Source organism: Trichosurus vulpecula, chromosome 2 (genome assembly GCF_011100635.1).
Source record: "Trichosurus vulpecula isolate mTriVul1 chromosome 2, mTriVul1.pri, whole genome shotgun sequence".
Lineage (NCBI taxonomy): Eukaryota > Metazoa > Chordata > Mammalia > Diprotodontia > Phalangeridae > Trichosurus > Trichosurus vulpecula.
In genome coordinates, this window is record NC_050574.1 from 77,665,129 (window position 1) to 77,808,313 (window position 143,185).

At 43.5% G+C, this 143,185-nt stretch overlaps 3 protein-coding genes and 1 pseudogene across 4 annotated transcripts; 3 read left to right on the top strand and 1 right to left on the bottom strand.

The window, feature by feature from the left end:
- Positions 1-1,215: 1,215 nt before the first annotated feature.
- Positions 1,216-11,985, bottom strand: NCDN (neurochondrin). 2 transcript variants are annotated; one of them, XM_036746196.1, is made up of 8 exons: positions 11,884-11,985; positions 11,517-11,586; positions 10,325-10,465; positions 8,142-9,110; positions 5,607-5,848; positions 5,085-5,309; positions 4,425-4,567; positions 1,216-2,677 (listed from the first exon to the last, which is right to left on the bottom strand). In XM_036746196.1, the coding sequence occupies exons 3-8, from the start codon at positions 10,445-10,447 to the stop codon at positions 2,241-2,243; spliced, it is 2,139 nt and encodes a 712-aa protein (XP_036602091.1). In that variant the 5' UTR covers positions 10,448-10,465; positions 11,517-11,586; positions 11,884-11,985; the 3' UTR covers positions 1,216-2,240. The 2 variants fall into 2 exon arrangements, with proteins under 2 accessions (XP_036602091.1, XP_036602090.1); XM_036746195.1 differs by lacking the exon at positions 11,517-11,586 and having other exon boundaries at positions 11,884-11,970.
- A 377-nt stretch (positions 11,986-12,362) lies between these two features.
- KIAA0319L (KIAA0319 like) lies at positions 12,363-103,644 on the top strand. Its single transcript, XM_036743234.1, has 21 exons — positions 12,363-12,696; positions 15,504-15,670; positions 44,253-44,938; positions 48,794-49,091; positions 52,635-52,736; positions 55,787-55,884; positions 57,805-57,892; positions 60,085-60,177; positions 61,128-61,260; positions 65,843-66,071; positions 67,440-67,563; positions 81,425-81,557; positions 83,667-83,815; positions 87,647-87,798; positions 88,127-88,265; positions 90,346-90,505; positions 91,026-91,168; positions 92,320-92,442; positions 93,062-93,152; positions 93,909-94,000; positions 101,702-103,644. The coding sequence occupies exons 2-21, from the start codon at positions 15,523-15,525 to the stop codon at positions 101,887-101,889; spliced, it is 3,369 nt and encodes a 1,122-aa protein (XP_036599129.1). The 5' UTR covers positions 12,363-12,696; positions 15,504-15,522; the 3' UTR covers positions 101,890-103,644.
- A 7,038-nt stretch (positions 103,645-110,682) lies between these two features.
- Positions 110,683-113,513, top strand: LOC118835940 (annotated as a pseudogene).
- A 14,246-nt stretch (positions 113,514-127,759) lies between these two features.
- Positions 127,760-130,557, top strand: LOC118838646 (interferon alpha-inducible protein 27-like protein 2A). The gene is made up of 3 exons (XM_036745992.1): positions 127,760-127,946; positions 129,502-129,663; positions 130,300-130,557. The coding sequence occupies exons 1-3, from the start codon at positions 127,805-127,807 to the stop codon at positions 130,392-130,394; spliced, it is 399 nt and encodes a 132-aa protein (XP_036601887.1). The 5' UTR covers positions 127,760-127,804; the 3' UTR covers positions 130,395-130,557.
- The last annotated feature ends 12,628 nt before the right edge of the window (positions 130,558-143,185 follow it).

The following is a 143,185-nucleotide window of genomic DNA, read 5'->3' on the forward strand; positions in this document are numbered from 1 at the left end:
CTAGTAAATGACTTCTGGCTCTATGGTCAATACTTCCTCCACTGCGTGACCATGGCTGTTTTATGTATGTTATGTGTCATGTTTCCCCAGTTCTGGGCCACAGGTGGATCTTTGACTCGTCTTTGGGGATAGCCACATGGGAGGTAGTCAATACAGACTGCTGAGTGAATGGATGAATAATATATAGACTTGAAGGTTTATAAAGACTGTCTCATTTCATCCTCACAATAACTCTATGAGGTGGGTGCCATTATTATCTGCATTTTACAGATGAGGAAATCAAAGCTGAGAGAGGATAATGAGGCACAAAGGCATACACACACAGATGGGACCTCTCCCTGAGCTGGGGGAGGAGGCACCAAAGAACTACACATGTGTACAGTTGGGTATCTGTACATCCAGCCACACTGGCTTGTCCACCGTCATTCAGTGAAGATGCATACCCTCTCTCTCCCTTCTCACCGCCAAAGCCCCAAACTGTATTTTGGCTTTTCTTGGAAAGTTCAAAGCTCAATTCGGCTTCCAGTTCCTCAGTCTCCCTGGCATTTGTTCTTCCTGTGTCTAGGCAAATTCTCCCATCGAATCTGGGCCTGAATAGATGGGTAAGCTGGTGTGTGGGAGGGTGGTGGGGGGTGGGGGTGGGGTGGAACAGGAGGACGGAAGACTAGAGATCTCCTAGTGACCCCTGGTGGACACATCTCACAACAGCAGCTCGACTTTGGTCTCACTCTACGACTACAGCATCCTCAGCTGGACCCTGGGGCTGAGCTGGAAGTTGGAATAGGACTTCCTAGAAGAGTAAACTTGCCTTCTGGTTTTCTCCCTAAGCCTCCCCCAGGCTGGTTATCTTTTCTGGGGTCTAACACCCCAGGCAGTGAATGACAGCTGGACTAAGGTTGGGGGGAGGGCAGGGCAAGCACACCTGGGCTGTGGTCACCCATTAGAAACCCTAGGACAATGAAGATGACTCTCTCCATTTCAGCCCCCCAGGCAAAGTCTCATTTGCTATTGGCCCTGTGAAGACTTGGCTCAAGGGCAGCATTTTGTAGGTGGTGGTTGTCTGAGGCTGGTTGGTCTTAAGCCTAATAATAAGTTTTCAGGTAGAAATCAGAGATTCCTGGGTTAGTTAGCCTCATTCCACAACCCTGCGGACCATGGAGGAGGACCATGACTTCTCGGGGGTGGGTGTTAATCAGCAGACAGATGGCACCACAATTCCATTATCACCAATAACAATTTATTGAATGTCCACAGGTGTACAGTTTGAGCTTGGCACATCTACAGAACATGAGGTGAGTGGGGCAAGGGGACCCCCTCCCCATGCCTGTGGGATAGGCAGCGAGGGCCTGCTGGGGCTGACGGCTGCTGAAGTTTCCATGCAGAGAAGTCAGTTGCTGGGAGGGACAGGGAGCTGAAGCCAGGCACCAACACAACAAGGGAAAGTCAGTCACTAGGGGAAAGGGAGACATGCGGATCCAGGGAATGGTCCCCTAGCTCCTAGCTCCAGCAGGGCAGGGCCAGAGGGCAAAAGGGTGGAAAGCAGGCAGGGGCCAGAAGGGTAGACATCCAAGCTTGGTGCAGGAAGAAAAATAAATAATCACCTTCCCCCAACATTGCCCACCATCAGAACTAGAGCCTGCAGACGCCTGGGTCCCCAAGGTGGGGCTCAGTCAGAGAGAAGGTTCTCCTCTTCTTACCAAGGTCTGGGAGGATTAATCCCATCTCTACCCCAGGAGATCCCAGGGGGTCACAGGAAGGGGAGCCCATGCCCTGGCCGGCAGGGCCCACTGGCAGAGACTGAAGCCCATACAACCCCTGCCTGCCTGCCTACCTACCTGCCTACCTGTCCCTTCTCACCTCCTCCGTCCTACCTCCTGTGGGAAAAGCACCCCATACTGTGGGCCTGGGGGAACTCCACTGCACCATCCTTCTCAGGGACACAAACACTGATTTCAAAGCTGTGGCTGATGGGAAGAAGGCTCCTGAGTCCTCCACTAGTCACAATACTGCTGTCTGCTGCCCTTCCCCACCCCACGGGGAGTAGGTTGTAGCTCTTTCGCCAGGGGTCCAGCTCCATGCTCCGGCCCTAGGCCTGGCTGGGTACAGAAAAGCCAGAAAGCTGGGGGCTTGGGGGTTTGGGGAAGGTACCTCCTCCCTCCCTCCCTCCCTCCCTCTTTCCTCCCCTCCCTCCTGGGTGGCCAGGGCAGGGGCCAGGAGGGGGTGGCAGGCGAGCACCTCCCTTAGGGCTCTGAGAGGCACTGCTCCAGGGCTGCCATGCGGTAGTGGCTGGCAGTCTCCTCCCCAGCCTGCAGCCGCATGGCTTCCCGGCAGAGGCGGTTGGCTCGGGCCAGCTCCACCAAGACACCTTGGTAGGCAGCCACCATCTCGGGTTTGACTGAGGTTGGGGAGACACTGCCCAAGAGCTGCAGGAGCTCCTGAGGCCAGCGAGAACGCAATGCGGCTGGGGCCAGCCAGGGGAGCAGAGGCACGCAGCCTGTGAAGGCCTGCATGCCCAGGAACCACAGCTCCTGCAGGTCGGCCCACACACCCTCATAGTCGGGGGCTAGGGCCAGGGTGGCCTGCTCGGCACCAGGGCTGGCTCTGGCCACGTGGGACTGAGACAGGAAAAGGATGGCGGCTGCAAAGAAGCCACGGGAGGCGGGAGTCCCCTGAAGAGCTGAAAGACAAGCACAGGGGAGGGGGCGGAAGTTCAGGCAGGACCGAGGCAGCCCTCTCCCCCTGGATTCTGGCCCAATTTCACCCCATCAAAGGGGCCGCAAGAGTGAGGGAGGCATTCTGACACCACTCACCTTCTGACCCGAAACACTGATTTTTCACTGTAAGGCTTCCTAAGTATTCTGTGAGGTAAGCAGTGTATCACGATGCCCAGTTTACAAATAAAGACCCCAAGGCTCAGCAAGGGGAGAGACTTAACCGGGCCTACAATTAACAAGAACTCACGGTGCTCTCTCTACTACAGTCTGTTCAAGGGCTTTGTACACGTGAAGCACAATGACAAATTTTACACTTGGTCTGGTGGAAGGAGTGCTGCACCTGGGGACAGGAGGGCTGGCTTCAAGTCCCCTGAGCACGGCTGCTTCTTACCGTGGGATCTTGGGTAAGTGGTTTAATCGCTTTGAGCCCATTCATGATAATCACACTAGCTAAGTGGAAAGGTCATTAGAAAGACCAGTGAAAATGTAGGCAAAGGCACTTGATGACGTGAGTTATTAGGACTGAAAGCCAGCATTGTGAGCAGAGGGGAGGGACCCAGGAGAAGGGGGGACGTCCTGGAGGGCACTCCTGTATCAACAGTTCAGCAGCTTCTGGATAGGAGGGGGTCACAAGTGCTCTGACTCTTTGGGCCAGCAGAGGCAGGGGACAGGGGTGGGTAGCCCAGTACCCGCCTCATCAGCGAGACTGCAACAGCCTTCCCCCCAGACACACACCACATCAGCAGAGGCTGGACTAGGGAGGAACAGGAGAACCCCAAACCTGTTGGTACAGTCACTGTTCAGTCAGAGCATGATCTGGAAGAGACATAAGCATGTTCCACTGTCCAGGGACTGTGAAAGCCTATGTCCCACGTGGGCTAGATCACCTAAAGCAGCCTCTCCCAAAGCAAGGGAAGGCAGTTATTCTCCTGGCAGCTAGGCTGTGCCTCCTGCTGGATCTAGACCATGCTGTGACCCCAAGGAACTGGTGACGGGAGGTCTTATTTTTTTCTAGCTGGACTAGATCTCTTTTCTTTTAAGGGTTCTCTTTCAACCACTGAATTTCGGACTCAGTATTTAAAGTCAGGGAACAAAGAACATTACGCCCTGTTCCTGGATGGATGTCTGCTGATCTCATCCAACCCAACAGATGGGGCACAGGGAACAGTCAGGGACAAAGGGGATCCAGCAGACACCCACAGTCAGAGTGGAGGCTTCAGCCTGGGTGGGCTGGGCCAGGACCTGGGAGCTGGGCCTCAGCCAGGGTAAGGGCTTCTCACCTCTCTGAAGAGCAAAGCCTGCAGCCAAGGGGTTGAGAACAGAGCTGGCTGGGAGCAAGTGGCAAAGTTTTTCTAGGAAGGAAGCTTGGAGGCAATACTGACTTCAAGGGGTGAGAGACCATGATTTCTGACTTGGAGGAGGCTCTGCTGCAGAAATCTCTGGATTTACAGGCCCCTAAAGCTACAGACAACTTTCACCTTGTCCCTATTCTTGCTTCCAAGCAGGGTCACCCTGAACACCTCCAAACAGTTTTTGCAAATACGGTCATCTTCCCAGAGAATCTTGGTGTCTAGCCCAAAGCTAGCTCAAAGAAAACCAGGCCCATGCACTTTCTCCTTTCTCAGAACAATGATTTGTTCCATCAGGAACAGCGGGCAGCTGGCTCCAGGGTTGGGAGTCCCTGGCCTGGCTCCACCGTGAAGGTCTTACCTGGAGAAGTGCTGAGGAGCCGAGCCATGAGCAAGCCCAGAGTGGCCACGTTGGCAGCCAGCAGCAGCCTCCCTTTCTGCTGAACCAGCGAAGGCAGGGAAGTCATCAGAGTATTCATGAGGGATGTGAAGCATGCATCCCGCCTACATTGAGGGAGAGGGACCAGAAAGTAGAATCAGTAGGGTCCGATTGAATTTTGGAGCAGCCTTACTTGGGCTCTGCATTCCAGGTCAACTGGGTTGGGCTTTCAGGAAGTCACACAAATAGCACACCAAGACAAGGAATAATTCAGGCAGTGGGCCTAAAAGGACATGATATGAGAACCTGCTTTTCTCTTGGGTCTGGGTAGGATCTAGGCATGATGAGAGCAGGGGGCAGATGGTCAAGAGGGCTGGGTCTGGGGGAAGAGGACCAGTGGGCAGAGATATGAAAAGGGTTTGGCTGATGCAAATTTTAGGAGGTAGAGACAATCCCACATGGGATTCACCTACTAATGACTAAAGTCTAAAGTAGGAAAGTTTACCATGGGTCAAGTTCTCAAAATCTGGCTCCCTTCTCTGCCCTTAAGTACAAGCCGGCCAGGTGGCAGCAAGTCTTTCCCCCCATCCCCTCTCCAACAGCTACACCACTGCATGGTCCAATCCCTCCCCAGACCCTCACTTGATCAGTCCGGGTGCAGTGACCACGAGGTTGAGGAAAATGTGGCAGCAGGTCTGCAGACCAATCTCCACGCTGTCAGGCAGCACCGAAGTGTCGTGGCCGGGAGATGTGAGCTCCCACTGCTGCAGGAAGTACTGGCAGAGCAGGGACGGGGCCCCTTCCTTGATGAGGATCTCCCGGGGTCCATCTTCTGCAGTCAGGTGGCACCAGCCCGGCAGGAGGAGCCTGGGGAAAGATACGAGCCATCAGAGGGCTCGGCACGAGACCCGATGAGCCCCTGCCTAAGAACCCCCAGCCAGTGTCAGCTACTCTACCCCCAGACAACAGCAATATTTGGGTCACCCGTGCCTGGGGAGTCTGTGGATGGGGAAGCAGATATAAGGCCCAAAGTAAAACTACCTGGAAGTGACCAACCCCAAGGGAGGCAGGGAGTCCCAGGTCGCTCTCTTCTGGTAGGACAGCCAGGTCTGGAGGCTGGGGATTTTTTAGCCACATTATTCATTTACTCATTCAGTCACTCACCGGAGGGCATCCCCAGGCCAGGATGGTCCTGGAGGAGTAGGAGAAATGGCTAGATTGGCCACCTGTTGTGAAAGATCTCCAGTCTCCTCAGCCTCCTCATAGAGGCTCTTGGCATATCGGACAAGGAAGGGCAGCAGCTGGCAGATCTCCTTTCGAAGGGATGAAGTCTCTTCGGCCAGCCAGGCACCCAAGATTCTCACCGAGGCAAACACAAATGGCTCCTTCTGCTTCTCTGGCCCCACCTGCTCCCCCCAGATCCAAAGAGAGACTGAGGACCTTCCTGATTCCTCTCCCCAATTCCCTCGGAACTCACTCCCAACCATCCCTGGGGGCACCAAGGACAACAAGCCATCCACCCCGCCAGGCTCAGGTACAGAACAACCCATCCCCCCCTGCTAGATGTTCTGAGAATAGCTGAATGTAAGCTAGCCTGACGCAGGAGATTTCACCAAATTACGGTCTCAAACTTCAGAGGTTTCTAGTCTAGTCTCTTTTACACTGAGTTGGAACTCAGTGTAAAAATCCCCTCTTGAGCCTACCTGAGGGCAGCAGTTAAAGAGAACATGGCTTGTTGTGGCTGGTTAGGACCTGGCATTCCAGACTCTCTGCAGTCTGGCTCCCACCTTAATTCACGGGACTCCCTGCTCCACGAATTCTATGTTTCAGTCAAACTGGGCTCTGCTCCCTTCCCTGACCTCTTTCTGTCCTCTATGTCTCCTAAGCTTTTGGGCAGGAGCACAATGCCTCCTCCCCATCTCGGCCTGGAGAAATTCTTCCTTTTCTTTGGAGGCCCAGCTCTGGTGGCACCACGTACCTAAAGTCTTCCCTGACAGCCCTGCTCATGGGGCTCTTCCCTCTCAAATCCCCTGAGTACACTTCTTTGTCTAGCTGTCTCCTTTGCTTTCATCTCACTACATCCTCCCCTGATAGACTGTAAGCTGCCTAAGGACAGTGACTTTTTCCCTTTTTCATCTCTGCATCCCTAAGGAACACAGCAGATGTCTAAAAAAGATTTGTTGAAGACTGGAGAACAATATGCAAGAACAGCTACAAAGCCAGTCACACCTCTCAGCCCACGATTCCCTCGCTGGGCCTCTATCCCCAAAACAACATCAAAATCTTTTAAAAAGAACCTTTTTGTACAAAGACATTTATGGCTGCTCTGCATAGCAAAGCAAACCTCTTGTGTATCCAACTATTGTAGACTGGCTGGCTAAATCAGAGCATATTAACATAGGGGACTGTAAAAGTGCCCATCTTGGAGTGGAAAAGTGGGCTCAGGGCTTCACGTCCTACCTGACACATGGCCCAGTCACTTCCTCAATCTCAGTATCCCCAAGAAACTCTCTAAGAAGTTGCAAAGTGCACACTTGTCTGCAGGCGCAGAGGGAGCTACTCAAGGGCAGCTTTTAGGACAATAAATCATTGGTCCGGGGAAAAAAAGAGAGAGAGACAGAGATATTTGCAGACAAAGAAATCTGGAGAGAGCCATTCAGGGGGTTTGGAAATTATATAGTTCATGCTTCCCAAGGCCTGGAAAAGAGAAACAGAACCAGAGGTGGATGAACTTCAGGCAGGCTTGGAGGGGGCAAGGAGCAAAAGCATCCTCTTTGGTTGGTTCTGCCCAATAAAGGCCAAGGATTTGAGGAAGATTCTTGGTTTTGTATGTTTATTCAACTGAGTGGTTTCCTGGATGGCTGTCTGTAATTTTTTTAAAATGCTGACTTAGAATGAATGGGCTGAATGGGGTGGGGGGGGGGGGGGACGGGAAATGTGTGTTATGACAGTATGGAGCTTGGCATAAGCCCCTCTCCACAACCAAGAAAGCCAGCATGTGTAGGTTGCAAACAGTGCAGCATGAGCTTTGTGTGGCAGAACCTGCCTCATTGGAGGTGAGGAAGATGAGGGAAGCAATGCTGGTCATCACAGTCTCTGGCAACAAGCTCTTTGCTGCCCCTGCTGGGAGATGGGCTGGGGGGAGAACAAACAGATGCCACTGCATACTCGAAAACATCTGGAAAGAGGCGCCAGCCTGCTCCACCCCTAGGACTGGACGGCTCCTGGACAGTCCTGAGAGAAGAGGACATTTTCCAAAGTGATAGCTTTGATGTTGCAGTGTAACAAGAGGCCTTTTTGGGAAGTGGGGTGTGGTGGGGAAGGGTCTTGCCTTGCTTATACAGAGGCAGCAAAGAGAGTAGAAAGAGCTTTGGTTTGGCATTAGAAGACTCGGGTTTTCATCCTGGCTCTGCCACTTACTATCTTGGGCAAGTCACTTCATCCTGATGTAACTTCAGTGTCCTCCTCTGTCAAATGAGGAAATAATAAGCCTCGGGCTACCTACTACTCTACGAAGGGAATAATGAACGTAAAATAATTTGGAAGCATAAGCTGCTGATAAGAATGTCTACCAGCTCGGGGACTGCCCAAGGGAGGGACTGCTTCCTTCTCGGAGCTGGGGCTCCCTAAAGTCAGGAATCAGCTCCTCTCTCATTTTGCCCCGTGGCCCCCGGCATGGGGCCGGAGCGCCCTCTTTACCTGCTGCAGGTAGTGAATGACAGCTCCAATGGCCTCCTTCATGATGCTCACAAGCTGCACTTTCTGGGGCTCCTTCAGCAATGGCTGCTCGACCCGGGTGCACTCCTGGATGCCCAGCTCCATCAGAGCATAGCAGGCAGTCACCACATCCTCCTTCACCTCCGCCCCAGGTTCCTCGAGGGCAAGCCTCACCTCCACACAGGCCAGGTTCACTAACAGGGCCAGGAACTTGCCCCCGGACCCACCGGCTGGGATCCAATCAGAGCCGCAGGCATGTGCCAAGCGAGCTGCCAGCTTCAGGGCCGGATTGCGCTGCCAGGAGCTCAGCTTGCTGCCCAGGATCCGTGCCAGCCCAGCCTGTAGATCTCGGAGGCACTCGGTGGGGACAGTCGTCGGGGGCAGAAACAGGGGCAGCAGCTGGCACAGCTCAAACTTGCTGGCATCCTCAGCCTTCTGGAAATCCTCACTCAAGCCCCGAAGCACGGCCAGCAGCTCGGGCTCTGCCTCCTTCCAGCACTGGGCCTCTGCAGCTGCCAACAGTCCCACAAGGAGGGCCAGGGCCTGGTCAAAGCCATAGCCATGCCCTAGGTAAGCCTGGCACAGGGCAGACACGGTACCACCAGCAATGAGGTGTCGGGGTCCTCGGGGCGTGCCGGCCACAGCAGTGAGGCACTGGTAGGTGTCATCAATCATGGATCGGCGGGCTGCATCATCGGGGTCACCCCGGGTGGTGAGAATGGCACTCAGGATAGGAATCTTGTTGAGAACTTGGGGGTGCGCAGCCAGCTCAGGGTCACTACAGAAGCAGGCAAGCAGGGCCACCCCAAGAGCTCGAAGGACGTGGTCAGGGCAGCCATCGGGGGCTTCCTTACTGGTGAGGAGCCGATTGGGGAAAGTGAAGCCCACAGCATCAAAGATCCTCCGTCGAGTTTTTGCGTCAATGTCACCAGCTTTGACTGCCTTGGTTACCTGTGGCAGAGGGTCAGGCAGGAGGAGAATAGATGTTGGGGATGGCTGTTCATTCCCCTCCTCCATCCAGGGCCCTTTGTGGCCCCAGGATTGGGAGCATGGGAGAGTGCTTAAGTCAGCCTGGGCATCCCTAGAGATCCCCTAATTCTTCCACAGTCTTGAGCACAGGCAGGGGTTAGGTCCCTTCTCTCCATAACTCTTCTTATGCAATGGAAGAGAGGGTGCTGCAGAGGGGGAGGGAGAGGAGGTGTCCAGCCTCCTTCACTAACCACTTCTAGCATTTCCCCACTTCCCTTACTAGAAAGGGCTTTCTGTTGTCTAATTTTGATGCCAAAAACCAGAGCTGGAATGGGTCTAGCGCCTACCACCTAGAAAGCCCTGCCTCCATGCTTTTGGATTGAGGGTCCTTCCCCAGATGCTTCCTTTGGGAAACCGTCTCATCCATTCCCACCACCGGGGGGGGGGGGCGGGGAGGGGGAAATGGCTCCTGTGTCTCCATGATCTGCCTGTCAAAACATTTCCCCTCACACTTCACCTAAACACCTCCTCTGCTGCAGTGCGAGCCCTTGACTCCCTTCCTTCTCTCAGTTGCCATGGCAAACAAGCATTGGCTGCTCTCCCCCCTCCTTCCCTCACCCCACACACCAACCACCCTTCCCAGCACTGCAGGCTGCTGCTCTTCTGTCCCCACGCCACCCTCCTCTAGCTGAGCTCAGCCCCTCACCAGCTCCCACTTTCCAAATTCTGGGGGTGAACCTGAAGAACCCCTCCCCCGCTTCCCCTAAGGACCCTGCCATCTTCTTCCAAGCCCACTGCCAGAGCCTTCCCCACAAGCGCAGGGGAAGACTCCCCAAGCTTGTGAGTAGAACACACTAGTTACTACCCGCTGACAGCACCCTGTGAGTCAGCCCCCATCTGCCAGGGACACCCAGAGTGAGTGCCTCCAATACCCTCATGTGGCCACCACCTCCCCCCGCTTCCCATCCAGCCCTCAAGAAAGAAGCTGTTCACCCTACTCACGCATCCTAACCCCCTCTTTTCCACCCCAATTCCATACAAGTGCATCCAGTACCTCACCCTAAATGGATTCTAGGGTCCCCTTCCTAGATCCCCTGGTTTTCAGCCCCATCACCTATGGAAAATCCATCCTCAATGTGTTATGTCCACCTGCTCAGAAGGTCCCCACAGCCCCTTCCCCTCCCTCAAGTTCTTACTAGTAGCAGGGCAGCAAACTGTTCACTGTCGTTCTTAGCATCTCGAAGGGCCCCCAGGTATCGCTCCAGGGTGGGGTTGCGGCTCTCAGCCTGGCTCAGAGCCGGCTCACAATCGGACGCCATGGTGCCCGCCTTGCCCAACTGTGAACACAAGAGGGACTGAGCAATGCTCCACCAGGGGAAGGGGGGGATGAGGAGGGAGGGATTAACACAAAGAGCACCGGATGGGGTAGAGGATTGGAAGATGAGGAGGGGAGGGTCTCCAAGGCTGTACCTCGCCTCGTATATGGGGGCACCTCTCTAGGAAACGAAGTGAAAGATGACAGCAAGGGAAGAAACGGTGATGGGGAGGTTAAGTCCCTGGCCCAAGGTCACCTACAAAAAGGGGAAAGGGGAAGGAAGAAGCTGGGAAGCGAATCAAGCATTTTGTCCCAAAACCTGGCAATCCTTTTACCACTGCCTCTCTCCTTCCTATATCCCCATGGCTTGGCAGGGGAGCCTCTGGCTTAGAGAACCTCAAGACACCCCTCAATATACACACCTCAGACTTTCCCTCAAAGGCCAGCATGGAGGGGAAAAGGGTAGGGTGAGGAGAAGTGGGGCTATGGGAAGGAGCGGTGAGGACAAAACATCAGAGGATGGAAACAGATGATGCTCAATTATACATGCACAGGGAGAAAGGAGCAGCCGCTGATGAAGATACCCAAAAGGAGAGTCCTCCATCCCCTTCCCCTTCTCCCTGCAGCCTCCTAGATTGGATTCTGGAGCAGGGCAAAGTCTCCCAATTTGCATTTGGCTCCCAGCAACGGCTGGGAGGCAAGAGGTAGATGAGGGCAGGCCAGCTACCCAGGACCCCCAACCCTTCAGCCCTGGGCCCCCTCCCTCCACCCCCATCCCAATCCTGCTAGCAAGTGAGCAACAGCAGGATTAACCATTAAGGTTCACCTCCTCTGCCTTCCCACGCCAGTCAGCTTGCGGATGCAGGTGTCATCGAGCATCAAGCAGGAGCTGGCAGGGGGGCAGAGGGAGGAGAAGCCAAGGAAGGACCACAAATTGTCCTGGGACCGCCCCCTTCCCCCCCACCCCCCAAGATGATCTGCAAAGTGGATAACTGAAGATGGACTGCAGGGTAAGGGTAAGGAGAGAAAGGGGGCGGGGGCCGTCGGGGATGGGGAGTCCCGGCGGTCGCCACCTGTCTCGCCGAAGCCAGGTCACAACACGACACTGATGAAGTCACGACAGGGCAGCATGATGAAGCCACACTTCACGATGACCCGAGGTGATGTCACGAAGGAAGGCACGACGAGGTCACAGCAAGATCACGACATGGGACAATTTCCAAAGATGACATGACAAAAAAAAATTTAGGGAGGAAAGAAGGGAGGACGGGAATGCGACGAGATGCTATCACGACCGGGGCACGGCGATGTCACGACACGAAGCCACGCTATCGCGATATGGCCTCCGAACTGTCGCGACACAAGTCAACGACCCCTCTGAGAGGTCCCTTCCAAGGGTCTAGACGAGGGCCCGAGGTGGGGGGGGGGGCCTGTGCTCACCCGGGTGGGGCCGCGAACCGAGAAGACGTCCCCAAGCAAGATGCAGCCGGAGCCTCCACTGGTGCTCACACCGTGTTGCACACTCCGGGTTCCTGCTGCGGCAGCTCCACCCCCACCCCCGCATACCTCTTGGCCAATCAGCGGTCGATTCACTCCTGGTACCGACCAATGGCCTTTCAGGGCGTTGAGCAGTAGGGGACGCCCCCGCTCCCGCCATTTTGCTTGTGGGCACTGCTAGCCTTTGCTCTCGACGGTTGTTAGAAGGGGAAATGATGGTACCAGGTTTTTCAGAAACGCGAGACAAAAGCGGTGGAGAGCTGTGTTTCCCTCTCCTTGGAACAATTTCGCTCCTTTCTGGGGTCTCTCTGCTTCTTCTCCCCCTCCCCCAATCCCAGCCCCTCCTCCATCATGGACCTAATACCCAAGTTGCCCTTCCGGGCGGGGGTGGTGGTGGTAGTGGTGGCAGGAGTATTACTTCCGGGTGGAGGCCCAGGCCACATCCGGCGGTCGCTGTCTGTCCGGGGAGGCTGAGGTGGAAGCCACCTGCCCCTGGGAGCGGAGTCGAGTGCCAGCCGCCTAGTGCTGGGCAGCCGAGGGCCGGAGCGAGCCAGCAAGGGAGGAGGGAAGCCGGTCTTCGCCTCTCCCTTGAGGCCGCCTGTCCATCGTGTGGCCCCGGCTCAACCCGGCCCGGCCCGGCCTGGCCCAGTCCAGGCTGGTCCCGAGGCCCAACTCTCGCCTCCTCCATGGAGCCAGAGGAGGAGGAGGCCGAGACTCGCCGAGGAGCCGCCGCCGCCGCCCGGTCCTGAGCCCCGGGTAGGTGGGAGGGGGAGGAGGGGTCAGCTCCACCCCCAGGTCCTGGCTCCTGGCCTAGGACCCGGACCTCCCGGCCCATCTCTCGCAAAGGTTTCAGGCCCGTCCGTTTAGAATGCAAACTCCTTGAGGACAGGGGCTGTTTCATTTGTATTTTTGTTCCCCTAGTGCCTAAGCAAGTCCCCGGTACTTGATAGCTGCTTAATAAATGCTCGTTGAAAGTTGAATGAGCCCATTGGGCGTCCCAGTCCTTCATTCGACTCTCCAGTTGGCTTGACAGTGTCTGCTCACCGTATAGACATAAGTCCCAAGAGGTCCTGGTATCCGGCTATGCAGCGATGTCACCCAGAAGGTTGCCTGTATTTGTGCTGCCTCCTTCCCACCCCCGTCCTCTTTCCTCCTCAGCCTCTGCAGTTCGTAAGAAAAGTCCTAGAATGTTTAGGCTTCATTTGAAATCTTAAAACGATTAAGGCAGAGAGAGAAAGGTGCTACTCAAACTTTGCAATTATGTTAGAGAAGGGGGGTCGGGGAGTAATAGAGGACTGGTGGTCCTTAGAAAGCTAAGTGATGCAGAGTTTTGAAGATTGCTTAATCAACACAAAGTAATCCATCACATGCAGCATACATGAGAATAGGAAGAAATATGGTAAAATCGAAGTGACAGAAGAGCCAGCATTTCAAATAGGAAAGAAGAAAAGGAGTCTTTCCTTCTCCTCCTTTGTAGCTTCTGATGGACTTTCTTGTCCAATAGGACGCTTGTACAAAGTTAATCATATTAAAATTTGTGAAAAGCATTAGCTGACTTTTTCTGCTATTCCTCCTGTGATTAGGAGACTAGCAACTAAGGAGCAAATTGGAATACGACCTCCCAGAACAATCTGTTCATTTTTTAAGCTATTTGGAAAACAATGTGTGCAAATACAAGCAAAACTATTCATGACAGTCTGTTCTGTAACTTTCCCAAATATCTTTGAGCTGTGCAGTGGTGGTGGGTTTTTTTTTTTTTTGGTTTGGGTTTTTGTTGTTGTTGTTGTTGTTGTTGTTGTTGTTCTGAGGACTTTATTCTTGATTACTAATACCAGCTGAATAGGCTGTTTCAGGCATTCTTTGCCCTTCAACTATATCTTATCGCTGAGTACATAAATGGAGTTCCACGTATGTAGTTGACAGGCTGAACTGTGATACATCCCCCATCCACCTAAAGTATTAAGTAAACATTACCCCCTGCTCCTTTGGAATAGCTGCTGCAACAGAGTGCTTTTATTTTGGATGTATTTGCAATGCCCCAAATGCCTGAAGTATTGTAAGCTTTTCTGGGTTCCACTGTGTGGGGGTGTGCCTTTTCTCTCCAGGTTTTTATCCTTTGAATTCTTCTAATAATTATTCTTTTATACCTCAGTGGCCTGCTTTATGGTTTCTGCTATTGGTCAGAAAGTTCTTGCCTGGATTCTAGTAACAATTTCTGCCTTTTGGCTCTGTTGTAGATTTTACAGGAAAGTCTTATTCGGTGTTTAAGTGTAATTAGCCTCTGTGCCTCTTAGTTTCATTGTGCAGAATGTTGAGCCTCCAACCACCTCTGTCAACCTGGTGGTGTTAATTACTCCTGTTTCTCTGCTTTGAAGACTATTCATTTTCACAATGCCCACATTCGCCTACCTCTCAAGGTACTGTTGATAAGTGTTGAGTCACTCACATCACTAATGGAAGAATTTTTTTTTTTGATGGGCCTGTGTAACAAGTATTTATTAGGTACCTAGTTTGTGACAGGTTATGTTGGGCTTAGGCGATCCAGGGACAAAAAGTAAACAGTCTCTGTTCTCAGGGAACTTATATTCTCTTTGGGAGAACAACATCTGCATAGAAAGTTAAATACAAATTATCTCCAAAGTAATTTATGTTGGGAAGAGCCCTAGAAACTGGGGAGAATCTGGATAGGCTTTCTGTGGGAGATGAGTAATAAGTTACATAGAGACAATTCTAGGTTGGTAGTTTTATCATGGTGTTTTCTATGGCTCTCTATTTTATCTGGTAGACCAGATAAGTTATTGGTATAGTTTCTGAATTCTCAAGTATCATTCCCCTGCTTTTCCCCTCACCATCCTTAAGCCAAGATCACATTTGGAAACTCATCGGGAGCAAAGCATTGAATGAGAGAGTCTAGTTTCTCAAGATGCCTGGTGCTTAGTGAAAATCTGCCTTGGGTTGGCTGTAACTTAGTTCTGTAGCACTCTGAATCTTTCCTCACTGGTACTAGCCAGCACAGATAGCAAAGTGATGACAGTCTCCCTGTGTGCTTAGCACATTTGCTAAGCTTAGTGATGTTTGGGTTTGCCAACCTGTGCTGCTTGCCAGGCTGGGTTGACAGCTGCACATTTGGAATAGATTTTGAATGCTTCTTCAGAACTCATTAAAGCCTCATAATATTACTAGGATGTTTTTCTTTTTTTAAAGTAATGAATACAAAGATGTAAGAAAGATGTGTGGGTGGAGGGTGGTTCATGAAAAGAAAAGGACAAAGGTGCTGATTTACTATTAGATAATGACTAGAAACGGAACTAGGTGTGAAATGCCTACCTGTTATAATGGCTCTACTTCATGTCCCTTGCTGTGTTGTTATTCTGGTAATTATAAGATATGTATAAAGCTCATGAAGTTATAAAGTTTTACGATTTATTGGCAGAGATGAGGAGGAAAGGAAAACCTGGTATTCCTCTGCTCCAAATCTGTCATATCCTTTTTTTAGTTCACTTTTCTAAGAAACAAATTATTAATTACTTGGCAGGTAATTTCTCTTCCTTATGTCTTTCCAGAGTCCTATTTCTTCCTGTCATGGAGACCATGGAGAAGTTGGAAGTCAAATTAGACACCGGTTCTTGGATTTTATCAGGAAGCTGTTGGCAAAGACCTGCAAAGTGGTTGAAAATACTGCATCTATTTTATGCATGTCTTTGTCTCAGTGCTTTGTGTTCATCAACAGGTATGAATTAATAATTCTAGGGGTTTCATGGTCATAAAGTGAATTTTTCATTTATGAGTTCTTAGGTCCATTTTATTTTATTTTGTTGGAAACAATTGGGGTTAAAGTGATTTGCCCAGGCTCACACAGTAAGTGTGTCTGAGTAAGTTTCTGAGGCTAAATTTTAACTCAGGTCCTCCGGACTTCCAGGCTGGTGCTCTGTCCATGGTGCTATGTAGCTGCCCCTTTGATCCATTTTAAAGGATGGCTGGGTTGGAGAGTGAAAAGAGAAACAATTTGCTAGTTAATCGGAAAGTAATCTGAGCCCAAGGGGTGTTATTTAGTTTTTTGCTTGCCTAAGAAACAAATTTAATTTTTGCTTAGGTAAATTGACTTTATTATTTTAAGATGGTTACCAGGCACAGTTCTTTTCTCAGTCAGTCAGTTAGCATTTATTAAGAACCTATTGTGTACTAAGTTCATGAGACACAAAGAAAGGCAAAAAATCAAATAATCCCTTCATTCAAGGAGTCTAATGGGGGAGACAACATGCAAAAAACTGTATACCAACAAGATATATACAGGATCAATTAGAGATGGCCTCAGAGGGAAGGCACTATGATTAAAGAAGATTAGAAAAGGCTTCTTTCAGAAAGTGAGACTTTAGTTGAGACTTGAAGGAGGCCAGGGAAGCTACATGGTGGAAAGGGAGAGTTTTCAGGCAGAGGGAGGAGGTGAGGGGTGAGAGGGTATCAGTGAAAATACTTAAGAGTAGGGAGATGGATTGTCTTGTGCAAGGAATGGCAAGGGGGCCCATGGTGAAGAGTACTTGGAGGGGAGTAAGAAGTAAGAGGAGGGAAAGGCAGAAAGGGGTGGAGTTAGGAAGGACTTTGAAATCCAAACAGATTTTCTACCACTAGAGTAATATATCCTTTGGCTTTTGCATAGAAACCTTACTGAAGGTTTCATAAGGTATGCTTACTTCCTGAATATCACTTCACCAGTTGAGAGCTTCCTCCTGGCAAACAATACAGAGAAGGCTTAGTTTCAGAGGAAAATACTATTCCTTTCTTTCTGCTTTTTATTTTATAGACAGTGTTCTGCTGGGATAGATGAAATGGAGAAGTTGAGAAAGAAACTTTAGCTTAGGAAAACTGCCATGTGTACTGACCCAAATTTGGCCTTTTGAAGTTGGAAACCAGTACAGGGGTATTAATACAAGAATCTATGACAATTGGCATTTATTTTTAATACTGTAATTGTAGAGGTTTCTGCTATATTTTTAAGAGAAATGATGGTGGTTATGGTGATAGTGAGAAACAACTAATTACCATATTTAACAATTTTCATAACATCAGCCTTCTGTTTGTTGATGCTTGCATAATTATAGTGGAGAAAATTTCAGTTGATATAAACTGACCTAAACAAATTTTTCCTCTAGTTGATGCTTTGCTGGGATAGCTGACTATTTCCAGCCTTAAATGAGAATATTTAAATTAAATGAGTAATGATTGAGGACAAAAGAAAATCTTATTTCCTCAAACTATGCTAGACAGTATATTGTGAAAGAAATTTGGAAATAGTTGGAGTACTAAGAAGTAAAAAGCAGTTCTCTGTACTTCACAGTCTAGCACTTGATGACATATGGCATTGTACTTTGAGGATCAAATGAGATAACAGGTAAAACACTTTGCTAATATTAAAAAATTTATGAGGCCTTGAGGGGGCACAGTGTGTGCAGGTCTGAAGTCAGGAAGATGTGAATTCAAATTCTCCCTCAAACACTTGCTATCTGTGTGACCCTAGGCAAGTCACCTAACCTCTCCTGCCTCAGTTTCCTCATCTGTAAAATGAAGATAATGACAGTACCTTTCTCCCAGGGTTATTGTGAGTATTAAATAAGATCGTATGTATAAAGTACTTAGCCCACTCCCTTTGGGGTATAGACTTAGTAGCAATGCCACTGACTCACAGGGTTGTGCATTCTTAAAAATGTTACAATGGACTTCTTTTTTTGGACATTACTATTGGTCTCCCCTCCCACTGACACTCTGCCCCCCCCCCCCAATTAAAAACTGAAAGGGTGGGGCAAACCTTTTTTATAAATAAACGTAGCTTTACAAAAACGAGTCCCCATAGTGGCAATGTCCAAAGATGTATGTCTGCACCACGTGTCCATCAACTGTGTCAGGAGGTTGGTTAACAGGCTTTGTCATAGGTCCTCCAGAGACATGGGTTGGTCATTGCATTGATCAGAGGTCTTAAGTCTTTCAAAGTTGTTTTGCTTTACAATGTCCTTTTTCTTGTATAAATTGTTTTCCTTATTTTGATTACTTCACTCTGTATCAGTTCATACTACCCAGGATTCTCTGAAATAATTTTTTTCATCATTTCCTTTTTACATTTTGTTGCACTCTATATTTCAAAATTCCTACTCAGCTCTGGTCTTTTCATAAGAAATACTTGAAAGTCTTTTATTCCATTAAGGGTCCATTTTTTTCCCCCATATAGGATTATATTTGACTTTGCCCAGTAAATTATTCTTGGTTTTGAGCCTTTTTTTTTCCCTTTGGCCACTTCTTGGAATACTGTATTTTCTCCCAATTGGAGTAAAAGCTGTCAGGTCTTCTGTGATTATAAAGGTAGTAAAGCAAAATAAAGTAAAATAAAACACTTCTTTCTGGATGTTTGCAATATTTTTCTTTGATGTAACAGCTCTGGATTTTGTCTGTGACATTCCTGAGACTTTTCCTTTGTGAGTTTGTTTGTTTTTTATCCCAGGAGGTGATCAGTGGATTCTTTCTGTCTTTACTTTGCCCTCTGGGTCTAATGAATCTATGCAACTTCTACTTACAGATTCTTAAAATATAATGTTGAGACTTTTTATTTTTTTAAATCAAGGTTTTCAGGGAGTCCAGTCATGTCTTTACCAGTTTCCCAAGTTGGTTGTTTTTGTTTTCACATACTTTATATCTTCTTTTGTTTTTTCAATCTTGGTTTTGTTCAGATATTTTTGCTGTCTTATGGCATAATCATTGACTTCAGTTTGCTCTGTTCTGATATTTCTTGGGTAAGATTTGCCACTCCCTCTTCTAAAGTTATATAATCTTTTAATTTTTTTCCCTTGAGGACTTTTATTTCATTTTCTTGCTTTATTTCTTCTGGGTACTAATGTAAACCTTGTATAAAATTCCGTTTTTTTTCTTTGAGTCTCTGCAGTTATTACAGAGTTACTTGTTCCTTCTTTGGGGAATATCTAGATTTGCAATAATTTTTGACACCGGTTGGGATTTTTGATTTGCTTCCCTCTCCATATTTGTTTCCTGACTCAGAGTTTTATGTCAGGACTATACTATACCTGCTACTGAGCTTTTGGATGAGGTGGTTGGCCAAGCTTGGTCTTGCTTTGGGTCCCCTAGGTTCTTGCGCTGATCTCCACATCCCAGGGTTGGGCCTCTCCTGAATCTTTGAGGTTCAGAGTGTTGGATCTTCACAGTGCCCTCTGATATCTGGGAAAAGAGTGTGAGGGACACCAGAGCCACTGGCCCTGGATTGTCCTATAATGAATGAGTGCTGCAGGCATCTACTGCCTTTGTACTCCTTTACTTTTAAGATCTTCAACCTAGAGCTTGCTGAGTACCCTGGGCTTTTCTCAGGGGAATCTTCTACTCTTGCTTGCTCTGGACATGAAGACTTGCAGCTATACATGACCTGGCTCCCGTTGCACTGGATAGACGTTGGCCATGGCTTTGTTTATTGGCTCCCTTTCTTATTACTGTAATCTTCTGGCCAAGTTTTCTTTTTTCTTTTTCTTTTCCAGTTCTGGAATGAAAGCAGTTACTGCAGTTTTTTTTTTAATTGAATTTTATTCTTAAGGGAACTTCAGGGTTTTGTAGGATTTTGTGAGTTGGATGGTCTGCCTCCTGTTTAGGCAGCCATTTTGGGTAGATATTCTGGATAATAACTTGTAGGAAATGTGCAGAAGGAATTATTCTTCTGTTCTGAATTGGATTAGATAACTTCTTCCAGCTCTGAAATTCCAAGGTCCTGGGACAGCTAGGTCATGAAGTGGATAGAGCACCAGCTCCGGAGTCCAGAGAACCTGAGTTCAAATCCAGTCTCAGACACTTTTCACTTACTAGCTGTGTGACCCTGGGCAAGTTACTTAACCCCATTGTCTTGCAAAAAAAAGAAGAAATTCAAAGGTCCTTCAGGGAGTCATTATTAGAGTGAGAACCGAAGTCTCAAGGCCAGTGATTTTTTTTTTAAACTACTGGAGATCTTCATGTAATAATTGGGGGACCCAACTGGCATTTACTTCATTATTTTCCTTCTCGGAGATGACTGCCTCTCCCAGAATACTTGTTCAGGACCATAGCTGATATTATATGGTATTTGAAAGTTTACAAAATGGTTTCAGGACAGTATTTCATATTAGAGATGCTCAGCTGAAGTAGTACTGAAGGAAGGTATGGAGACTTAGTTCACTGGGTAGATATTAGGTTAGTCCTTTAAATTCATTGGTTCATTTGAAGTCTATACTGTGCCATTTTCCCCTTGTTAAAAGTTCTATTCTGCATTTTTATAGTGGTGATTCAAATTATGCACCATTTTTAAAGCTAACAAAGGGATGGCAGCCATCCATCTATCATCCTTGCTAGTCACCTTTCTGGTACCTTTCCTGAAGACAGTAGCTACTGGGATAGAGATAATGGGTTTCTTTTCACTGTTGACTCTGGGAATCAGTACTAATGTTGCCTCTTTAAAAGGATTAATTAGATTTACAATTGGTCTGATAAAGAGTCTCCACTTGAATTTTGTTCATGAATTGCCCATTTTTCTCTTTTTTTTCTCTAGCTTTTCATTAAATTGGGGATAGAGACATATGATTTCATTTGTATAGAGAATTCCCAAGTGAGGAAATTCCCTTTTCCGATGCAATTGGGCACCTTCTCTGCAACTCATAGACTTAGAGAATTGCCTAAAACATTAAAAGGTTGTGACTTGGCTAGGGTCACAAAACCTGTTTGTGTCAGAGGCAGGATTTGAACACAGGTTTTCCTAGCTTTGAGGCCTGCTATCCACTTGCCACGGACCTATGTAGTTCGGTGCTTCAGAAATTGTTTCAGTTTCAAGTTTCTAAATTTTTTCTTCTTACTAGGAATTGTTTCTGAGCTGATCTGTTTGCAGAGCCTGTATTCTCACCCAGGCTCACTGTTTATAAATCCAGAGCCCTTAGCTTAGTTTCTGCCCTCACAAAGTTTACTGCTTGTAATGAGCAGTACAAGACAGTGTATAATTTAGTACTACATTGTGTGGTACAGATGCTAAGTGAAAGTCATAAGAGTGCAGAGGAGGGAGGAAAGAGAGAACATTTAGAGTGGAGTAGTGAAGGAGAGCCTCAAAGATAAGCTGGACTGAGAGTATATCTAATTTACAGATGAAGTAGAGGGAAGTGATTGGCTAATCACCAATTTAGTAATTACTACAAGTAACAGAGTTACTTGCTCTTTCTTTGGGGAATGTCTAGATTTGCAATAATTTCTGATGCTGGTGTTTTTGATTTGCTGACTCAGAGTTCTGTGTCAGGGCTATGCTGTGCCTGCTGCTGAGCTTTTGAGTGAGGTGCTTGGCCAAGCTTGGTCTTGCTTTGGGTCCCCTGGGTTATTTGAGCTTTACAACAACCTTAGGAAGTAGGTGCTATTATTTCCATTTTACAGTTTAGGAAACTGAGGCAAACAGTGGTTAAGTGACTTACCCAAAGTCAAATAGCTAGTGAGTGTCTGAGGCTGGATTTGAACCTGGGTTTTACTAACTCCATTGAGACACCTTGCTGCTTATACATGTATGACTATACTGGAATGTGAATTTGTATCTACAGAATGCCTACCAGCATACAACATATCACTATAAAATTTCCTATTCATAAAAGCCTCCATGTTTCAAGAAGAATTCTTCTTTCTCATAGTTGAAGTTGCCGTTCTCTTGTTCTTTTACTTTCTACCCTAGAGAATTAAGATTTTGTTAATAACCATTGGAAAGAAGGAGGCATCTGCCTTTCTGAATCCTTTACTTGGATAGAGATATGTTTTAAGGTTTGCAGTCCATCCTGGCATTCATTTAATATTTATTGAGCTCCTGCTACTTGCGTGATTGTGGAGGATACAAAGATTAGTAGTACATTGTCTCTATGTTCAAGGAGCAGACATTAGACATGAACAAAATTAAATATAATACAAGATAGAATGTAAGAAATGCAGTGAGAGGTACAAGCAAAATGTTACAGAGCTACAAAGGAAGAGATCACTTCCGGCTGGTAGAGAGTAGAAGAAGGGGGAGGGGCACAGATATTTGAGCTGGATTTTGAACAGTAGCAATTGGGCAGCCAGGTTTGGAGTGGGGAGTAGGGGTTGGGGGTAGTAATGACATTCCAGGTGGAAGGAATGAAGAACTCAGGCATGGATAGAGAATATTGAGAAGTCCAGTTTGGCTGATATGTACATGTGAAAAGGATATCATTTCTAGGAGATGAACCTGGGAGGAAAATTGAGGCCAACCTAATTTCAGGAACCTAGGATGATCTTTTTTCCTACTGAAAACGTTCTGCGTTTCAGAAATGCATCCATTTTGTTCCACCAGTAAAGAGAGCATCTCCAGGTGACATTTTATCTGTATTGTTCCCCTCTTTTATGTGTCCACTAGGTACCTGATTAAGAGTGCAGTAGATAAGATGACTAATGGGATGTATTATAACTGTGAGCCTTGAGCAGCAGCTTTCTCCTGCCAAAGTGTCCTATTTTCTCAGCTACATTGCAGTAGGAGAAGCTGATAAATTATTAATTCTAAATCTCTCTCTCTCTCTAGATTGTTCGAATAATGATTTGAGTGCTTGGTAGCTGGGGGAAAAGTACTGGGTAAAGTTCTCTGGCTGTTAACAAAAACCATCACTGTGTTACTGTAACCTTTTGAATTCTGAAATCCAACTAGCTTTGAACAAGGCTGTGGGATTATGTTATCCCACAATTTCAATGAGCTGTGCAGATTTTCACTGTTAGAGTAAGGAGGGGAAGGATGGGGAGAGGTTGAGACAGCGGGGGTGGGGAGAGCCTGAAGAACATGGAATCCACTTCAAGGGGCAGACTATTGAGATTCCTTAAAGCAAACCAGAAGCCCTGGCAGTCTGCCTTCTTCACTGAAACCAAATCACTGTCTCTTGTTCAAAAAAGCCGATCCTGTTATCCTGTTAAGTTCTTTACTGTAGTTACCGTGGAAAATTATGATTTGGGTTTGGTTTTATTTTTTGGCCTTATGAGATACTGCTCAGACATGTGCTTTTTTCTTTCTTTGGGCCATAGTGAAAATGGGTGAGAGAAATAGTATAACTGGGTAGCAAATCCAATTCAGTTTTGACATTACCTCAAATTGATGATCTTTGATAATTCCGCAGAAGAGGATGTAATAAGTTAGCAGTGGAATTTGTTCAATTAGACTGCAGTCTAGGGACTAGGGACAATCAGAGTTTTTGGCTTACTGTACTACATCTCCTAAATAGAACCAGGTGGCACAGTAGATAAAGCACTGGGAGTTCAAATCCAGTCTCAGACACTTACTAGCTATGTGACCCTGGGCAAGTCATTTAATCCTGTTTGCCTCAGTTTCTTCATCTATAAAATGAGCGAGAGAAGGAGATGGCAAACCACTTCAGTATCTCTGCCAGAAAAAAAACCCAAAAAGGGGTCTTGAAGAGTCAGACACAACTGAAAAATCACTGAACAACAAAATAGAACAACTTCTCATGCCAGGGCACTGGGAGGGGCCGGCTGAATGTTATTCTCACTAATAACCTTCAGGAGGTATAGGGTTAATATTTGTACCTGGATTTGAAAATGACTAATTAGAGAGTAGGGGATGAAGTAGTAAACAGATTTGAGTTTCAAGACCCTGGATTTGAATTCTCTTTGGTCCTTCAATTGTAAGTTTTATGGAAAAGTAGATCCTGTTAAGTAAGGTCTGCTAATGGGTTGTTTTTTTTTTTTTCCAGTTAGTTGTATCCAGTTTTTGTTCTGGATATCAGAAGAAAAAAAAAAGAATTGATGTGGAACACCTGTTCACTGAGTGAACTGAAAACCCCCTTGTTTGGTTAACTTCTTGCCCCTTCCCAAGAAGATTCTGGTTTTAGCAGATTCATAGACCCTGCTAATCTCTCATCCTGGTCTGTCGATTGGAATCACAGTCCCCGAACTCTAAAGTGTAATCAGGTCACATGTGCCCTTGAGGCAGGCAGCCTGCTTATTTGCCTGGTCTGGGCAAGTAGGGTTCTACTAATACAGCCTGACAGGAATGAAGCTGGTTAAAGCCCATGACTTGGCCTTACTTCAATATTTCAGCATTTTCTGTAAATAGAATGTGTCAATAGAGAGAATAATTGCTATCTAGTGGCTTTTCTCTCCTTCTCCCAAAGGAGCTCTGTCCAGAATGCTTCCTGTGTGACCATCAAAACCGGCTCTCGGTTGAGCTGATTGGAATACTTTTCTCAGAGCAGATATGCTCATTTATGATCCATGAGCATTTTATTTATGTGGAACAGAGCTCATCTTTGGAAGCAGATATAATTATAGAGTATAAAATGCCAGAGCTGGTAGGGGGCTATGTGTTAGACGTATGGAATGTACTTGAAGGGACAGACTACAAAGATTCATTCAAACTACAACATATCATTCAAACATGATAGGACAGAAGCTTTAGAGCTGGAAGGGGGACCTCGGAGGCCTTTGAGTCCAATTCATTCGTTTTTTGGAGGAGAAACTGAGGCCCAGAAAGGTTACATGACTTGCCCAAGGTAACACAACTTGCAACATTAGCTGTATTTTTTGGAATACTATCTTATTTCCAAATTGAATTTACCTTTGGTTATCTCTTTTTAATTAATAAATGATTCCTTTTATTTTCAGGTAATGAGATCAGTGATTACTATTAACCAAGCTGCAGAGTAGCAGTTTCTCTTGATTTTGGTTTAACCACTCTTGGTCTGACATAACAAGTACAACTTTGAATGTCAGATTCAGTGCAAAAATTTAAAAAAAAAGTTCTGTCTTCACTGGAAATGGCTCTTCTGTATGATTTCATGAGGTTCAGTGTGTTTATCTGAGGGTGACCTGAGTCAGCTGGAGGCTTATGAGAGTGGGCAGGAGGTAATGAGTGAGTCTTAATAAGAAGAGATGAAATGAAGCAACCTCACACAAAAGGGCAAAGGAACCTGGCTTCTTTTAGAAAGTCTGAATAATCCTCATCCTGCTGAGTTTGTCTGTGGCACTTGGCCCTTGGCAAGATAGCCCCATGTACTGAAGCTCAGTGCCAAGAGTTCCCTTTGCCATTTCTGTGTCCCACTTCATTTGGCTCTAAGTGCTTGGGTTTTTAGAATTCTCCAACCCTTGCTCCCCAGAGTGCTTATAGAAGCTGTATCCTGGCATTCCTTTCTAGGAAGACTTCAAATAATGCAGTGGATTTCAGTGTCTCTCCCTCCTTTTTACCGTTAAAGGCAAGAGTCCAACCTCTGAGGTTTTAATTAGTAAGACCACAAGCAGAATTTTAATTCTTTTGAGGTAGCAATGAAAATCCCCCATCTCTTTTATTTAAGATTCACTTTTCTTTTTAAGAAACCTAACCTCCCTCCCCAAGCTGTCCTGATGAAGCTGTTTTGCCCCCACTCTGGGTAGTGGGGGCTGCAACTCTGGCAGCATGGAAACTCACTTTTTCTGGTATAGAAAGAAAGCAAGGATAGAAGAACCAGACCTTTGGAGCATGTGTTTCCAGGGTTTTCCCACAATGTGTTGTGCGTGTGATATTACACTGTCTAGGGATTAATGCTACTTCCCAAGCAGCAGAGATGAGCTTTATTCCTACTATATAGGTTGGGGAGGACAGGAATGCCAGCTTCCCCGTGGTTGCAGAGAAAGCCCATCCTTCCTGGTCAGGAGTTTTCTTTTCTCTATAATTTTTCGAGACCAGTTAGGATGTAATTATCATTGTCTATTTCTGAAAATAGAATGTGAAAATTATAAGTAGCTTAAAAGTGCAGGTGTAAAAAAAAGAGGTATCAGTTACTTATGTGCTATCAGCTATTCATTGACCTAGTAACAATAATAGATCTTTGACCTTCCTAGTTAATGCATCCAAGGCATAATCAATCAATAAACATGAAGCATCTACTATGTGCCAGGCACTGTGATAAGTTCTAGGGATACAGAAAAGAGATAGAAGACACTGTCTACCCTCAAAGAACTCACAATCTAATGGGAGGAGACAACAAGCAAACAAATATGTGTGAACAAGCTATGTGTAGGATAAATAGGAAGTAATTAACAGAGGGAAGGCACTAGAATTAAAAGGAATTGGGAGAGGTGTCTTAAAAAATTGAGACTTTAGTTGGGACTTGAAGGGAACCAGGAGGGAGAGAAGAGGGTTGTTGGGGAGGAGGGGGAGGAATAACATTCCAGGCATGGGAGATAGCCTGGAGGAAATGCCCAGAGCCAGGTGATAGAGTGTCTTGTTCATGGCCGGTATTATTGAATTGAAGACTGGAAGGTGAAGGAGGATGGGGATAGCTTATAAAGGGCTTTGAATGCCAAACAGATTTTTTTTTATTTGATCATAGGAGTGATAGGAAATCACTGGAGTTTATACTTTAGAGAAATCACTTTGGCAGCTGAATGGAGGTTGGATTGGAATGGGGAGAGACTTGTGGCAGGCAGACCCACCAATAAGCTATTGAAGTAGTCCAAGTGTAAGGTGGTGAGGTCTGTACCAAGGTGGTACAGGGGAGAATATCAGAGGATAGAAGGTGGTATATTCTAGAGCTCTTGCAGAAGTGAAATCAATATGTATTGGTAACAGATTGGATATGGGGGTGGAGGGGTAAATGGTTGTAAGGAGTCAAGGGTGACACCTGGATTGTAAGTCTGAGGGATGGTGAGAATGGTGGTGTCCTCATCACTAGTAGAGAAATTTGAAAGGGGAGAGGATTTAGGGGAAAAGATGAGTTCAGTTTTGAACACAATTGAGTTTAAGATGTCTGCTGGATATCCAGTAGGAGATGTCTGAAAGGTAGTTGGAGATGAGAGATTGAGGTTAGCAGAGAGGTTGAGGTAGGATAGTAGATTTGAAAATTATTAAGAGATGGTAATTAAATCAATAGAAGCTGATGAGTTCATCAAGTAGTATAAAGGGAGAAGAGAAAAAGACCCAAGACAGAACCCTGTGGATAACCTCCAGTTAGAGGGTGTGATTTGGAGAGGGATCCAGCAGAGGAGACAGATGAGTAGTCTAATAGGTGGCCTCTGCTTGAAGACCTCTGAGGAGGGGAAGTCTACCATCTCTTGAGGCAGTCCATTCCATTTTTAGAGAGCTGTAATTGTTAGTCTTTCCTGACATCAGGCCTAAATTTGCAACTTCCATACATTGTTCCTGGTTCTGCCTTCCTGGGGACAAATGGAACAATTCTAGTCCCTCCTCCATATGGCTATCCTTCAGATACTTAAAGACTGCTATCTTGTCTCCCTGAGTCCCTGTGATGAACTTTTGGATAGATATAGACAAGAGCATCCCTGGGAACTACTGGGGGGGATCAGGGGGATCCCAGATCTATTTGAGTGGAGGTAGTTTATAGAAAACACTAGAATTGGAGTCAATTCAATTTCTCTGGGAAGGGTATAAAGTCCAGATAACATATCATCCCTGCCCTCTCATACAGGGTTCAAGTCCTGGATTTACTGCCTATGTGGTCTTGACCTCTCTGAGCCTCCTTTCCTCATGTAATAATAATAAAGATTACTCTGTCTACTGCCTGTGTCATAAAGATAATTTTGAATCTCAAGTGAAGTGATACTTCCAAAACATTTTGTAAATTTAAAATGGCATATTGTTGTTAATCACTATTTGGACTTTGAGCAGAATATTCTCCCTGACACTGGGAAATACCTTTGAGTGTAGGCCTCTATATTTTGTGGCTAGTAATTGTCTGGGGCTGGATTTGAACTCATATTCTCCTGACTCCAGGGCTGATGCTGTATCCACTGTACTACCTAGCTGCCCTTTCTCTTGCCTTTATTGTTGAACCTTGTATGATCTTAATATGTATGGAGGAGAATCTTCAACTTCATTTTGCTCTATGGAATCAAATGCTGGGTTTTTTTTGGTCATATAAAGTCAAAGTACAAAGTCAGAGTGGAAGGTGGAAGATGGATTCCCTATAGATGGTGAGGTTCCCTAGGTTTTCCTGCTTATGAATAACATCATGCTTATTACATTGAGTCCTAGAACCCTGATGTTGCCTTCTCAGTGAGATCCAGTCACTCAGAAGATTGGCTAGCAGTTCATACAGGGAGAACCAAATGGATAAAAACTGCATATTTCCTATGCACATGCCTTTGTATGGGGAGATCATTGAGTTAATTCATCAACATACATATCTTGGACAGGCACTAGAGATCCACAGTGAGTTGGCCCCAAAATTGAATAGGTGGAAGAGGTTGGGTGGTATCACTTTTGACTTTTAGAAATTAGTGTCTTATCCAAGCTTCTCTTTGCTGCAAAAATCAGTCTGTTAAAATCCCTGGTTATGCTGTCTGAACATCATCTCTAAAGGATCAACATTTCTGGGGACCCAAAAAAAAGAGAATGGAAGGACCCATGGTAGTGAGTGTAAGACGGCATATTACCAACTATTTGCATGCAAGAAATGGTGTAAAAGATAGTATCAAGGACAAGATTTGGGGGAGATCTTCAATGGAGGAATGGACCAGAATTGCAAAGAGTGCCGAGGAATGGGTGAGTAGTGATCTGCATTGGTGGAGATAGCACCCAAATTGATGATTTCATTTCATTATTCGTAGTGATAATCCTGTTACCATGCCCATTGATCCCTGGCAGTCTGTATGTAATTTACATCCATAAATTTACAATTTGCAATTCGTAGCCTGTACTACAGTAGGTGCCTAATAAATATTTGTTCAATTGAAAATAGGAGTTTCACCAGACATGCCTTCATGTTCTTAATAAAAAACCTAAAGACTTTCTGAAGCTATAAAGCATCCTGTGTCTCTTTTCTGCACTTTTGTAATCTTTGGATTATATTTATTTAAACACTTATTCCTAGTACTGGTCTATATTTTCCTTTATTACAAAGACTACAATTCCTCTTTTTATCCATTGAACTCTAGTATAAAGCCTCATAAAGAATAGAAACCCAAAAATATTGAACTGAAAAACCTTAACAGAGGACAATGTTCTGATCCAGGGTTTGGGCAGTGATTTTCCAAAGCCTTCCATTCCATTGGTGTGACTGATGAATATGAATACTCCTCTGATTTACTGAATTCTGAAGGAGCAGTTGGCTTGTCTCTTACCAATGAAACCCAGAAGTCATCTGTTAGGGCAGTTGCCACATCTGTGGTGGCTGCTGATACTATTCTAGTGCTTTTCTTTTCCAGCGAGATTTTCTTTACAAACATCCTGCTGTACAGGCTAAGGCTTCTCTCTTGCCACTTGATAGCTTTACTTTCTAAAGTACAGAAAGGGTGTTACATTGAAGGAGTGTAGGCATATTCATTCTCTGTCTTTGGAGGAGTGCCTCTCTCTGCTGACAGCATTCTCTAGAGCCTTTCAGTCATAAGGTGGTGGGAGAGACAACTAAACAAGGAGATTCTGAGTACATCATATGCATCAGTGCAATCTCTTATTCATATTTTTTAAAAAGCACATAGTTTAATCATTTGCTTCAAATTAGTCTTTAAATGTTTTACAGGCCTGCTGGCTTGGTTGTTTCTGAGCAGGTGACTTTATGGTAGAAGAACTATTTCTGGCACAATACTAATGTTTAGTTTAATACTCCCCTTTATAACTTGGGTGTAAAAACTAGTTTGGGGTTAAGACTTGACAGATAGGGTCTTTTGGAACTTAATAACAGCAATATCTAATTAATGTGAAAATTTGATCTAATGACATATTGCAGGAGTAGACGTGAACACTGGGATCCTTTTGGGATATTTGCTATGCCTAAGGGAGTGCAGGTAGATTTTTTTTAAGTGGTTTTTACCCTTATATCCCAAAAGAAGTGGTAAGATAACGGAGATTTGAGAGGGCTTAAATGATCTCTCAGGTGTTTTTTCCTCCGATGTTCTGTGTTTTAAGTCATTATTGATTACTCCTTCTACCACCACTCCCCTTTGTTGGGAAGCCATGTTACATAATTCCTTTGGCCAGAAAGTGAAATGAGATGGCTCCCAGGTGATACAATGGCCTTTCTGATAAGGTGTAGAGTATTGCTTATTCTAGAAAGGTCTGAAAGATATGAGTGAACAGAACTATCCCAGAAGATACACTACTATAGGAAAAGAAAAGTAAATGGAAACAAAGAGACAAAGAAATCTGATAGAGATTTAGAGGGAGTAACAAGGAAAGTTTTTACATTTACTTTGCAAATTATTATGACATTTTATGCATTAAAATGCATTTATTTCAATGTTAATGATTGCCAAGCCAGTTTATGTTGATGTTTTAATATTAAGTTTGTAATCATTATTTTAAAAAAGAAAGAAAAATTTGGAAGTGAGTAAATGTTTGACTCAACTGGGAAGGAAGTTGACATTTGGAAAAAGGTTTGATTTGGAAATTTAGTCAATCACAAGCATTTATTAAGTTCATACTATGTGCCAATCGTTGTGTAAAGATAGTGCTGCTTTAGTTAGGAATAAATCAGTGATAGTATACTAGATTAGAAGCCAGAAGACTAGTTTCTAGTCCCTACCACTTCTAATTAGCCAACTCTTATCTTTAGGACTGTGGGTAAAATCATCACTTAATCTTTCCAGGCCTCAGTCTTCTCATGTGAAAAATGGTGTAATAAATGCTCTTTTTTAAACCCTCCATATTCTGGCTTCTAATGTTACCATTCAACTAAAACTGCTTTCTCCATAGTTACTAGTGTTCTCTTAACTGCCAAATCTCATAGTCTCTTCTTAGCCCTCATCCTCTGTGACCTCTCTGCAGCTTTTGATACTGGTGACCATCTCCTGCAGATTCTCAGAATTTTTGTAACACTTTTCTCTTGCTTCTTTTCCTACTTGTCTGACAGTTCCTTCTTTGTCTCTTGCAGGATCTTTACCCATATCCTGCCCAGTAATTGTGGGTGTGCCCCTAGGCTTTGTCCTGGGTTTTCTTTTCTTTTCCCTCTATTCTTTCTTTCCCCCTGCCCACATTAGCTCCCATGAGTTCAATTATCATCTCTCTGCAAATAATTTCCATATTTCTGTATGTAGCCCTAGACCCTCTACTAACTGCCTATTGGACATTTTAAGCTGGATATCCCATGGGCATCTCAAATTCAACATGTCCAAAATAGAATTTATATTTTCTGTCAAACCTGTCTTACAAATTTCTCTATTACTTTTGAGGGCACTTACCATCTTTCCGGCAACTAGGTGACGCAGCGCACAGGGCACTGGGCCAGAAGTCAGGAAGACTCATCCTCCTGAGTTCAAATTTGGCCTTAGCCACTTACTAGGTATGTGACCCTGGGCAAGTCACTTAGCCCTGTTTGCCTAATTTTCCTCATCTGTAAAATGAGCTGGAGAAGGAAATGGCAAACCACAACAGTATTTTTGCCAAGAATACCTCAAATGGGATCACACAGAGTCGGACACGATGGAAACAGCTCAACACCAACTATCTTTTGTTGCAACTTCAGTGTCCTTCTTGACTCTTCACTCTCATCAGTGGTCAAATCTTGTTTCTTTTTCTTTCTTGCTTCTCTTTTCTATACTAAAACAGCTACCATCCTCCTTCAGGCCCTCCCACCTGGACTATTGCAGTAGCCTCTTAATTGGTATTAAAGTCCTTGCTTCTCCAATCCATCTGCCACAATTCTCCTAAAGTAGAGTTCTTGCCTTTTTTTCTATCATGGACCTGTATAGCAGTCTGTTGAAGACTACGGACTCCCTTCGCAAAATAATGTTTTACTTAATCATTCATAATGGAAGGAAATGCTAGAATTAATTAAAAGTTAGTAAAAATTAAGATGTAATTTTTTTCCCCATACAAGTTTATTTACCCCCTGAATTAAGGGAGTTCCATGAACTTATCCACAGACTCCTTGACAGGGGATGGGTCTATAGACCTTAGGTTAAGAACTCCTGTCCAAAAACATAAGTCTGACCATATCACCTTCAAACTCCAGTGAGTCCCTTTTATCAATATCAATATCAATATCTTTGATATTTAAAACTCTTCATAAACTGGTCCTTTCTTTCCAATCTTCCTACACATTACTCCCCTCTATGCCCTCTTCAGTCTAGCCATATTGGGTTCACTTTCTATGCCTTATGCATTCCTTCTTCCATATCTGTGCCTTTTCACTGGTTTTCTTCCTTGTCTGGTATGCTCTGTCTTATTTCTGCTCCTTAGAGTCCCTGGTTTCCTTTGAGACTCAACTGTAGTGCCACTTTCCATAAGAGGCTTTTCCTAGTCCTCCCAACATTTAGTGCCTTGGTCTAAGGTTTCTTTCAATCTCTTCTATGTGTATCTAGTATATGCCTATTTATGTACCTGCTGTCTCCCACGTTTGAATGGAAGCTCCTTGTAGGCAGAGACTATATCCCATTTTCCTTAGTATCTGTAGCACTTAACAAGTGCTTAGCGAGTAGTAAATGCTTAATAAATGTTTACTGATTGGTTGTTAAGTACCTTATGCACGCCAAGCGTTGTGCTAGGGATTGGGAATATAGAGGAAGAAATGAAACGGCACCTACCTTCAGGGAGCTTCCATTTTATTGAAGAAAATGTGTTACATAAAAGCACATACAAAATAAATAGTGTAATAATACCAGCTCTACATACCTCACAGTGTTTTTGTGAAGATCAGATAAAATAAACCCATGGCAACTAGGTGTAGTGTATAGAGGAACAGACTCAAGAGACAGGTGGAATCCAGGTTTTAATGCTATGACTCCAAGCAAGTTATCTTATTGTTCTGGGCTTCAGATCCTTCGTTTGTAAATTGAGGATATAATATGTTTAATACCTACTTCACGAGGTTGTTGTGAACCCTACATGCAATAAAATGCATTGCATGTTATAAAATTTAAATTGCTCTACAAATGTCAGTTATTATTGTTATTACTACCTAATATACAGCATATCCCGGAAGTCTTAGAATAATTTTTATCTTAAAACTTTTAAATTGCACTAAGACTTTTGGGACACAGTTACTTAGTGGTAAATAAGTAGATTTATTGAATATTGAATTTAGGTGTTTCCATTTCACTCTACTGGGTTCTTCCACTCATTGATGAGCATTTCTGTCTTTTGTTTTCCTAAGAAACAGGAGTATTTTTCTTCCCTAAGGAAATGAAATGATATATTTAAGTTTACCTTGATGAGTCTGACACAAAATGCTGAAAGCCAAGAAATTTCAAGTTGAATTTTTTCTTTTTTCTTTTTAAATCAGTATTTCATTATTGCTTGAAATAAGACCATTTGTTGATATCAGTTTTGAGTTTCTTCTAGAATCCTTTGAAAAAAGACAGAATTGTTGCTCAAATTCTGAAGATCCTGTGGAATTATTTTTTCCCCTTCCTAGGAAACCCAGTGCCCTTCAGTAGTAAATTCTTCAGTGATAGCTGTGCTATATCAGTGAACAAAGTAAACTCATATGTAAATGAAAGCAGAAAAATCAGGGAGATAGTTTATATACATACATACATACATATATATATATACATACATCTATAGTTTATATATATACCCCTACACACACACATATACACATGTATTCATAGAGTGATATATATAGACACACATAAATTACTTTTTTTTTAAACTTGTGTATTGATGATGTGGTTCAGTTGCTGCTATCTTGCAGTTTACCCAAGTTATCAAAGGTTTGTAATCGAGTCTTCTAGTGTTAGGGAAGGTTATGCCAGGCTAAGAACTCTTAACTGAACTCTCCATGATAGCAGTATATTTCCTGATTCTGTTCAATCATGTGTCTTATTTTATATTGAGTTGCGTCTCTTTGATGCAACTTGCATTCCAAATGCAATTTGACTTCAAAATTCACTGGAATTACATGGATACATTAAATAGAACTGTAACAGTTGCTCACACTTATATAGAAACTTTGTGGTTATAACATGCTTTCATTTATATTATATTATTTGATCCTCCCAATAGTCAGTCAGCCAGTAAACATTTATTAGGCCTTTAATTTTTTCCAGGCCCTGTGTTAAGCATTGGGGATACAAAGAAAAAGAAAAGCCAGGTCCCTGCTTTCAAGAACCTCACTGATGGAAGAAACGACATACAAGCAACTATGTACAAACAACTGTCAGGATAAATTGGAGATAATCCACAATGAGAAGACATTAAAATTAGGGGGATTGGGAATGACTGGCCTTCTATAAAAGAAGAACCCTGTGAAGTAGGTAGTAAAAGTATCTCCATTTTACTGATGGGGGATATATATTTTACATACACATACACACACACACTCTCTCTCTCTCTTTCTCTCTCTGTCATACCTACACAGATACAAGTGCAGCTTCAGGCTCTCCCCAAAGCTTCAGTCTTGCATCATCAGTTGCCTGTTTCACATTGTTAACCAGATATTCCAAAGACATCTCACACTCAACATGTCTAAAACTGAGCTAATTTTTTTCTCCCAAACCTCCTTTCTTCTAAACTTTCCTGTTTCTGCCAATGGCACCAACATCCATCTAGTCTCCCAGATTTGTAATTAGCACTATCCTAAAATCTTCATTCTTCCTCATGTCACACTTCTTGCCACATCTTGTCTTTCCACCTCCATATTTCTTGTATCTGACCCCTTTTCTCTACTCACACAGCTGCTGCCTTAATTCAGACCTTCATCACCTCTTGCCTAGATTATTATAGTAGCTGTCCAATGGCTTTCCCTGCCTCAAGTCTCCCCACCCCTCCAGGCCAACCTACATACCACTGCCAAGACTAATTTTCCTTAAGATCCTGGGTCATCGCCAGTCATCTTGACTTTTGTCTTGCCATTGGACTCTGATGACTCTGGAGGAGAGAGTGAGGCCAATCACTTTGCCTAGTTCTACCTCATTTAAATCTAATTCACTCACAGGTCTAGACATCACCCTCATGATGTCATGGGTCCTCTTCAAGAACAAAGGACAAACAATATTCCTTAAGTACAGATGTGCCCATGTAATTATCTTACTCAGATCAATTCCAATGGCTTCCTGTTGACTCTATGATAAACTATGAACTCCTCTATTTAGCTGTTAAAGCCCTACACAGCCTGGCCCCCACCTTGGCTTTCCTTCCCTTATAGAATTCTGATCAAGCCAAAGTGACCTTTTCTCTGCTCCTCATGTGGCCTATCCTCTTTAACATCTGGGCTTTTGCCCTTGCGTTCCTATAAGCCTGGAATGGATCCCATCCTTCCTTCTCTCCTTAGAGCCACTCCTTTCTTTAAGATGAAGCTCAGTGACTCTCTTGCTCCCCTCCTTTAGGAGTGCCTTCCCTCCATAACACCTTTGTATCAGACTACTTTGTACTGATTTGTGTTTATGCACTTTATTTTTTATGATGTATATATTTTAATAGATACTTGTTATCTCCTTGTGAGTAGGAACTGTTTTATTCTTGGTATCTCCAGCATTGTGCCTGATACACATTAGGTGCTTAATAAATGAACATGGGTTGGTTGAGGAATCTGAGGCTCAGAGAAATGAGTGACTTGCCCAGGGTCACATAGGAAAGAAGCCACAAAGTAGTTGGGATTTGTACCCAGGGGATTAAAAATAACTGTAAAAGTAGGAAAGTTGGCACTGTGGACAAAAAGTCATTTGGTTCCTACTAACTTTTAAACAAACAAGCTGACTAAAACACTTCACAAATTATGTACTTAACCCATGAGGTATTGAATAAAGCTAGGCACCCAGAGAGCAAAGGCAATGAATAGGAATTGTTTTCTTTTCAAAGAAATGCTCTATGTGATAGCTGCCACCTTTTATTTCCAACCTGTTCCTGTGGGGGGAAATGTGTTTGGCCTTTTGAAAAGGAGGAGGGCATTCCTAAACCTTGGCCTTTTCCAAGCTGCACAGTACATGACTGCTTCTTAATAGACTTTGTCTCCTCCTCTTGCCTTGCTTTTTGAAATTCCCCACTGGTTAAGAACAATAGTAGGGAGAGAATGGAGGGAGGAAGGTGGGACCATCTTTGTATTTGTGGCTATGTGAGTGACCAGTTTATTTACAGTGAAGAGGAGGGGATAACTTTGGAGGTATTTTTTGGGACATGTACCTATGAGTTTTTGCTTATGGAGTTGATGTTATACTACCTATTTAATTTAATGTGGAGATGACTCAGTTTCTAACTCACTAGCAGACCACCCACGTTTTATGATTGCTGCAGGAAAACAAGGTAGCTTTAATCCGATGCCTAGTAACATCAATGAGGGATTTTGTTTATTTAGGGTTTACTTTTTGGTACCAAACCAAGAGAGCATAACTATACCTCATCATAGGCCTAAGCAGACATGAGAGAGTCTGAGGACCTCTGACATTTTTGAGAGTTACTTAGGAGATAGAACTGTGGCCAAATTGTGAGACTTTAAAGGAAAAGCTAGCTTTGATATAGATGCAAGTGCTACCTGTAAAGTTCCTTAAAATCACTGAACTGTTTTCGAGCAGAAATTTGTTAATATGGAGAGGAGCTCTCAGCTGTTCTTTTCTTTTCATAGGTGAAACTGATAGGTGTAATCATTGTCCTTCCATTACTACCCCAGTTCTTTCATCACTGGGCAGTATGATGTTCCCTGAACCTTTGCCAGTATTGCTCTAAGATGGCAGCCATGCCCTCCCTTCCTCCTGCTTCATTTGCCAACTAGTTCTGTTTCCAAGTTTGCCCGAAAAACCAGACTTGTTATCCAAGATGTAAGAGTGCCAAAGACAACAGCACTGTCACTAAACATTTTCCAAGTTAAGCGTGGCTTTCTAAAATGATTTGATGCATTCCCTTCTCACAATTAATCTAGTCTTCTATAGGCTTTTGGATGACTCTTGACACCCCAGTACATAGAAATATAAAACCTGATCTAGATTCTGCTTCATATTTATTGGGATCTGCCTTATATTTCTTAAGAGAGATACTGAAAACAGATGCCAGGACCTTGTAGCTTCATGGTTTCAATGTCACGAACCTCTGTTAAAAAAAAAAAAAGTGAGGCCCTCCCTAAATAAAAGGACCGAATCTATCTTTTCTTTGTTTTCTAACTTTTTCATCTTTTCCCCAGCTACAAAAAGTACCTGATTTTCCAAAAATATTGCTCAGCTTGAGATTCTGCCAGATTGAAACCCTGCTTTGTAGATAATTGTCCTTTTGCTTTTGAGATTTAATGTCGTTTTGGTTTAGACCCTGGGAGTCTGCCAGACTGATGAGGAGCTGGCCTAAAAGAGTTTTAACCGAGGCTCTATTTTTCTGCATTTGTGTGCATCCATCCCACCTACCTGCCAAGTGACTGCTAGAGCCTGGTATTGATGATGCGCCCTGCACGTATGCTTCTTTCTCTCATCAGTTCTAGAATAATTGAAACTTCTCCCATTTAGGTGGTACTGAGTGGTCATGAAGTACATTTGATCCTTAAAACAGCTCTGTGGTGTATGTATGTGGGCAGATATTATTGCCCCTCTTTTACAGATAAGAGCAATGAAGTGACTTGCCTAAGGCGACACAATAGTAAATGACAGAACTGGATCTCAAGTTCTCTGACTCCGATGTCAGTGTTCTTTTTACTACACCAGAAAAGAAGACTCAGCGGAAATATGATAGCTTGTCATAGAAGGCTGTCATGTAGAAGAGGGAAGGGTATTTGGCTAGTGTTCCAGAGAGCAGAACTAGGATCACTGGGTCAGAGTTAAATAAATGCAGATTTTGGCTGACGCAAAGGACTTTGTAACAATTAGAATTGTCCAGCAATGGAAGATCCTGCCTGTCACTGAAAATATTCAAGCAGAAGCTAGATAACTACTTGTAAGGGTAGAGGGAATTCCTGCGTAGGATAGAAGGTTGAGCTTGATCATCATTAAAGACGCCTTTAATTGTAGTATTCTATAAAATAGAATTGACAAAGGATGCTACCCAGCTTGGTGTCTTTAAGTGGCATTTTGTTGGTAGTGGTGGTTTTCTCATTTTGTTTTTATTTCTCTAATCTTGGGCCATATCACAAACTGTCTCTTTTCCCTTCTTTCCTATAAGTTATACTATAATAGCTCTACTAGCAACTTTCAGTGTCTGTATATACTTCCACAGATTTGGGGTGCTATACCATTTCAGGATCACAGTGTCCTATATGAAGCCTCTGGATAACCTCTGTTCAGCATCATAACCAGAAAATTTTTTGTGTTTAGAACATTTAAGATAACTGAAGAAGAAATGGGCAGCATAAAGGCATGTTGCGTTCTCATCTAACAAGTGCTGCTTCATTCCATCCACGCTGTTGTCCTTGGGTAATAAAACATATGGAGGAGTAACTTGCCAGTGGGAATATTCATTCCTTAAGATAAGGGTCCAGTCCAGTTACCTGCATTTATGCAGCACCAAGATTTGCATTTACATTTTAAAAACACAATAAAACTTTATTTATAACTGTAAAACTGAAGGAAAATCCTGCCTTAACCCTCCAACTCCTTTATCTCAGAGTTTTCTAATAGAAAACTTCTGGCCATCATCATCTGGCCAAACATCTTCTGGCCAAGATGAGTGCTAGAATGGAGGCAGTTTATTCAGCCGTAAAACTGCTCCAGCAAAACCCCGAAGTTCACACCATACTGAAAAATGATCAAGGAATCCAGTGAAAGACTATAGTAAATCTTTCTGCCTCAGAATATTATAAAAATCTAGAGGACTAAGGGCTTTAGGAAAGGGAACCCATAAGTGGAGCCAACATCTAGCAAGGGGAGCAAAAGAGAGCCAGAGACGCCTATATCCCAAAAGGCTTTGACAGCCAGAGTGGAGAAAGGTCTGCGGTGGGGACCTTGGGAGTGCAGGAAAACAATGGCAGCTAACCAAGACAGCCTTGGTTCAAGAGCTCTGAGGTCCCTAACACACTGTCTTGAGATGCCAGAAAGGATGCTGAAGATCCCACACTCTGAACCTAAAAGGGCCCAACTCTTGGATGGGGAGTCTAATTCAAGAACCCAAGGAAAACAGGGCAAGATCGTGCATGACCAGTCATCCCACCCAAAATCTCAGAAGATACTGGAACCTGGCCCTGGCACGAAGCCCCAATTTAGGAACTAAAGCTGGAAAGATGAGTAAATCCAAGAATATACCAGCCAATATAAAAAATTACTGTAAATCTACAGCTTCCCAAAAAAAGAAATAGTAACTCCATAAAAACAAGCAGCTACTCAAAGGAAAAAGTGGATTTTTCACAGGGACTACATAAATACATAGGAGAAATGAAGTAAGAGGTGAAAAATCAAATAAAAACTCCAGAAGAAAGAATTAGAAAGAGGATAAATAGTTTACAAGAGACAGTGGTAAACTTTACCCAAGAAATGGGATCCCTGTAAAACTAGAATAATTCAGTGACCTAATGAAACATCAAGAAATAGTAGAATAAAATCAGAAGATTGAAAAAATTTAAGAAGTATATGATTTAAATATAAAGGGTGACATAATAAACAAATTAAGGATGTATGGAAGAAATTACCTGTCAGATCTGTGGATAGGGGAAGAGTTCATAGCCAAACAAGAGGTAGAGAGATTTACAGGAGGTAAAATTTGATTATATAAAATTGAAAAGGTTTTACACCAACAAAACGCTTGCAGCCAAAATTAGAAGAAAAGCCAGGAATTGGAGGAAGGGGGCATTTTGTGGCAAGTTTCTCCAATAAAGGTCTCATTTCTCAAATATATAGAGAACTGAGCCAAATTTATAAAAATAACCATTCCCCAGTTGATAAGCGGTAAAAAGATATGAATAAGCAGTTTTCAGAGGAAGAAATCAAAGCTCCCAGTATTCATATGAAAAAATGTTCTAAGTCACTAATAATTAGAGAAATGCAAATTAAAACAGTTCTGAGGTAGTACCTCATACCCATCAGACTGGCTTAGATGAAAGAAAAGGAAAATGATAAATGCTAGAGGGAATGTGGGAAAAATAGACTCACTAATGCACTATTGGGGGAGTTGTGAACTAGTCTAACCATTTTGGAATAGTTTGGAGCTGTGCCCTAAACCTGTGCATATCCTTTGACTCAGCAATACTTCTACTAGGTCTATTTTTTGTGGTGGCAAAGAGTTGGAAACTGAAGAGTAGTGCCCATCAATTGGGGAGTGGCAGAACAAGTTAAGGTATATGAATGTGTTGGAGTACTATTGTGCTGTAAGAAATGATAAAGGGAATAGTTTCAGAAAAATTTGGGAAGACTTATATGAACTGATGCAAAGTGAAGTGAGCAGAACCAGAACAATGTACATAATAATAGCAACTTTGCAAAGATAGTCAACTGTGAAAGGCTTAGTAACTCTGGTCAAAACAGTGATCTACCATAACTCCAAAGGACTTGTGATATATAATGTTGTTGCACTCTAGATAGAGGACTGATAGTCTCAAAGTGCAGATTAAAGCATATTTTTTTCCCTTTTTGATCTTTGTTTTTTTTTTCAGGGGGAGGGGAGAACATGGCTAATGCAGGAATATGTTTTTCATGACTTCATATGTATAATGGGCATTGTATTTCTTGCCTTCCCAATGGGTGGGGGAAGGGGTAGAGGGAGGAACTGAAAATAAAAATAAAATTTTAAAAATATAGAAGAAAAATGTAAGATATCTCATTTTTAAAAAATGGCTTGGAAAACAATTCAAGGATTTAAATGATTTAAAAATCATTAGACTCTCTGAAAACCATGATTTTTTTTAAGCTTGGATACTTTATTTCAATAAATCATAAATCAGAGCTATTCAGATCTTTTAGAACCAGAGGGCAATGTAAAGATATAAAGAGGTCACTAACCATTGCCTGAAAGGAATCACAAAAAGAAAAGTCCCAGGTGAAATCCAAAGCTTTGATGTCAGGGGAAAAATACGGCAAATGTGTATTAAGAAGCACTTCAAATACCAAGAAACCATAGTCAAATTCTCATACAACCTGTACCTTCTATTATAAATAAGAGAAGATCTTAAAATATGACATTCCAAAAAAGCAAAAGAGATAGGCTTACAACCAAAAATAACTTACCTTGCAAAATCTGCAGGGGCAAAAATATTCCTTTAATGGAATAGAGGACTTTCAAACATTTCTAATGAAAAAACCAGCACTGAATAGGAACTTTGAAATACAAACATAAGAATCCATAGAAACCTAGAAGGGTGAATTTATCTGAAAAATTGGAAGGAGTTGTGTAATGATGTAGTGCTAACATCTTAATAAGAACAAGACTTCTTAGCTTGGGGTCTATAAAGCTTTTTTCCCCTTAATTTTGGTTACTGCATTTCATTACAGTTGGTTTCCTTTATAATCCCATATGTTTTATTTTTGCATTCAAAGGCATTATTTTGAGTAGAGGTCCATAGGTTTCACCATACTGATAAAGAGGTCCATGAAATAAAAAGGGTTAACAACTCCTGTAATTGGAGAAGAAACCAGTGTACCTTCAGGACTTTAATGTCCTCAAAAGGTATTGAGGAACTTAAAAAAGAAAAACAGAGGTCCTGGAGGTAGATTGGTTCTGCTCTGAGGGTTTTAATAATGGGGGAAAAGGGAGGCGGTAAGGAGTACACTAGCTTAGGAAAGAAGAAGGGAGTGTAACTTGCTATTTCTCATTATTGGGGTATATAGGAAGAAGAGTATACAAACAGGAAAAAGTGGAGTGGTAAAAATGAACCTCACTCTTACCTGAAAAAGACGAAAGAGGGTTGAAAACACATAAACATAACAAACACACAAATAAACAATTTGGTGCATATCCAACTCAGCAGGGTGAGGGCAGGGTTTACAAAGAAGGATAATGTTGGTCGTAATTCTTCTCCACAACTTGACTAGTGTGTAAATTAATTCAATGCGAAGTTATACATGGAAGCTATATGGGATTCCATGCTGTCTTGGAGAGGGAGGGGGGGAGGGAGGGAAGAAAATCTGGAACTCAAAATTATGTAGAACCATGTGTTGCAAACTAAAAATAAAAATAAATTTAAAAAAATAAAAAAATAAAAATAAAAAAAAAAGAGATAGGAAAAAAAAAAGGCCAGGGTGGGGTGGGGGCCAAAAGAGGAAGAGAGACTGTGGTTATTTTTACACTTGATTCCTTAAAATAAAGTACTCAAATTCAAAAAATAAAAAAAAATAAAATAAAAAACAAAGAAGGATAATGCCAAGAAGGGAATGGTTACAAGCAAAACAAACCTCCTGATCCTAAAGGGGGAAACTGAAAGAGAAGTAGGGGAGAAAGAAAAGCAAAGAAATAGAATCTAAGTGGTTTAGATTGCTTCATAGATAGTTGGTGAATGGCTGAACAAATTGTGGTATATAGATGTGATAGAATATTGTTTGCCCTAAGAAATTGATATAGAGTCAGTTTCAGAGAATCCTGGGTAGTAAAAACAACTGCAGAGTGAAGTGGGAAGAACCAGGACAATTTATATAGGAACTGCAACCTTCTAAAGAAAATAATTTTGAAAGGCTTGAGAACTCTGATATATCTCCAGAGGACCTATGATGAAGCATGTTACCCACCTCATAAGAGAGGTGATGTACACAAGATGCAAAGACAAACATGTTTGAGCATAAGCACTGTGTGGATAAGTTTTGTTTGACTGCTTATTACTAAGTTGTTGGGTTGGTTTTGTTTTTTTCTCTCAGTTTTTAATTAGAAGGGAGTGGGGTTTGGTAGTAGTGATGCCAAAAAAAGAAAAGAAGGCCATTGTAACATATAAAAATGCACAAAAGAAAATAGGAGGAAGTTCAGAAGGAAGCACAGACAAGCAGGATAGTTTTGAAAGTAACATGGAATTTATTATATAGTTATTATATAGGAATTTGTTATGTAACCCTAAAATTAAAATTATTATATACTTTTAAAAGCAAGTGGTATGAAATGGAGATTCAAAGTTTCATAGAGAATCCTCTGTGTTATTCGGTGTATATAGAAATGCTCTTTTTTGGTGCTTAAGTTTAGAATAAGAAAAATTTTTTTTAAATAATTTATCAGGGGCAGCTAGGTGGCACAGAGTGGAGCACCGGCCCTGGAGTCAGGAGGACCTGAGTTCAAATGCAACGTCAGACACATGATACACTAGCCGTGTGACCTTGGGCAGATCACTTAACCCCAATTGCCCTGACTTCCCCCCCCTCCAAAAAAAAAATAATTTATCAGAAGAAATTGGGAAATGGAATACAGCAAACTCTTGATGTTTGTGGAGCCCTCAATTTCCTAAGTAAAGCTGGTCCCAGCAGGTAGTTTGTCTTCACCAAGGAACGTGAATTGAATGTTCATTCCTGAAAGCAGAAAGAATCTGGCAGATCTTCAGAGAATGTGGTGCTTGACAGTTCAGGAGTCTTAGACTAAGCCAGAGCTCGGGGCCCATAACTTTTGGGTTAATTGTAAAAGGTTGGGGTGGTTGGTTGGTTTCCTTTGGTTTTGAATGGGCTTTGTGACTTTGTCATTGTAGGAAGCTTCTAGGGAGAAGCTTCTTCCTCCTGAGGGACACTTTATTGTCTTAAGAGCTGCCTGGGGCACAACAGCTTTGGTGGCTTGCTTAGCTAGGGTCACATTGCCGGTATGTAAAGGCAGCTTTCTATCCATTATGCCACATTGCCTTTCCAGTGCCTTACTTCCATGCCCTAGTCTCTGATCAGACAAGTCATTCTGGTAGAATCCCTCTCCTGACATGGATCAGAGACATACATGGTTGGATTCTTTGAAGAGATTGGCCACCACAATGATTTACAAAACAAAACTATTTTCTTTTACTAAATTTATTAATTTTTGTTTGGCATTCATCCTTTTAAAATTTTGAGTTCCAAATTCTCTCCTTTCCTCCAGTTCCTCCCTTACCCACCAAGAAGGCAAGGAATATGATCAATACAACATTTTCAAATGACAGGTTAGAAAAACTGTAGAAAAGTTGAGGGGACAAAGAGCCAGAGCTGCTGCTTAAAATAATGTTTTATTCTGCCACTATCAAAAGGATGTATTTATGTTTGTTTAGCTCACTGATCTGTTAGCAGCTTATATGGCTACTGATCAAATATAGGTCCTTATCATGCTCTTGTTTTGGCTAAGATTTTCATGTTTCACCAAAAATATGTAGAGGGGCATAGTGAGGAAGAGGGGAGCCCTCAGTAAATGGGTAGAAAGACTTCTTCACATAATTTCTTCAAAGCTAAAATATTCCCTGTCTCATTCTTCTACTTTATTCACTAGACAGCTCCTTTACTCTTTTATCTTAAAAAACTAGTCTTCAAAATAGACTTAAAGGTTGTTGATGTTCACAGCTCTCTACTAAGCAGTAGTTTCTGTTTTTATATCATTTCAAAATGTGTTTGTTCTTTGTTCTCAGATGCCAGTGGGAGTAGGTGCCATCTGGGGAACACTCAACTTGGGGTCAGCCTGAGGTCTTGGGGAGAAAATCACCTCCAGCTTCTAGAGGGATCTCATTCTCTACAATCATGTTGGGCTGCCTGCTGCCAGGATCACAACTGCCATGTCTTTTGGTGGTTGGAAAATCTATGCATGAAGGTGAACTGCAGTGATCCCCAAAGCTGCCAGGTCTCCAGGACAGACACTTCTTACTCAATGTTGGTGTTTTTACATAAAGTGCAGACTGTGGAAGATTTGGATTTTCCACATGAAAGAGATACAGTGAACCTTCTAGAGCTAGGGTGGAGCAGGGCACTACAGAGGACCCGGAGGTCATCTGATTATGAGCCGCTCTTAGAAAAGTCATCATCCCCTGGTGGTCCACTGAGTTCCAAAAAGAAACCTCAGCAAAGACACCTTCCTCGTGATTTTGGCAATGGGCCTTCCACAGAAACAGTAACAGAATTCGCTAGTGACAGGGGGTCAAGTCAAGCCAACCCGAAGGATCAGAAAATTCCAGAGGCCCTTGAGGCTGGATCATACACACTCCTAGTCCAAGAAAACACCTCCTCAGCAGACAATATGAATTTGAAAAAGTCAGGGCTGCATTCGGAAATAAATAACTCCAGAGATCTGGGCAGTTCAAGCACCAATAACTCTGCAGAGGTAAGGACAAGAAGAGAGAAGGATTAATACCTTTTGATGAAGAAGCAGGGAATATCCATGAAATCTGGTCTGATGCCGGTATGCATTTATGCATGTGTGTGACTAGTAGTAGAGAACAGTATTCTTATGCCAAGGAGTTGCATACTGTCTGAAGCGAGCCAACTTTTCATGACTAATGCTTCCCAGAAGGGTTATTTAACCTAGGAGAAGTTCACTTTTTATAAAATAAATTTTGGTTGATTTGTTTTCATATCATCTATATTCCCCACTGTATTCCTCCCTCTTTTCTTTCCCCTTCCAGGAGATTAATCTCTTATATAATTTTGATTTCTAAGACCCATTTCTAAGATTTCTAAGAGGAAAGACAGAGTTGCTATCATCCCAAGGCTATTTTGTGTGTGGAAAAGTAAAAAACAAAACAAAACAAAAACCCCTCCTGCTAATTATTCAGCCTTAGTTGTTTTTTTGGCCACAGGTAGGTGCTGGGATGTGGGTGGTAGTCTCCATCTATGCTTCTGCAATGTTTTCTGCCAGATTGAAAACACTTGCTGTTGCTGCAGTCGATTTCTTTCTCTCCCTAAGCAACCCCCTCCTCCCTATCTCTTATGTATTTACATTCCCGATGAGGTAACTTCTATTCCAATCTGAATAAGCCACGCCTGATACTGCAGATTGAGACATGATCTGCAGGGCTGGGGAACAGGATGTGGACCCTAGCCAAACGGTCTCTGCCATGAATACCCACTGAGGGCTGTATGCAAAGGAAAATGCGACCAGTGGAGATTAATTTGCTTTTCAATATTTGCTCTTCCCAGTTATATGCTTTAAAAGCGTGACTCATTCACCTTTGGTTACTTTGTCTTGTTTTTGCTGTGGTTTGTCTTGGTTTATTCCTCTTCTTCCTCTTGTCAGTTTTCATTTAGCATTTTGTAGAGCCCAGGAAAAGAGCAAATCTCTTAACCCCAGAGCAAATATTAAGAAAATGCTTAGAGCTATTATTGCAAGTTTGCTGATGAAGCATTGGGTTTAATATATCAGGTCACAGGTTGCTTGCAGAATGGCAAGCTCTTGAGAATGTCATCTCAAGAAGAATAACTTTGCTTTTGGGAGAGGGTATTCGAGGTCAAACCCACACTTAATATGAAAAGGAAAGGAGAAGAAATTTATGCAGTGCTAATTAGTGATAGCCAGCTAGCAGGTGGAGCCAGCTTCTACTGTTCTCTCTCTAGCTAGTGCAGAAAAAAGTTAACACAAATCACCATTATATATTTGTGCAATATCTGCCAAACAGCAAAGGTGCTGAATTAATCAGAATTTGTTTTTCCTTCCTTTGGAAAAACACATTATCTCTTTAAAAATTATAACTTTTGTTTTAACAAAAAAAATATAACCCCCAAAACAGTTGACCTTTGTTCTCTCTCCTATACAAAAAAACAGATTTGGTAGACATTCTGTAATTCTAGAAGTGGGAAGGAATGTCTATAGATCCATTGTATTTCTGTCTTCTCCATTTGCAGAGGGGGAAGCTTTGGCTGTTCTTTTAAAGCTATCTCCCTCCTCTTCCAGAATTTTGGCAGGTGGACAATAAAGTAGTGCAGATTAGGAACTGGTATCTTGTACAAGTAACTTGGCCCTTGGCAATTGCTGCAAAAATAATCAGGATGATCTTTTGTGCAAGGAGAGGAATTGCTGTCCTTGAGCTCAGGAAATGAAGATCCGAAGTAAAAATCTTCCTCACATAAAGTCTGGCTTTCAAGAAATCTGGTGCTTTTTCTCCTCTACCATGATCATTGCTACCTATTCATTTTACAAGTATATCATTTCCATTCTCTATGAAGCCAGTGAGTGTTTGTGAGACAAATAAATGAAAAGATAATTGAACTAGGGCAATCAAACATCCCTGTGCTATCCTTTCCGTTGAAGAATGAATTCTCAGCCCCTGACTCCCCACAAAAACTAGGACATGCGCATGCACAAGCACACACAGACACACACACACAGACACAGACATACACACACACACACACAGACATACACACACACACACACAGACACACACAGACACACACACACACACTCTCTCAGCTTTTTCCTGAATTGAGAGCTGAGAAAGCTATAGTTTGCATGACCCTCTACCAAATTCATGTTTATTGCCAAACTTTAAAAATATGCTATCATTTTATATCTGACAAGTCTTCCTCTTAATTCTTGAGACTTATAGCATGTTGAATGGGAAGAATTCCAAGCTCCTAAAGTTCTCAGGCAAAAAAAATAGTTTATCTTGTTCATTTTTTTCTACTCCTTTCATACAAATTTTTAATCTCTAGGTCAATTTTGCTCGGTCCTTCATCTTTGTTAGTAGGTTGTGGAGCACTCTTTCCCCAAACTCATGAACCTTAATCATATAGGAGTGCTCATTGTATCAGCAAAAAGCCTTGACAGTCCAGCTGTTTCCTCAGCCCCTTTTTAAAAAAAAAAAACAAGATAAATCTTTACAGAGCAATATTTCTCTTTGAAAAGTATTACCCTTCCTGAAACCCAGCACCTCTTCCCTATGTTTCCTATAGGTACCCTCATTCTCCGCTAATCTCCTAAGAAGTTTGTTCTTTAATCTGTTTACCTAATTGGCAAACTTAGTGAATGAGTCAGAATATTTTTATGTTGGGTTCTAGGTAATATAGGCATTGGAACAGCAGGATATGCTCATACTAATTTGTTTTAACTTAGACCTGTTTAAAACTTGACATCTTCATATTTGGTGGAAGAGGAAGATTGAGTGGTATCTACAAAAAAAACCTTGACACTGACCACCCATTAATTAATAAGAGCAATCATGAAAGCCATGGTATGACTTCCCTACTCTTTCATCAAGTATATCTCTCTAGGGAGACATTGAGCAGAGAGAGCACATCATCCACCGACATTAAACTGTGTCCTGCTGTGTTTCTCAGTTATTGATTCTCATGGAGAACTGGGTCATCTCAGGTTTTTGTCCAAACCCTGCTGCCTTTGCCACTGCGTGGGCCTGTGTCAGTAACATGCCTTAGGCAGGAGGTAGGGTGTAGGAAGACATTGCTGTCTTTTCTGCTGTTTTGATTTTGATTAGAAAGTGGTAGAGTTTTGTTTTATTTTAATACAGTTGGATCTTAAATCAAAGTGAATTGGATGTTGAATTTTTTTGTGAATCATTTTTAATATAAAACAGATGTTTCCAGAGTAGCGTGTGTTTTACCAAATATGTCCCCCACATGGACAGCATAGATAAAACTAGTCGAAACATCCTGTGTGTATCCTGCAGGCTCCCACTAGAAATGGAAATAGGTAGTAGTGGAGGAATTTTTGCAGTGGAAAAAAGGAAATTATTTTTGTCATCTTGGATTATAGCAGTATATTGCTAGAACTGGCTTTGCTTCTCAGTGTGGGGGAGGGGGTGTGTGTTGAGAATGCAGCTCAAACCCCCACTTTCCCTCTATCAGACTGTTCTGAAAAGAATTAATATCCAGAAAACCTACTTGCTCACCCATGGTAACATCTGAACTTTTTTGTTCTGCATTGGTTTGGTCTTATGGATTTTCTCTGTAATTCCAGGAAAATCCTGCTTGAGGAAACACCTTTCCCCAAATTCCCCAGGTCACCCTATCCTACCTTATGGTCTTCCTATTGCCCCCAGGCAACAAAACAGAAGAGCTTTCTTTTTAACGTTGGAGTTAGAAAATATGTGTCCCTAATGGAGAGCACGGTTCTTGCAAATGAGCTTTTATAGTACTATGGTAGCAAAATCTGAACTGTTGCTTTAAGAATTGAAAACTGCATAGCTTTTACTTATTTATATGGTAAATCTCTGTGTTTCTTTAGGTCCACAAGGAATTTCCCAGGCTGCTGGAATCCCCTGATCTGGTTACCTCTTCTAATCCCTTAACCCTGGGCCTGTCAGCTACAGGGAAAACAGAGAATCTCAGTCTGCTGACCAATACATCTGTCCAGCCTGACATCTTAGAGGGGTCGATTCCTACTCCCAGTTCTTTGCCGGAAAGAAACTTTGGGAATAATCACATCACTACCTCTTTGCCACCGATTCCATCCCATCCTGATAACATCCCTACTCACCAGACTACCCCTACTTCTTTCCCAAGCACTGTGGCACCAACCCCAGGTGAGACAGGCCAAAGGGCTTCTTTGCCCCCAAACTTAAAGATAGGATGAGAAAGCCAAGAAATCTGAGCATTGTCTCTTTTAGAAGCTCAAAAAAGGGGAAGAGAATAAGGCTTGATTTCTGAATACTGTGGACTGGAGAAACATCAGCTCTGTCAGCATCTCTCCAGCAAATGTAACCTGCGCCTCCTGCTCTTTTTGCTCAGCAAGCTTACAGCACGTGGAAATTTATGAGATTCACTCTCTGTGAGCCAGATTCCACTGTGCATATTATCCTGCTACTTAAGAGCACCAGGTTCTTGTAAAATTCAGTAATGTTCAGAGGAACCAAGCAGACGGAGCCTGGTGGGAAGAGAGTGTTGGATACATGCACCCACTTGCCATCTAAAAGGCTGGTAGTAGGTCAGATGTTTGTCTCTATGGTTTTGACAGCATCTTTATTTTTAAAGCAACCGTCAGGAAGAGGGATTTATACATAGATCGTTGCCTTAACAACATTGAGTCTGTTCTTTAGGGGTGCTGGTCTTAAGTGTTAAGAGGAAATGGTTAATAGAGAAAACTGAGCTGATCTTTTCCCTGGATAAGCGTAAAGGGGAGAAAAGCAGAGCCAATGAAATGGAAGTGTGTGTATATGTGTGTGTCTCTTCCTCCTTTCTCCCTTCCCCCTCCACCTCCTCTCTCTCCTCCTTCCCTCTTCCTTCCTCCCTTCTTCCCTCCCTCCCTCCCTCCCTCTCTCTCTCTCTCTCCTCTCTCTTTCGCCCTCTCCTTCTCTGTCTTCTTCCTTCTCTCTCCTTCCCTCTCCCTTTTTCACCTTCCCTCTCCCTTTCTCTCCTTCCCTCTTCCTCTCTGTCTCTCCCTCCTTCCCTCACCCTCTCTCTCTCTTCCCCTTCCCTGTTTCTGTCTCCTTCTCTCTTCCTCTTTATCTCCCTCCTTCTTCCTCTCTCCTTCCCACTCCCTCTTTCTCTCCTTCCCTCTTTCTGTCTCCTTCCCTCTTCCTCTCTTGCCTTCCCTCTCCTTCTCTCTCTCCTTCCCTCTGCTTTTCTCTTCCTCTCTCTCTTCTTCCCTCTTCTCTCTCCCTCTCTCTTTTTCTCTCCCTTCCCCCCTCTCTCTTCCATTTGGTAGTGATATAACCTGAAGCTGTTTTCAGGGTTTTTCCAGAATCTATTAGCACTGAAATGATGATTGTGTTCAGGCAGAATACCTGAAATTCTTGGTGTAATCGTAGAGGACTAAGGTTGCATGATGCTAAGTAAGTTTTGTTTTTTTTTTTTTGTCCTATGAGTAACAGGTGAAGATAGGTGGGTTCTTTCAGAAACTACTTTAGTGACCTTTTCTTCCCTCTCCTGAAACACAGGAGACTTAAAACCACTGTACAGCATAGTAGGAAGTTTCATTTTCCCCAAATCATAATGTTCCAAATAGGAGGTGAGTATAATGTGGACGCTTTGTATTTGCCGTGAAAACAAAATGTCACCATTCCTCAAAGCTTGTTTGTTGTTAGGTCTCAGCCAAGTAAAGAAGCTTTGAGCTGCTCCCATGTGCTCAGGTGCTATTTGGGGGAGTGGTGGGAGGAAGACTTCAAGATGCTTATGATATTGGGGAAATAAGACAACTAGAGGAATATAAGACCATCTAGACCTGTGACCTATTCGTGTAGGAACTCAGAGGAAGGGAAGAGATCAGTGTAGACTGGAGTAGTGATAAAGGCTTCATCTTTGTAGAGTTAGAATTGGAGGAGAAGTAAAGGTTTGATTAACAGAGGGGAAGAGGAGGGACATTATGACAATTAGATGAGCTTGGCTTTTAAAAGGGACACTAGGCCCTAGTGACCAGGAAACTGATCTGAATGAAGTGAAAGGTTCTTGTTAAGATAAAGGAAGAGGCTCAGTAGGGAAGGATCAGGTTATAAAGACTTTTGAATAAATGCCAGGATTAAAAGTTTGGACTGACACTTCAATCAGCTTGAGGCATTATAGGTTCTTGGGCCAGGGAATGGTGTCAGTTCTTTAGGAAGATTAACCTGGCCTTGGTTTTTAGGGTAGATTGGAGGAGAGAAAGTCAAGAAGTAAGGATAACAGTTGGGCTGTGGCAGTAATACAGGAATGAGGTGGTGAGTTCCTCAAATAAGTTGGAGTTGATAGGAATGTAAAGGAAGTCATGATTCAGATATTGCAAAATAAAAATTGACAAGCTTTAGTGACTGCTTCCTCCCTTTTCTTCATCCTGTATATCCAAAGATGACTGAGGTTTCAAGCCCAGAGTACTAAAAGGATCATGCCATGGATAGAAATGGGAAAAATTAGGAAGGAAAGCCATTTTGGTGGAAAAGATGAGTTTAGTTTGAGATCCTGGCAGAATTGGCTCAGTAGAAATGTCACGTAAAAACACAGAACTGTTCCTACAACTAGAAATATGACTGGAGTTTCAGTGAGTGGTAAGGGCTAGAGTTATAGATGTTAGAATAACAGGTATAAGAGTGATCAGTGAAGCAATGAAATTGGATGAAATCTATGAGAAAGTGATTGTAGCCTTGAAGAGGCTCATAATTAGATCATAGAGCAGGAGTTTGGGTGTCGGGGGACAGGCAGGAGGGGGAGAACAGAAAAGTAGGAAAAGTGGAATTGGCATCACTAAAGTTCAGAGTTGGAAGCAGCCTCAAAGGTCAGTGAGGCCAACCCCAAAAAGAATCCCTTCTACAGTTCACCTAACAAGTAGTCATCCAGCCTGTCTGAAAATCTCTACTGAGGATTCACTGCCTCCCCTGGAAGGCCATTCCATGTGTAGATAGCTGTAATTGTGAGGAAGTTTTTCTGACATCCCTTTGTAATTTCCATCCTTTGCTGCTAGTTCTGGCTTCTGGGGCTAAACAGAAAAGTCTAATCCTTCCATAAGACATCCTTCCAGTTTTTGAAGCAGGCCATGTCCCTTCTGGGCCTTCTCTTTGCCATCCAGACATTGTGAATGCTTTTGTGTAATCCTTCTATGACATGGACCCTGGGGCCTTCCTGATCCTAGTCGCCCCACTCTGCATGCTTTCTATCATATCCGTGCCCTTCCTCACCTGTGATGTTCAGAACAGGACACCACAGTCTGCATGGTCTAATGTAGAATACAGTGTACAGACTCCAGTATCATCCCCTTATTCCTGGAGGCCATGCTCCATAGAACTTTACTGTCTTTGGCTGCCATATTACACTTCTACTCAGATTGATTTTGTAGTCCACTAAAACTAGGATTATATGATGTTCTAGAAGCAAAGGCAAGAGGATTTCAGGGAGGAAGTTGCCAAGTGTCAGGTGATACAGAGAAGTTGACCTAGGACTATGGAAAAAGCTGTTGGATTTACTTAGCTGGAACTCCTACAGCAGGCACGCTGGCACAATGAAGATTGAAACCTGGATGAAGGCTGGATTAGAGAGAGACTAGAAGTGGTGAGGAACATCTGACATAGCCTATCCTTTTACAGACTGGATTTTGGCCACATAATGAAGAGAAGTTTCCATTAGCTCCGTTGCTAATTCTGGTGTATATGCTTTCTTCCCAGGTATAAAGGAGTTGGTAGTATCTGCAGGAGACAGTGTAGAGATGACCCTGCCCAAGAATGAAGTTCAGTTAAATGCCTTTGTCATCCCAGCACCAGAGGAAGGTAAGAGCTCTGAGGGTTCTTTGATGGAAGAGCTTAATTTTTTAAAGCTCTCAGAATGTCCATTGTTAATATGATTGTGCCACTTAAAAAAATTAGTGAACTAAAATTTTGTTTATAAAACATAGTTCAGGAGATGGTTTTTGGTATTACGAAAGATTTCTTTAAATAGTGCTATTTGTTATATGAGTAACAGTTAAGGAACCAGGTATGTTTTAGCTTGTATGAGAGAAACATAATAATTACCACCAAATATCTATCTGTAGGGCTATTAAATGGAAGAGGGATGAGGCTTGCCCTATACAGCTCCAGAGGACAGAGCAAGGGCCTGTGGCTGGAAATTACAGGAAGACAAATAGGCCCATTGTAGCATAAAACTTTCTAACAGAATGACCTGCCCAGTTATGTGTAATGAGCTGCTTTGGGTGGAAGGGTCCTTCCCATACCTAAAAGAACCTAAACAGTCTGACTGGCCCCCTTTCAGGGATACCATAGAGGATTTTCCAGAAGAAGGCAAGATGTTAGACTAGATGGCCCTTTCAGATGCTAAGATTCTTTAATTTTGAAATATTTTATTTATACACACATAACTTTTCAAGAACACAACTATTGAATAAAGTTTCCTTGGCTCTGGAGTCAGAGGACCTGAGTTCAAATTCTGATTCTCTTGTTTTCTGTGTGACACTGGGCAAGTGACTTCCCCTCTCTGATTCTACGTTTCCTCATCTAAAAAATGGGAAATTTGAATGACATAATTTTTAAGGACCCTTTTAGCTGAAGTCACATGATTTTCCTAATATCTCTGATAGCTGTATTTCTTTCTGCATTTAAGTTTCCATTTTAGGTATATACATTTCACTTACCTATAATGCTACTAGTTCCTGTGCCCTACTTTAAATATCATGTTTATACAGAAAATAGTTTTAAAAAATGTAAATGCTGTGATCTGTATTTTTTTGTTTCACAGCTTAAGTTTTCTTATCAATTCATTCCACCTTCCTCAAGAAGTTGAGGTTTTTTTCTTCCCCCTGGTGGTGGTTTTGAATTAAGGGTGGAAACAAATTCATTGGCATTTGAAAATTTGAGGCAATGGTAAGAGTAGGATTTTAGTTACTTTGCCTCAGCTCTATGTGAGAATCCCTTGACTTTAGTATGCTTTTTTTTCCCTAAATTGCATTTAAATTTGTGTAAATTAATATAGATTTGTACCCAAAATTAACTAGGGCCTAAATGGTTTCATTCAGCCCTTCCCCCCAGTTCTTTACTATATTCAGTAAATTGATCAAATCAGTATTCTGCCCAACAGACTCCTAATTGTTACTGTGCTTGGACTCTGCACTAGTTTAGTTTTTCTCTCACGTTTCCTTGCTCCAAGGATATTGTCCTTTTTCAAATCCAGGAGTACCTGTTTTCCATGGGGGTTGGGGTGGGGTGGGACACAAGAGAAGGGGATTGTTCTTTAACTGCACCTGGAAGAGATGTCATATTGGTATCACATTAAACTCTAATTCTCTTTTTGTATACATTTCCTATCTCTTCACCCTTAGCACATGACTCTTAGAAAAATTAAGACCCTAGGGAAGGGACATGACTTGTCCAAGGTAGCTGGCTGCCTTGCCCCATTTCTAAGGGCTTCAGATTCCTCATTTCTAACATGAAAGGGTTGGACCAGCTGACCTCTAGGGTCCCTCCTAGCTCTAAGGTGCTGTGATCCTGTCACAGTGCACAAACCTGGGCCATACTGTAGACTGCATTTGTCAAAGGAAGAAGAAAGTATTGTGTGGACAGAGGTCTTGTGTTTGTAAGATGAGCTCAGGCCTTCAGAAACAGGACATCTTGGAATTGAATTCTTACTCATTTAAACAAGGGAACACTAACCTTCAAATGCCGTTTGGACTCACTAAAAAGGAAGGAGCTGATTCTCACTCAGATTTTTCTCCTTTTATATATATTTTTGCCACGGGTGATATTTTCTTCTCTTTAAACCTAAAATGATCACTTACACTGAGTCCTTCCATAGCTCGCTCACCTAGCTTGAGGTGTAGGATCATAAAATTGGAGCTACAAAGGATTTCAGAGGTCGAGTCCAACCTTCTCATTTTACAGATGAGGAAACCAAGGCTCAAAGAGAAGTGACTTGCCTAAGGTCATGCCGTTAAAAAGTAGCAGAGATAGGATTTGAGCCAGGGCTCCTTGCATGGTGCTCTGCTTTCCTGTCTACGTGTTTGCTTCCAAGCAGTGTGAGGACCATTTTCTCCATTGGGACAACAAAACATTCTCCTTGATTTATTCTGAACTAGAAACCATGACGTCAGAGAGGTAGGACTTTTGTGATATGCGCTCTATCTGATTTTAATGAATTTAAATAGGGCCTGTTTTAAATGGGCCATCTCCTGCAGTCCTTGCTTGCTGCAGGATGTTATTTGGCTCAGCAGGATTTGAGCAACTCTTTTAACTCACCAGGGTGTGATGACCTCAGTGAGACGAGCATTGTTAGCACTGTATGCAAAGCTATTTCCGAACCGTGTTATTTAGAAATCGTTGCTGTTCTTTGTTGCAAAAGAAGTTTTTAAGAAAACGGTCTTTGTTTCCAGTGAGTTCATCTCTGCTAGTTGGGAGGAGGAAATTCCAGAGCAGATATTGTCAGTAAGAATCAGTAGTCGCCGCTAACATGGCATCACTTAGGATGCCACCATTTTTACACACACACACATACACACACACACACACACACACACACACACACACACACACACAGAGGCACGCGTCCAGACACTTATAATTTTTATTTGGGAAGGGGACGTGGAGAGCAGGAGGCAGTGACAGGAGCAGAGTCAGGTGAATCCTTCCTTATCTTCAGGCAGATTACGTGGATCCCATGCAGTCTAGCTCCTGAGAAGCTTTGAGATGAGGCCTGTAAAAGTAAAGGCCAAGTCTGAAATTCAGATCCGTTTTATATGAAAATGAAAATTACCGGTGGGCACGGTGGATGCCCTCACCCTGGGGGGCGTGGGTGTGTGTTTTCATGGTTTCTGTAACTGGCCCTCCTTTAGGCAAAGTCTACTCCTACGAGTGGAAGCTGATTACTCACCCTGCCAACTACAGCGGGGAGATGGAAGGACAGCACTCCCAGGTCCTCAAGCTCTCCAAGGTGAATTTCCTCCCTATGTATGGGGGAGGGGGGGTAAGGGTTGCCCACCCATTTCCTAAACTGTGTAATACCAGGTAAGATTTTTTTTTTCTATATACAGAAGGGTCAGGAGAGACTTCTAGCGCTCAGATCCTGAGCATGCCTTCAGAACCGAATCCTTCAAAGGCCTGACTGGCAGGATTCCAATATTTGTTAGTTGATGACATTTTTGGTGAGAAAGACTTCTCTGGCAGAATGGTGTTGGCTATAAATATAGTTGCTAAACAGCTTGTAGCAGTAGTGTAAGGAGTTTAGACCTCACAAGACAGTTGACCTTAGGATCCACATAGCTATGAGCATTTCCTTGTTGTAATGGAATTTAGTGGTTATTCTACACTTTTCTAGGGAAAGGAATGGCATAAGCATTTACGTGGTGCCTATGATGTGCCAGGCACTCTGCTAAATGCTTTTACAAATATTATGTCATTTGATCCTTACAGCAACCCTGCGAGGCAGGTGCTATTATTATCACCCCCATCTTACAGATAAGGAAACTAAGGCAGAGGTTATGTGACTTGTCCAGGGTTCCACAGCTAGTAAATGTCTGAGGCCAGAGTTAGACTCAGGTCTTTCTGGCTCTAAGCCCAGAACTCTACTATGCCTCCAGATGCCTTTTCTCGTGTTTTAGTTTTGAAAAGATCATCTTTGAAACCTCATAGACCAGTTCTGTTAACTAGAAGAGTGTAGAGGGCCTTACTTATTACCCTAATAGGAACATTGACATCCAGAAAACTGAAACCTGCCATATTGTCCCAGGGGTAATTACTATTAGAATTAGCATTAAAACAGAAAATTTCAAAGTCATTTTTGGCTCTTCCCTCCCCTTTCTTCATCTAGTCAGTCCTTCAGTCTTTTCGATTATATCCTTTCAATATCTCATTTAATCCCCATCCTTTTTACCCCTGGTGTAATGTTTAGACCATTGCTGTTTCTTGCCTGGATTAATTCAGTAGTTTCCTGACTGGTTTCCCTGCCTCCATTCTCTCCCCATTCCGTTCCACTTCCCAGCTCAAAGTGTTCCAGCAGTTTCCTCATTGACTGTAGAATAAAACAGTACCTTGATAGTCTGGCTCCAAACTCACCAGCTTTTTTAAAAACTTGCCTCCCCTTCCTTTACCAGACTATTTTCTGTTCTGAGATCTAATTCTACCCTTTTGTGCCTCTCAGCCTTTGTATCCTCCCTTTGCTTTTCATGGTCTCCCTTTAAACTTCGGTCTCTTGAAATCCTGTCTTTGCTTCAGGACCCAGCTCAGGTCCTACTTTCTGTTCTTTTTCTTTCTTCAGCTATAAATAAGTGATTTCTTTCTTTTCTTATCTCTTATGCAAGTATGTCTTTTTCTTTTTTTTTTCCCAAAAGATAACCTTAAAGACCATCTCCTTTGCACTCATGTTATTTGTCTTTGTCTTCTCTCTCCTACTATAGATAAGTTCACAGAAGGCAGGGTCAGTCCTATTTTATCTCTGTATCTCCAGCTCCCTAGCACAGTGTCTTATATAGGTGCCCTTAATAATTGTTTACTGAATTGAATTTCCAGTCTGTTGCTTGGCCTGCTCTTCCCCACTCCCTTTTTCTCATTCTGTGACTAATGCCACTAAGGTTTGCTGAGAATAGTTTTTAGACATGGCCAATACAGGAATGTGTTTTGCTTGACTGTGCATATTTGTTACAAGGGTTTTGTTTTTCTCTTTTTCTTTTTAATAGTCAAAGTGGAGGTTGAAGGGAAAGAAAATAGTTTTGTTTATTTGAAAAATAAAATTTATACAAAATAAGAAATTATATGCTAAAGTCTAGGACTCAAGGCTTTGTGTTTGGGGATTGTTGTAAATCAGGTTGTTGGTTCCTCATGATTGTCTAATAAGGCCCCTCCTCTTTCTTTACAGCTCACCCCGGGTCTGTATGAATTCAAAGTGGTTGTACATGGCCAGAATTCTTACGGGGAGGGATATGTGAATGTGACGATAAATCCAGGTACGTAGATCCCAGTCTTGGGTTATAAGATTTTAAGGAGGAAGGAAATTTAGGCTTTGGAATGTTTTACAAATTTTATTGTGATTTTATGTTTATGGAAAAGTCTCTGCTTTGGCTTTAGCTAAAACAATCTGCAAGAGAGGGTGGCATTGGTAATATGACCATTGTGTAGAAAGAACCTAGCCCAGCAATTTTACTAAAGAACTGTTTGGGAGGACTTCTCTAAGCATGCTGTTCTGAGAAAGCACCATATGCTTCAGGAAAATGGCCTGAGAAAGCCAAGAGCCAGAGTCTAAAGAAAAGAGAACCTATCATCTGGCACTTGGGGGATGATCATTTATTTTCCTCCTAGAGATGCAGGACTGTACAGAGAGTTCTTCATACATCCACCACTGTTCCTCTTTCACTGTAGGAGCCAACTTTTCCTCCTTTCAAACAGATTCTTCCTGCAGCTGGCTTGTTAATGGATCATAGGAAAACTCTTTATGTTCTTGACTCTTGCTTGGCATTTCTAGAAGAATGGGGGCAGAGCAGAGGGAGGAAGATGCCGCAGAAGCCAAAACCTGTGTTTCGGTGCCTCTTTCAGTGCCACCTTTACGTCCATATCTTGAAGTTCTTATAACCCTTTCCATTCATTCACTGGCAAAGCTAAATAGGTTAGAGCCTATTTGTGGGTATTTTATTTTATTCTGGGGATCAATTTGCCTTCCTTGAGCTTTGTAATCACAGGCCTCTTGGCTTTGATAGTCCTTTCAGTGATGGAGGATTGCACTCATTTCCATGCCACACTGGGCTTGGAGTCAGGAAACCTAAGTTCAAATCCAGCCTCAGACACTTACTAGCCATGTGACTCTGGGCAAGTCACTTAGTCTTTGTTTGCCTCAGTTTCCTCAACTGCAAAATAGGAATAATAGCACCTATTTCCCAGAGTTGTTGTGCGGCTCAAATGAGACAGTATTTGTAAAGCACCTAGCCCTGTGCCTGGCACATAATAGGCGTTATATAGCTGCTTATTCCTTATCTTTTGATCTTCTTAAACTTATCTTTTCCATACACTATCCAACCAATGCATTTGAGGCCTTTCTCTGATTATTCTGTATCAGTGGTAAGCTCTATTGGTGTTAAAGAGATGGGCCTTTGTGGCAGCCAGCAATCTGAGTTCATTGAAAGTGCCATGTAGGTTCTCAGATGTGACCTACCCTCTTACTCCTCTTGAATTCTGGGCTCATGTCATTGCTGGGCTCATGTCACAGCACTTGTTCAGAAGAGAAATATTGATGAAGGAGCCATCGCTGAGGAAACAGAATGGGGCTATAGAGACCAGAGGACTATTTATATTTTTGACTTGGTATTGAGCCTCTGTATACTTAGTTAAGTTAGTCCTCAAACATCAGACACAGTGTTATGGTCTGTAACCAAAGACTTTCCAGCTTTGTAGGGCTTATCAGAACTTGTGCTCTGATAATAGGGTCTCTGAGAACCTAAGGTCACCTCCATGACCCATTGAGACTTTGAGGTAGGAATTGTCACCTTTCTCTCCTTGAGCTTTGTGCCTTTCCAGACCTCAGTTTAGAAGTTTTAAGCTCTTCAGTCTAGGTACTGGGCAGTCTGTCTTTTGCTTGACCAAAAATAGAGCCTGATTGATCATTTACAAAAGAAAAGAGACCGTTCATGCAGTTTACAGCCATTTTAGGGTGGTTGCTATACAAGGCTAATAATTATATCTGCAGAGATAAGATCATACAACTTCATAAGCTATACATGAAGCCACGAAGTGATTGCTGGGAAATTATTCACGTAGTCTCAAGAGCATTACTATAGGAGACCCACCATAGGCCCACTCTTAGGTGGGTCTGTCTTCTGTTGCTGGAATATCATTCATACCCTGTATAACCTGCAGCCACAGTGAGAGGCCTCAGCCTCAGCCTGAAGGGTAGCTAAGTTAGATTTGGATGTGAGCAGGTTTTTTACAAGTTGGTGTTCACAGTCTCCTGACCTTCCTGGTGAATAAAAAGAATCGGGTCACTTAACCTTTGATTACCTGGAAATGGCCTACAGGAGCCTTATGCTCTCCCCAGTGACCAGCTTAGAGAGGCTTATCAAGCTATATCATTGGAGCCCAGCAGGTTCTTCTTTACCTGACCACAAAACCCATATGTTCTTCTTATGTTATTGGGTCATTGTTCTTGCAGAGCCCCATGTGAATCAGCCCCCTGTTGCTGTTGTGTCACCACAATTCCAGGAGATCTCTCTGCCAACCACTTCCACAGTCATTGATGGCAGTCGTAAGTACTTTCTCTAGTGTATGATTCTGAAATCAGCAATTCCCCCTGCTCTGCAGAGTGAGTGCCCTATGGGGGCATGGCATGCAGCCCCAGGGCATCACTTTGGTCATTGTGAGTCTCCCTTGGCTGCTCCTGTGCAGTACAAGGTGGTTAAAGCCCCCAGCCATAGAACTGGAATGGATTTAAAGCAGCTTGTATATACCTAGGGGTGGAAAGGCTGCATGTTTACTTAAAATTCTTTTAGTTGGGAGTTTCATGATTTTAAAATTTTACCCAGTTTGTATTCCTACCTCTTAAACTGAGAGTGTGTTAATATCACAAGATTTTTCCCCATGGTAGCAGAGTGAATAATGGATAAAGATGCAGAAACCTTACCTGGAGAGTTTTCCATACCACTCACTGAGCTTCCTATTTATCCTCTCCTAGGGTGACATAGTGTTTTCTCACCCCTGGAAATAGATTCTATTGAAAGATGAAGCATAGAGAACTCTTGACCCCTCACCACTATGCAGACAATGTTGTAGATCTTCTGTGAAGATTTTGCTCAGCCTTCCTTTCCTACTACATGTGGATTGTTTTGTCACAGGGGTTTCTTTAGCCTCTAATGCCACCAACCAACTTCGTCCAGGAGTGCTGTTGGCAGCTCTGAGGCAAAGGTAGAAGATGGGGGAAAGAGAATAGGAGGAGGGAGAGGAAGAGAGAGAAAATTCTCCATGCCATATGGAGAGGGAAGTGGGTAGAAGGCTGCTAGTCATTGCCTGTGGAAGAAGCAGCATTAGACCACAGGTTGCTTACACCTGTACTGCAGGGGCAGATTCTTAGACCATCTGAATAATCTCGCATTGCTAAGAGAAAAATATTTTCAAGAGTCAGTCTGTAGTTCCTACTGCATATAAGGATGATACGCAAAGAGAGCACCGTGTGTACATGTGAGGTTTCTTTGTGATCAGAAAGCACAGATGATGATAAAATTGTTCGATACCACTGGGAAGAACTGAAGGGGCCCCTGAGAGAAGAAAAGGTATCTGAAGACACTGCCATACTAAAACTGACCAACCTGGTCCCAGGAAACTATACCTTCAGGTAAGTCACAATCCAGTCAAGTGACCTCAGGAAAAGCTCAACAGACTTTAAACTGAGATGAAATCTACTGTAGACTTTGGTTGAAAATACCATCTTATATTCCATCAGTTTTCTCTGATTCCAGATAAGCCACAAAACCAACATGATGATTATCAAAGACAAAGCTCTTCAACCACTAGATTAGCGTCTACCAGTAGATTTATCTCCAGTCTTGATAAGACTGTCTCTGCCTTCCTCCCCCATACCCCTTCCACCCTCACTCCCACAGCTCCAGCCCCATTTTCCCAGAATTCCTACCAGGGAAAGGAACAGAGACTAGCCGATAGGGGCCTTCTCCTCTCCTGTTGCATTCAGGGACTTCATTGTCACTCCCAGCTCAAGGACTTCATTAACAGTGTATCTCTTTACCCTTCTCTCTCCCCTTCTCACTCTTGTGACTTTGGAGAAATGAAACATGGTCAGTCCCCTCATCGCCAGGAAAGTCAGCTAGTATTTAAGGTAGTGGCTTAAGAGACTTTTCACCTCCCATTTAAGACTGTTGGGTTTTTACAGTTTGTATTGGCTGTGTTTACTTTTTCCTCAAATGTCAATGAAACCAAATTTCGTTCTCCACATAATGAAACATGCTAATTAATTTGAGACAAGGGCAGGTGGCCTTTCTGTGCCTCAGTTTCCCTAGCTGCAGAATGGAATTAAATTAGATATTGTCTAGGATTCCTTTTAGCTATAAAATTCTGTGATTCATTCACCTCTTCCCTTCCTCCACCTTAATTTGCGTAAGAGTAGCATCATTCCTAAACTCTGTAATCAGCTGCTTTTTGGTCATAGTAACTCTGTGGGCAAGCCAGAAGCTGTTTGGTTATAATGGCAGAGAGGGTGGTTAGCTGCTATTTTGCCATCTGTAACTTGCTTTTTCTCTAGTGCAACAGACTAGTGGGATCTGGGGGAAGATCTGTGAAAACAACAGGGAATGAGAAAATTGGCCATGGCTGCATTGGATTTTTCTTCTAAGAGGGGGCACAGTATTAGTTGATTTGCATGTGTACATTTGCCATTCCTACAGTTTAGAAAAAATGTCTATTTCAGAAACATTGTCTCTTACAACTCTAGGTGAAAGAGGGCATGCTAGATCAGTCCCCAGCTGTCTGTGAGACTTGGTCCATTTGTATGTCTTGGCAGTACATCCATTCTTCCATCTGTACCATGAAGGGAACCAGGCTTTTGGTCAAGTGTCCACCTTTCTAAGGTGGCATAAGATAATGAAATTCCCTCTCTCTGGCAAGGGCATTAGCCTCCTTGTAGTCACCCTCCCCATAATCATCATCCCCTCCATATAATCAGTCATTTGTTAAGTGTTGGCTTGTGAGCCTCCATATCATCTCTCCTAACTGTCCCTTTCTCTCTGCTCACACAGCTGGCACCCTCATTCAGGCCCTCCTCCCTTCTTACACTGTTGCGGCAGCCTCCTCCTTGGGTTCCCTGCTGCAGGTTTCTTCTCCACTCCAGCTCTTCTTCAAGTGCAGGTCTAATTGTGTCATACCCCTACTCAGTAAACCCTAATGGCTGCCCATTGCCCTGGAATCAAATAAGCTCTTTTATTTAGCATTTAAAGCTGTTCACAACCTGGCCCTGACCTTCCTTTCTAGCCTTAATAAACCTCCTCACTTAACACTGCAGTCCAGCCGAACCAGCTTTCCTCCTGTGGCTCATATACAGCATCTCACCTCTTATCTTCATGCCTTTACACTGGCTGTCCTCCCTGTCGTGCCTGGAATGTGGTTCCTTTTCTCTCTGCTTCTTCTGACCCCTAAAAATCAAGATCCAGGGGCAGGTAGGTGGCACAGTGGATAGATCACCAGCCCTGGAGTCAGGAGGACTTGAGTTCAAATTCAGCCTCAGACACTTGACACACTTACCAGATGTGTGACCTTGGGCAAGTCACTTAACCCCAATTGCCTTGAAAAAAATAAAAACCAGGATCTACCTTGAGCACCACCTTTTGTATAGAGTCTTTCCTGTTGCCCCTCACCACTTGTGCCTTCCCCTCAAAATTATCTTGTGTTTGCCTTATGTGTGTACAAATATATGCGTGTATATACATGTATGTATATAAGTATGTATGTGTATATAAAGACCATGTGTGTATATATGTGTATGTGTGTGGTACATGTGTGTGTATATGTGTGGTGTATTGTGTGTGTGTTATGTATGTGTGTATGTGGATATGGATGGGGAGACCATGTATATGTATGTCTGCGTATACCTGCATGCATGTACACACACAGTCTCCTCTTGCTAAGCTTTAAGCTCCTCAAGACAAGGTCTGTTTCCCTAACTTTTTTTATGGACTGTTCAGCTGAAAGGTACAGCATAAGTAACAGACCTTATTCCTCATTGCCTACATTTGTCTAGCTTGATATCTGTTAGGTGTTTTTTGTTTTTAATTATGAACTAAATAATCACCAAACACTCCAATATACAAATAATAATGTCAAATCTATAAGAATAAGAGTCATTCCCCAATTGATAAATGGTCAAAGGATATAAACAGATAGTTTTCCGATGAAGAAATCAAAACAGTTTATAGTCATATGAAAAAAATGCTCCAAATCATTATTGATTAGAGAAATGCAAATTAAAGCCACCTTGAGATACCATTTTACAGCTATCAGATTGGCTAAAATGATTGAAGAGGAAAGCGACAAATGTTGGAGGGGATATGGAAAAATCGACACTAATTCACTGTTGGTGGAATTGTGAACTTGTCCAGCCACTCTGGAGAACAATCTGGAATGTGCCTGAAGAGTTATAAAACTGTGTATACCTTTTGACTCAGCAATACCACTCCTAGGTCTATTTCCCAATAAGATCAAGGAAAAGAACCTACATATTCTCATTTGTTTAGCAGCTCTCTTCATGATGGCAAAGAACTGGAAATTGTGGAGATGCCCATTAGTTGGAGAATGGCTGAATAGGTTGTGGTATATGATTGTCATGGAATACTGCTGTGCTATAAGAAATGACGAGTTCAATGATCTTAGAAAAATATGGACTTGCACAAAGTAATGAAGAGCAAAATGAGCAGAACCAAGAGAACATTGTATACAGTAAGAACAGTAGTGTTTTTAGAACAACTCTGAGTGAGCAGGTGATTTTAACTATTATAAATACCCAAATTAACTACAAAGGGCATATGAAGGAAAACACTATCTGCCTCCAGAAAAAGAATTGATAAATAGAAGTATGTATAGAATGGTTTTACACACACACATACATTTGTGTCTAATAGTAGCCAGCTATAAGGTGGAGAGGGAGGATGGAAGAAAAAAAGGAAAAAAGTTACATGATAACTTTATTATATATTTTAAAGGAATAGCAAGTTGTACACAATAAATTTGCAGTTTAACGTACAGTCATCTTTTTTTTTATTCTACTATGTTATGGAAATGCTTGTTTTATTTCTTAAGTTCAGAATAAAATTAAATTAAAAAAACAAATAACAATGAAAAAGATTGTATATGAAACAATAAACTTCTGTTATGTACAGTTTGGTTTTTATTTTTAGGTATGTATTAAATTTAACAACAGTAACAAAATTGCTCCATTTATGTCCCCTTCTTCATTTCCTTTTTGTTTAAATCCAGGAGTTTTTAACTGGGATCCATGAACTTTTTTTATAACTATATTGCAATGTGATTGTTTTCCTGTATTTTATACATTTCATAACCATGTTGCACTATTATTCTTTTCCTTTGTAATTCTATGTATTTTATGCATTTAAAAACATTCTGAGAAGTGATCCATAGGTGTCACCAAACTGTCAAAAGTGGTCCAAGATGCAAAAAAGTTAAGAACCTCTGGCTTAACTAATGTCTTTTCTGTCTGTCTTGCTTTTCTATCACTTCCTAGTAACTAAGCACATAGAAAGCCTCCTTGCAGCAGAGTCAGGCAAAGCCAGTGAGCACGCTAGTTGGGCCTTCAGGTGTGCTTCTTATTGTCTTCTCATCTATGCCACAGCCTCTTCCTCTCTGGTCTTCTGAAGCCACACTCGGCCACTGCATGGTCACCTTCCAAAAGTCTTTCAGAAGGGCTTTTCCTTTATATTACTGTGGTCATCGTGGCAACTGTTCTCTTTTTATCAAATGTCTTTTGCTTAACTGTTCTTTGTTATAAGAGAAGGTTAAATTCATAATTTCTGAAATGCAGGAGCATTGTTTATCCAAAAATAACCATGATGCAAAAATAAAAGTCAATACAATTTTGTTAAAAACTTCATTCTGTGAATTATATTTAAAACAAGCAAACTAGGCATTGTTGAGTTGCTTTGTGAGGGAATTCCTTTTTGTGCCATCTACCTGCCTCTGCTGAGTGGGCCTTTCCTCTTCTGTTCAATCAATGCACCTTTCGCTCTGTGCCTGAGCTTTATCTCTTTGTTCTCCCAACTGGCTAAGGCCACAAGAGTCTTTTCTGATACTGTCATGAACTTCCTATGCCTTGAATTTTAAATCCTATAGTGGTTCTCCTCTCACCCAAAGCCCACTTCTGATTCCTGTGCCCTTTTCTCCTTCCTCCTGGTTGGCAGTCTGACAGTGGTGGATTCATTTGGAGCCAGCAGTTCAACCACCGCCAGCCTGATGGTGAACAAGGCAGTGGATTACCCTCCTGTGGCCAATGCAGGCCCCAACCAAGTGATTACCCTTCCTCAGAACTCCATCACCCTGTATGGGAATCAGAGCACCGATGACCATGGCATTGCCAGCTATGAGTGGTCTCTCAGCCCAAGCAGCAAAGGGAAAGTTGTGGACATGCAGGTAGGAGTGGCCACAACCTACCCAGGGAGGATTTCCAAGAACTGTTCAATTATATTTGCTAGTATTCGTTTGAAAGTTGCTTGTGTACAGAAACATTCCTCCCCTCCTTTTTTAACAACTCCCTGGGAGCTTGTGGTGTCTTTTAATTCCATACGAACGTAAATTTATAATCAGAAGATAATTAGGTTTGGAAGAGAAAAGTAAGAGAGGAATCCTCAACAAGCTGAAAGTATCTCCTATCTCATCAACTTTTCCTTGATCACTTGGGTGTTCCCCTTTGCCCTTTTCGTATCTTATGTATTTTACTTACATTAATGTGTCATGTCCTATCTCCTCCCCCACCCTGCCCTGACTGTAAGCTCCTTGAGGACAGAAGCTGAGTTATTTTCATCTTTGTTTCCATAGTGCTAAGCAAAGGACCTAGCACATTGGGAATAAGTCTGCTCTCTCTTCTAAGTAAATGGTGGCTTTTTGAAGAGTTTCCACCTAGGAGGGGGAGAGCAGACTTATTCTCTTGGTTTCCAGAGATTAGAGCTAGAGAAAGGGAGTAGGTAAAAATTACAGAGTCGTGTTTTGACCCAGCATGAGAAAAAGCATTCCAACAGAGAGATGTCCAACAAGGGAGCAAGCTTCTTACTGAAATAGCAGTGATCTTCTTGTCACTGGAAGTTACCATCATGCATGGTGTAGAAGACACACATATAGTAAGTGGAAAGTCAGACTAAGTAACCCAACAAGTCCCTCTCAACTCTTGAGATTCTGTAAGGATTTGTGAGGGCTGGGGGAAGGACGGTGAAGAGAACAAAGGGACATGAACCTCACTAGCTGGCTCTGGTTATTTAGCACTATTTTTCTGCTGTTGCCAATCCTGAACAAAACCATGAGGTGATGATAAAGTACACACACAGAATTGGGAGTTGCTGTTGGTGTTTTGTTCTAAAGACTTTGTTAAGAGTATGATGAGTCTGCCCTCAGTGAAAGGGGAGGGCTTTTATAAAGAGCTTATTTTTACATTTATCTTAATATTTATGGTGGTCTTTCTGATTTGAATACTTGCCCTCTTTGCACATTTCCTCAACCCTTATTATAGCTGAGCTTTTCCTCTGCCTTAGGAAAGCTGAGACTTTATTCAAAGCTATGTTGGTGTTGGAGAAGTCAGGAACTCTACTTATGGATAGGAAGTTTGGGGCCAGATGATCCCCAAATGTTTGACTTCACATTTACTGTTTATAATTTAATTAGTAGGCACAGCCTTGATAATAGATGAAGTCTAGGGAATTGGATAAATGATTTCAATCAGAGTAGGAATTGTTGTCTTATGTTATAGTTGGAGATTCCACTTTTCCGTGTGTTTATATTTATACAAAGGGTGTGAGAACCCCAGCCCTGCAACTTTCTGCAATGCAAGAAGGAGACTACACCTATCAGCTCACTGTAACTGATACAGCAGGACACCAAGCCACCACAGAGGTCATTGTTATTGTCCAGCCAGGTGAGTGATGATTTCCTATCTGGACTCTTCCTCTTACCTGTTGCCTTTAGAATAAGGAGAGGAGCTAAGGATCATTTAGAATTGACCCTATTTATTAGGGAAAACAACCAATTCAGTTAGGCCCAGCCTGTTCCTATTGAATAACCTCTTTATGGTTGTATCTTATCTAGAGGCACTAACTTTGCCAAGAAAAACTCTGTCCCCTGGCTACTCTTCTCCCTAGTATGCTAGTTACTAGTTAGCTACAGAAGGAAATAGAAATAGAAATGGAATGAGAGAGTAGTTTTGTGCAGCCTAGTCCCACTCCTAAAAAAAGTTGGCATTGATAGTGGAATCAGTAGTGTCCCTTTTATGAACAAAGGAGAGGGTATGTGCATTGGTGAGTAAGGGGGAAGGTGATTTCTGGACACAGCTCCTTCATCATAGGAGAAAGCCTTTCTCCCTCAGGCCCATTCAGATAAATTCAGGTTGTGTGAGGACTGAATATAAGGAGGTCCATAGGAACCTTGGGTCCTCTTGACTCATCCCTCTCCCTGCTCCCCCATGTCCAATCTGTCATCAAGTCTGACAGCTCTCTCCTTGTCACTGCCACCATCCTAGTCCTTGCAGCTGATACTTATACAAGGCTTCACCACAAAGGGCTTTAAAAAGTGACTGGTTGTTCAATCCTCCCAACAACCCCATGAGGCACATGTGTGAGCATTATCACATTTTATAGACTTTTCCTGGCGAAGCCGGGTCTTCTGACTCAGAGAAAGGCAGTGTGGTACAGTGGAAAGAGACTGACCCTTTAGGCAAGAACCTGAGTTCAAATCCCACCTCTCATGCATACAACCTCGTTTAACCTCCCTGGGTACCCAGCTTCCTCATCTGTAAGACAACGGATTTGGACTACAGTGGTATCCAGAGGAACTGGGAAAAAGGAAGAGAAATTCAATTTGTTGACTGTCTTATACAATAAACCTTGCATCTTTCTTTATCTTTAAGAAGACTTTTTAATATGCAACATATCTTCTTTTTGTAGTCAATTCTTCTACACAGTTTGGCACCAAGTTCACAAGATTTCAACACATTCTTTAATTTTTCTTGAGTCCACATTTATTCTGTTGGATATTAATGAATGAATAAAGCATTTACTAAGTGCTTACTGTGTGCTAAGCCCTGGGGATACAGATAGGAAAGTCAGATAGTCACTTTTCCCGAGGAGCTCACATTTTGATGGGGAAGAGAACTCATATGAAAGGTGTGAGCTGCAAGTCAGGTGGAAAGGTCCCATGGTCCTTGGGGTGCACAGGCAAAGCAGACGGTCATGCCTCTTCTTTCATATCATTTCCACTGGTAACCATATTGATTCTTGATGTTGGACAGTGCCAAGGACTTTGATGACAAGAACTCTCCTTTCTGGGTCTTCGGCAGCTTTAGCTATGGCCCCCACAGGAGCCGTTGCCAAGCTGCATCTGCTCTGGGGTAGCCTCCCAGGATGATGGCTGAGGGCATCGGCCAGAAAGCCCTGCCCTTCCCAGGGCTCTTGATGGTGGTGGTGGCCTGACCTGCCTGGCACATTCTGCCAGCTTGCCTTACTGCTGTACACCTAGACTGGCTTGCTGGCCCCATGGGTAGCAACCCTTTGGCAGGTGGTGGGGAAGGCTGGGCTTTTCTCCCTAGAAGTTACTCCCTTGGTAATGGCTTGAGAGATGGTCCAAAAGCAAGACCACTGGTCTGGAGATGCTGCCATTTCCAGGGCTCCTGTGCTTGTCTGCCTATTGGCAACAGTTTGCTAGCAGTTATGCCAGGTGGTGATGAGAAAAGTGACCCCTTCTCCACCATGATTTCTCATTATAATTATTATTGTGTGCCCTCAATGAACAGTCTGTTTTTCCAATCTAGCCTTGTTTATAGTGCATAGGTTTTCAATGGGGTTTATATCAGGTGAGTTCCAAGCCATTGAAGCATGTTTATCTCTATCTCTTGGATAAAGTTCTTAATCTTTCTTGATGTGTGGTATAGTAAAGGTTGTCTTGTCATCTTCTTTTGGGAATTTCTATAATTCTGGAACAACTCTGCTTCTCAGTATCTCAGTATATTATCAGAGTTCATCAGTCCCTCAGTACTAGACTTCTCCATGCTAAGGCAAACTCATCTGCATGGACATTTCATCTTCTCCAGCAGATTGCTCTCTCTATCATCCCTATTCTCACTAATCTCTTCAGTCTCTCCCTGTCTACTAGCTATTTCCCTGTTGTCTGCAAACATGCCCATGCCTCCTCCTCCATCCTCAAAAAACTCTTATTTGATCCTTCCATCCCTATTAATTATCATCCCATATCCCTCCCTCCCTTTTGTGGCTAACCTCCCTGAGAAGGCTATCTACAGTCATTGCTTTCACTTTCTTTTCTCACACTCTCATCTTAACTCTCTAAAGACTGGCTTCCAGCCTTACCATTCAATTAAAACTGCACTCTCTAAAGTTAACAATGATTTCTTAATTGCCAAATCTCATAGCTTTTTTCTCAATTCACATTTTTCTTGACCTCACTGCAGCTTTTGACACTGTCATTCATTTTCTCCTTGTATTCTCATTCCTCCAGGTTTTTGCAACACCACTCTCTCCAAATTTTCCTCCTACCTGTCTGACCACTCCTTCTCATTCTCCTTTGCTGGATCTTCATCCAGGTCACACCTGTTAACTGTGCATGTCCCCCAAGGCCCTGTCTCCTCTCCCTCTTTACTATTTCACTTGGTGATCTCATCAGCTCCCATAGATTTAATTGTCATCTCTGTGCTCTCAAATCTATCTGTTCAGCCTGAACCTCTCTTATAACCTCCAGATTCACATCTCCAGCTGCCTATTGGATATTTCAAACTGGATGTCCTGTAGACATTTTAAACTCAACATGTCCAAAAGTCAGTTTTTTGAGTCAAAATTTTTAAGTCAAAACTTACTTTTTTTCCCAAACCCTTCCCATGTGTGTAACTTTCCTGTTACTGTTAGGATACCACCATCCCTCTAGTCACCTAGGCTTGCAACCTACATGTCATCCTGTCATTCACTCTTGAATCTCCAGTTGTCTTTTAGACATCTCAAACTATATGTCCCACATATATCTTAAACTTGAATTCCCTTTCTCCTCAGGCTTACTCCTCCTTCCTAACTTTGCTCGCATTGGCTAGGGCACCACCATCCTCCTGGTCACCGAAGCTCATAACCCCTATAGGTATCGTCCTTACTCCTCATTCTTGCTTCCCTCCTCCCCCCATATCCATTCTGTTGACGAGGCTTGTTGATTCTACTACTTTTGCAATATCCTTTGTGCATGCCCACTGTTTTCCTCTGACATTACCCTACCCAGGTACAGGCCCTCATCACCTTATGCCGGACTATTGCCTGCTGACTTGTTTCCCTGCCTCAAGTCTCTCCCTACTCTAGTTCATTCTCCTCTCAGCTGTCAGATGATATCCTTAAAGCCCATGTTCTCCCTCACCTATTCTCTTCCCCACTCCCACCCACCAAGTCCATAAACTCCTGTGACTTCTTATTGCCTCCAGGATCAAATAGAAAATTCTATGGTTAGTGTTCAGAGTCCTCCAAAACCTGGCCTCTCCAACCTTTCTAATCATCTAATATCTTGCTCCCACCCATGTACTCTATAATCCATTGATACTGGCCTCCTAGCTATTTGACAAACAAGACCACTCCATCTCTTGCCTCCAAGGATTTTTTCTGGCTGTCCTCTGTGCCCATAATGTTTTGCCTCCTTATCTCTTATCTACTGACCTCCCTGGCTTCTTTTAAATCCCAACTAAATTCCCACCTTCTACAGGAACCCTTTCCACATTCATCTTATTTCTAGTGTTTTTCCTTTGTGAATCTCTCCAGTTTATCCTGTCTCTGTCTTATTTGTACATGATTTGCATGTGGTCTCCTCCATTAGACCGTGAGCTTCTTGAGGGTAAGAATTTTTTTCCCCTTTCTTTTTATTTGTATATTATTTTTGTATATTATTTGTAGCGCTTAGCCCAGTGCCTAGCAATTTCTTAATAAATACATGTTGATTTAGTACTGCAAGTAAAAAGTCCCCCAAATACTCTTTTTGGATAGATGTTTTACATTTTGATGAAGAGGTCAGGATCTTACAGATTCACCTTGACTTCTTTTAAAATTTTATTTTTATTCTGAACTTATATACCAATACATAGAACAAAAAAATAATTGGAGATCTCTGTTATAAATACCTTGCTTTTATTTTTTAAGTGTATAATAAGATCAGCAAGCCTGTAGTTTTCAAAGCTGTCCTGCTTTCCTGTACCTTCTCTTATCTTCTGTTCTTTTCTGGCCTTCTTTCTCTTCTCTTCCTTGCATTTTTTAGAGGTGCATTTTTGAGAGGGAAGCTGCCCTTTCCTACCTCATCCTCCCATTACACCCATTGGGGAAAAAAGGAAATACAGAGCCTTTGTAAAGTGTGTGTGTGTGTAGTCCGGCAAAACAAATGTCCAACCGAATATGTTTGTCTTGTTCTGCATCTCTCAGCAAAGAGGAGGGCAGCTTGCTTCATCATTCTTCCAGTGAGGACTTAGAGGCAGCTGGATGGTGCAGTTAGTAGAACATTGGGCCTGGAGTTAGGAAGATCTGAGTTCCAATTCAGCCTTGGATGCTTACTAGCTCTATATTTAACCTCTATTTTCCTCAATTATAAAATGGAGATGATAATAGCACCTACCTCTCAGGTTTGCTGTGAGGTAATGTGAAAGAATATTTGTAAAGCACTTAGCATAGTGCTTGGCACATAGTAGGTGTTTAATATTTATTTTTCTCCTTCTTCTGGAATCATGGCTGGTCATTGATCCAGAGTGCCTAAGTCTTTGAAAGTGTTTTTGTTTGCTTATTTTACAATGTTGTTATGAATGTATAAATTGTTCTCATTGTACTTGCTTCTCTCTGCATCAGCTCATGATAGGTCTTCCCAAGATTCCTCAAAACTATTCATCATTTCTTCTAGAACAATAATATCCCATTGTATTCATATGCCATAACTGGTTTAGCCATTACCCAGTAGATAGGCACTCCTTCGGTTTCTAGTTCTTTACTTCTACAAAAAGCACTGCTATAAATAATTTTGTACATATAGTTCATTTTCCCCTTTCTTTGATCTCTTTGGGGTTTATGCCTAGTAAATATAGCTGAGTCAAAAACATAGTAGTGCTTTGTACATTTCAGTTGTTTTTCAGTCATGCCTCACTCTTCATGACCCCTTTTGGGGTTTTCTTGGCAAAGATACAGGAGTGGTTTGCCATTTTCTTCTCCAGCTCATTTTACAGATGAGGAAACTGAGGCAAACAGGGTTAAGCAACTTGTCCAAGGTCACACAGCTAGTAAATGTCTGAGACTGGATTTGAACTCAGAAGGATAAGTCTTCCTGACTCCAGGCTTGGTGCTCTGTCCTCTGTATCACCTAGGTGCCCACAGTACATAGTAAGCACTTAATAAATGCTTCATTCATTAATGACTTTGGGGGCATAGTTCCAAATTGCTTTCCAGAGTAGCCATACTAATTCACAGTTATACGAACAGTGCCTTAATGGGATTTTTTTTTCTACAGCCCTCCCAACAATCTTTATTTTCCTTTTTTTGTCAACTTTGCCGATCTAAAACTTGTGAAGACTTCTGACAACGGTTTTATCCTTGAATTTAGAAAAGGTGACCTTTGTCAGTAAAAATTACCTTTTTTCCAATCCTAAATATTCTAATTTTTTTATTGTCTTGCACATGACATGCATTTTTCTCTTCGTAGCAGTGGTTAGCAGCTCTTTATAATAAATAGTCTTTTAGCCTATATCACACTGTAGAAAAATTGTTGTAACTCCTCAAGTTACCAGCTTCCTCTGGAAGTCTTTGTCTTCTGAGCATTAATATGACTTTTGCAGCAATATTTTCAGTTCTTAGCATTTTTTTCATTTTCAACTATACTTTGTTTTATGCTTTTATGCAAGCAATGCAGTTTTGTTGTATGCTTGAATGATCCTTGAGGTACTTGACTTCCCCAGACCAATAGCCAATAATACAATATCACTCACAGTCGTTTAAGTATGCTCTTTAAGAGCTACTAATTTTTCACGTTTTCTTGGAATGATATCCATTATTAAAAATACAGCAGGACAGAGCAACGAGACAGGTATAGAACCATATCTAGCACTCAACTGACAGAGACTGGTTCAATCTGTCTTACATGATATTACTAGATTGATCTTTTTAAAATGTATTCTTTTACTACAGGCCAGGATCTTAATACTGAAAGTTAATTTAGAGATCCTGTACCATAGCTCCCTCATTTTACAAATGAGGAAAATGAGGCCCCAGAGAGATTAAATAATTTGCTCATGGTTATGCAGCAGAGCTAGTGGGTCAGTTGAGACTAGAACCCACATCTCCTAACGCCCATGCTCTGTCACTGCTTAGCTCAAAATCTTTTCAGTACCTCCTTATTTCAAAAATAAATTCCTGCTCAGCTTAAGGCATTCGAGTGTCTGACCTAACCCTATCTGTTCTGGGCTGCGTCCGACTTGGTAGTTTAGGTTCGATACTGGAATAAAATGAGACATTCAACAGTTAACAAAAGGAAATTTACTTAGCCATAACAGAAAAGATATTCAGCAAGGATGGGCATTGAGGACATCTTGAGTTGATAAGCAATCTGTTGTACCAGAAGCGAGCGAGACACACCACAGAGTATAAGTTTTAAGTGGAGAATTTATTAGCCGGCGGCCATCGGGGTACGGCACCACAAATCAATGGCAAATGTGTTGGGGTGATGGCTTGGTTTATATAGGATATGGGGGTACAGAGTAGGGGGGAAGAGGAACAAAGGTCCTGGCTGATCAAAAGATTCAGTCAGGTTATCGTACTAGTGGGATAATCTCATTTACATTCCTTGGTGGAGTCCCAGAGTCCCAGGGATATCTCCCAGGAAGGGTCTATCAAGTTATCTCTCAGTGGGATGGTCCTATCTATTGACATTCCAGGAAGGAACCAAGGAGTCTCAGGGATATCTGCTAGACAGGATCTGCCAGGTTATCTCTCAGTGGGGATGGTCCTATCTATTGACATTCCAGGAAGGAGTCACCGGATCCTAGGGGGCTCATCAGTAGCTAGGGGTTACTCAGGGGTTCCTAATTTTCCTTGTATTACATTCCCCACTTTTTTTTCCTTCATGGGAATTTCAAATCCTTGAAAAAAGGAACGACCTGATGGGGCATAGCAATAAAATTAGGAGGCCAACCAAAAACGCAAAGCAGGGGTGACAATAAAAGGAACGCTAGGTCGTTGGCCCCAGGGGAAGGCCAGACCTAGTTGGAGGACTCAAGGAGAGTCCAAGGAGCCTCCCCAGGTACTGCACTCCAGAAATTTAAAAAAATGGTATAAAACATCCCACATTTCCCCCTTTTTGGTCAAAGGCAAACTGAAAGTTTCGCCTAAAGACCAATTAAAGGTATGGAAAAGACTCTATTTTCCACAGGGTGAAGTTTTAAAATCCCTATCTAGGTGGAGTCAGGTTTTCCCTTTTCTGTATTTGGACATCCCCAGGGATGGGCAGAAATTGTAAACTAATTGTAAGTAAGCAGAGGGAACATAATAAAAGTTCAGGAAAAGCAGTCTTGGGAACACAAGGACGCAGAAGGGAAAAACGCAGGTCTTTGCTCAGGTTCTGGTTCCGGATCCCGTGAGAAAGCCGTCCGCGTCCGGTGCTGTCCCTCTCAGGCTCTTGGAACCGCAGGGCAAGGTCTTTTATAGGCCCAGATGTCCACTCCTCACAATGTTCATTTAAAGCAGTATTTTAAAATCCCAGATGCGTGATTGTAGTTATCTGGTCCCTTGATAGTAAAAGAGAGTTCTGCTTCTCTGGTTCAGATCTAGAAATTCTCAGACAATTTTAACTTACTATAACTTACAGATACTTTACAAAGGGGATATATTTTTCACTTGTATCATTATCTTATACAATTTTCTTGTATTAGCATCCAAATTTAAGATCTTATTACCAAAACACACTTAACAGCTCGAATTTCCAGAATTGATAAATTTTTAGAGCCAATCATACATATCTGTACATAATTCTTAGGGGAATCAATCAATTGCCTTTTTTCAAAATTCACTACCCCTTCCTTTTATTAGACATTTATCACATTACATCTTTGCCTTATTTGCTTTGCCTAATCATTTTCCCCTTTTGGAGGATGTTATCCCTATATTATTTCAATGTCTTATTGGTCATGAACCTAAGTTAAAATTGTAAGCTATTCATACCTGTATCCTATTATAATAACTCAGAGATATTTCAGTATTCATCTATCTATTACCTAACAGATTTAGCATAGTGCTTACAAAACTTCTTGATAATTTAAATTTGCTATGAAAGAAACGAGGGACTATGTCATATATCATAACAGAAGGAAAAAACTTACTTCCTTAGCTCTGTTTGATTCCAGGCACGAGTCATATCTGATAGCCAATCTTATAGTCACCAGGTGCTGAAAGCAGGGCTTAGGAGTAACCAGGTGGGGACTTTCCTTTTCAGAAAGGAAATAGCAGAGTTGGGAAATAAAGTCAGGAAGATCCTACCTAGGCTGTGTCCAAGGTCGTCTTCACGACTGCTCCCAGGCAGACCCACCTAAAAAAATTCTCAGCTTGTAACGCCTGCCGTGCCATTACTGGCTTCATGTGACCTAGTCCTGTAATCAGAGCTTAAGACAATATTAAATTGTAGTCCCATAAAATCTTAAATAGCAAATAAATATCCTTCAGATAAGACTACCCAAATTTTATTGAGCTAACAATTATCAAATCAAGCTACATAACTTTTCCATCTTCTAAATACTTCCTCACACTCATCTCCAACTTACTTTGACCATCTGAAACTATCATTCTCGGGACAGGAGAGGCTTAGCTAACTCCCATTTGTCCCCAAACTTTCTTATCCGCCTTTCCTATTTTCCCTCAACCTTAATTCACCTTTCCAAATCTTTCAAACCTAGTACTAAGTCTTCTTTACATTTCAACCATAAGACAAAACAACTCATAAGTTAGTACTTTCATTGTCATAACTGTGTATACTGGAATCCCATCCCAGCTTCTTAAACCACAAAGATACAAAAAAAAGGGGATTTGTTTTTCATGATAACTCATTCTAAAAGAAGGAACACTTATTAAAAAGATCTGCCATCTCACCTCCCCCCTGAGGGTGGGTTCTTCTCCATCAGATGGCAGACTTCACTAATTAACTACTAGGCCAAACCCATCTCAAGTCTTAGTCTAATCTTATCAGTTTTTTTAAGAAGCCAGGTTGGAGGCTTCTAGGCCCCTACCGTCCTCTTATTGCTGCCCCTCTCCTTTCCTTCCCTTCTGACAGGTGGGCTAAGGTGAAATTCTTTTCTTCTTATCTAAACCAAGGGCAGGGAGGAGTAAGGAATTTAGACGGTCATTTGGAACCTCCTTACTCAAAAAAAAAAAACTTGAATAAGACATTGAATGGGTGCTTCTATAGATAAGCATCAATTCTAATAATTCTAATAAGGATTTTTTTATCCAGATGTTAAAAGGCATGCTCGCTAAACTTTCCTGAACACAATTATTTAGAAGGTTTTAAAATGATAGACATCTCCTTTTTCCTTAAAGCAAATTAACCCTTAAATGCTGGAATTCATTAACTAAGTTGGTGCCAAATGTTGCACAGAATTCCTAGACATTACAAAGTTCCTTAATCAAAGTGTTATAATGGGAGGACACTTAATTTCTATAAATTACATACTCAATTAATTAGCCTTATCACAATAATAAGGTTTACCAGGACTTAAAAAAGCTTTTTTCCATAAGAATTCCTCTACACAGAAAACTCACACAAGATTGATAAGAATTCATGACTAGATGGTTTCAAAAATTCTTGTTTCAGTTAATAACCTCAATTTCTTAATTAACTACGATTCTTAATCTAACAACATCCAGATTATAAGAGAAATTATTCTCTAACAGCACAGGTAATGCGATGTTAACCAATTTGTATATAATAACAAATTTAGAAATAAGTACACCACAAGCAATTATCATGTATCTAAAACTTGAAACAGATTCCAATTAATTACCAATCTAGTGATCATAACTGAGTTGGATAAGCAAATCAAATCTGATTCATAACCACTAGTGGTAACATTTTAATTTCTAAGGCCCAATACTCTCTGCATTGTAAAAGATTACCACATTTTTTAATATTGCTGATACATCTGTTTGTCACATTACACAATTTAGAAATGTACCAGAGCCCTAAACATAATTATGCATTTTAAAACTTGAAACAACCCTTTTATCAATTTAGGTGATCACATTTCTAAATCTCCTTGCACGGAGAATCTTTCATATCATTATTTGAAACTATAACTTTAAATCACCAGATATATTCTCATAATAGAAAACTTTTTCACACAAAAAGTCTGTTCTCATGGTTAAATATTAGTATTATTAATTATTTACTTGTTATAACCACATATAACAGTTCCAAATTTTATCACATCCCTTTAAAACCCAATTCACATATATCAAAATCAGATTAAAATTGCTATAATATCATTTCTTACCACACAATGGTCTTCTCAAATTTCACAATCTAAGAGAATTTTTGGGAACACAATGCAAGTTTAGAAATACAGAAACAATAATTTTCAGATGACATCTATTGCATGTCCAGATACACATGTAGAAATTATTCAGCTTATTACTTTTGGTATTATATGTTAATGTATTAATATATAATACATGTATCACATATACTAATACATTAACATCCCAAATACACTTTATTTAGCTGTATATTCTTCAGCACCACTACCTCTGGTCCAGGTATAGGAACTTTTGCCTGGCCATGAATGAACTTATGAAAGAAAGAGAAACTTAATTTTGTTCCAAGCTTCATCTTATACAAAAATGCCTAAAAGGATTTTTTTCGGACTCCCAAGGAAGATAAGAGCAGGAAAAAATCCCTTTTAGTTTTCTAAAGGGGCTCCTCCCTAGGTGGGGCCTGGCAGCCCCTTGAGGGCAAGGAGCCTACCCTTCCAAGCACTAACTAACCAGCCCTATTTCTTTACAAGTTTCCTTTAGCTTCAGCTCTGATTACCTTTCAATGTGGAGGGTGGGGGAAGGGTGAGACCAGGAGCAGCACATGGTAGCCAAGAGGAGCACATGGACTCCTGACTAGACAGGTAATCTCAAGCTGCTACTCTACCACCCCCTAATTTCCTTATACAGGTTTTCTATCTCTTTCTTTCACAAATTCACCTTTTAAACTTTACCACAAGGACGGGCTACAAAAGTACTCAGGGGCACAGGACTGACTGTCAGTCTGTGAATTTCTATCCCTCTCCTCATTGCCTGGTGGGCAAGGGTGATTTAAGTTTTTCTCTACAGTTATCTCCTGCATTCTCTACTAATCTGATCTGGGGGGAGAAGAGTTTGATTTAACTGCTCTAACCTTTACTGCAGCCCTAGTGAAAAGATCTCAATGATTGTAATTCAAGTAAAACTTCACCCCCTTGCTCACTCCCAAAAAAACCTCTTTTGTACTTGAATCTAAGGGAATCCGGGACTGAGACAAATGTGAGAGTCCCACTGAAGACTTTAACGGAGGTTTTAGCCACAAGGCATTCATTGGGAGGAGATGTTTTCAGCAAGAGTGAGCTCCTGGGATGGATTTACAATTTCAGGAGTTCTTTCTTCCCAAATTCAACTAACCAATTTCCAAACTTTTTAACAATTTAAAACCCAGAATTTGCCAAATTTTAACCCATTCCCCGTAGTTCCACGCTGGCCAAACGGGAGCCACAAGGAAGGGAGTCTGTTTCCCTAGTGGCAGCCTGATATCTCTGGCTGCCTATGTTTCAGATTTTTTTCTTTTTTTTTCAACAAAACATAGACATTTCACAATTAACACAGACACGCGAACAGAGACGAACTCAAAACACAACAAAGTTCACGGTGTGGATCGAATTGAAGGCTAAGCAGGTCCCCTCAGAGGAAAGATTTCCTCCTCAAAGATACGACCCCCAATCTCTCTCACACCTCCAATACAAAACAGAGACCAACAGCATGAGTTAATTGGGGCTAAGCAGGTCCCCTCAGAGGAAAGAAAATAAACCAGGTTTCCTCTTCAAGGAAAACACCCCAATCTTCCCACACCCAACACAAAACATATAACCAATGGCATGAGTTAACTGGGGCTAAGCAGGTCCCCTCAGAGGAAAGAAAATAAACCAGGTTCCCTCTTCAAGGAAAACACCCCAATCTTCCCACACCCCAATAGGAAGGGTGGCGTCCCAGCTTCCTAGCTCTGTACCACAGCCTCGTCAGGGTTTAGCATGGTATCAGAGACCCAAATGGCTAGCCCCAAACCAGAAACCAAACCAGAAAAACCTTACCTCTAGAGGTCTACAAAACCAGAATTCTCCGTAGGCCGAAAAGGGACAGGTCAGCAAAGAGTCCATTCTCCGAGACCATCACTCCACATCAGAGTCCTAGGAAAAGAAATCCCCAGGAGCCGGCCCTCTGAAGTGAGAGAAGGTGGATCGGGGGCAGAGACTCCCTGCTGAGGTCCGGAATTCTGTGTGTGTCTCCAGGGCGGTAACACGAAATACCGCCGCATCTCGCTGGGGCCTCCAAAATGTTGTACCAGAAGCGAGCGAGACACACCACAGAGTATAAGTTTTAAGTGGAGAATTTATTAGCCGGCGGCCATCGGGGTACGGCACCACAAATCAATGGCAAATGTGTTGGGGTGATGGCTTGGTTTATATAGGATATGGGGGTACAGAGTAGGGGGGAAGAGGAACAAAGGTCCTGGCTGATCAAAAGATTCAGTCAGGTTATCGTACTAGTGGGATAATCTCATTTACATTCCTTGGTGGAGTCCCAGAGTCCCAGGGATATCTCCCAGGAAGGGTCTATCAAGTTATCTCTCAGTGGGATGGTCCTATCTATTGACATTCCAGGAAGGAACCAAGGAGTCTCAGGGATATCTGCTAGACAGGATCTGCCAGGTTATCTCTCAGTGGGGATGGTCCTATCTATTGACATTCCAGGAAGGAGTCACCGGATCCTAGGGGGCTCATCAGTAGCTAGGGGTTACTCAGGGGTTCCTAATTTTCCTTGTATTACAATCCACTAGCCAAACATCTGAGAGCCACCCCCTCCAGCCTTTGGTCTTCTGAGCAGACCAAGTCCTGAAGAGGTCTCCATAGCTTTTAAGGAAAAATTACCCTAACTTGAATAGAGGGAGCAGTGTCACTCCTGCTACGCCATCTATCATCTTAGTTTCCATTTTTCCTCATTTTACATCTTTTGCGCAGGTTGGTTTCCTCATTGTCCCATAAACACGTCAAGTTCATTTCTTCCTCTTTACCTTCACTCATGTGAAGTATCTAACCTCTAACCTGAAATGTCCTTCAAGGCCAAATCCTAACCATCCCTCAAGGTCTAATGTGAATCCTGCTTCTTCCATAAAACCCTCCCTGAGCTCTCAATGACCTCCCTTTCTGAATTTCTATAGTGCCATACCAGTTAGTCACTTAATTGTGTACTGTCCCGTTCCTTATTATCTTGTGTCCTGTGTCCTAATCTAGACTGTAAGATCTTTGAAGGTAGGAACTAAGTTTTCTCTATCCCCGCAACACCTAATGGTACTAAACACTTGCTAGGCACTATTAAATTGCATGGTTAATTGGTCTTAGAGAATCAGAGTCAAGGGGAGGGGAGGGTCCTGGGCTTTCTGATCAGAGTCAATAGAATGTCTAAGCTGGCCTGCTGTTGACATTGTAGCCTCTCTTCCAGAGAACAACAAGCCACCCCAGGCAGATGCTGGCCCAGATAAAGAACTGACCCTTCCTGTTGACAGCACAACTCTGGATGGTAGCAAAAGCCTGGACGACCAGAAAATCATCTCATACCTCTGGGAGAAAACACAGTGGGTATTGACACCACAGAGAACCTTGGGTCTCTACAAGTTTCACTTGCTGATGAGTGACTCTCAAAGATGATGTAATCCTAGACTCCAATTTTAAGAAATTGGTGTTCTGACTTCTGCAGGAGAAAAAAAACATCTTGCCAGCCTCCCTAGGTGGTACTGACTGGTCCTGGCATCATTGCAGATACAGCCCCATCTGCTGTAGAGTAGAGCTAAATTACACTTGAGAGGCAATTGGAAAGGAGTAATGGAGCTGAAAAGTCCTGTTTCCCAGAGTCAGCCGGGTGAGGCTGAGGGGGCAGGGCAGCAGTTTGACACCTGCTATTAAGGAGAATTGATGCAACATGTGCAAAATGAAAGCCTTGTTCTCAGTTATTGTTGTCTTAAAGACACCATTTACCACTTATGTTAGCCAGAGGCAAAGGGCACTGATCAAAAAAAGGCTAATTAAACTGGAATTGTTTAATCAGAAACATTCCTGGCCTTCATCATTCCTTTTAACTATTAAACCACAACAGACAGAACTGAGATTATGTGCAGCAAGCGCGCTTGTGTGTGTGTGTGTGTGTGTGTGTGTGTGTCTGTTTTTAAAAACCCCACTAAAAGCAAAGAAATCCTAAGAAAGAGATGGCTATACATTTTAACTCTTGCTAATCTTTCAAGAGCAGCAGCACACAAGGTTTTGTTTGTTTTTTTCTGGGGTGGGGGGGGCAGGGGAAGGTTATAGTTTAAATTTTAAATTCAGAAGTTTCTTCCCTTTCCGGCTTCAAATTTTGGATTTTAGAAGTTAGGTGAAAGTTTCTTCCCTTCTTTCATCATTCAGTCTTTCCCTCTCTTCTCTCTCTTCCCCTGTCTTCTCCTCTCTGTCCCCCTCTCTTCTCCTCTCTATTCCTCTCTCTTCTCCTCGCTCCCTTTTCTTCCTTCCCCTCTCTCCTCCATTTTCTTCCTTTCCCTCCCTTCCCTCCTCTTCCTTCCATTCTCTTCTCCCTTCCTCCCCTTTTCTTCCCTTTTGTGTTCTGCCTCTTTGTTTGACCTACTGTTCCTTCATTCATTGTATTTTAACTTTGCTGAAGACAATATTTTAGAAGTCACTGTTCTTAGCCTCTATTAGTATTCTCCAAGGAGGTGATAGTATCCCAGAGGAGAATGTAGCCTGGAGGGAAGCCACCTTGGTCAGAATTACCTCCTTTAAAATGCAGCAGACAATTTCAAAGGAATTGTATTCAGGGTAGTTGGTGCTGCAGTCACCTTATTCTCCTTATTAGTGACGAGCTCATCAGCCCCACAGGATAGCCACCGACCATTTTGGCACCAGGAAGCTTTGTGTTGAAACATCTTAGCGCATTTCCCCTACTTCCTATGGTGTATACCTTCCTCCCTAGCCATGGGCTGCTTTCTGGGGCACAAGAAAAGTGAAATAGGTTCTTTAGGGGAGAGAACAAACAAGAACAACAACAAAACTAGGACCTGAATAAGGAGCCCCTCATAATAGAATGTGACTGTGCCCAGGGCAGGAGAGAGGCTCTGCTTAACAAATTGCAGAAAATGGCAGCCGAATTTGATTGCTGGGAACTCATGTGCAGGCTCAACTGAGGGCCTTTTCCTAAATTTCCAATAGGAGTGATTTTGGCATAAATTTAGAAAATAAATTTTTCATCTTTGCTGGCAGGAGCTATGCCAGCAAACATACCAGGCCAGAAATGCTTTTTAGAAGCACATATCCTTCACCTCTCACTGTCTTTTGACCAGATACTGCCTGAGGCCTTTTAGAGACTTTTATGAGTTGGCAAAATCATAGCTTTAATTTTTTTTTAAAGTTCTTGAATATTGGGAGGAAGTTTAGAAATGTTTGAAGTCCGGTGCCTGGAATTTTCTGACCAGCAAGTAGCTTGTATTTGGAAGCCAAATGTAATTTTATTGAAATGGAGTATTTTTAAATGTTTCCTCTGAGGGTTTGAAAACACTAAGTTCCCTTATTAACTGAGGAACAAATATGTAGGAGGCAACCCTTGGCTGTAATGGTCATGGGACTGAAAGGCCTTCTAAACCATTTTCCTGAGCATCAGCAGACAGGTAGAGAACAATCCTTTCTTTTATCCCTTTCACTAGGGGCCCTGATGGTGTGCGACTCGAAAATGCCAACAGTTCCATAGCAACTGTGACTGGCCTCCAGGTGGGAACCTATATATTCACCCTTACTGTCAAAGATGAAAGGAACCTGCAGAGCCAGAGCTCCGTCAGTGTCATTGTCAAAGAAGGTATCTCCTTGTCTTGGGTAGGACTGAGTGACGTGTGACTGACCCACTTTGAATTTGCATTGCATTCATTTGGGGAGAAATCTATCTTATTTATTGGACTGGATTTCATTTGCATTTCACTGTGATCTGAAGCAGGAACTGTTACTTGTTATCTAAATTGACCTATGTATGTGTGAGAGAGAGAGAGAGAGAGAAAGGTGAGGGGGGATGGTGGGGAAGGGAGGGAGAGAGAGGGAGAGAGATGAGAAATAGAGATGGAGAGAGGGAGAGACATGAGACAGAGAGACAGGCAGAGACAGAAGGGAGAAAGAGAGAGATGAGAAAGAAAGAAACATGGCAGGGGGCAGGGAGAGGTAAAGACCTTTCCTTTTTCTGAGCACATGTGTGTGGAGTTGGAGGGGAGGTGCTGGAAGAGGGGGTCACTGCAGTGCATTCTTACTTTGCTTTGGTGCCTCACAAATAAGGGGGTGATCTGACTCTCCTACTGACTGCAGTGACATCTGCTGTCAGACTTTATAATGGCTGCTTCAAACCAGGCTCCTACAGCTGGTGGGGTTTTTTTTAGTGGCTGGCAAGAGTCATGTCAAGAGGAAAACACAGTATTTACAGTTTTTTCTTCCGTCTCTAATCTCCTAATCAGAAAAAGACATCAAACTTGTATGTAATGATAGTCAGATGTGGTCTACTTGAACACTCACAGAAACTAAAGCTGTCATTGGGACAACAGATAAAAGTATCTCCTTTTCCTCCATCTTTTTCTTCTCCTTTCTGTCTTTATTTACCCCCTTAATTCGTTTTCTCCTTTTTCCCCCTCTCCCTCTTTCCTTTTCTCCTTTCTTTCCCTCCTTTTCTTCTCTTCACTCCCTACTTTTTCACTCTCCCCTCCCTCCTTTTTCTCTCATCCCTCTTACCTTTTTCTCAGTCCCTCTCCCGCTCTTTTCTTTTCTCTCTCCTGTCCTTTCCCTCTTCATCCCTTCTTCCTCATATTTCCCTTCCTACTTCCTCATTCCTCCCTTCTGTCTATCCTGCCAGGTATCTTCCCATTTCCCAAGCCAGCTGGCACTTCTTAGGTTCACATACCTCTCTGGCTCACTCTTCTCCTCTCCCCTCTCTGTTCTCTCCCTCCTTCTCACCCCATGTCTTTAACCACTCTCCCGTTGTTTAAAAATTTTTTTCCATATCTTTTTTTTTTACATCACATATATTTCTTATTTATTCCTTTCCTCTCTCCCTCCCAGAAAGACATCCTTCATAATAAACAATAAAGAAAGGGAAAATTTAGGAAAACTAACCAACATATCATCCAAGTCCAACTTCCTTTATATTGTTCCACACCTGTAGTTGTTCTCAGTGTTTTCAAAGAAAGGAAGTCCTCCCTGTTTTCATTTTCTCCCTCTTCTTTTTCCTACTGACTGTACCCTCTGCCCCTCCCCCCTGCTTTTTTTTTTGTCTTGACGTGTAAGACAGTGGAAGGCCAGCTGGATTTGGAGTCAAAGGACCTATGTTTTAATCCCAGCTCTGCCTTTTGCTATTTGTGTAACCTTGGGCAAGTCCCTTTCTGGGACTCACTGTCTTCATCTGTAAAATAAGGGCATTGGACTAGCGGATCTCTAAACCTGTGGTGTTTTTAATCCCTTTTTAACCATATATCATATTGCATAGTAGTTCCCCCTTCTTTGAATCGTTTAACTACTCCAGACTTTGCCAAACAAGTCTTTACACAGCTGATTTTCCCATGGAGAAACTACACTAAAGCCCGGTGTGTTACAGATATGAGTGAAATGAAATCTACACTCTCTTACTTTCTTAGTCTTTGACTTCCATTTGCTTGCTTACTTAAAATCTTCTTTGTTATTTTGAACTCATATTTTTTTTTTTTTTTTTTTTTTTTTTTTTTTTTTGCTTTTTGGCAGGGCAATTGGGGTTAAGTGACTTGCCCAAGGTCACACAGCTAGTACATGTGTCAAGTGTCTGAGGCCGGATTTGAACTCAGGTCCTCCTGACTCCAGGGCCGGTGCTCTACTCACTGCGCCACCTAGCTGCCCCTGAACTCATATTTCTATATGCAAAAAACCCGAAAGATGATTATATATGTAACTCTGAACTTATATTATGTAGTTTTCCTTAAACATTAACAAAGCTTTCCTGTTTATCACCTCCTAAACTTCCTTCTGCTCTTTTGTCTAAAATTTCAATGTTTCATTGAGTTTCTTTTCTCTTTCTGCATCTTTTTCATTACCCCACCAACCTATCTTCCTCCTTTCCAAGCCTTCCCTTATAATATGTAAGTATAGTCAAACAAATATAGCAAAACAAATCAACACATTAGCTGTGCCTGAAAACATGCCTTATTTGGTACCTCTGACCCATCATCTCTCTACCAAGATCTGGGAAGATGATTCATCATCAGTTATCTCAAGTCATGATTGGTTTCCAACTTTACCAGAGTTCTGTAGCTTTTTATCTTTATCTTTTTTTTTTTTTGGAGGAGGGAAGGAAGGGCAATTGGAGTTAAGTGACTTGCCCAAGGTCACACAGCTAGTAAGTGTGTCCAGTGTCTGAGCCTGGATTTGAACTCAGGTCCTTCTGACTCCAAGGCCGGTGCTCTACTCTCTGCGCCATCTAGCTACCCCTCTGTAGCTTTTTAAAATTGTTATCCTGTGTATCATGTATTATTGTGATCCTGTGTAAATTGTTATCCTGATTCCGCTTACTTCAAAAGACAGAAGTGTAACCTGCCCTCAAGCAACTTACATCCTAATAGGAGAAAAACACACATCTAGTCACATACAAAAAGGTAACTTCAGAGGGTCAGGTGTTAGCAGCTCGGGTGAGGAGGGGAGGGTTGAGGATAGGAAAGGCCTCCTTCAGAAGGTGGTGCTTCAGCTGAGTCTTGAAGGACATCACAGGTTCCAAGAGGCACCGCTGAGGAAGGAAAGCATTCCAGGCATGCACCTAAATGGTAGATGGAGTGTGGTATGTGAGGCACCCTCACAGACTAGCGATCCTGGGGGAGAGGGACATGTAAGAAGATCAGAAAGTTAGGAAGGGGCTGGAAGTGTTTTAAATGCCAAACATTTGGTATTTAATTTTGATTCCATTTAATGTTAACATCTGATTATAGAGATAATAGGGAGCCACTGTATTTTTTTTTATATAGAGAAATGATATGATAACACCTGTACTTTAGGAAAGTCACTATGGTAACTGTGTGGAAGATGAGTTAGAGTAGGGAAGAGACTTACAGCAAACAAACCAATTAGGACATCATTGAAATAGTATAGGTGATAGAGGACAAGGGCCTGGACTAATGTGATGGCTCTGTGAGTGGAGAGGTGTTATAAAGATACAAACTGTAAGCCTTAGCAGCTCATTGTATATGTGGGGTGAATGAGAGTGAGGCATTTTCCTGTGTCTGACCTCTTTGGAGTGTATGCCTGGTTGTATTACTGAGTCAGAGGATACACACACAGTTTAGTGACTTCTTTTGTGATTAGTTCCATTGCTTTCCTCATACACTATCTAAGCAGAAAGATGGAGTCCTTAAGAGGATGCATGGGAAACAAAGAGCTCAAAGAGCATGAGCAACAATGACTTTTACACTTGATTTAAGATGGCCCCAGAACTCATCTCCATATGGCAGGAACTTTGTATCCTGGTGAAGTGCTGACCTTAAGTCTAGTACATAGAGCCGGTTGCAGGCACAGTCAAGTCTTCATAAAAATTGCCCCAAATGTTGCTATTTTGGTGTACCCGTAAATATCCTGAAATCACAGACAATCAATCTTTCTGGCACTTTAGATTGCCCTATGTACTTTTCTCTTTGTATAGAAATGAACAAGCCACCTGTGGCCAGAATAGTTGGGAATGTTGTGATAACTCTGCCCACTGATACAGCCGAGCTGGACGGATCCAGGTCCTCTGATGACAAGGGCATAGTCAGTTACCTCTGGACTAGGGATGAAGGAAGTCCAGCAGCAGGGGTGAGTATTCTGGTAACGGTGGCCTTTGATGTAAGGTCCAAAATTTAAGCTCAGTCAACACACATTTATTAAGTACCTATTATGTGATAGTCGCTTTGCCAAATAGTCCCTCTTACTGAACTTAAAGTATAATTGTATGGTCATAGTTTTTTATAATTCTTTTTTTTCCTGCTAATCCATTGAGAATTCAAATCAGGAATTGATCTGAATCAAAGTAGGAGGGTATAATGTAATACATAGTAGTGAGATGCTATAGGGATCCTAAGAAGGAAGTGGTGATGTTGGTTTTTTCCCCCAAACAATGTCATCTGTATTATTCAACCCACAGGAAGTATTAAATCATTCTGACCATCACCCCATTCTATTCCTCTCTAACCTGGTGGAAGGAACTTACACATTTCACTTGCGAGTGACTGATGCAAAGGGTGAGAGTGACACAGACCGGACTACTGTGGATGTGAAACCTGGTGAGTCCTTCCAGGGCCAGCACCTGAGGGAGCAGTTAGTCTGTACCTTGAGGATGGTTCTCCTTGCCTTAGCAAAGTCAGGGCTAGATGTGATTCTTGGGTCTTACTGTCCAATGGGTGGTGGTAAAAGTGTGGGATGGTTTGGTGATTTTGAGCACAGGAACATGGGTAGCTTGAGTCATGATGCTTCATCAGAGCCCAGATGCAGAAAACAATTTATTTTTATAAGTTGAGCCCAAGGCTTTATGTGACAGCTCACCGAAGGTAAAATAACTGGCATCCTGTAAGTTAGCAGATTTGCTGAAATGAGATGTCCTTCTTAAATAGAGCTTTGTGTCTTTTGTTTGCTGCAAGGCTAATTTGTGCAGTAGCTATGGGGAGAGGGGTAGAATTTATCAGGGCCTTTGCATTCCAGAGCATCTGGTAAGGAAGGAATGGTGACAGCCCACTCTGGAGTAGTGAGGCTAACAATAGGAAACTCAGGTATGGAAAGACTCCTCAGGTTGAAGTGGAGCTCAAGAAGTCATCTCATCCTTATCCTCAGCCAGGGTGGTTAGCCTTTTCCAGACGCTGGAGAAGCTCGCTGTTTATCTATAGCTAATCTACTAATTATGCAAATTACACATCAGAACATGAAAATTGTGCATCCAAATATATAAGTGAGGTAGCTACTCTTGACAATGAAAGTTTTTACTTCTAAATGTAGAAACCAACAGTCTTTAATAACTTATTCAAAAGTAACCCAATAGAGAGCATAGCAGCAATAGAACTCTGTCCTCGTTAAAGATACTTCCACCATTTTGACATACGAGGGTTTCTTTGGAGTCAAGTTCTTATTGGCAGGCCTCCTTTTTCTACTATTGCTGCTCATAGCACTTTCCTTCTCATAGAATCGTCTGCTTTGGAGTTGGAAAGGACCTAGGAGGTCATCTAGGTCATTTTAAAGATGAGGAAACTGAGGCCTAGGTAAGGGAAATGACTCCCAAGGTCACTCAAGAAGCAAAGAGCAGAGTCAGATACCCTAATTCTAGATTCAGTAGGAGATTTTTCCTCATCACACCAGGACAAGGTCCCAACAAAGTGCTCCAAGGTCAAACAGATTTCATCTTAAGTGATATTTGTTCATGTCTTAAATTAATCCTCAGATTAATTAATTTAATCCTTAAATTCTCCTCAGAAGTCCCACCTAATACACTGGAAGCCTTCCTTTAGATCTTTTAATTTAATGTTATATATGATAGTGCAATAAACAAATACCATCCATTAGTTTGGCTGTCCTTTCACTTTCCATTTGTACCCAGCAAGTTTAGATGAAGACTGGAACAAAAATTTGGCCAAATTTATCCATTATTTAGTAAGCAGATCATTAAGAAGGGAGCTTTTTAACTCCCAAGGCAGCCCATTCCGTTGATAAACAACTGTAATTGTTAGGAAATTCTTTCTTATATGGCCCTAGAATCTGCTTCCCTTTAACTTTTGTCTGTTGAGCCTAGTTTTTTCCCACTAGGTCCCAGTTGAAGAAGTTTACTCTCTTTCCCCATGACAGCCCTTCAAATTGATGAAGACTATTACCTCAGTATGTTGAGTGAGCCTAAGCTGCCCACTTCCTGCAATAGAAAAGACCATAATTTATAACTTGAAGTGCACTGAGCTTGCTCACCCAACCAACCTTCTGCTGCATCATTTCCAAATTTTACCTGATAAACCCCTTCAGGTAGGCCCTAGGACAGAGTCCAGGCATGGTCTTGAAGTATTATATATATGGAATCATCTATAGCTTTTTGACACTGGAAGGAGGCCACCTACAATTCTAAGGAACCTTTCTGCCACCACCTTTCTTGTGTGCCAGAGTCATTGTAAGGGCAGCTAGGTGGCACAGTGGATAGAGCACTGGCCCCAAAGTCAGGAGGATTTGAGTTCAAATTGAGCCTCAGACAATTACTAGCTGTGTGACCCTTGGGCAAGTCACTTAACCCCAACTGCCTCCAAAGAAAACAAGACAAAACAAAAAAATAAAGGCATTGTGTCTTTCGGGAAGCGTGCTGATTAATTTGCTCTGCCTGCTCCCTGTCCTTTACAGACCCCAGAAAGAATAACCTGGTGGAGATGATCCTGGACGTCAACGTCAGCCAACTAACAGAGAGGCAGAAGGGGATGTTCATTCGGCAGATCGGTGTCCTCCTGGGGGTGCTGGATTCTGACATCACTGTGCAAAAGATCCAGCCTTATACAGAGCAGAGGTGGGGAAGGAGGAGAGGAGATGGTCAAGGGGCCAGGCTTCCAGTGAGCGAGAGTAGGGGTGGAGTGGCCTAGGTTTCTTCATTTTGAGCCTGTCCCAGCAAAGGGAGAAAGTTTCCAAGTCTTCTGTGGTAATAGTCTGTCTCTTAGCTCTAGAAGGTCTCTCTCTGTTTCCAGTCTCACCAGACAAAAATGATTCACCAAATCTAACCTACCCTAACAGAGCAGCTACGTGGTACAGTGGTTAGAGTGCTGGACTTGGAGTTAGGAAGACCTGTGTTCCAATCCTGCCTCATACACTTCCTAGCTGCGTGACCAGAGGCCGATCTCTGAACCTTTCTGGATCTCAATTTCCTCATTTGTAAAGTGAAGGGGTTGTGCATGGCCCCTACAGTCCCTGCTGGCTCAAAAGCTGTGGTCTTAAAAGAGATCCCACCTGGCCTTTGTTGACCCATTTAGAAAGGGCATCTAGCATCCATATCAGATTCCATTGACTTTTTCCTGGGTTGCATTTCCTCACAGCACGAAGATGGTGTTTTTTGTACAGAATGAGCCTCCACACCAGATCTTTAAAGGCCATGATGTTGCAGCAATGCTCAAGAGTGAGCTGAGGAAGCAGCAAACAGATTTCCTGATCTTTCGAGCCCTGGAAATCAATACCGTCAGTGAGTAGTTCTAGGCCATGGGAATGGAAAGCCCTGACTCCACAACCCAGGGATCTGTCAGAAAAAGCTTCTTCATTCTTCCCTTCCTATAGAAGGTGGAATCCAAAGGGTCATTCTCATTGGCTTGGATTTTTGATGTTGATAAGATTTCGACTGATATTGTATTGATGCCCAGAGAGGTATCATGATATGATGGCTAGAGAGAGCTGTCCTTGGGGTCAGGAGAGCCTGAGTTCAAGTGCCACCTCTCCTTCTTCCTGGCTGCGTGGTCCAGGGCAAGTCTCTTAACCTTCCAAGAAGCCTTTCCAAGTTCCCGTTACTAGTGCCTTCCCTCTGAGATGATCTCCAGTTCATCTTGTCTGTGTCTTGTTTGTACCTAGTTGTTTGCATGTTGTCTCCCGCATTGGACTGTGAGCTGCTGGAGAACGGAGCAGTCTTTTACCTTCCTTTGTATCTCTAGCTCTTAGCATAGAGCCTAGCATATAGTAGGTGCTTATTAAATGTTCATGACTTGACTTAACCTTCAAGTGCCCCAAGCAACTCCCTTAGACCCTTTAGTTGTAAAACAGGTACCAGTCTGCTTTGGTGGAGGGAGTCTCCTTGCTGGAAATTCTCAATACCAATGAAATCATAGGTCCACATAGGAACAAATAGTAATAAAACAAGCCCTATTATGCACTTACTCACCAGCCCCTGAACTTGGTTACTAAGTAGGTCAAACTGTGTTCCGTCTGTAGGCGGTGATGTCCCACTGTCCATAGAATATAACATAAACATTGAATCTTTGCTCAAACACCCTTGGGATGATAGGACTTTGCTGTATGGTAGCAAGCATTGATTAAGTCCTCACCAGATACATTGGAAGCATCTTAGTATGGACTTCTACAGATGAAAACTGTCCTCAAAGGTTGTTTAAAGATCAGCCCTTGTTCTGCTTGTTGTGGCTCGATCCAGTCATGCATATTAGAGTAGGTACCCAGGCCAGCCTGGAGAATATAGGAAACCCTATCTTTGGGAAACTGCTATAGACAAAGGAGCATTGAGCCCTTCGAGCATTCTGTACTTTGCCCTGAAAGTCAGAAGTCCTCCCTCCCACTAGCTTAGCTAAAAACTTGACTTTTTTAGTGACTTCCCTTCCCTTCCCCCATCAGCATGTCAGTTGAACTGTTCTGATCATGGCCGCTGCGATTCTTTCACCAAGCGCTGTATCTGTGACCCTTTTTGGATGGAGAACTTCATTAAAGTGCAGCTGAAAGATGGAGAGAGCAACTGTGGTATGTACCCCTTGGAGCTCAGTTAGTTTAATTTAGCATTGGTCTTGTCTCTGAAGTAAGCAGGCGTACTGGGCTGACAGTGGAGATTAGCTTTGGGCATTTGTATTCCCCTTATGGACACACTTGTTCCTTAAGATCTGGGCAAGGTCTAAGAGTAAGAAAAATGAGTTGTGTTAAGATGAGCAAAGTACTGAAGTAAGATAAGGCCTGCTGATAGGGTCCTTCTGAAATTCATCTACGTGGTTTATCTGCTTTGTTTTTCCCTATCACAGAAGTAGCTTTCCATTTATCCATAAATCTCTATATCAGCCATCCATATCTCTCTTTTAGAAGCAACAGTAATGATGGCCATTGAACTTTTAGGACTTCCCCTAGCAGTGCCTACCGGGTCCTTCCTCCTTGTGCACAAAGGGCTGAGCTCTGACCTTCCCTGGAGAGTCCTGAGACTGATCAGGAAATGGGTCTATTTCTTCCCATTGGGTCCTGATCTTGCATTCCAAACTCATATTCCCTTCTGGTTTTTAACTGTACCTACAAATGTCCACTTTTACATTTGCTCTCAATAGCAAGGAAGCAGCTGCCCTGGACCCATCTCTTACTTTTTAGTTTTCCTCTGCAGAATGGAGCGTCCTCTATGTCATCATTGCCTCGTTCGTCATTATTGTTGCATTGGGGATCCTGTCCTGGACCATGGTCTGCTGCTGTAAGAGGTAAGACGGGAAAGGACCCAGGATGCTACTGACTCCTCCCCACAACTTAAGACTATGTGTAACTAGCTTTCGATTTCTTTTTTACATTGTAATTGTCACAGCCACATTGTTACAGTGACTTTGGCATTCTGAAGATATAGTTAAGGACTAGTTGCCATTACACTGTCATTAAGGTCACTGTCCTCTTTCCCACAATGTGAGAGGATTAGGGCAACAAAATTTGCCCTGAGTGGCTGATATTTGAAGAGAAAACATGACTTTCTGCCTCTTTCCTTAACCTGTGAGGCCCGGTACACATCTTTAAACACTGTGCTACCTGTCCAGGCCTGGAGCCTCCTTCATTAGCCCTAACCCGAGTTGTTATTATATCCTTCCTCCCCTTCTTGCACTCTGTGGTAAAGCCAAGCTAACGTTCCAACTGTCCCTCACACAATATTCCATTTCCCATCTCTGTACTTTTGCACTGCCCTGGCTGTCCTTCGTGCCCAGAATGCACTCCCAGCTCATCTCTACCTCTTGGTGTCCCTATTTCCTTCTACCTTTTGTGCTAGTAACATCTTTTCTGATCTCCCCTTGCTCCTAATGCTTCCTCAACTTCATCTTACATTAATTTTGTATATGCTTACTCACATGCTTGCTGTCTCACCTGAAACAACATGAGCACCGTAAGGTCAGGAACTGTTTCCATTTGGTCTCTGTGTCACCAGCATCCCACTTAGAGTGACTAACAGTAAATGCTTCTTGACTGTTTTCTAGGAGAAAAGGGAAACCCAAGAGGAAAAGCAAGTACAAGATCTTGGATGCCACAGATCAGGAAAGTCTGGAGCTAAAACCAAACCCCAGAGCAGGTAATCCTTCTCCAGGGCAGTCATTTGAAGCTGGGGCAAGGAAGATTTTTATCCTGCCTGATCAAAATAAAAGCATTGGAATCTGGGCCAAGTCCACAGAATACTCTTCACCCAACCTGGATTCTTTGAAGGGCATATGATATTCTGTAGGGAGGACAGATTTCCTGGTGAGGACTCTAGGAGGACCTCCAGTTAGCTACCTCTGTTACATAGAGCTGGAGTGCACCAAGGCTGGTGGAGTGACATCTGAGTGTGCTGACTGAGAAGCTGAGAAAGATCATGGAGAGCCAGAGAGGTTTGCTGCAGATTAGGAAATGAGCAAATGTCCCAATCTTCTTATTTTATAAGTAGAGGATGACGGCTTAAAAGTCTTCAAATTTTAGACCAGTGAGTCTGGTAAAATTCCAGAGTGTGAAAGAATGGTCTGTGAGTATCTGAATGGGGAGCAGTGAATACTAAAAACTACTATGGCATTATCAAAAACTACTTTGTCAGACTACTCTCTGGGAAGTTAGGCTGGTAGTTATCATGAGAAGGGCTGTAAATATGGGGAATATGCCTGGATTTCAGCAAAGCAGTTGATAGTTTCTCATTACTGTCCTTGTGAAAAAGGCGGAGAGATGTTGGTGATGGATTTAGAACTGGTTGCATGCTCAGACCTCTGGTTCTCATCTAATGCTCTTTTCTAGATAGCTGAAATGTGGGGATTGGTGGGTCAATGTCAGATTGGCAGGAGGCCTCTAGTGGAATGCCTAGAGGATCTAATTTTTGGCCTTTTGTTGTTCAACATTTTGATGAGTGGTTTAGCGTAGAAAGCATGCTTGTCCTGTGTGCAGATGGCGTAAATGTAGACAAGAGAGTTATCAGATAATGACCCAGATGGGAAAAGCTCTCGCTAAGACAGATGATGGGGTGAATTGAACAGAAACAGCACTATGGAAAGAGTGCTGGATTTGGAGTCAAAAGACTTGGGTTCAAATTCTGGCTCTGTCACCTCTGTAATCTTAGGCAAGGCACAGCCTCTGGGCCTTCATTTTCTCATCCGCAAAATGAGAAGAGGTTGCAGTAGATGATCTTTGAGGTCCCATTTGGCTCTAAATCTATGATCCCATGAAAGAAAATATTTAACTGAGAAAGGAAAAGTAAGGAGAGAGGGCGTGGCTGCAGAACAACTCCTGTGAATGAAATCTAGGGATTTTAGTGGACTGCAAGCCCGGTGTCTATCACTAGTGTGATAGGACTGCTAGAAAATTCATAGTCTTAGGCTAAATTAAGAGAGGTAAGCAGAGTGTCCAGAAATAGGGAAGTGATGATCTCATTGTAATCTGCCTAGTCAAATTACATCTGGAGAGATGTGCTGCCTTCTGGGCACTGTGGTTTAGAAAGAACAGATAAATTGGAGAAGGACAGTCAGGGTAGTGAAACAGCTCGAGTTCATGCCTTTTGAGGGTCAGGTGAAAGACATGGGGGTATTTAGCCTAGAGAACAGTTGGGGGGGGGGTGGGGATGGACAAGTATATAACTGTCTCTAAGTATTGAACAGTTGGGGGCAGGGGTGGGGTGGGGTGGGGATGGACAAGTATATAACTGTCTCTGAGTATTGAAAGTCCCTCCCTCATGTAGAAGAGGAATTAGATTTCATTCTACTTGACCCCAGAGGACAGAACTAAGAGCAGCAGGTAGATATAAGGGAAAACTTACGAATAGTTAGATCTATCCACAAAGTGGGATGGCTGCCTTTGGAAGTACCAAATCCCTTATCCCTAGAGATACTTAAGCAAAGATTAGATGACCACATCAGGAATGGTATAGAGAGGATTCGTCCTCAGATCTGGGTTGGACTAGATGCCCCCTAAGGTCCCTGCCAGCCCTGAGAATCTGTGATTCTGAAGGGGTTGGATGTCTCCGCCACAGCGGGTCATAGACCTAAGGCATAATCAAAGAGGTATCTAAGGCTTAGAGGCTGTAATGAGAACCAGAAAAGGTATCTGCAGTGAGCGTCCCATCCTGCTCAGGGCTCCCTCTGCCTCCTGCTACTGCCTGAAGTCTTTTCTTCCTGTCCATCCTGCAGAAGGCCAACGCTTTGGCCCTCCCCTTTCTGGCCTGGGACCTGGCTTTGGGGGCCTGGAACTCGGACAGGTTGCCCTTCTATGTACACTGGTGACTGGTTCTGGCCAAGTCTCAGAATAGTGCTGCTAGTGAGAGGAAGTGTAGATAGGGCTCTTATCCAGTTAGCTACCCCTCAGCATGGCTTTATGACCAGGTCACAGCTGCCTTTCTGGATCTCCTGACTTCTTGTCTTTGCCCTGGCCATCCTCCGTGCTTGGAGTGCTCCCCCTACTTACCTCCCCCTCCCAGCTTCCTTCAGGACTCTGCTTACATCCTGCCTTTCCAGGTCTCCTCCCTCCCCCACCTGTGCCTTCCCTTTACCTTTCTTCCACACTGTCTGTGCCTTATATACTCATGGTTTTTTGCAGGTCATCCTGTAATTACCTCCCCCCACCCCCATCAGAATGTGACCTCTCTGATGACAAGGAACCTTGTTTTGAGTATTTTTTTTTTCCCTAATAACAAGGATTCATTAACACAGTGTCTGGCACATTGTTATCGGACTGACCTGACCTCTGTCATCAGCCTCCTCCCTGAATTCCTCTTTTCCCACTAGAATGGTTGGTTCATTTTCTTCCTATCTTTTTGCATCTGTGCTTTCAGGCAGTGTCTCAGCAGCCCAGTAGATGAGGAGCTTCCCACTCATCCCTGGGATTCCTTTATCTATATGGCTGTGCAGTCCCTTCCAACTCTCTGAAGCTGTGGTGGTCATCTAGCAAAGAGGCTTCTCTAGGAGCCAGGGCTCATCTGCTCCATGGCTTCTGCTTTGAGAAGTTCTGGCAGCAGCACAAGCCCATCAGAAATCATTGTGGTAGGGGCAGTTAGGGGGTGCAGTGAGTAGAGCATCGGCCCTGGAGTCAAGAGGACCTGAGTTCAAATTTGGCCTCAGACACTTGACACACTAGCTTTGTGACCTTGGGCAAGTCACTTAACCCCAATTACCTTCTCTTCTCCTCTCTAAAAAAACCCCAAACAAACAAAAAAAAAAGTTCTTGTGGTGATGGGCCTAGGAGAGGGTGAGCTAGGTCTCTGTACCAGGAGTTGTCACCTGATGTGCTGTCTCCATTTCATCCTGGTACCCACAGAGTCCATAGCGCTAGTGTGATGCATGTCTCTGAGCTGGGACAGCTGTACTCGAGCCTCTGAAGGCACTGTTAATAGAGGGGTCATAGTGAGAAACAGAAGGGCCCTTGCACTCATCTAGCCCACCTCCCTCATTTTTCAGATAAGGAAACGAAGGCCCCAAGAGGAGTGTGACCTGGCCAAGGTCATACCGGTGGCACAGTCCAGGTTCAAACTCCAGGCCTCTAGCTTCTAACCCAGTTCCCTCTCCACTCTATCCTGCTGCTTCAATTTCAGTTAAAAGTGTTTATTTAGCACCGCCTGTATATAAAGCCCTGTGTTTGACCCTGCTGGGAAGGATCCAAAAATAAACTTCCTGTCCTTAGGGAGCGCCTAATCTCCTTTGAAGGACAGGGTGTGACAGACTGAGGAGGAGTTTGGACTTTATCCAAATGGAAGTCATTGAAGGTTTCTGAGCAGGGGAATAGCCCTTAGAAGACAGACTGGAAAGAGGAGTGACCAGAAACAGTACAACAAGTTAGGTTATTGCAGTAAGCCATATGAGGTAATGAGGGCCTGGATTTGAGCTGGTGGGCTATGGGAATGGGGAGGAAGGAATAAATATTGGGGGCAAGAGAGAAGATGAGGCTTTTGGATGGGCTGTTAACAGAGAGAAGTCATTTTGGAGTAAGTAAGAATTATAAGTTTAGTTTTCTTCATACTGAGCTTCCCAACAGCAGACTGGGACAGGGGAAAGAGCTCGAGCTCTGGAGTTAGAGGACCTGGGTCCAAGTGCCAGCATTGGTGCTACTTAGCCTCTCTGGGCCTCAGCTCCTCACCTACAAAACGAGAGCCTTCTTAGCTCTGGATCTGTGCCCCTGTTGCCTGTGATCACCTGCTTCCAGCAGGCAGTGCCAAGAGGCAGTGTGGTACACAGCCCAGGAAAGATCTCAGGGCAGGAGATGCCAGTTTCAACTCAACCTACTTTTAAAGTATCCACTCCATGTAAGGCACTGCACCAGGTACTGGGGGTATGAAGACAAAAATGAAGCCGTCTTTTTCAAGCCACTTACATTCTCTTTGGAATATAGCATTTATTCAGCAAGCATTGATTTCAGGAGGGAGAGAGGAGTAACCATCTGTGGGATTAGGGAAGGCCAGCACCTGAGCATAGAAGGAGGTTCAGGTAGAGATGAAATGGGAGTACATGCAAGACATGCTGGCCAACTTGTGCAAATGTCCCAAAGGGGGAGATGGAATGTCGAGTTTGAGGGTTATGGAAATAGTCCTGTTGGTTAGAACATCAGGTATTTATTTATAAGAGCAATATGAAATAAGACTGGAGAGAGTAGGTTGGAACCAGATCATAGACAGCCTTGAGTGCCATGCTGAGAGAGTGGAAGTTTTTTGTGCAAGCAAGTGATTTTGGCAACTGTGTGGAGAATGAATTGTTGAGGGGAGAGATGAGAAGCAGAGAGGACAGGAGCAAATTATAAAAGTTCAGGTCATTGGAATGGGTCCAGACTAGGTTGGTGGCTGTGTGGGGAGAGGGCTGACTCCAAGGTGTCAAATGTGAGTGACTAACCACCAAGGGAGCCCAGAGAAAGAGAAGAGACAGGGACCCAGGACAGACCTTTGAGACACAGCCATGTTTAAGAGGCAGGAGATGGATTATGATTCAATAAAATAGACCAAGGAGTAGAATCAGTGGAGGAGGAAGAGAAACAGGAGACCAAGAAAACATCTAGAAGGAAAGAGCAGTTGATACTGTCAAAAAGTCGTAAAAAGGTGAAGGAAGTTGAGTGTGCCAGCCGTGGCATGAATATATGATGAAGTAATTGACACAAAAAGACAAAGACACGGGGCTAAGCGAGTCGTGTAGTTGGGCTGTAGACTGATTTTAATGGAGTTACTGACAGTACTTTATACAGGTTAATTGCTGACTCATCCTGACTTCTCAGAAGAGTACAGTGGAGCATTGGTTAATATTTTTTATCTCCTTGTTCCTGGGAATGAGATGCCGGTCTCCTACAGGCTAACAAATTGAAACATTTCTACTCTTTCCCATGTAGATAACCATGCTGAAACAATTCTGTTCTTTCCCATATGGGTAATCATACTGCAACATTTAAGTTCTTTCCCGTGTGGATAATCACCTGCGAAGCTGGGTTTTCTTTGCCACATCTTCTTATCCTAAACATGGCCTTTTGCCTTGCATAGACCCTTCCTCAATTGATCCTGCCATGCAGAGATCTAAAAAGGCCTAAACAGGATATAGCTGGCTCTCCATAGTTGAGGGCAGAGAAGAAGTCATCCTAAGATTTAGAAGTCGAGATCATCAGTAATCTCTGAGACAGCAGTTTCAGTAAAGTGGCGGAGTTGAAGCCAGAAGGAATTCAAGGGGCTGAGGAATTACTGGATAGTGAGGGTGAGCAGACAGAGAATATGGCAATTCTTTCTAGAAATTCGGCAGTGAAAGGAAGGAGAGATTGACTCTTAAATACCTTGACGGAATGGCAGGGTGAGTAAAGGTTTTAAGAATGCAAGAGTCCTGAGCGTGTTTGCATGCAGTAAAGAAAGAGCTATTAGTTAAGGAGAGATTGAAGAAACAGAGATGGAATGATCGATGGGGTAAGCTGCTGGAGGACTGGGGAATGGGATCAAGTTGAGGGATGACGGTTTGGACTTGACAAGAAGAGCCATCTCTTCCTCAGAAACAAGAATAAAGAAAGAGAAGATGAGGAAAATTGGAGAGTTTAAAAGTATGGAGTAGAAGAGATGAGGGAGCTCCCAACAGGTAGACTCTCTTTGCTCATTTAAGTAGTAGATAAGATCTTCTGTCTGCCAAGAAGAGAAATGGGTATGGGAATAGCATAAAGGTAATCAGCTAGGGAAGGAAAAAAGTTGCCATTCCAATATTGAGCACCCAGTGGAGATTGTGTAACATGAATTTGTAGAGGACCTATTTGGCACATTTGTACATTTTCCTCCACTGGCATTAAGCTGCAAAGAGGTAGGTAGAGAGTAGATAGTGAAGATGACTAGGTTTGACATTTGCCAGGGGGTAGATGGTGGAAGGAAAAGCCAGCAAGATTTTGAAAGGTGGGTAACCCTGGGGTCAAAGAGGACGATGAGGCCAGAACAGGGAGATAGACAAGGAGGAAAGGAGGGACCAGAAGTCTTAGTAAGAACAAAGAGGCAGAAGGAACGAAAAGGGATTGTGATCAGAGAAGGCAGTTTCAAGGAGGTGGAATTGGAACAGGAGTGGCTGAGATTTCTAAGGACTTGGTACTAAACCTTAGGTAATCCACACATTTAGGTAATCCACATGTTTCCTCCAGCCAGAGGAAAATGAATGAAGGAGACAAAGAAAGACTTGTTAGAAAAGTAAGGAAAAAGCCAGAATTCCTCATGACTTAGAAACTGGGAAAAGAGAGAATCTTAAATAAGGAAGGGGAGTTCACAGTGTCACTGCTCCATCCATGCTGGGGAGAGCTAAGAACTGAGGATGGCCCAGCTGCTCTGTTGGAGTTTGGAGGATGTTTCAGGAAAATAGTGGAAACAGAAGCCAGAGTGCAGGTGATTCAAGAGTGGGAGATGAGAGATGGAAGCACAATGTAGATGTCTCAGTTTGTTTGTGAAAGGAAAAAAAAAAGATTCCTCGCTGAGGTAAGAGTATCTGGGTTGAGGTGGTTTTTTTCTTTTTTTTAAGGATAGAGGGGACACCTGAGCATTTTGTTGGCAGAGGTGGAAAGAACCAACAGGGAATGAAACAAAATGAATGCCATACAATGGGATTGGAGGACCAAAGTCCTGGAGAAGGCACGAAGACATGGGATTAAGCATAGTTAATGATAATTCCTTAGTGAGACAGAAAGGGTCACCTCTTCCTTTGAGATAAGATGGGGCAATAAAATGGAAAAAAAAAATGCTGAGATTTGAAGGAAGGAAGACAAACAAGCTCACTTTGAGCAGTGTCAGTCCCAAGTAAAGTAGGAAGCACAAAGGCCCTGAATGTCAGTGTGCTGATCAGTTAGAATGGAAGAGGTTTGGAACAGTTGTGGCTGTGGATTTGGTTGGACGGCCAACAAGAGAAATAAAAGGACTGCTGACTAGATGAGGCTGGAGGATGAGGAGAGGGGAGAACGTGTCTGTGTGTGAAGGCAAACAAGGGAGTGCTCTTTGACCTGGGAGCCAGTGGAAAGAGTGGGCCTAAGGGATGAGCCCAAATGATGCACTCTGATGCCAGAAACGCCTCATGCCCTGCTGGCTTGTGAATGTTCCTCCTGAACAGATTGGACTGTGGGCCCCAATGCTCCTTTGGCCGTTCTGTTCCTTGGCGTTGCTGGACTGTGCTTGTGCTTGGCTCTCTCTTTAGCCCCAGTGTTTTCCTTCAATGCTTTATGGAGGACTTCCTAGTTATCTTAGTGCTATGGCTTCTCTCAAGGATCTGCAGTGTTGGGACAAGTGTTGCCCCTAATTTGCCTTTTCTCCCATCCTCCTTGCTTCTTACACTCGTCTGCCTTACAGGGAACAAGCAGAAGGTACCCATCCTGAACAGCAGCCTGATGCACTCAGAATCCGAACTGGATAGTGATGAAGCTATCTTCACCTGGCCAGATCGAGAGAAGGGCCGATTACTTCGTGGCCAGAATGGCTCTCTGCGCAATGGACAGGCTCCACTCAAGCCCAAGACCCCCAGAGAGGAGATCTTGTAGCCACCTTGTGCTCCTGAGAGGAACGGGAAACAAGGGAGCAGAGGGGGAGGGAGGCAGGAAATGTCTCTGTTTTAGGGAGGAAGGGACAGCGAAAGCTTGAGAGGTCCAGGCTGCTAAGTCATTTCCAAGAGAGAGAGAGAGAGAGAAAGAGAGAGAGAGAGAGAGAGAATGAGAATGAATGTGTGTGTGCGCGCGTGCATGCGTGTGCATGCACACACGTGCGCATTCCATTCTTTCTCCTGTATTCTCTCTTCTCCTTCCCTCCCCCAATTCTGAACAGAACTGGTTGTACTTGAATCCAGACATCTCTAAGGAACTCCAGAGGAAACTGTGAACGAAGAGACTTCTTCTTCCCCAGGACTTAGCACCCAACCGAAAGGACCTCGCTGAGCTGCTCAGCTCAGGACCCCTTCTTCTGGGGTGAGGCCAGGGCAGGGTTGGGGAGGACATAGTGTAAGCAGTTCTAGAAGTATCGTTCCAGGGGAGCTTCCAGCCTCCCCTGTCTTCCTTCATTCCCTCCTCTTCTCCTTGCTCCCGTCTCCCCCATCCTTGGATGTGGCTGCTTGTCCTGAGTCCTTCCTAGAGCCTAGACTGGCAGGCCACAAGGAAAAGTAGCACAGCAGAACCTCTTCCTCTTCCCCCTGCCCCAGTCCCTCCAGACGAAACTCCAGGATCCTGATGCCCCTGGGACAGCTTGGAACATGAATCTTTTGTTGTGTTTAAATTATTTTGTCCTTTCACTGAAATAAAGAGAACTGAGCCTCCCCCTTGAGCACTGATGGAGCAAGGCTATGGGTGAGAGGCATCTCTAGTTGTTTACGAGCTAGGCGTTCCCCTTGGGAGCCCAGGCTTACTCAGCCTCTTCCACTCCCCTGCCACCACCACTGCCCTCTGCTCAATCTGGCAGATGTGGAACACTCACTGTCCACCAGCATCTGTTGGGGCCCCTAGTGACAGGAGCACAGATGGCCCCTGGATCCCCTCATCATCCGAGCCCTGGTTTCCCCCACTTCAGTCAGTTTTTTTCTCCACTTAGGCAGTGGAAGGAGAGAAGAAGGCTGCCTGAAGGACAGGGCTGGGCCCATTCGTTTCAGGGATGCCTGCATCCCTGATGCTTTTTTAGTTCCCATGCCTGACCTACTTTCAGAGCAAACATCTGGCAGGTGCCCACGTTGTGGTGGATTCACCTGAACTTGAATAATTTGTGCCCCGTATTCTCCCATTCTGGCTCATGGCCAATTTCCTCAAGCCCCTGAAGCCAGGACTCCCTCCCTGTCCTGCAAGGCTGGCATCAGAATGAAGGTGGTCACTGGAATTGGCAGAAATGTAGCAGCAGTGTGTGTCTGTGTGTGCACACAAGAGTGTGCCTGTGTGTGTGCACACATGACATAGATGAGAATGAGGATTTTACTCATTTCTATTTTCTCACTGTGTATCATTGTTCATTCTCCATCAGAATGTCACTCCTCGTCTGTTGGATCTGTTTGCACACTTCAGGGCCCAATTCTTTGCCTGGAAAATTCTCCTTGGGCAAGGAGGCCTGCTGTGCATCTCTGCCTTGCTGATAACAGCTTTGCCCTCTGTTTCTGGGTGCCGGAGGTTTGGGGGAAAACTTTTTTTAAAAGATAAAAAAATTTATACTACTGCACTACAGACTTGATGTGAAATGATTAAACATGCTATTTAATTTTTCTTGTAGCCCACTGAATGTAGTCATGCCTTCTTGCTAACTTTATTGAATTTTCAGCAAAACCAGCTGCTTTCTATTTGTTTTTCTCACATGTGACAGGTACCAGCCAAGAAGTCAAGATTAGGTTCACTTAACTGTCAGGTGTGGGCAGCTAGGTGGCACAGTGAGCACTGGGCCTGGATTGAGGGAGACCTGACTTCAGATCCAGTCTCAGACACTTACTAGCTGTGTGACCCTGGGCAAGTCACTTAATCCTGTTTGCCTCAGTTTCCTCATTTTAAAAAACAAGCTGAAGAAGGAAATAGCAAACCACTACAAGAAAACCCCAGATGTCGTCACAAAGAGACACAACAACAACTGTCAGATGCCTGTAGTCCAGAGTCTCCTGAGAATTCCTGGGCCTCCCTCCCTCTCCTGTCAATTTAGTCTGAGGGAAGCGGGGAAGTTTTCCTCTACCTCCACCATGCCTTTGTGCCTTGACACAGGTGACCCATGGATGCATGGGTATGCAGAGGCTGCGGGAGTCTAGGGCTGTTTTGAACTATGGGAATAAAGATGAGGGGAAAGTCTTCAGATGTTCTTTGCACAGCTCGCAGCCTTCCTTATTTCTCTTAGAATGAATTGGAACTTTTAGCCTAAATAAAGGAAGATTCAGGGAGGACATGACAGGTGCCTTTAGCTATTTAAAGGCCTGTTGTGTGTGGCCCCAGAAGGCAAAGCTTAGAAGCAGTGAGTAGAAGTTGCAAAGAGGCAAATTTAGGCTTGAAAGCAGGAGAATCTTAATGGGAGGCGTCCCAATGCAGAACGAGCCATCTCAAGAGGCCGTGGTTGGTCACTTTCGTTGGTTGTTTTTAAAGAGATGCTACATGGCCACCGTTCAGGTTGGGGGAAGCAGGGTGCATATAGGAGTAGGTCCTTTTCAGCTGTGTATTCAACTAGAGGACCAAGAAGGGCCCTCCCAACTCTAAAGTTCTGTGATTTTTGTGTTTGTGGGTTGGGAGAGGAGAATCAAAACTGAGCTGTCCTCAGAGCACCAGGGCTAAACTGAACTCAGCCTGTGGACACAAAAGGTCTTTCCAAGCGTGCATTATCTCATTTGATCCACAGAATAACCCTAAGCTGGATAGTGTTGGTATTGCCCTTGTTTTACAGAGGAGAGAATTGCTTTGCCTTACATGAGGTCACTCAGCCACAAATTCATGTCCTCTAATTGCAAACCCAGGGCTCTTTGGTAATCAGACTGGGGAGAGAAAGCTTGCCCAAACAACTACAACATGAAGTCTCTGGTAAATTGGATCAAAATGAGATGGTGAGATCCGAGAATGGAGGGATTACTTCCAGCCAAATGGACAGGTGAGGGCTTCATGGAGGGGTGGGATTTTAGTTGGGCCTTGACAGGTTTTAAACAGAGAAGGGTGAAGATGGCAAGGTGTGTTGGGCAGGAGCGGTGAGGGTGTGGGAGGGGAGAGTTTGGCTAGAGTAAAGGGTTGTGTTGGAAAGAAGTGAGAGGAGGGACAGAAGCCTGGAAACAGTGGTTGATTCTCTGGCCAAATCCCATAGATGGAGGTTATTTTTTGGGTAGCAAGAATCATTGAAGAGTTCTAAGTGAGGAAGAGGCATTTGAAAGTGTTTTAGATCAATGAATTGAGTTCTAATAGTGAGTGGGATGCATCAAAAAAAAGGGGAGCTTGGAAAGAAAATGGTGTTATTTCAGGAAGTGAGGATACAGAATGTTGCTTGGGCTCTTACACATGGAAGCTCTTTCTAAATTTGGTTACAAGGGTCATTTTGATGTCTTAGGTATTCCAGAAAATAATGATGTTTCTTCAGAATCCTTAAGGCCTCAGTTTTACAAAGAATATATTGTAGTCAGCCATGTCAGAGGAGACATGGGCCTAGACTATGGTGTTGACTATGGGAATGGGAAGGAAGTAAGGAATTAAGGGACAGAAATAATTTGTAGACTAAGGCAACTAATTTGGATTTAAGGAATTATGACTGAGGGGCTCTGGTTCTAAAAAAGAGGGAGAAGTTAAAAATGACCGGTGAAACCATTGAACAAGAGGTGAATTGGGAAAAGGACCTGGTCTGAGTGTGAGCCCTCTTCAGATGCTCTGGTCTGGCCATTGCCAGCCACTCTTCCCAGTACCAGTGCACCTTCTCTCATCCTCCTCAGCTCACAGGTTGAGACAGAGGAGTTGTACTACTACTTGCTCCCATTGCCACTTCCAGTTTTTTCCCCTTCCTCCATCACTCAGTAACCTCTCTTCCTTTGAGGTTCATGCTATTCAAATATATCACCCCATCAAAATCTTGGTGGCTGTTGTACAGGCCCCCAGGTCACTCACCTTCCTTCTTCAGTGACATATTCCTTCCTTCCTTCCTTATAATTTTTTCTCTCCTCCCCAATTCCTGCCCTCATACCAGGGGACTTCAACATATATATTGATTCTCCCTCAAATATTCTAACCACTCAGTTCCTTCTCTGCCCAACCTCAGCCACACACAAAGGTGGTCATACCCTTGATCTTGCCATCCCCTACAAATGCACCACCTCCATGTTGAAGAATTCTGAAATCGCCTTATCCTACCATAATCTATTGGCTTGTCACCTCTTCCTCTGCCTTTCCTTGCATAACCCTATTCTTTGTCTGCATGTGACCTGCAATCCCTTGATCCCTCAATTGTCTCCCAGGCCATTTCCTCTACACTAGTCATTCTCTCCCCTTCTCCCTATCTCGACTCTTTGGCGAACCAGTTCAACTCTACACTGTCCTCTCCTCTTGAATCCCTCTTTCGCCTATCATATCATTGATTATGCCCAGCTAGGCCTTAGCCTTGGATCACTCCCACCATTCATCACCTTTGCTCCTACACACATGCTGCTGAACGAAGGTGGAGAAAATCTTGCAACCGTTCCAAGTGGGTCTGCTACAAATTTACATTACATAACCTCAGCTGGCCTTCATTGCTGCTGCTCAGTCCTACTATACCTCCTTTATAAACCCAGTATCCCACTTGCCACAGCAGCTCTTCCAGACTTTTTCAACTTTCCTCAAATCTCTCATGGCTTCCCCTCTTCCTACTCTCTCAACTGAGGACTTTGCCTCATATTTTACAGAAAAATAATAAAGCCATTCATTGTGAACTCTCCTCTTCCCTATTCTTCACCTATCACTCAGATGCCTATGGCCACATTCACCTCCTTCATCTCTGCCTCACATGAAGTGGCCTTACTCCTTACCAAGCCTCTACCCTCTATTGAAGTGACCCCATTACATCCTGTCTCCTCCTGCAGATTGTCCCCTCCTGTCATCCTCACTTTCTGCTGCCTACAGTCATGCCCATGTCTCTCCCAACCTGAAAAAAAGGCCTCACTTGATCCTTCCATCTCTGCTAACAGTCATCCCAATAGCTCTTTTGCACTTTGTAGCTAAATTCCTCAAAAAGGCAACTACAGTAGGTGCCTCCACCTTTCACTCCCTTCTTAACCCCTTACAATGCAGCTTCTAGCCTTGCCATTCCACTGAAACTGCTCTCTCCAAAGTTAGTAAAGATCTCTTAGCTGCCCAATTAAATGGACTTTTCTCATTCCTCATCCTCCTTGACCTCTCTGCAGCCTTTGACACTGCTGGTCACTCTCCCCTCCTTGATACTCTCTTCTCTCTTGGGTTTTCAGGATACCACCCTCTCCTGGTTCTCCTCTCTATCAGACAGGTCTTTCTCTGAATTCATGTCATCTAACCAGAGGTGTCCCTAGTTATTCTGCCCAGGATTTTGCCTTCTCCCTCTATACTACTTCATTTGCTGATCTCCTCAGCTCCCGTGGATTTAATTATCATCATTATGCTGATGATTCTCAAGTCTACCTTTCCTGCCCCATCCTCTCTGCTGACTTTTGATATTGCATCTCCAGCTGCCTTTCAGACATCTCAAACTGAATGTCTAGTAGACATCTTAAACTCACTATATCCAAAATTGAACTCATCTTTCCCCCAAACCCTCCCCTTCTCCTACCTTTCCTTTTACGGTAGCAGACAACCCCAACCTCCCAGTCCTTCAGGCTCACAACCTAGGAGCCATCCTCAACTCTGCACTCTCTCTCACCCCTCGTATCCAAGTTATTGGCAAGGACTGCAGATTTCACCTTTGCAATATCTCTCAAATATGCCCCCTTCTCTAACACGGCCACCCCTCTATTGCAGGCCCTCATTAATGTCTGTGCAAAAGCTTTCAGTTTCATGTAATCAAAGTTATTTTATCTTTTGTAATTGTCTCTATCTCTTGTTTGGCTAAGAATACATCTCCTATTCAAAGCTGTGAGAGGTATGTGATCTGTTTCTCTTCTAATTTTTTTAATAGTACAATCTTTAGGACTAAGGTCGTGTGTCTATTTAGAATGTGGTGTAAGATGTTGGTCAAAGCCTAATTTCTGCCATACTGCTTTCCAGTTTTCCCAACATTTAAATCAAATGAGTTCTTTCCTAAGTAATATGTGTTTTCCACTTTGTCAAACATTGGGTTATTAATTCCATTATTTTTGATTCTCTTCATCCAGTCTTTAGTGGCTTGACCCAGACTTCTCCTGATGGAGTTGGGAGAATTCTAAAAATACGTTGTACACCAGCTTTGCCCACCTACCTTTGGGCACTGAAGAAGGGCCACAGTCTGTCCTTTCCAATTGCAGAACAATTAGTGTAAAGGGAACATGTTATTTGTTTTAAAGCTGTGCACCCAGGAAGCCAAAGAAAAACAAGGGAACCCAGCAATACCAGATGTTCAGTCACACAGGGCTGGTTCTGGTTGTCTCCTTCCCCCTTCCTCTCCCACTGTCTCACCTACCAGTCAATCACTAAGTATTTATTAAGTGCCTACTATGGGCACAGCTAGGTGGTACAGTGGATAGAGTGCTGGGCATGGAGTCAGGAAGACTTACCTTTCTGAGTTCAAATTTGGCCTCAGACACTTAGTAGCTGTGTGACCCTGGGCAAGTTAGTTAACCCTGTTTGCCTCAGTTTCCTCATCTATAAAATGAGCTGGAGAAGGAAATGGAAAACCACTCCAGTATCTGCAAGAAAACCCTAAATGGGTTCATGAAGAGTCAGACACAACTGAAAAACAATCAAACAACAAGTGCCTAATATGTGTCAGGCACTGTCCTGAGTTCAAGGTAAGACAAAAGACAATCCCTGCCCTCAAGGAGCTCACAGTCCAATAGAGGGAGAAAACATGCAACCAACAACATACAAATGATCTATAGACAGGATAAATAGGAAATAATCAATAGAAGGAAAGTATTAGGTTCAAGAGTGAATGAGAAAGGCTTCCTGTAGAAGGTGAGATGTCAGCTGGGACTGAAAGGCAGGAGGGAGAGAGAGCATCCCAGGCCTGGGGGCCAGCCAGTGAAGATGCCTGGAGTCATGAGATGGAGTGTCTAGTTTGAGGAACAGCCAGGAGACCAGTGGGGGAAGGAGAAAAGAGAGTCTCTCTTCTCTTTTTGCTCTGTCTCTTTTACTCCTTTTCTGGACCTTAGGATCTCTGATACAAGAAGGTCCAGAGATCTAGTCTAAGTCCCTCCAAACTAGTCACCCACCCCGCCAACCTACTTGCTGCTACTTGAGTCAAATGTGGGAAAGGGAGGAGAAATGACCCTTGTAGTATGCAGGAAGAGTCCCAACTTGGAGGGAGTGGGGCCAAGATATCCAAAATACAGAGGAGAAAGGCTAAGAGGGATGGGCAGGCCTAGAGACCATGCCCTCCAAGACTGGGATGGGGAGAATTGAGATGAGAGCACATTAAAGTTTCAACAAGAGCCCTACATTTGGAATCAGATGACTAACTCTACTACCTGTGTGACTTGGACACCATCCCTTCCCCTCACTGGGCCTCAATTTCTCCATCTGTAAAATGAGTTGAACCAAATGATCTCCACAAGCCCTTACAGTTTGAAATGTTATGATTTTGTGATCATATAGCTAGAGGTGAAAGGGACCCTTGAGGCCCTCCAGTATGACCTCTCCAAAATGAAGCAGGCCCAAAGAGGTTGGGACACCCCAAAGGTCACAAAGATCAGAAGTGGTAGAGAGAAGATCCAAATTCTGTTTAGCATCCACTCCTCTATATCAAGAGCCCTATCTATGACTTCTGCCCTGCTACTCCTGTCCCAGGTCAAAACAGGTCCCTCAAGGGGCCCAAGAGCTTCAGAAACGGCTCTAGTTTTAAATTCTCAAGATAAGGAGAGGGCCTGTTGAAACAGCCCCACAGACCTCTGGAGCCAGAGCTGAGACCCTTCATGCCTCTACCTGGAGAGTAACACATGTACACACACTAACACTCCTAGACAGACAGCGGCATCAGGGGAGACTCAGACCAGCTCAGGTCCCAGGCAGACGGCCACCTCCCTCCCTATACACACATGCCTCTCCCTCTTTAATACCTGAAGGAACTTAAACGTTTGAAAAATGACCTTCATTATCTCATTTGAACCTTACAACTCTGAGAGGTTCAATGTCTCGCCCAGGATCACGCCGCTCATTAAATGTCTAAGGCATGAACTGAGATCTCTGCTTCTCACACTTGGCTTTAGCCACACTGCCATATGGGTTGTTAAGATCTCCCTCCTCTCCTCCAGGAGGTTTCCTAGGACCCCACTCCATTCTCAAAAATCTCAGAAACAGCCACCCTCCTCGTTCACCTTTCTCATGTTTCTCCCCTCAGGAAGCCTCTGATCTGAGCCAAGAGAGAACCAGGGCAGCACTTAACAAATGTTTATCGACTGACCAACTAACTAACCCTGTCTTTGGGAATTCAGTTCCCTCTCCTAGCTGCCATCCAGTACCTACTGTTTGTCAGGCCCTGAGTTACCAAAAGGCAGACGCTGCCCTCAGAAGAGGGATAATTTAACAGGGGAGATGATACAAAGCAAGATATATAAGATAAATAGGAAATAACAGAAAGAATGCACAGGAATAAAGAGAGATTGGAATGGCTTCCGGTAAAAGATGAGATTTTAGTTGACCCTTAAAGAAACTGGAGAAGTCAGTGGTGGAATTAAAGAAGGAGGAGGGTAAGGGAGGCCTAAAGAGGACCTCTGGTTGAATCACTGCAGCCAGCCAGCCTCCCTGCCGGAAGCTCAGCTGCTCTGCCAACTTCCTGCTTAGTTCTCCGCTGCAGACAACAGATGAGACACACCTCAGCTCAGCCTGCCCAAGGGAGTGGGGACAAAACCAGAAATCCTCCTTTGAGAACCATCTGCAAAGTCATCCAGTTGTCAGACATGAACAAGGTGATCCCGGTAGCCGTGGGCGCCTTGATGGGAGGTGGTAAGTATGACTTAGGCCTTCCCCTCCCTCTTCCTCCTTTAAAAAAGTATGTGTTATTGTTTTCTGTTTTACATTATCGTCCCTTGCCAATAACCATCAGCCTCACAGAGCTCCAGCTTATAGCAAACAGACAAAGGAGCCAAACCCGGTTACCATTTCTGACTCCTCCTCATCCCTCCCCTTCATCTTCTCCCTCTATTACTGATTCAGCTTTTTAAAAAAAAAATAATTTTCCCCATTATATGTTAAAACAAATTTTAAAACTTTTTTTAGTTTTGAGTTTCAAATTCTATACCTCCCTCCCCTTCTTCCCTGAGACTGTAAGCAATCTGATGATATAGGTTATACTTTTGCAATCATGTAAAATATTTCCGTAGTAGTCATTTTGTACAAGAAGATGAAGGAAGGAAGGGAAGGAGGGGGAGGGAGGGAGGGAGAGAGAGGGAGAGAGAGAGAGAGAAGAAGAAAGAGAAAGAAGGAGAAAAATAAGAAAAAGAAGCATGCTTCAGTCTGCATTCAGACAATATCAGTTCTTTCTCTAGAGGCAGATAACATGCTTCAGCTGGAGGATGTCTAAACAAGCTGTGGTATATGATGGTGATGGAATATTGTCGTTCTGTAAGAAATGACAAGCAAGCTGATTTCCACATTTATTTTTGAGGTCTCTGCTGTGCCAAGTCAGATCTAGACAGAACAGAGGGCCAACTCAGTAGACCTGAGTCAAGGTCCTCCCAGACTCATTTGTAATTATGGGCAGGTCACCTTTCCTAGACATTGGTCAAGGGTGTTTTCCTCACACCAATGAGATCATAGGTCCATGGCATCAGCACCAAGGAAAATGTGCAATAAATCATGCTAGTCCCTGGATGACACCTCTAAATCTGGTGGATTGTACAGATCCCTAGGAAGCTAAGCACCCAGAAGAAGGTAGAGTCTTCTCTAACAACCCTGAATTCCTTCAACTTGTGTGAGCAGGGTCAGTTTAGGTCACTATAAATCCGGAGTACAGATCGCTCTCGAAGGTGAAGACCCACAGTCTATCCATTAACCAAATGAGCAAGCATTTATTGAGCAACTGCTATGTGCCTGGCAAGAGAAAAGGTGAGCCTCCACTCAGGAGTGGAAAATGGCCTCACAGTTTATGGATTCCCTTCCATTTTTTTGTCAGGTAAAATAAAACCTATCCTATATTCAATGATTTGCTGGCCTAAGTGCTTGAAGGGGCACCTGAGGGCCCTTTCCTTTTTTCATGAGGGGATTTAGACCTGAATCAAATGCCTATGCTGTTAGGGGAATTCTTGGAGGCTGGGGAGGTGAGAAGGCATGAGTTTAAGAGAGAATAGTATGAAAAACCTCCCACCTCCATCCTCACCTTCCTCTTTTCTCATCTTCCTCTTCTCAGCTGTTCAATGCTCAGCCTCTGAACCCTGAGCAGACTGAGGGTGGTAGTGGGGTCAGTCCAGGGTTGGAGTGGGAGAAAGCAGGTCAGGCTGCAATGGTGGAAGGGCATACAGCAGACACTGCCTGCTTCCCAACCAGGTCTCTTGTTCCACAGGCATAGCTGTAGCTTCAGTCCCTGCTGTTCCTGGGAGTTGTAGGCTTCACTAAGGTTGGCATTGCCACTGGCTCCATGGCAGCAAAGATGATGTCAGCAGCAGCTGTTGCCAATGGTGGAGGGGTTGCTTCAGGCAGCCTGGTAGCTGTGCTTCAGTCTGTAGGTGAGTGAGGGGCCTATGGAGGAGGGAGGGGGGGACCCTTCCACTTGCCTCCAATCCCTGTCTCAGAAATGTGGCCTTTCCCTGGCTAGTCATGATCTCTTTAGTTGGGATCAGCAAAGAATCACAGACCCTCAAAGTTGGGAAGAACCTCAGAGACCATCCTGTCCAATCATAGCAGAACAAGAATCCTTCCTATGACATCCTCCACCTGCCTGTGCCTAAAGACCTCCTATGAGGGAGAACCTATGTGGCACAGCAGAAAGACCCCCAGCTCTAGACTGAGAGAACTAGGTTCAAGTCCATCTCCAGATCCATGACCCTGTGGACCTCCTGAGGTGGCCTATCCTCATTTTGGACAGCTCTAATTATAATGGAGCCCAAATCTGCCTCTACCACTCTTCTCCATCACTTCTGGCTCTGCCCTCCTAGGCAAGAAGCCCTTCAGCTACAGAGGAGGTAGCCATCTCCTTAAATCTTTCCACATTAAACATCCTCACTTCATCCAGTCAGTCCTATAGCATGATCCCTAGTTCTCCTGGTCCTGGTTGCCCCTGACAGTCTCTGCCTAGCCCCAGCATTCTCCCATCCCCCCCAGCCACACTGACCCATTGTTTTGCTGAATTCTCTCCCCCACAGGGGCTAGTGGCCTGTCCACAATGGCAAGTACTGCACTGGGTTCTGCAGGTTCAACCCTTGGAAGTATCCTTGCATACCGGGGCAGTCAGAAATGATAGCCTACAGGTGCCAGGGACTCACAGTGGCCTCCTGGCCTCTCTGCCTCTGAGGGGAAGATGGTATGAAGACAATATCCCAGCCAGATGCACATCCTTTCCAAAAGCTGGGCCTTCTGTCCCCATACAGGGAGAGCTCTGACAAATAAAGGCTTGGCATGACCTCCTGTCTCTTTAAGTCTCATACAGATTTCGGCCACTCCTGTACGGAGAAAGGGGTGGAAGTTGGGGGAGGGAAGGGGCACGTGCTTGGACAACATTAGCCTACTGGTCTACACATTTGTCTTGTCTCACACTTCCAGTTCCATGGCAGCCCCAGACCTGTGTGATCCTTCTCGAACCCCCTTGGAATCCATCATTAGGTTCCTCTTAGCTCTGAGATAAAATACTCAATGAGATACACGAAACTATGTTCCAGCCACCTTGGACTATGCACTCTGATCTTGTCCTGCCTTTGTATAGCTTCCAGATAATCACGAAGATTGTCTCCTATGCCTAAGACAGACAGACAGACAGACAGACACACACACACACACACACACATATGTTGGGTGTCCCTGACCAGCAAGGACCCCAATCTCAGTACGCAATGATGAGGCAGGAGTCAGGGAAGATACAACTCCAATTTATTGGGAGACATTATCCAGTTTTATAGGGTTTTGCACTACATGAGCAGAAGCAGGTGTTCAAGGGGTAAGGGAATGACAGCATGGGAAGATCGATATTGGGTGGGAAGAATCTGGATTGATGCAAACTATGGTTCCTACAGGCATATGGGAAAATTAGGGCTGTTGCAAGATAATTTCTATGGGAGTATGGGAACAAAGGGGGGTGCTGTCCTACAGCATCTATGGAGGCATGGGAAGGCTCAGGCATGTAGCCAGCTGATATCAGAGCTGTATGAGCTATGTGAGGCACAGGGCAGGATGCCCTTGTAAAGTATCAAAGATGTTCCAGTAAGTAAAATATAAAAGCATTGTTGTGTTAGGCACTGGTTCAAGAGCATTAGGTAGTGGCCAGCTGGGTTCCTCCTTCTGGGCTTGTGAGTCCCTGGTGAATGGACTCTGCCTGCATGAGAAAGGATGGCTACGAGAGCGGGAGAGAGGCTGTTAGGGACAGAAGTCCTTCCTCCGGGTGCTTGCCGTTCCAACTCCTACTAAGCCTGTCTGGTTTTACCCAGGAAACAGGCCAAGTGCTAGGGTCCTAGCAGCTCCAGGGTCAGGACCAACCCCTTACAATTACCCCCTTTTGATTTGCAACGCAGCACCTCCCGAAAGAGGTGGGTGCTCAGTGTGTAGTCTCCAAATGTCATGCTTTAGAGTGGTGATGGAGGATGTCAGTGCTCTCAGGAGCTGACACAGGAGGCAAGGCAGCAGACACAAAAGAAGGGCTATGCAGCCAGTGCCTAAGGCAGCACTGATCAATGTACATTTCCAGCCATCCCCAAGGAGACCAGGGATGCCAGAAGAAATTAAGCAACTCTTTAGAAAACTTAACAGGGGACAGGTCCTGGTAACTAGCCTCACCGATGGAAGTGGCAAGCTCATAGAGGTCCGTGATATCTAAGGACACATTAGTGTACCAGAGCCCATGTAATTGATTTTTGATCTTATCCCAGCCCCATTCAGTGGCATTGTATTTTTTGGGGGTGACACAATAGGAGGGGTAGCGATAATCACACTTCAACTGTTGGTTAAGTTCTATCAGCTCTATTTCCTCTCCTAGTTTCATGACTGCCCGTCTAAGGGTGTTGATGGCTTGATAAAATGCCCTATCTATATGGGCTTGCATCTCAAAACCTAAGGAGACGTTATGCATAAGATCCTGGAGAGTGTGAGCTTGGATAACCTGATTCTGTGTGTTGGATGCAGACAGGGCAGGGAAGTGGAAGAAAGAGGGAAGGATACAAGAAGGGATATGCCTACAAGCGTGCAGGTACTTCAATATTCCACATAATCCCCGCCCCACCCCTTTTTTTTAATAGTCAACAGTCTGCTTCATTCATGAGTCTTTTGGAGTTGTTTTAGGTGTTTGATCCTGCAGGAGGTTCAGGTAGAGATGAAATGGGAGTACATGCAAGACATGCTGGCCAACTTGTGCAAATGTCCCAAAGGGGGAGATGGAATGTCGAGTTTGAGGGTTATGGAAATAGTCCTGTTGGTTAGAACATCAGGTATTTATTTATAAGAGCAATATGAAATAAGACTGGAGAGAGTAGGTTGGAACCAGATCATAGACAGCCTTGAGTGCCATGCTGAGAGAGTGGAAGTTTTTTGTGCAAGCAAGTGATTTTGGCAACTGTGTGGAGAATGAATTGTTGAGGGGAGAGATGAGAAGCAGAGAGGACAGGAGCAAATTATAAAAGTTCAGGTCATTGGAATGGGTCCAGACTAGGTTGGTGGCTGTGTGGGGAGAGGGCTGACTCCAAGGTGTCAAATGTGAGTGACTAACCACCAAGGGAGCCCAGAGAAAGAGAAGAGACAGGGACCCAGGACAGACCTTTGAGACACAGCCATGTTTAAGAGGCAGGAGATGGATTATGATTCAATAAAATAGACCAAGGAGTAGAATCAGTGGAGGAGGAAGAGAAACAGGAGACCAAGAAAACATCTAGAAGGAAAGAGCAGTTGATACTGTCAAAAAGTCGTAAAAAGGTGAAGGAAGTTGAGTGTGCCAGCCGTGGCATGAATATATGATGAAGTAATTGACACAAAAAGACAAAGACACGGGGCTAAGCGAGTCGTGTAGTTGGGCTGTAGACTGATTTTAATGGAGTTACTGACAGTACTTTATACAGGTTAATTGCTGACTCATCCTGACTTCTCAGAAGAGTACAGTGGAGCATTGGTTAATATTTTTTATCTCCTTGTTCCTGGGAATGAGATGCCGGTCTCCTACAGGCTAACAAATTGAAACATTTCTACTCTTTCCCATGTAGATAACCATGCTGAAACATTTCTGTTCTTTCCCATATGGGTAATCATACTGCAACATTTAAGTTCTTTCCCGTGTGGATAATCACCTGCGAAGCTGGGTTTTCTTTGCCACATCTTCTTATCCTAAACATGGCCTTTTGCCTTGCATAGACCCTTCCTCAATTGATCCTGCCATGCAGAGATCTAAAAAGGCCTAAACAGGATATAGCTGGCTCTCCATAGTTGAGGGCAGAGAAGAAGTCATCCTAAGATTTAGAAGTCGAGATCATCAGTAATCTCTGAGACAGCAGTTTCAGTAAAGTGGCGGAGTTGAAGCCAGAAGGAATTCAAGGGGCTGAGGAATTACTGGATAGTGAGGGTGAGCAGACAGAGAATATGGCAATTCTTTCTAGAAATTCGGCAGTGAAAGGAAGGAGAGATTGACTCTTAAATACCTTGACGGAATGGCAGGGTGAGTAAAGGTTTTAAGAATGCAAGAGTCCTGAGCGTGTTTGCATGCAGTAAAGAAAGAGCTATTAGTTAAGGAGAGATTGAAGAAACAGAGATGGAATGATCGATGGGGTAAGCTGCTGGAGGACTGGGGAATGGGATCAAGTTGAGGGATGACGGTTTGGACTTGACAAGAAGAGCCATCTCTTCCTCAGAAACAAGAATAAAGAAAGAGAAGATGAGGAAAATTGGAGAGTTTAAAAGTATGGAGTAGAAGAGATGAGGGAGCTCCCAACAGGTAGACTCTCTTTGCTCATTTAAGTAGTAGATAAGATCTTCTGTCTGCCAAGAAGAGAAATGGGTATGGGAATAGCATAAAGGTAATCAGCTAGGGAAGGAAAAAAGTTGCCATTCCAATATTGAGCACCCAGTGGAGATTGTGTAACATGAATTTGTAGAGGACCTATTTGGCACATTTGTACATTTTCCTCCACTGGCATTAAGCTGCAAAGAGGTAGGTAGAGAGTAGATAGTGAAGATGACTAGGTTTGACATTTGCCAGGGGGTAGATGGTGGAAGGAAAAGCCAGCAAGATTTTGAAAGGTGGGTAACCCTGGGGTCAAAGAGGACGATGAGGCCAGAACAGGGAGATAGACAAGGAGGAAAGGAGGGACCAGAAGTCTTAGTAAGAACAAAGAGGCAGAAGGAACGAAAAGGGATTGTGATCAGAGAAGGCAGTTTCAAGGAGGTGGAATTGGAACAGGAGTGGCTGAGATTTCTAAGGACTTGGTACTAAACCTTAGGTAATCCACACATTTAGGTAATCCACATGTTTCCTCCAGCCAGAGGAAAATGAATGAAGGAGACAAAGAAAGACTTGTTAGAAAAGTAAGGAAAAAGCCAGAATTCCTCATGACTTAGAAACTGGGAAAAGAGAGAATCTTAAATAAGGAAGGGGAGTTCACAGTGTCACTGCTCCATCCATGCTGGGGAGAGCTAAGAACTGAGGATGGCCCAGCTGCTCTGTTGGAGTTTGGAGGATGTTTCAGGAAAATAGTGGAAACAGAAGCCAGAGTGCGGGTGATTCAAGAGTGGGAGATGAGAGATGGAAGCACAATGTAGATGTCTCAGTTTGTTTGTGAAAGGAAAAAAAAAAGATTCCTCGCTGAGGTAAGAGTATCTGGGTTGAGGTGGTTTTTTTCTTTTTTTTAAGGATAGAGGGGACACCTGAGCATTTTGTTGGCAGAGGTGGAAAGAACCAACAGGGAATGAAACAAAATGAATGCCATACAATGGGATTGGAGGACCAAAGTCCTGGAGAAGGCACGAAGACATGGGATTAAGCATAGTTAATGATAATTCCTTAGTGAGACAGAAAGGGTCACCTCTTCCTTTGAGATAAGATGGGGCAATAAAATGGAAAAAAAAATGCTGAGATTTGAAGGAAGGAAGACAAACAAGCTCACTTTGAGCAGTGTCAGTCCCAAGTAAAGTAGGAAGCACAAAGGCCCTGAATGTCAGTGTGCTGATCAGTTAGAATGGAAGAGGTTTGGAACAGTTGTGGCTGTGGATTTGGTTGGACGGCCAACAAGAGAAATAAAAGGACTGCTGACTAGATGAGGCTGGAGGATGAGGAGAGGGGAGAACGTGTCTGTGTGTGAAGGCAAACAAGGGAGTGCTCTTTGACCTGGGAGCCAGTGGAAAGAGTGGGCCTAAGGGATGAGCCCAAATGATGCACTCTGATGCCAGAAACGCCTCATGCCCTGCTGGCTTGTGAATGTTCCTCCTGAACAGATTGGACTGTGGGCCCCAATGCTCCTTTGGCCGTTCTGTTCCTTGGCGTTGCTGGACTGTGCTTGTGCTTGGCTCTCTCTTTAGCCCCAGTGTTTTCCTTCAATGCTTTATGGAGGACTTCCTAGTTATCTTAGTGCTATGGCTTCTCTCAAGGATCTGCAGTGTTGGGACAAGTGTTGCCCCTAATTTGCCTTTTCTCCCATCCTCCTTGCTTCTTACACTCGTCTGCCTTACAGGGAACAAGCAGAAGGTACCCATCCTGAACAGCAGCCTGATGCACTCAGAATCCGAACTGGATAGTGATGAAGCTATCTTCACCTGGCCAGATCGAGAGAAGGGCCGATTACTTCGTGGCCAGAATGGCTCTCTGCGCAATGGACAGGCTCCACTCAAGCCCAAGACCCCCAGAGAGGAGATCTTGTAGCCACCTTGTGCTCCTGAGAGGAACGGGAAACAAGGGAGCAGAGGGGGAGGGAGGCAGGAAATGTCTCTGTTTTAGGGAGGAAGGGACAGCGAAAGCTTGAGAGGTCCAGGCTGCTAAGTCATTTCCAAGAGAGAGAGAGAGAGAGAAAGAGAGAGAGAGAGAGAGAGAGAATGAGAATGAATGTGTGTGTGCGCGCGTGCATGCGTGTGCATGCACACACGTGCGCATTCCATTCTTTCTCCTGTATTCTCTCTTCTCCTTCCCTCCCCCAATTCTGAACAGAACTGGTTGTACTTGAATCCAGACATCTCTAAGGAACTCCAGAGGAAACTGTGAACGAAGAGACTTCTTCTTCCCCAGGACTTAGCACCCAACCGAAAGGACCTCTCTGAGCTGCTCAGCTCAGGACCCCTTCTTCTGGGGTGAGGCCAGGGCAGGGTTGGGGAGGACATAGTGTAAGCAGTTCTAGAAGTATCGTTCCAGGGGAGCTTCCAGCCTCCCCTGTCTTCCTTCATTCCCTCCTCTTCTCCTTGCTCCCGTCTCCCCCATCCTTGGATGTGGCTGCTTGTCCTGAGTCCTTCCTAGAGCCTAGACTGGCAGGCCACAAGGAAAAGTAGCACAGCAGAACCTCTTCCTCTTCCCCCTGCCCCAGTCCCTCCAGACGAAACTCCAGGATCCTGATGCCCCTGGGACAGCTTGGAACATGAATCTTTTGTTGTGTTTAAATTATTTGTCCTTTCACTGAAATAAAGAGAACTGAGCCTCCCCCTTGAGCACTGATGGAGCAAGGCTATGGGTGAGAGGCATCTCTAGTTGTTTACGAGCTAGGCGTTCCCCTTGGGAGCCCAGGCTTACTCAGCCTCTTCCACTCCCCTGCCACCACCACTGCCCTCTGCTCAATCTGGCAGATGTGGAACACTCACTGTCCACCAGCATCTGTTGGGGCCCCTAGTGACAGGAGCACAGATGGCCCCTGGATCCCCTCATCATCCGAGCCCTGGTTTCCCCCACTTCAGTCAGTTTTTTTCTCCACTTAGGCAGTGGAAGGAGAGAAGAAGGCTGCCTGAAGGACAGGGCTGGGCCCATTCGTTTCAGGGATGCCTGCATCCCTGATGCTTTTTTAGTTCCCATGCCTGACCTACTTTCAGAGCAAACATCTGGCAGGTGCCCACGTTGTGGTGGATTCACCTGAACTTGAATAATTTGTGCCCCGTATTCTCCCATTCTGGCTCATGGCCAATTTCCTCAAGCCCCTGAAGCCAGGACTCCCTCCCTGTCCTGCAAGGCTGGCATCAGAATGAAGGTGGTCACTGGAATTGGCAGAAATGTAGCAGCAGTGTGTGTCTGTGTGTGCACACAAGAGTGTGCCTGTGTGTGTGCACACATGACATAGATGAGAATGAGGATTTTACTCATTTCTATTTTCTCACTGTGTATCATTGTTCATTCTCCATCAGAATGTCACTCCTCGTCTGTTGGATCTGTTTGCACACTTCAGGGCCCAATTCTTTGCCTGGAAAATTCTCCTTGGGCAAGGAGGCCTGCTGTGCATCTCTGCCTTGCTGATAACAGCTTTGCCCTCTGTTTCTGGGTGCCGGAGGTTTTGGGGGAAAACTTTTTTTTAAAAGATAAAAAAATTTATACTACTGCACTACAGACTTGATGTGAAATGATTAAACATGCTATTTAATTTTTCTTGTAGCCCACTGAATGTAGTCATGCCTTCTTGCTAACTTTATTGAATTTTCAGCAAAACCAGCTGCTTTCTATTTGTTTTTCTCACATGTGACAGGTACCAGCCAAGAAGTCAAGATTAGGTTCACTTAACTGTCAGGTGTGGGCAGCTAGGTGGCACAGTGAGCACTGGGCCTGGATTGAGGGAGACCTGACTTCAGATCCAGTCTCAGACACTTACTAGCTGTGTGACCCTGGGCAAGTCACTTAATCCTGTTTGCCTCAGTTTCCTCATTTTAAAAAACAAGCTGAAGAAGGAAATAGCAAACCACTACAAGAAAACCCCAGATGTCGTCACAAAGAGACACAACAACAACTGTCAGATGCCTGTAGTCCAGAGTCTCCTGAGAATTCCTGGGCCTCCCTCCCTCTCCTGTCAATTTAGTCTGAGGGAAGCGGGGAAGTTTTCCTCTACCTCCACCATGCCTTTGTGCCTTGACACAGGTGACCCATGGATGCATGGGTATGCAGAGGCTGCGGGAGTCTAGGGCTGTTTTGAACTATGGGAATAAAGATGAGGGGAAAGTCTTCAGATGTTCTTTGCACAGCTCGCAGCCTTCCTTATTTCTCTTAGAATGAATTGGAACTTTTAGCCTAAATAAAGGAAGATTCAGGGAGGACATGACAGGTGCCTTTAGCTATTTAAAGGCCTGTTGTGTGTGGCCCCAGAAGGCAAAGCTTAGAAGCAGTGAGTAGAAGTTGCAAAGAGGCAAATTTAGGCTTGAAAGCAGGAGAATCTTAATGGGAGGCGTCCCAATGCAGAACGAGCCATCTCAAGAGGCCGTGGTTGGTCACTTTCGTTGGTTGTTTTTAAAGAGATGCTACATGGCCACCGTTCAGGTTGGGGGAAGCAGGGTGCATATAGGAGTAGGTCCTTTTCAGCTGTGTATTCAACTAGAGGACCAAGAAGGGCCCTCCCAACTCTAAAGTTCTGTGATTTTTGTGTTTGTGGGTTGGGAGAGGAGAATCAAAACTGAGCTGTCCTCAGAGCACCAGGGCTAAACTGAACTCAGCCTGTGGACACAAAAGGTCTTTCCAAGCGTGCATTATCTCATTTGATCCACAGAATAACCCTAAGCTGGATAGTGTTGGTATTGCCCTTGTTTTACAGAGGAGAGAATTGCTTTGCCTTACATGAGGTCACTCAGCCACAAATTCATGTCCTCTAATTGCAAACCCAGGGCTCTTTGGTAATCAGACTGGGGAGAGAAAGCTTGCCCAAACAACTACAACATGAAGTCTCTGGTAAATTGGATCAAAATGAGATGGTGAGATCCGAGAATGGAGGGATTACTTCCAGCCAAATGGACAGGTGAGGGCTTCATGGAGGGGTGGGATTTTAGTTGGGCCTTGACAGGTTTTAAACAGAGAAGGGTGAAGATGGCAAGGTGTGTTGGGCAGGAGCGGTGAGGGTGTGGGAGGGGAGAGTTTGGCTAGAGTAAAGGGTTGTGTTGGAAAGAAGTGAGAGGAGGGACAGAAGCCTGGAAACAGTGGTTGATTCTCTGGCCAAATCCCATAGATGGAGGTTATTTTTTGGGTAGCAAGAATCATTGAAGAGTTCTAAGTGAGGAAGAGGCATTTGAAAGTGTTTTAGATCAATGAATTGAGTTCTAATAGTGAGTGGGATGCATCAAAAAAAAGGGGAGCTTGGAAAGAAAATGGTGTTATTTCAGGAAGTGAGGATACAGAATGTTGCTTGGGCTCTTACACATGGAAGCTCTTTCTAAATTTGGTTACAAGGGTCATTTTGATGTCTTAGGTATTCCAGAAAATAATGATGTTTCTTCAGAATCCTTAAGGCCTCAGTTTTACAAAGAATATATTGTAGTCAGCCATGTCAGAGGAGACATGGGCCTAGACTATGGTGTTGACTATGGGAATGGGAAGGAAGTAAGGAATTAAGGTACAGAAATAATTTGTAGACTAAGGCAACTAATTTGGATTTAAGGAATTATGACTGAGGGGCTCTGGTTCTAAAAAAGAGGGAGAAGTTAAAAATGACCGGTGAAACCATTGAACAAGAGGTGAATTGGGAAAAGGACCTGGTCTGAGTGTGAGCCCTCTTCAGATGCTCTGGTCTGGCCATTGCCAGCCACTCTTTCCAGTACCAGTGCACCTTCTCTCATCCTCCTCAGCTCACAGGTTGAGACAGAGGAGTTGTACTACTACTTGCTCCCATTGCCACTTCCAGTTTTTTCCCCTTCCTCCATCACTCAGTAACCTCTCTTCCTTTGAGGTTCATGCTATTCAAATATATCACCCCATCAAAATCTTGGTGGCTGTTGTACAGGCCCCCAGGTCACTCACCTTCCTTCTTCAGTGACATATTCCTTCCTTCCTTCCTTATAATTTTTTCTCTCCTCCCCAATTCCTGCCCTCATACCAGGGGACTTCAACATATATATTGATTCTCCCTCAAATATTCTAACCACTCAGTTCCTTCTCTGCCCAACCTCAGCCACACACAAAGGTGGTCATACCCTTGATCTTGCCATCCCCTACAAATGCACCACCTCCATGTTGAAGAATTCTGAAATCGCCTTATCCTACCATAATCTATTGGCTTGTCACCTCTTCCTCTGCCTTTCCTTGCATAACCCTATTCTTTGTCTGCATGTGACCTGCAATCCCTTGATCCCTCAATTGTCTCCCAGGCCATTTCCTCTACACTAGTCATTCTCTCCCCTTCTCCCTATCTCGACTCTTTGGCGAACCAGTTCAACTCTACACTGTCCTCTCCTCTTGAATCCCTCTTTCGCCTATCATATCATTGATTATGCCCAGCTAGACCTTAGCCTTGGATCACTCCCACCATTCATCACCTTTGCTCCTACACACATGCTGCTGAACGAAGGTGGAGAAAATCTTGCAACCGTTCCAAGTGGGTCTGCTACAAATTTACATTACATAACCTCAGCTGGCCTTCATTGCTGCTGCTCAGTCCTACTATACCTCCTTTATAAACCCAGTATCCCACTTGCCACAGCAGCTCTTCCAGACTTTTTCAACTTTCCTCAAATCTCTCATGGCTTCCCCTCTTCCTACTCTCTCAACTGAGGACTTTGCCTCATATTTTACAGAAAAATAATAAAGCCATTCATTGTGAACTCTCCTCTTCCCTATTCTTCACCTATCACTCAGATGCCTATGGCCACATTCACCTCCTTCATCTCTGCCTCACATGAAGTGGCCTTACTCCTTACCAAGCCTCTACCCTCTATTGAAGTGACCCCATTACATCCTGTCTCCTCCTGCAGATTGTCCCCTCCTGTCATCCTCACTTTCTGCTGCCTACAGTCATGCCCATGTCTCTCCCAACCTGAAAAAAAGGCCTCACTTGATCCTTCCATCTCTGCTAACAGTCATCCCAATAGCTCTTTTGCACTTTGTAGCTAAATTCCTCAAAAAGGCAACTACAGTAGGTGCCTCCACCTTTCACTCCCTTCTTAACCCCTTACAATGCAGCTTCTAGCCTTGCCATTCCACTGAAACTGCTCTCTCCAAAGTTAGTAAAGATCTCTTAGCTGCCCAATTAAATGGACTTTTCTCATTCCTCATCCTCCTTGACCTCTCTGCAGCCTTTGACACTGCTGGTCACTCTCCCCTCCTTGATACTCTCTTCTCTCTTGGGTTTTCAGGATACCACCCTCTCCTGGTTCTCCTCTCTATCAGACAGGTCTTTCTCTGAATTCATGTCATCTAACCAGAGGTGTCCCTAGTTATTCTGCCCAGGATTTTGCCTTCTCCCTCTATACTACTTCATTTGCTGATCTCCTCAGCTCCCGTGGATTTAATTATCATCATTATGCTGATGATTCTCAAGTCTACCTTTCCTGCCCCATCCTCTCTGCTGACTTTTGATATTGCATCTCCAGCTGCCTTTCAGACATCTCAAACTGAATGTCTAGTAGACATCTTAAACTCACTATATCCAAAATTGAACTCATCTTTCCCCCAAACCCTCCCCTTCTCCTACCTTTCCTTTTACGGTAGCAGACAACCCCAACCTCCCAGTCCTTCAGGCTCACAACCTAGGAGCCATCCTCAACTCTGCACTCTCTCTCACCCCTCGTATCCAAGTTATTGGCAAGGACTGCAGATTTCACCTTTGCAATATCTCTCAAATATGCCCCCTTCTCTAACACGGCCACCCCTCTATTGCAGGCCCTCATTAATGTCTGTGCAAAAGCTTTCAGTTTCATGTAATCAAAGTTATTTTATCTTTTGTAATTGTCTCTATCTCTTGTTTGGCTAAGAATACATCTCCTATTCAAAGCTGTGAGAGGTATGTGATCTGTTTCTCTTCTAATTTTTTTAATAGTACAATCTTTAGGACTAAGGTCGTGTGTCTATTTAGAATGTGGTGTAAGATGTTGGTCAAAGCCTAATTTCTGCCATACTGCTTTCCAGTTTTCCCAACATTTAAATCAAATGAGTTCTTTCCTAAGTAATATGTGTTTTCCACTTTGTCAAACATTGGGTTATTAATTCCATTATTTTTGATTCTCTTCATCCAGTCTTTAGTGGCTTGACCCAGACTTCTCCTGATGGAGTTGGGAGAATTCTAAAAATACGTTGTACACCAGCTTTGCCCACCTACCTTTGGGCACTGAAGAAGGGCCACAGTCTGTCCTTTCCAATTGCAGAACAATTAGTGTAAAGGGAACATGTTATTTGTTTTAAAGCTGTGCACCCAGGAAGCCAAAGAAAAACAAGGGAACCCAGCAATACCAGATGTTCAGTCACACAGGGCTGGTTCTGGTTGTCTCCTTCCCCCTTCCTCTCCCACTGTCTCACCTACCAGTCAATCAATAAGTATTTATTAAGTGCCTACTATGGGCACAGCTAGGTGGTACAGTGGATAGAGTGCTGGGCATGGAGTCAGGAAGACTTACCTTTCTGAGTTCAAATTTGGCCTCAGACACTTAGTAGCTGTGTGACCCTGGGCAAGTTAGTTAACCCTGTTTGCCTCAGTTTCCTCATCTATAAAATGAGCTGGAGAAGGAAATGGAAAACCACTCCAGTATCTGCAAGAAAACCCTAAATGGGTTCATGAAGAGTCAGACACAACTGAAAAACAATCAAACAACAAGTGCCTAATGTGTCAGGCACTGTCCTGAGTTCAAAGTAAGACAAAAGACAATCCCTGCCCTCAAGGAGCTCACAGTCCAATAGAGGGAGAAAACATGCAACCAACAACATACAAATGATCTATAGACAGGATAAATAGGAAATAATCAATAGAAGGAAAGTATTAGGTTCAAGAGTGAATGAGAAAGGCTTCCTGTAGAAGGTGAGATGTCAGCTGGGACTGAAAGGCAGGAGGGAGAGAGAGCATCCCAGGCCTGGGGGCCAGCCAGTGAAGATGCCTGGAGTCATGAGATGGAGTGTCTAGTTTGAGGAACAGCCAGGAGACCAGTGGGGGAAGGAGAAAAGAGAGTCTCTCTTCTCTTTTTGCTCTGTCTCTTTTACTCCTTTTCTGGACCTTAGGATCTCTGATACAAGAAGGTCCAGAGATCTAGTCTAAGTCCCTCCAAACTAGTCACCCACCCCGCCAACCTACTTGCTGCTACTTGAGTCAAATGTGGGAAAGGGAGGAGAAATGACCCTTGTAGTATGCAGGAAGAGTCCCAACTTGGAGGGAGTGGGGCCAAGATATCCAAAATACAGAGGAGAAAGGCTAAGAGGGATGGGCAGGCCTAGAGACCATGCCCTCCAAGACTGGGATGGGGAGAATTGAGATGAGAGCACATTAAAGTTTCAACAAGAGCCCTACATTTGGAATCAGATGACTAACTCTACTACCTGTGTGACTTGGACACCATCCCTTCCCCTCACTGGGCCTCAATTTCTCCATCTGTAAAATGAGTTGAACCAAATGATCTCCACAAGCCCTTACAGTTTGAAATGTTATGATTTTGTGATCATATAGCTAGAGGTGAAAGGGACCCTTGAGGCCCTCCAGTATGACCTCTCCAAAATGAAGCAGGCCCAAAGAGGTTGGGACACCCCAAAGGTCACAAAGATCAGAAGTGGTAGAGAGAAGATCCAAATTCTGTTTAGCATCCACTCCTCTATATCAAGAGCCCTATCTATGACTTCTGCCCTGCTACTCCTGTCCCAGGTCAAAACAGGTCCCTCAAGGGGCCCAAGAGCTTCAGAAATGGCTCTAGTTTTAAATTCTCAAGATAAGGAGAGGGCCTGTTGAAACAGCCCCACAGACCTCTGGAGCCAGAGCTGAGACCCTTCATGCCTCTACCTGGAGAGTAACACATGTACACACACTAACACTCCTAGACAGACAGCGGCATCAGGGGAGACTCAGACCAGCTCAGGTCCCAGGCAGACGGCCACCTCCCTCCCTATACACACATGCCTCTCCCTCTTTAATACCTGAAGGAACTTAAACGTTTGAAAAATGACCTTCATTATCTCATTTGAACCTTACAACTCTGAGAGGTTCAATGTCTCGCCCAGGATCACGCCGCTCATTAAATGTCTAAGGCATGAACTGAGATCTCTGCTTCTCACACTTGACTTTAGCCACACTGCCATATGGGTTGTTAAGATCTCCCTCCTCTCCTCCAGGAGGTTTCCTAGGACCCCACTCCATTCTCAAAAATCTCAGAAACAGCCACCCTCCTCGTTCACCTTTCTCATGTTTCTCCCCTCAGGAAGCCTCTGATCTGAGCCAAGAGAGAACCAGGGCAGCACTTAACAAATGTTTATCGACTGACCAACTAACTAACCCTGTCTTTGGGAATTCAGTTCCCTCTCCTAGCTGCCATCCAGTACCTACTGTTTGTCAGGCCCTGAGTTACCAAAAGGCAGACGCTGCCCTCAGAAGAGGGATAATTTAACAGGGGAGATGATACAAAGCAAGATATATAAGATAAATAGGAAATAACAGAAAGAATGCACAGGAATAAAGAGAGATTGGAATGGCTTCCGGTAAAAGATGAGATTTTAGTTGACCCTTAAAGAAACTGGAGAAGTCAGTGGTGGAATTAAAGAAGGAGGAGGGTAAGGGAGGCCTAAAGAGGACCTCTGGTTGAATCACTGCAGCCAGCCAGCCTCCCTGCCGGAAGCTCAGCTGCTCTGCCAACTTCCTGCTTAGTTCTCCGCTGCAGACAACAGATGAGACACACCTCAGCTCAGCCTGCCCAAGGGAGTGGGGACAAAACCAGAAATCCTCCTTTGAGAACCATCTGCAAAGTCATCCAGTTGTCAGACATGAACAAGGTGATCCCGGTAGCCGTGGGCGCCTTGATGGGAGGTGGTAAGTATGACTTAGGCCTTCCCCTCCCTCTTCCTCCTTTAAAAAAGTATGTGTTATTGTTTTCTGTTTTACATTATCGTCCCTTGCCAATAACCATCAGCCTCACAGAGCTCCAGCTTATAGCAAACAGACAAAGGAGCCAAACCCGGTTACCATTTCTGACTCCTCCTCATCCCTCCCCTTCATCTTCTCCCTCTATTACTGATTCAGCTTTTTAAAAAAAAATAATTTTCCCCATTATATGTTAAAACAAATTTTGAAACATTTTTTTAGTTTTGAGTTTCAAATTCTATACCTCCCTCCCCTTCTTCCCTGAGACTGTAAGCAATCTGATGATATAGGTTATACTTTTGCAATCATGTAAAATATTTCCATAGTAGTCATTTTGTACAAGAAGATGAAGGAAGGAAGGGAAGGAGGGGGAGGGAGGGAGGGAGAGAGAGGGAGAGAGAGAGAGAGAAGAAGAAAGAGAAAGAAGGAGAAAAAAAAGAAAAAGAAGCATGCTTCAGTCTGCGTTCAGACAATATCAGTTCTTTCTCTAGAGGCAGATAACATGCTTCAGCTGGAGGATGTCTAAACAAGCTGTGGTATATGATGGTGATGGAATATTGTCGTTCTGTAAGAAATGACAAGCAAGCTGATTTCCACATTTATTTTTGAGGTCTCTGCTGTGCCAAGTCAGATCTAGACAGAACAGAGGGCCAACTCAGTAGACCTGAGTCAAGGTCCTCCCAGACTCATTTGTAATTATGGGCAGGTCACCTTTCCTAGACATTGGTCAAGGGTGTTTTCCTCACACCAATGAGATCATAGGTCCATGGCATCAGCACCAAGGAAAATGTGCAATAAATCATGCTAGTCCCTGGATGACACCTCTAAATCTGGTGGATTGTACAGATCCCTAGGAAGCTAAGCACCCAGAAGAAGGTAGAGTCTTCTCTAACAACCCTGAATTCCTTCAACTTGTGTGAGCAGGGTCAGTTTAGGTCACTATAAATCCAGAGTACAGATCGCTCTCGAAGGTGAAGACCCACAGTCTATCCATTAACCAAATGAGCAAGCATTTATTGAGCAACTGCTATGTGCCTGGCAAGAGAAAAGGTGAGCCTCCACTCAGGAGTGGAAAATGGCCTCACAGTTTATGGATTCCCTTCCATTTTTTTGTCAGGTAAAATAAAACCTATCCTATATTCAATGATTTGCTGGCCTAAGTGCTTGAAGGGGCACCTGAGGGCCCTTTCCTTTTTTCATGAGGGGATTTAGACCTGAATCAAATGCCTATGCTGTTAGGGGAATTCTTGGAGGCTGGGGAGGTGAGAAGGCATGAGTTTAAGAGAGAATAGTATGAAAAACCTCCCACCTCCATCCTCACCTTCCTCTTTTCTCATCTTCCTCTTCTCAGCTGTTCAATGCTCAGCCTCTGAACCCTGAGCAGACTGAGGGTGGTAGTGGGGTCAGTCCAGGGTTGGAGTGGGAGAAAGCAGGTCAGGCTGCAATGGTGGAAGGGCATACAGCAGACACTGCCTGCTTCCCAACCAGGTCTCTTGTCCCACAGGCATAGCTGTAGCTTCAGTCCCTGTGTTCCTGGGAGTTGTAGGCTTCACTAAGGTTGGCATTGCCACTGGCTCCATGGCAGCAAAGATGATGTCAGCAGCAGCTGTTGCCAATGGTGGAGGGGTTGCTTCAGGCAGCCTGGTAGCTGTGCTTCAGTCTGTAGGTGAGTGAGGGGCCTATGGAGGAGGGAGGGGGGGACCCTTCCACTTGCCTCCAATCCCTGTCTCAGAAATGTGGCCTTTCCCTGGCTAGTCATGATCTCTTTAGTTGGGATCAGCAAAGAATCACAGACCCTCAAAGTTGGGAAGAACCTCAGAGACCATCCTGTCCAATCATAGCAGAACAAGAATCCTTCCTATGACATCCTCCACCTGCCTGTGCCTAAAGACCTCCTATGAGGGAGAACCTATGTGGCACAGCAGAAAGACCCCCAGCTCTAGACTGAGAGAACTAGGTTCAAGTCCATCTCCAGATCCATGACCCTGTGGACCTCCTGAGGTGGCCTATCCTCATTTTGGACAGCTCTAATTATAATGGAGCCCAAATCTGCCTCTACCACTCTTCTCCATCACTTCTGGCTCTGCCCTCCTAGGCAAGAAGCCCTTCAGCTACAGAGGAGGTAGCTATCTCCTTAAATCTTTCCACATTACACATCCTCACTTCATCCAGTCAGTCCTATAGCATGATCCCTAGTTCTCCTGGTCCTGGTTGCCCCTGACAGTCTCTGCCTAGCCCCAGCATTCTCCCATCCCCCCCAGCCACACTGACCCATTGTTTTGCTGAATTCTCTCCCCCACAGGGGCTAGTGGCCTGTCCACAATGGCAAGTACTGCACTGGGTTCTGCAGGTTCAACCCTTGGAAGTATCCTTGCATACTGGGGCAGTCAGAAATGATAGCCTACAGGTGCCAGGGACTCACAGTGGCCTCCTGGCCTCTCTGCCTCTGAGGGGAAGATGGTATGAAGACAATATCCCAGCCAGATGCACATCCTTTCCAAAAGCTGGGCCTTCTGTCCCCATACAGGGAGAGCTCTGACAAATAAAGGCTTGGCATGACCTCCTGTCTCTTTAAGTCTCATACAGATTTCGGCCACTCCTGTACGGAGAAAGGGGTGGAAGTTGGGGGAGGGAAGGGGCACGTGCTTGGACAACATTAGCCTACTGGTCTACACATTTGTCTTGTCTCACACTTCCAGTTCCATGGCAGCCCCAGACCTGTGTGATCCTTCTCGAACCCCCTTGGAATCCATCATTAGGTTCCTCTTAGCTCTGAGATAAAATACTCAATGAGATACACGAAACTATGTTCCAGCCACCTTGGACTATGCACTCTGATCTTGTCCTGCCTTTGTATAGCTTCCAGATAATCACGAAGATTGTCTCCTATGCCTAAGACAGACAGACAGACAGACACACACACACACACACACACATATGTTGGGTGTCCCTGACCAGCAAGGACCCCAATCTCAGTACGCAATGATGAGGCAGGAGTCAGGGAAGATACAACTCCAATTTATTGGGAGACATTATCCAGTTTTATAGGGTTTTGCACTACATGAGTAGAAGCAGGTGTTCAAGGGGTAAGGGAATGACAGCATGGGAAGATCGATATTGGGTGGGAAGAATCTGGATTGATGCAAACTATGGTTCCTACAGGCATATGGGAAAATTAGGGCTGTTGCAAGATAATTTCTATGGGAGTATGGGAACAAAGGGGGGTGCTGTCCTACAGCATCTATGGAGGCATGGGAAGGCTCAGGCATGTAGCCAGCTGATATCAGAGCTGTATGAGCTATGTGAGGCACAGGGCAGGATGCCCTTGTAAAGTATCAAAGATGTTCCAGTAAGTAAAATATAAAAGCATTGTTGTGTTAGGCACTGGTTCAAGAGCATTAGGTAGTGGCCAGCTGGGTTCCTCCTTCTGGGCTTGTGAGTCCCTGGTGAATGGACTCTGCCTGCATGAGAAAGGATGGCTACGAGAGCGGGAGAGGGGCTGTTAGGGACAGAAGTCCTTCCTCCGGGTGCTTGCCATTCCAACTCCTACTAAGCCTGTCTGGTTTTACCCAGGAAACAGGCCAAGTGCTAGGGTCCTAGCAGCTCCAGGGTCGGCACCAACCCCTTACAATTACCCCCTTTTGATTTGCAACGCAGCACCTCCCGAAAGAGGTGGGTGCTCAGTGTGTAGTCTCCAAATGTCATGCTTTAGAGTGGTGATGGAGGCTGTCAGTGCTCTCAGGAGCTGACACAGGAGGCAAGGCAGCAGACACAAAAGAAGGGCTATGCAGCCAGTGCCTAAGGCAGCACTGATCAATGTACATTTCCAGCCATCCCCAAGGAGACCAGGGATGCCAGAAGAAATTAAGCAACTCTTTAGAAAACTTAACAGGGGACAGGTCCTGGTAACTAGCCTCACCGATGGAAGTGGCAAGCTCATAGAGGTCCGTGATATCTAAGGACACATTAGTGTACCAGAGCCCATGTAATTGATTTTTGATCTTATCCCAGCCCCATTCAGTGGCATTGTATTTTTTGGGGGTGACACAATAGGAGGGGTAGCGATAATCACACTTCAACTGTTGGTTAAGTTCTATCAGCTCTATTTCCTCTCCTAGTTTCATGACTGCCCGTCTAAGGGTGTTGATGGCTTGATAAAATGCCCTATCTATATGGGCTTGCATCTCAAAACCTAAGGAGACGTTATGCATAAGATCCTGGAGAGTGTGAGCTTGGATAACCTGATTCTGTGTGTTGGATGCAGACAGGGCAGGGAAGTGGAAGAAAGAGGGAGGGATACAAGAAGGGATATGCCTACAAGCGTGCAGGTACTTCAATATTCCACATAATCCCCGCCCCACCCCTTTTTTTTAATAGTCAACAGTCTGCTTCATTCATGAGTCTTTTGGAGTTGTTTTAGGTGTTTGATCCTGCAGTTTACTCTTGTCAAATACGTCCTCGACACTTCGATTGCAGAAGCTCTCAAAGTACGAGTTCGGGGGAAGAGGCTGGCACAACTGACTGATGAGCTTTGGGCTGAGCTGGGGCACTTTGAGCAAAACAACACACTTTTGGGCCCGGGGCTTATCATTTGTGGAGTTCTCACTATTCAAATCCATCCCGTAGTTGTCTGGATTGATCTTGGGGCCCCCCTTGGGGTCCCCAGCAGCACCTGCAACGTCCTTGGCCTTCTCCTCTATCAGCTCCTTCTGCTCCTGGTGCTGACAATCCTTCTTCCTCCTCTTTTCCTCTGGTTCAATCAGTAATCTCTCCTTCTCTTGCCGCACCCACTTGGCCTGTCGCCTCTCCTGCTCCCCCTCAAGGACTGGCTGCTGCTCCTGCTCCTCCCCGGTCCCTTGGGCCTCGGCCCCCTTTTGCAGAAGCTCCTTTTCTTCTTGCAGGAACCAGCTTTCTGTCCATTCTCCTACAAGAGCAATCTTAGCACAATGTTAAAGTACCATCCCTAATCTTTATGTTCCTTTGATGGCATTTACAAACTAAACCACAAAACATTTTTCTTACTATCATCATCATAAGTAATTGCAACAAACTTTAGGCCAGCAATGAGCATGATATTAATCAAATAACAAAATAACATTCTCACATTGCTTAAGGAGCAGTTACAAAGTGAGCCCTATGTGGCTCGTATGCATTTCTACCCTTCTTCATAAAGCTTTACTAAATTGGTGCAAAAGTCCATAAGTAACACTAATTCCAAAGCATTATAGCAAACAAAGTTTCTAGTTATTGTAGAATTCCTAAATACCACAAGTTTCTTAGTCAAAAAGATGTTGTATACTGCTCTTAGAATCCTTATAAACAGAGAACATCTTAAGGTGAGTCTTAAGCAGTTTGTATAAATTTCTGCACATGATCTAGTTCTAGATAAAAATAAGATTAGATTGCCTAGTAAGATAACACAAAAGAGCTTATATCTCATACTAACTACTTGTTCTGATCACAGAAATTTGCTACAGAAGGAAAAAGCTGGGACAGGTATCATACCCAATATGATAGAATAAAACATTCTTGCTTTGTGTAAACTCAAATTTAGTTACAGATCTTCAATGCAGATAACTATACCCAAATTCAAACTGAAAACAAAATTAGTTATAGTCCTAAGTGCCTTTTGCCTAAAATAGTAAGTTTGACCAATCACAGCTTAGAGCCAGAGACGGAGCTGCAATAAGCAATGAAGATTTATCAGGACTCACATGCATAAGGGATTTCATTTAATATCCTTCCTTCTCAAATTTAAATTTGTCCTGGTGAAAAAGCCAATTGTTAGAATCCTTTCTATCTATAGTACATAAACTTGCGGCTTCTCAGCAAGCTAAGTTCGTTGTTTAGGACCTACATAAATCAAACAGGTTCTTTTTCTGGGGCTGATGACCTTGCCCATGCAGATAGTTTCCAGGGGCCTTGGCAATTTTACAAAATAAGGAGCAGTAACCTGGATATCAGGAAGGGGTTAATAGAAAAACCTTGGGCCTGTCTGCTATCTTTTGCCTTTTCTCTTAGCACACTTATTCAAGGTCAAGGCTTTCTAAAAATCATGCAAAGGATTTTACAAAACTTTTTTTCATAAACTTATTTCCCTTTCTCAGAAACAGCTTACAATTTATTCTGATATTATTATTAATTTCTAAGTATTAAACAGTTCTTAAATTTGATCACCAAATCTTTTCTACATAATTGAAGAGAGAAAAAAAAGAAAACTAAACATAGTTTTGTAAATACTAGACTTAAGCTTAATTAACAATCTCAGAAATTTCCTAAATGATAGCAAAACAATAAAGACAAAATTTGGTAATTTATGATTTTTTAAATTATAACACTACAAAATATTATGACATGGTCAATTAGAATGATTTAAAAGTTTTCTAACTCAGTATAATTCTTAGCTTAACAACATTTAGATTATAAAAGAAGTTGCTTTTCTGACAACACAGAATCTCAAATTTTACATATATGTATACATATATTAGTAGTATTTATAGTAACAATAACAGTGATGGTCTCAATTAGTGAATCACAATAATTATGTCACAACCAGTAAATCTCAATAAGTATGTCATAGTCAGTAAGTCTCAACAGATATCCAATATTACCACAATAGAATTTTCCTGGGGCTATAAAGTTAATAAATTTCTCAATGCCAAATAACAATATGCACCTCCTTTTAATTATTCAAATATACATTTCTAAGTTCCATTCTTATTTTTCTTGGGAAAGTTTTACAAACAGTTTGGAATCATCTATTAGGTCAGTTTAAAATGTGCTGGGCCAGTATTCTAATTACTTCTTTTGGCCCAGGTGAAAAGGAAGCCTAAGGAATTTGATTCATTGCTAACAAGGTGTAGCCAGTTTCCCTTCCAGGCAGAGGGGGTTGATAGTTAATTGAACAGCAATAATAATAACTCATAATAATCAATATATTTATCCTGATCAATATCTTTAGGTGGACTTAATTCCTTTTATCTCTCCAAAACTTTATTGGTTTTTAACATTAAAACAGTAATCCCAAAAAACCTAGCTAACAATCTTACAAGTTTCATAAGTGCTGGCAGGATTGTTTTAGCTGTGACCTTAACAAGGTAGGGTTAGCAAGGCTGAGAAAGTAACTTAACCAGTTTTACACAATTGTTTTCATTTTGTAGTTTCACCAAAATTCAGATTAAAGATTGCTTTGTCTACTCTCATTTCTAATCACTTAAATTTTACAATATAGGAGAATTTTACTACAATTCAGAAGTACAATAATAGTACAAACAGAAAAATTTCATATGACATTAATTGCACTCCCAAATCATTACATCTATTGGGCTTACCAAGCGTAGAGGCTTTTCTTCTCTCCTCACAGTTGCAGAGCCTGGCTGTGGACTGGGGGGTGCTGAGAAGCTGCAGAGTCCAGCACCTAAATGAAAGGTCTAGCGGGTCATTGAGGAGTGTCCCTGAGGGACCTTTACTTTCTAATAGAGGTTGCTGGGTTTGGGAGACTAGGAGCAAAAATTCCAGGTTCCGGTGGTATGGAAGCAAGGACTTGGGGTCTTGGGAGGAGAGGTTCCTCTGATAACCTATTGCCTAGAAGTGTGGGCTTCAGGGTGCCCAGAGGTGCAGGGTTGTTGTCAGTGGGATATGAGAGGGCAACAAAGTAGCAAAGTCAAGAACAGGGAATAGAGCCTTTGTTGCGACATGTATTTTATTTTCTGCAGTTTCTACCTTATTAAGATTTAATTTATATTAGGACTTTTAGGTGAAACACCTCAGAATAAAGGGCCTAAATAAGAAAAAGCAGCTAGTACACAGGGCAATTATTTTGAAAAGGAGCCAACTCTGTATTGTATATTTGCAGCCAAATCACTTTTTAAACTTTCCAAGTAGCAAATGTAGGAAAATCACAGCAAGCTAGAAATGTTTTCACCCGAGCAGTCCCGGTTATATCTATGGAGGTAATTCCTATCTGAAGAAGTAGTTTTATTTCTCAGGAATACAGTAAGTAACAGTCTTTTGGGTAAAATATGTTCAGACTGGCTCTCATGTTCGGCTTTTATTTCTCTATTTTAGAAACTTTAAATCAGTTGTTTCAAAAAGTAGGAATGAGGGTTACTAAAGTGCACACGAGGAGCTCTGTAGTTGTATATAGAAAAGTACTTATTAACTCTATAGATCTATATAATACCTCATGTTAATAATACTTCATGTTATTGAATATTTTCCAGTTTTTTATTTTTACTAGTCCTGTGGCAATTCTCATTAACCACACATGAATTGAAACATCTTTGTATATACTTCTGACATTGAGCTGGAATTCTAAACCCCCCAAGGAGTTTATGGATTGGAGGGGGATACAGAATATCTTTTATCATATAAACTGATTTTTCTTCACATTCATACGTGTATTATTATTTTGAGAAAGGTTTCCTATGCTTCACCAGATTATCTGTGGTTAACAGAATCTGCTAAAGAATTTTTTGCTGCTCTGTCATTTATTGCAGCCCTGGCTCAGTCTGAGACAGGTGAAAAGATCTTAATGGTTCTACTTTTAACTTGAGTAAATTTTACTTCTGTGTTTACTCCTAAAAACATTTTTGGAAGTGACAACTTTGAATTTGCCAGTCAAAGGTGAGTGGGACTCTGGAAAAAAAAAATCCAGTGGCGCCTTATCCCTTCTCCTTGTACTGGGAGACTCAGAGTGTCTCTTTATTTGAGATCCATGCATTATCCGAATTTGCCTTAGTGCCAAATGGTATAAGAAATTCTGACTTTATCTTAAGCATCAAATCAGGAGTAACACATTTCATATACAGGGAAAAGGTCCCTGCTTTCTTTCTTGTCTCTCCTCACATTCCAAACTGGCCACATTTGAAAAATGAAGCGAGAAAGAAAGAGCATTATTTCTAGCGATTTTAAACCGTTTAAACAAGAAGAGATTTTTCTCTCTCTTTCTCTCTCCCCCGCCCCCCTGCTCCTCTGAAGAGACTGGAGTCAGGGAGGGAGAGAAAGAGATAGTGAACATTACAGGATGTCAGATTACACACTCACACAGAAACACAGACAGACACAGATACAGACAAAAAACACAGAGGGGATTTTTTGAATCCTATATACAAAATGCTTGGCCCTCTGATGTAACAGAGGCCAGGTACCATGCTTAAATGGATTTATATTGAGGAGTGAGGGGAGGGGCCGAAGGAAACTTCATTCTTTCCTCCGGATCATATTCTAAGTTGCTTTTTTCTGGTATCTTGTCCTTGGAGTCTAACCCTGCTGTGGTGTGGTGCCCCTAGCTGCCCTTCCCTCCATAACTTAGCAACAATTGTAAAGGGGATTGCAATTCCGGTTGCAGAACACTAAAGGGTGGTCTGTACCTGTCTCCACGCCAGGCTCTTCCTACCTCTCCTGTTTCCACAACCCGGGATGCAGCTTCCCCTGTTTGAGTGGACAGAGAGAACTGCCCCACCATCCTTTCACTTGCCCCCTCATCCTCCTCCATGGTGACAGGGGGCTGCTGCTCTATCCAAGGAAAGACTGCCTTAAGAATGCTTATGAAATCCCTAATTTTTCTAATGTGGATCATGCATCCCTGTTTCTTGCTAAGCTTATAAATTATTCTACAGAATGTCTCTAAGTCCTAACGTTCTGTGAAGGATGCAGATTGCCCCATTGGTAAGGCCTCGGCTCTTACCTCCTCCGAAAGTCTTACGCGGCGCTCTTGGCCCTGCTTTCAGGTTGCATACTGGAGACTCGTCCGTCTGTCTCTCGAGGGCGAGCTGAGTTGAGTGAATCCTCCGTGAGCGGCTCGGCTCCGCGGCAGCCGATGCGGTTCTTCCCTCAGTGCGATCGAGGGGCCTCACGGGACGTGGGACTTTTTTTCTGTGGCACGTTCCCCTGAGCCCCACGTTGGGCGCCAAGTGTTGGGGGTCCCTGACCAGCAAGGACCCCAATCTCAGTACGCAATGATGAGGCGGGAGTCAGAGAAGATACAACTCCAATTTATTGGGAGACATTATCCAGTTTTATAGGGTTTTGCACTACATGAGTAGAAGCAGGTGTTCAAGGGGTAAGGGAATGACAGCATGGGAAGATCGATATCGGGTGGGAAGAATCTGAATTGATGCAAACTATGGTTCCTACAGGCATATGGGAAAATTAGGGCTGTTGCAAGATAGTTTCTATGGGAGTATGGGAACAAAGGGAGGTACTGTCCTACAGTATCTATGGAGGCATGGGAAGGCTCAGGCATGTAGCCAGCTGATATCAGAGCTGTGTGAGCTATGTGAGGCATGGGGCAGGATGCCCTTGTAAAGTACCAAAGATGTTCCAGTAAGTAAAGTATCAAAGCATTGTTGTGTTAGGCACTGGTTCAAGAGCATTAGGTAGTGGCCAGCTATGTTCCTCCTTCTGAGCTTGTGAGTCCCTTGTGGATGGACTCTGCCTGCATGAGAAGGATGACTACGGGGGTACTGTTAAGGACGGAGGCCCTCCCTCTGGGCGCCTGCCGTTCCAACTCCTACTAAGCCTGTCTGGTTTTACCAAGGAAACAGGCCAAGTGCTAGGGTCCTAGCAGCTTCGGGATCGGCACCAACCCCTTACACACACACAAAACACCTTCCTCACCTCCACCTGTTGAGATCTTCCTCTTCCTTCACGCCCAGCTCAGGGGAAGCCTTCCCTGATACACCAGCTAGCTGGGCTCTGTCTCCCTCACCAAATTTCCATAGGGAACTTTGTCTGCATCTCTGTTTTACACTCAAAGCATTCTACCTTATGTCTCAGTTAATTGTGTACCTGTCTTGTCCTCCTTATTTGAATGTAAGTTCCTTGAGAACAGACATCCCACTCCAATACATCTTCCACATGGGTGCTGTGACAATTAAAAAGTTCAAGAGACATAATTTCTGGGCAATTAATCATTTTATTAATAATGCTAGCGTACTGCCAATAAAACAAGTCAGTGACACACTTGAATGCCAAAGACCATTCATGGTGGTGGGCTCACAGTTTATATGCCCCGGAATTTCCTGGAAGAGTGGGTGTTCCTGAGGGTGGAACACCCCAAACATGTGAAGACTTCCCTGGGTGGAATGGACAATTTATCCCGATAGCCATGAAGGTGGCTGAAGCAGGTGCTATAGAGCGCTTAGAGCCTGGACAGACATCAAAGACGCCAAGGCCATCCACTGCATCCTGGGTCATCCCTAGTCATCTTGACTTTTGTCTTGCCCCTGGATTTTGATGACTCTGAGAGAGAGGATGAGGTTAATGACTTTGCACAATTCTGCCTCACATAAATCAATTCTCTTTAAAGTGATGTCATCAATTCTCTTTGAAAACAAAGGACCAACAACAACAACATGCAACTACTATGTGTCAGGTACTGTGCTAAGTACTATGGTTACAACAAGAAGCAAAGGACAGTCCCTGCCCTCAAGGAGCCTACAGTCTAAAGGAGGAGACAACACATAAACAAGAATGTACAAACAAGTTATCTATAGGATAATTGTTGTTCATCCTTCATTCTTGAAGATGACGAATGATATCACAAGAGTGGTGTCTTGACTTATAAGTGAATTGGATTTAAGTGAGGCAGAGCTGTGCAAAGTTGTCAGCCTCACTCCCTCTTCCACAGTCATCAAAGTCCAGTGGCAAGCCAAAAACCAAGATGGCTGGTGATTGCCTAGGATAATTAGAAAATAATTAACAAAGCAAAGGCACTAGAATTAAGGGAGACTGGGAAAGACTTCCTAAAGGAGGTGGGATTTTAGGTGGGACTTGAAGGAAGCCAGGGAGGTCAGTAGTCAGAACAAGGATGGTGAGCGTTCTAGGCATGAGGTATAGCCAGAGGAAAAGCCCCAAATCAAGAGGTGGAATGTCTTGTTCTGGGCACAACTAGGAGGCCAGTGACACTGCATCAAAGTGAAAGATGGCACTATAACTTAAGGATGACTTTCCTGTACCTTTTCTTTCCTACAGGCCATGGCTATCCGTCTAAGAATCACCAAACAACTTGGGGGTTCAGGGCTCCCTAGGTTTTTTTTTAATTCTAAGTTTCTCCCATTGGACTTTTGCAAATGAGGGTCTAAGGAAGAAGGTAGTGAGGTACATGGGGGAAAATCCGTTGTCTTTACTGCTTTCTTGGTTCTTCCGAATGAGCTACTCAAAGCCTCACATTGTATCTGTCCTTGCCCACCCCAAAACTTGCCAAAGGCTGATCAGAGCACACCTTATAGAAAGTGATTTCCAAAAAGTTATAAAATAGGTCCAACTGAAATCATATCAAAGACCAATTTCTACCTTGTTATGATTTGTAACTCAACAGATTAATATTTAATAGAATAATAAATCGTGTATCTTAAATAGTCAATATTATAGATTGGTTCTTCCTACCTCACCCAGGCTGGAAGCACAGCAACCATTCAGAGGATCATCATGGAAACTTTGACCCATTCAATTTCCAAACTGTTGGTCCCACTTTAGGCAGACTGATGCCCCCTCCCTCCCAGGGGCTCACCATATTGGTGCCAGATTTAGTGCAGACAGTCTATGGGTTTTGGTCCTCTTCAATTTTAGAACACCAGAGCTCATGATCCATTGGCTATAGCTTTCCCAGTAGCAGGGATTACCATACTACATACAGCTCTAATTAATTTTTAAAATGTAAAAACCCTCACTTTCATGCAAAAAATAAAATAGCTTTTGATTTCCTATTTGGAGAAAAATCTGTCTATGGACTGAAGAATAAATATTACTTATTTAAGTCTCCTACCCCCTACCCCACCAAACATGAGCCACTCTACTGGGCCCTCTCCTAAGTGCTAGAGATATAGGACTTTTTTTTTTCTTTTTCTTTTCTTTTTTTTTTTTTTTTTGGTTTCGGCAATTGGGATTAAGTGACTTGCCCAAGGTCACACAGCTAGTACATGTGTCAAATGTCTGAGGCCAGATTTGAACTCAGGTCCTCCTGACTCCAGGGCCGGTGCTCTACTCACTGTGCCACCTAGCTGCCCCTGGAGATATAGGACTTAAAAAAAAGTTAATGTCTCCAAGGAACTCACATTGTAATGGATAGATAGTACATAGGTACATATAGATATATACATGTGTTTCAACAATCCGGCTAGCAGCTGTTGTGGGGGTGAAAGACCAACACAAGCCCAACAACAAGATCGCTGCCAGTATGCTGCAAAAGCACAGGGAAAGCAACGTTAAGGGGTTGACAAGCTTACTTTAATTCAGCATACAAATATCATTCACTTAGTTCAGGGGAAAAAACTTTAACAAAGTCTCAGCCTCCGGATTTACCAGCTGGAGGGCTTCTTAGCTACAGCTGCCCAGAGTCTCTATACCCCACAAAGAGTGAAAGCCCCCAGCAAATGGCTCTGTTTTCTCTTCTTAAAGCATTTCAGACGTCATCAAATGTCATCTGAATGACCAGAACTTAGGCTGCTATGATTGGCTCTGGAGTTAGCACCTCCCCTTAGTTAGCCCCACCTTGGGCCCAACCTTAGTTACCAATCCATACCCACATAGGTTTTATACCTAATAGGGGTTTGGGCCTGGGGCTTAGCACCTAGTAAGACTCAATGAAATACACTGAATTACTCAAAGGAAACAAAAGCCAAACTCTTCAAGGGCACTTGATTGAACTAAGTGCTAAGAGCCCATTTTGCTTACCAACACAACATGGTATATGGAAGGTAACTGGAAAAGGGAAGGTGCTAACAACTGGTGAGTTTTAGAAAAGGCTTCCTACAGAAGGTGGGATTTGAGTTGAGTCTTGAAGAGAAGCCAGAAAAACCAAGAGACAGTGATGAGGGGGCAAAGTGTTCCAGGCATGGGGGATAGCCGTCACAAATGCACAGAGACAAGAGACGAGAGATGAACATCCTGTCTGACGAACAACAAGGAGGCCTGTGCAGATGGATCACAGAGCGTTTGGAGGGCAGTAAAGTGTAAGAAGACTGGAAAGTTAGGGAAGGTACCAGGTTGTGAAAGGCTTTAAATGCAAAAAGAGGCTTTTATAATTTGTCCTGGAGGTAAGAAGTTGCTGCTGGAGCTCACTGACTTTAAAAAAATCATGGTTGCTGAGAGGCTGGGCAAAGTCTCAATTTCAGGCGCCAGATGGGATGCTTCCTTTTCAGCATGGCACCCACAGTGTCCACAGCCCTAAAGTTATCTGTATCTCTGAGCTGGGACTTGAAAAAAGCCAGGGAAGTCAGTGGCTGGAATCAAGCAGGGAGAACATTTCAGGCATGGGGGACAGCCAGAGAAAATGCCTGGAGACGAGAAATGGAGGCCGGGGAGTAAGATGTAAGAAGACTGGAAGATGGGATGGGGCTAGGTTATGAATGGATTCAAATGCCAAACAGAGCATTTTGTATTTGATCTTAGAGGCAACAGGGAGCCTCAGGAGTTTGTTAAGTAAGGGAGTGACTTTAGGAAAATCCATTTGGTGCCTGAATTGAGGATGGATTGGCGTAGGGAGAGACTAGAGGCAGGCGGACCCACTGTATTGGCAATCAAAATGGGCTCTTAGCACTTAATTCAACCAAGTGCCCTTGAAGAGTTTGGCCTTTATTTCCTTGATTAAATTAGGAGTCCTTGATGACCTCCTTGCCTCAAGGGAAAGCCTAGTTTACATGGGTTTGAGTGACATCTTTGTGACATCAGAGGCTTTTAGACCACATGGGTTTAAGTCGAGTTTTTCTGACGATTTTAGGTCACGTGGGTGAGCTGCATGTGTGACTCACCCTTGACCCTGAAAAAGACATAAAACCAGAATTTGGCTTTCTCTTTTTTGGGAGCTCTGACCCACAGCAGGAGTATTGCATGACTCTGGGCCAGCCCTTGTCGAGCTCCTGGCTGGACTCAGATATTGGTAACTATGAATTGTATTTGGTCTGTCTGTTGATGTTTGTAATTTGTTTGTATTTGCTCTGAAGTTCAAGGTGCTGGCTTTTCCCCCTGAATGAAGTGAATGATATTTGTATGCTGGATTAAAGTAAGATTGTTAACCCCTTAATGTTGCTTTCCTTAGTAAAACAGATCAAAAGACCTGGGCTTGCAGCATTCTGTGAGCTGGTTGTTGTTGGTTTTTCACCGGCACAGCAGCTGCTAGCCGGATTGTTGAAACACCCACCAGCAATTTATTGTAGTAATTGAGGTGTGAGGTGATGAGGGCCTGC

Coding starts and splice junctions, on each gene's coding strand:
- NCDN (XM_036746196.1), bottom strand. CDS start 10,447: ATGGCGTCCGATTGTGAGCCGGCTCTGAGCCAGGCTGAGAGCCGCAAC. Junction 4,568..5,084: donor ACTGCACCCGGACTGATCAA/GTGAGGGTCTGG, acceptor CCCTCAATGTAG/GCGGGATGCATGCTTCACAT. Junction 2,678..4,424: donor GCTCCTCAGCACTTCTCCAG/GTAAGACCTTCA, acceptor CTTGTCTTTCAG/CTCTTCAGGGGACTCCCGCC.
- KIAA0319L (XM_036743234.1), top strand. CDS start 15,523: ATGGAGACCATGGAGAAGTTGGAAGTCAAATTAGACACCGGTTCTTGG. Junction 49,092..52,634: donor CACTGTGGCACCAACCCCAG/GTGAGACAGGCC, acceptor CTTTCTTCCCAG/GTATAAAGGAGTTGGTAGTA. Junction 67,564..81,424: donor CATTGTTATTGTCCAGCCAG/GTGAGTGATGAT, acceptor CCTCTCTTCCAG/AGAACAACAAGCCACCCCAG.
- LOC118838646 (XM_036745992.1), top strand. CDS start 127,805: ATGAGACACACCTCAGCTCAGCCTGCCCAAGGGAGTGGGGACAAAACC. Junction 127,947..129,501: donor GGGCGCCTTGATGGGAGGTG/GTAAGTATGACT, acceptor CTTGTCCCACAG/GCATAGCTGTAGCTTCAGTC. Junction 129,664..130,299: donor AGCTGTGCTTCAGTCTGTAG/GTGAGTGAGGGG, acceptor TCTCCCCCACAG/GGGCTAGTGGCCTGTCCACA.